Here is a 144,179-nt window from a genome sequence, read left to right as displayed (position 1 = left end):
GCAGGGCATGTCTAACACGCTGTTCTATGCACTTCTCCTTGCAACCCAGGACCTTTTCCACAGAACGAAGCAAGGTGGCGTTTGTGCTCACACTCCTGACTGGAGGGCAGCTCTGTGGGGGACGGCGGTGTGGGAGAACCAAGATCCATGCTGTGCCTCGTTCCAGACACTCGCCGCCACCATGAAAGGAGTTTTCGACCGCTCGGTCGCTGGAAAGGAGGCAGCAAGGATGCTAGCGGATTTCAAGCAAAACGAGAGATATGTATCTGACTACTCTATTGAGTTTCGGACTTTGGCGGCGGAGTGTCAGTGGAACGAGGAGGCGCAGTGGGACATGTTCCTGCATGGACTGGCTGACCGCGTCCAGAAGGAGATTTATGCACTGGACTTACCCCCCACCCTCAACGAGTTGATCGATCTGGCACTTCGTGTAGACTCTCGACTCTCCCGAGTCGAGGGTCGGAAGGGACCTGCTCGGGGTTCCGGAGCGGTGGAGACTCCGAGACTTAACAGTGTGGACGCGGTCAGCCCTGTCTATGATCATGAGCCCATGCAGGTCGGTCGAGCTCGGCTTTCCCGGGAGGAGAAGGAAAGCCGGAGGTCCCAGGGCCTTTGCCTTTACTGTGGCTCTGCAGGACATTTCGCTTTCAACTGCGGAGAAATGTGCTTTTCATGCACAGTCTGTTCCTTTCCTTGGGTAAATTGCGTCGTCTGAGGGAATGCGTATGGATCCTGAGAAGGTTAAGGCTGTGGTGGATTGGCCGAGTCCAGATTCCCGTAAGGCCCCTACAGAGGTTTCTGGGGTACGCCAATTTTTACCGGCGATTTATTCACAATTTCAGCCAACTAGCCTCGCCTCTGACCGCCTTGACCTCCCCCAGAACGGCGTTCAGGTGGTCAGACGCAGCGGAAGCTGCGTTTGCCAAACTGAAGGGCCGCATTGTTTCAGCCCCCATCCTGGTTACCCCTGATTCATCACGTCAGTTCGTGGTGGAGGTCGATGCGTCAGAGGTGGGGGTAGGTGCAGTGCTATCCCAACGCTCTCTCACAGACGACAAGATGCACCCATGCGCGTTTTTGTCTCATCGATTATCCCCTGCCGAACGTAACTATGATATTGGTAATAGAGAGTTGTTGGCATCAAGTTGGCATAGGAGGAATGGCACCACTGGTTAGAAGGGTCGGGGGTACCTTTTGTCGTCTGGACAGACCATAAGAATTTGGAATATATCAGAACTGCTAAAAGATTGAACTCTGGGCAGGCTCGGTGGGCACTTTTCTCCGACGTTTTGACTTTTCTCTCTCGTACCGCCCGGGCTCCAAAAACATCAAGCCCGATTCTTTATCACGCATTTTTGATCGTTCCGATCGCCCGTCTACTCCCGAGTCTATTTTTCCAGAGACTCGAATTATCTCTACACTCACATGGGAGGTCGAATCGAAGGTCAAGACGGCCTTACAAGGGGTAACGCCTCCGGTCGGTTGCCCACCGAAATGCTTATTTTTGCCAGAGGAATTACAGTCCGACGTTGTTCAGTGGGGGCATTGTTCCAATGTGGCTTGTCATCCAGGAGTTAGCCGCACTACATCTTTAGTCAAGTAATTATTTTGGTGGCCACATGATTTTGGCTTGCTCAGTTTGTGCCACTGGTAAGACTTCCAATCGACCCCCACATGGGCTCCTTCAACCGCTGCCGGTCCCTTCGAGACCCTGGTCCCACATCGCTCTAGATTTTGTCACCGCCCTCCCACCCTCTCAGGGTAACACGGTAGTTTTAACCATGGTGGACCGGTTCACGAGGCGGCCCACTTTATTCCCTTGCCCAAATTGCCCTCAGCCAAGGAGACAGCGGTAACAGTCGTTATCCACGTCTTTCGGTTACATGGCCTCCCGACAGACGTGGTTTCCGACAGAGGTCCCCAATTTGTGTCCAAATTTTGGCAAGAATTTTGTAGATTATTGGCTGCGACTGTTAGTCTATCCTCAGGGTTTCATCCCCAGAGCAATGGCCAAACTGAGAGAGCCAACCAGGATTTGGAGAGAACGTTGCGATGTATGGTTTCCAAGAATCCTTCCTCATGGAGTCAACAACTGACAATGGTGGAGTACGCCCACAATTCATTACCAGTATCATCCACGGGCCTATCTCCGTTTGAGTGTAGCATAGGGTACCAGCCACCAATTTTTCCTAGTCTGGAACTCGAAGTCGCGGTTCCCACCGCTCACGCCTTTGTCCAGAGGTGTCATCGCACTTGGACTAGAGCCCGGGAGACTCTACTCCAAGTGGGAGCGCGCACCAAGGCCAAAGCCGATCGCCACCGGCGGAGGCCTCCCGTATACGTCGTCGGTTCCAAAGTGTGGCTTTCTACCAAGAACATTCCTCTCAGTTCCGTTTCGAATAAGCTTGCTCCCAAATTCATTGGCCCGTTTACTGTCACCAAGATTATTAGTCCGGTGGCAGTCCGCCTCAATCTTCCTCCAGTGTACAGGAGAATTCATCCCGTTTTTCATGTATCCAAAATTAAGCCAGTTTTTCGTTCTCGTATTAATCCGCCTGTCCCGGGTCCCCAACAGCCGCGACTCGTAGACGGGGAGACCACATATTCGGTTTATCGTATTCTGGACTCAAGGCGGAGGTGACGCGGGTTCCAGTACTTGGTGGACTGGGAAGGTTACGGTCCGGAGGAGAGAAGTTGGGTGCCTGCTAGAGACATTCTGGATCACTCCCTTATTGATGATTACAATCGACAGGTAAGGGAGTCCGATTCATGAATTCGCTGTTTCCTTCATGTCTCGTGTTATTGTTGTTCTGTGAGTATGACCGCGTGTGAGTGGGCGTTACCGCTCGTTCAGCTGATCAGTCAGCTCGTTCAGCTGATCTCATTATCAGCGCCAGCTGCTGCCAATTCACCTCACTATAAAGACTCATCACAATCTCCTCTCTTTGTCAGATTGTTGGTTTGGTGTCCTCTGTGTCGTGCTTCGTGTCCCTGTTGCAGTCTGTTCCAGTTTGAGTTCCTGTTCGGTGTCTTCGTGTCCTGTCTCGTCTGGAGTTCCACCCGCACTGGATTCACCCTCACCTGCACGCTGACCACTGAGTCCCTGCGCCACCATCTGCTGAGATTCCTCGAGATTGTCTTTGTGTCTTCTGACCATAAATAAAAGAATTAACTTGCACTTGCTTCCGCCTTGTTCATGTGACAGAATGATTCTCATTGTCTAAGAAATAGATAAACATAGTAATTTTCCGCACATATACAGATAGACATATCTCCATCGATTAGGCAGCTGACACTCGTCATGAGTGTCAGTTAGGCACGTCATGACTTTCCAGGTCACACATTTGGGTTGCTGGGCGCCAACATGTCCAGAACAACTCAGTCAATCGCCAATAATGCCAGTGGTTCCTTAACCTGCAACCAAGAAGACTAACACACACACCGACACAGCTTTTCCAAGGTTGGATTTGGCCAGGCTCTAACTATAAACAGTAGTCATCTCAAAACATCAAGATAATGTTCTTTCTCTCAAGGATAGCTAGACGTTAGTCTAACTGGAAAGTAAGGCTTTAACAAAGAAATGGTCCCTTAAACTATTGGCTTCAATGACCCCTATATGTTTTAACATGTTGAAGACCTTTCTCAAACACAAAACAAGTCCATATTTCATTTCTGGAAGCCGGGCTAAATAAGCAAGCACTGTTACTGCATTCAGATATCAAATACAGAAATTAAAGAATACATGAAAAAAACATTTCAGTAATCACACTGGTAACTTCTATAACAAAGTAAAATCTCCAGAGAAGTCATTCAACTCATTTGATAATTGAAGGAAAAATATTGATTAATACCTTGATTATAATCATTCATTACATATACATTGAAGCAGCAGCGGATTCCAATCCACCCCCTTCAATACAAACAACAATCACTTACTTTACATGCAAGCAAACAGTAACCCAATAATAACTTTGTGGCGATAAAGCACCGATGATGTATTTTTTCTCAGGGTACGCACAGAACCAGCAGCCTCCAATTCCATTTCTACCTTCTGTAAAAAGGTCCGGAAATATGACCTCAGGTTGGCTTATACTAATCCTGTGCAAATTAACCCACTGTAAATAGAGACCCTAAGTCCTTCCCCTTCGCTTCCGGCTCATGGGACCTTATTTCGGAAAAAATATGTATGGTAGTCAATGGCGACAGACAACTTATCTTTTTATTCCGTCTGAACTGTGCCCTGAATTACACATATGATGTTTGTCAATTTAAAAGATTATTATGAAATATGACGTATTTTCACAGTCTTATACCTCAACAGTTTTACATCAAACTGCGACTTTCTTGACTTTAAAATGTATCTTTTAAATTGACAAACATCATATGTGTAATTCAGGGCACAATTCAAACGGGATCCAAATATTTGTTGTCTCTCGCCATTGACCACCATACAATATTTCTTCGAAATAAGGTCCCGTGGAGGTCAACCGGAAGGGGAGGGACTTCGGCTCTCTATATGTACGTAAATATTCCGTCATTTCCTATTTAAAAGTTCCTTTTCGCGGTTTTTCAAGTATGGAGGCACTCAGTAACGTCCTAGGCGGTGGGATGTCAAGTCTGTGGCAACACTCAAGTGTTTCAGAACAAAAAGAAGGTCGAAAGCACTTGTTAGAGACACAACGTTTCTTTTAGCTTCAGGGAAGTGCCTATTACCAACAGAATCCAATCTGGATTCTGGACATAATTATTAGTTTTTTTATTAGTTTTGCAATGTTCAAAGAAGAAAAAAGTTCTTATATTAAAATAAAAAAAATTAAATGAATAAAAAAACAAAGTACAAAAAACAGGTCACCTTGTGTAATAATTGTATATGCCCTATTGTATTCATGCATGTTTAGGTATCAGTCTGTATGAACATTTTCAGCTAAAAAGATCAGACATGTGGTTCAGGGCTTTGTTATATAGTAGATGCAAATAGTAGTGCTTTAACATAAGCTAGTTAGTACATTGAACCCGAAAGCTTTGTCTTTTTTTATATTTAATGATAAATTGATTGATGATTATTGATGTTGATATGTTACCTTATACTGTATATATATGGACACTTGTTTGTACCTTATTTTCATATTTGGCAGTTTTTTGTGTGAAAAATTTAGACTTTTGTGGGCGGACCTAGAGGGAGGGGTTTGCCTCCACCATATAAGTCAGTCCGATATTGCAGAGTGGAAACACACAACCCCGGCTCCCTCTTCAACAAGCATGTCTTCTCTGGGTCGAGCTCTTTCTCGAAGCAGGTTAAGTCAGCCTGATGCGTTTCAGGTGCAGAAATCTCTCACCCAGCCCCCTGATGATGAGGTGAGTGTCCTGGTCTTATACACCGGCGGAACCATTGGAATGGTGGAGGATAAAACTGGAGGTAAACACAATCACCAGCGCTCACACACACCTGCCTACATGCATGAGGGTTCACATGTGATATACAATAAGTTATGTTGTTCGACACGTTTATGGGATTATTTGTTTGCTGATTAAGAGGGGGCAGTTTAAATGGTCATTGTAAATATTAATGCATGGGTTCTTTGGAAAATAGCCTATCTTTAGGATGAACCTAGAATGTATTAAAGGGGTGGTTGATTTATGATTTCACTTTTCTAACTTTAGTTAGTGTGTAATGTTGATGTTTGAGCATAAACAACATCTGACGCTCAAAGTTCAAAGCAAAGGGAGGTATTTTATTTGAAAGAAATTGCTTGGTAACACTTTATAATAACTGCACGCTATTAATCATTAGTTAAGCATGAGTAAACCGTTATTTCATAATTTATAAAGCATAAAAAGCAGTTTATAAATACAGCTATAAAAGTTTTTTTCTTGATTTATAAGCATATCTATAATGTGTTTAATAATTGTATTCTCATTCTTTGTTAATGATTAATTAATAATTTCTAAATGAAGTATTGCATTATTTGCAAACCAGTTATTTAAGAGTTGTCAGTGGTTCATAAGATCACTTAGAAAGTGTATGTAAATGATTAATAAACTATTTAAATGTACATTCATACATCTATAATATGTATGAATGTATAATATGTATGAAGATGTTATATAAAAATATCTGTGGGGTATTTTGAGCTAAAACTTCACATACTCTGGGGATATTTATTTTACATCTTGTGAAAAGTTCATTACAGCACCTTTTAAATGCACGAAATGTATGCATTTGTTACGATGTTTATTCATTTTGTCATGTTTCTGGTTTGTGGTTTCTCTGTCTTTGGTCTTTTATTCAGTTTGTGCCTTGTTAATTGTAGTCTGTTATCCTAGTCATGTCATTATTAGGTCCCTTGTTTCAGGTGTGTTGTCTTGTTAGGTTGTATGGTCCCGCTCGGTGTTCTGATTTGCCCCAGCTGTGTCTTGTTCCCTCATCCCGTCTGTGTATTTAAATCCTGTCTGCTCTTTTGTTCGTGGTCAGTTATTGAATGTATGTTTTAATGTGCGTACCACGAGTGTCTTGTCTGTTCTGAGTCTGTAATTAAAGTCTACTGCTGCATTTAGATCCGCCTACTGCCTTTGCTTCCACGCAAATTCGTAACAGAATAACTGACCCCCTAGGATCTAGCAGCCATGCCTACCTGGAGTCCTGATGTCCAGATCCTCCGTCTTCGCCAGGAGAATCGCGCCATCGAGGATTATGTCGCAGAATTCCTCGAGCTGGCATATCTCGCGCAAATGAACACCCACAGCTTGAAGATCTTCTTCCGCGGAGGATTATCGGAACCACTCCGGTCTCTGATGCCCGAACCTGGTCCTCACGGATCTTTAGAATGGTACGTTGACCTGGCCCTGTTGTGGAGCGGTTCCCCGTTTACTGTGGGCGTGGAGGAGAAGCTGCGAGAGCCTGCGCTTAACGTCAGCCCGGTCGCGCCCGCGCTTCACTTCAGCTGCTCAGCCGAGACCACGCTCCACGAGCCTGCGCTTCACGTGAACCGAGTCGAGCCCGCTTTCCACGACATGCCTGAGCTTCTTCCTGCCGAGACCGACATGCCTGAGCTTCTTCCTGCCGAGATCGACATGCCTGAGGCTGAGCTTCTGTCTTCCGAACCCGCACGTCGCTTCAGCCTCGACGAACCCGAGTCAAGTGAGTCAAGTGCCGCCGAGTCAAGTGAGACCGCGCTTCCCGAGTCAAGCGAGTCAATTGCCGCCGAGTCAAGTGCCGCCGAGTCAAGTGAGTCAAGCGCCGCCGAGTCAAGTGAGTCAAGCGCCGCCGGGTCAAGTGAATCAAGTTCCGAGTCAAGTTCCGAGTCAAGTGAATCAAGTTCCGAGTCAAGTTCCGAGTCAAGTTCCGAGTCAAGTTCCGAGTCAAGTTCCGAGTCAAGTGAATCAAGTTCCGAGTCAAGTTCCGAGTCAAGTGAGTCAAGTTCCGAGTCAAGTGAGTCAAGTTCCGAGTCAAGTGAGTCAAGTTCCGAGTCAAGTGAGTCAAGTGCCAAGTCAAGTGAATCAAGTGCCAAGTCAAGTGAATCAAGTGCCAAGTCAAGTGAATCAAGTGCCAAGTCAAGTGAATCAAGTGCCAAGTCAAGTGAATCAAGTGCCAAGTCAAGTGAATCAAGTGCCAAGTCAAGTGAATCAAGTGCCAAGTCAAGTGAATCAAGTGCCAAGTCAAGTGAATCAAGTGCCAAGTCAAGTGAATCAAGTGCCAAGTCAAGTGAATCAAGTGCCAAGTCAAGTGAACCGACTGCCGAGTCTACCGAGTCTACCGAGTCAAGCGAGTCTACTGAGTCAAGTACGTCCAGTAGTGAATCAAGCCCAGTGAAGCGTCGTCGCAGGAGGAGGAGGACTCGTTTGCTTCGCCAGGCTACGGAGGGCGTTCCCAGGCTCCTCGCCCTGCCGGCCCCGCCTCTGCGCCTCGCCCTGCCGGCCCCGACTCTGCGCCTCGCCCTGCCGGCCCCGCCTCTGCGCCTCGCCCTGCCGGCCCCGCCTCTGCGCCTCGCCCTGCCGGCCCCGCCTCTGCGCCTCGCCCTGCCGGCCCCGCCTCTGCGCCTCGCCCTGCCGGCCCCGCCTCTGCGCCTCGTCCTGCCTGCGCCCTTCAAGCTCCGGGAGGCCTGCCCGGAACCCATCTACCACCTGGAGGTTCCTCCCGAGGATTTCCCCAAGTATTTTTTGGGGGGGGGCAGAAGGTACTCCGTGAGGGCCATGGAGACGACGTCGACATGGTCCTCATCCTCGTCTGAGTCTGCTCCGACCTGGCCACCATCTCATGGTGCTCCGCCCTGGCCTTTGCCACGCCATGCTCCACCCTGGCCATTGCCACGCCATGCTCCGCCCTGGCCTTCGCCTCGTCCTGCTCCGCCCTGGCCTTCGCCTCATCCTGCTCCGCCCTGGCCGCCGTCACGTCCTGCTCCGCCCTGGAGGCTTCCTGTTCCGGGCAAGCCACGCCCTCGTCAGCCTCCAGGGCACCCACCCTCCCGCCCCTATTTGATGTTCATTCGGCGCGGGGTCGCACCTTATGGAAGGGGGGGATAATGTTACGATGTTTATTCATTTTGTCATGTTTCTGGTTTGTGGTTTCTCTGTCTTTGGTCTTTTATTCAGTTTGTGCCTTGTTAATTGTAGTCTGTTATCCTAGTCATGTCATTATTAGGTCCCTTGTTTCAGGTGTGTTGTCTTGTTAGGTTGTATGGTCCCGCTCGGTGTTCTGATTTGCCCCAGCTGTGTCTTGTTCCCTCATCCCGTCTGTGTATTTAAATCCTGTCTGCTCTTTTGTTCGTGGTCAGTTATTGAATGTATGTTTTAATGTGCGTACCACGAGTGTCTTGTCTGTTCTGAGTCTGTAATTAAAGTCTACTGCTGCATTTAGATCCGCCTACTGCCTTTGCTTCCAAGCAAATTCGTAACAGCATTATGCTTTTAATAAAAGCAGGAACAGATTAACACAGCTGAAAGTCTGTATAATAGGCTACACACATGGTGACTTGACTGTAAATTAATGAATGGGAATGGGAAGAGTGCTTGATGAGGATCTGTTGACGTTTTATGAATTATTGCAAATGTTATTAATAGATTGGTCAAATATTTGCCTGCTGGAAACTTTTCCGACACTGGGCTTTAGTCGACCTAGTCTACCATTTTCTGCACAACAATAGCCTACTACTCACAAACATGGATCTTTATCTTTAAAAAGTATCTTATCTGAACGCTAAAAAAAAGCGATTAAGTTTCTGCTAATGATTAATTGTCATACAAATAATTGCGATCGCTGAATTATTTCTATTTTTTCATGTCACTTACAGTTTTTTATTTACTTGCATTTTAGTTGGATTAATCACACATTTGTTGTGACATTAAGCATGCGCTTTTATCTTGTTTAACAAATTAATTTAGTCATTATTTGCTATATATCCATTAAAGTAAATAATCAGATTAAGGGCGCTTCTCATAAAACTGTATTTTCTGCAAGCTTCAAGGACCTAGAGACTCCAAAAGGAAACCAAATAACCAAATGATATGAAGTCCATATAATTCTAGTATATCAATTTATGCACACCAATGCGCTTCTCATAAAACTGTATTTTCTGCAAGCTTCAAGGACCTAGAGACTCCAAAAGGAAACCAAATAACCAAATGATATGAAGTCCATATAATTCTAGTATATCAATTTATGCACACCAATGCACCCATGAAAAAAGTATTAGAGAAAAAAAACTACAGAATTCAGTGTACGTGTACAGAGCGTCGACAAAGAGCTTGTTTTCATTTTGGTGCATTTGTTCATAGCTTTTTACATGCGTTTCTTCTATGTTTGCAGCTCTGGTTCCAGCACCACCTGGATATCTTATTCAATATCTACGCACAATCCCCTTTCTGCATGATGAGGAGTACACACCGCCGCCTCCGACGGACTGTTGTGTGTTGCCGTAAGTTCCCACACAGATACACACATATGCAGCTATATATCCTCTCTCTCTCTCTCTCTCTCTCTCTCTCTCTCTATATATATATATATATATATATATATATAGCCTATATGAGAGCGAGAGAATAGTTTTTATATGAGAGAATAGAGAGAATAGAAGACACTCCTGAAATCAAACAGAATCTCGCTGTCAATAAATAAATCTATATTTTTTTGTTTTGTTTTAGTTGATCTAGCTGAACTGACACATGAGTGTCAAATGGTCTTTGCTGGTTCAAATAAGAAGTTTTGCTTTAGGCTACTTTTGTTTTAATGTATGGGTGCTTTTTAAAAAATTTTTAGAATAAACTTTTTGCTGCTTTTTGCCAAAATGTTGCTGCATTTTAAACATGGTCTCTCTCTTTTTTTCACCCCAGACTGTCCAAAGAGAAAAAGAGGGTTGTATATAGAATTAAAGAGTACAATCCCCTCCTCGACTCCTCTAATATGAGCCCGGCTGACTGGGAAAAAATTGCAAAAGACATTGAGGTGCTTCCCTTTAACCATCTTTATGTTTGGCTTTGAGTTGCAGGACTTATTTGTTGCTTTTATAAAACTGACATAAACCAATCGCTCTGAGGATGACATGACTTAATATACTGGTTTGTGAAAAGAACTGATGTGATAAATTATTGGATTTTTTTATTTTATTTTATTTTTTACAAAAAAAATACATTTTGTAAATTATAATTGTAGATCATCTTTGGATTTCTTGAAGGTAGAACAGTGGAAAATTCCTTAGTTTGTCAAAATCACTACTGAGATTTTCAAAGTTTGTTCCTCCATGTTCACAGACAAACTACGAGCAATACACTGGTTTTGTCGTCCTGCACGGCACAGACACCATGGCTTACACTTCTTCTGCCTTATCCTTCATGTGTGAGAATCTGGGAAAGCCTGTCATCGTCACTGGCTCACAGGTAACACGTGATGTTTTAAATTAATCATTTGCTCAACTTTGTGTTGCACATATTGAGCATTTCAGACTACTTATACTGGAGGCGCGTGTTGTGATCAGTCAACCGCTTTGAGTGTGTTTGGGAAATGTCCATGTGTTGCGTTTTGAGTGTGCCCCGGGAGGGAATTTTTTTAATGAGGGAAATTGTGACATGTTTGTTCTCGGAAGGAAACTCAAAAAGTGGAGGCGTTTCAGGGAGTTCTGAGTCAGTGCTTAGTGATATAAAGAATAACTCCTGCTCGAGGGACTTTGTGCTTTATAACTTTGCAGATCTTTTTCATGCTCAAACGTCAACATTACACGCTAAAGAAAGTTTAAAATGTCAAAAAGCATCATAGGACCCCTTTTAAAGTTACCTCTTATATTATCATTTAACTAGTGGACATCAAAAAAAGCATCTTGTTAACTCCACTATTAGCTTCACTACCATATTCTATGTTGCAGCTGCCCATCTATCAGTTGAGGACTGATGGGAGAGACAACCTCTTGGTGGCGCTGTTGTTAGCAGGACAGTTTAACATCCCTGAGGTGAGTTTTATATTGTCTGTGAGTGTTTGTAGCCATTACACATTCAGTGTGTGAAAGATTGTCCAATCTTGTGATGTTAGCACTGAAGTTATAAAATAGTTTTCATTCAGAATTTCATTATTAAAAGGGATAGTTCTCCCAAAAATGTATATTCTGTCATCTTTTACTCACACTCGCAGGGCCGGCCCGAGGCATAAGCGAACTAAGCGGCTGCTTGGGGCCCCCTGGCCACCAATCGAGTTAAAAAAAAAATTTCAGATGATTTAAACAAATGACATAAATGAATGAATGAATGAATAATTCAAGACAAGAAAATTCTGATTTCATGATCAATATACCTGCCAACAACTGCTGCTGTGTCTGCCAGCGTTTAAGTCATGCGCATAATCTAGACACCTCGCGAGTGCATAGACAATTCGTGCGCAACTGCGCATAGTCACGGTATCGGTTTAAGTTGGAGAAAATAGCCGCAGGGGAACTTAACCTTCTAGGTGTAAAGGCAGCAGTTTGAAAAAATAATAAACATAGCAGTTTGAACTCTTCTCCACTTCATTATACCACACATCAGCTCACTAACTCCAAAAACCCGCGACACTCCAGTACCAAGTGCGCACGACCAATTCCTATCTACGGCAAGCCCCGAGGGGAAAAATAGATTGCATACACACATACAACGAGCGCCAGTACATTACCGGTATTATAGTAACAGACTTTGTTGGATTCTGTCAAGTACAATCCAACAAAGTCTGTTACAATAATAATAATAATAAAAAAGATTTTGAGGACAGTTACACTGTATTGAGAGAGTTGAGAAATAATAATATTTTTACAGTTTTCAACAATAATTGTCATTGTTGAACCCTTGCTCTTATTATGTTTCTGATTTCTCAGTTTTGTCATTATTTTAGCAAATAATTTATTTTACATGTTTTGAGACAGTTTGTTTTAAGAAGTTTCAAAGAATTAGTAAAGAGTAAAGTAAAAGTTAAAACTTTTTTATTTGAGTAGGCATCTATTTTTTATTAAGTATTTATTTTGTATTAATACATAACCTCACTGTATTCATTTATAATGTATCATTATTGCGTCACATTTGTGTCAATAATCGTCAAGCACAGGTGACTTCGCGTAGTGGGAGGGGGCCCCCAAATCAAATTCTGCTTAGGGCCCCCAAAAGGCTCGGACCGGCTCTGCACACTCGAGTTGTTCCAAACCTGAATTGAATTTCTTTGTTCTGCTGAACACAAAAGAAGATATTTTGAAGAATGTTTGTAACTAAACAGTTAATGGGGCCAATTGACTTTTATAGTATATAGTATTTTTGTTTCCATACTATTGAAGTCAATTATGCCCCACAACTTTTTGGTTAACCATATACTCCTAAATAACTTATTAGAACAAACAAAAAAAATCAATTCAGGTTTGGAACAACTCGAGTGTGCAGTAAATGATGACAGAATATACATTTTTTGTGAACTATCCCTTTAATTAGTTTTAGCATTTAAATAATTTTATTTTAAAATATGAAAGATATTTTTTTAATAAAATACAGGAAATAATATTTGAAGAAATGTAGATTTAAGTGTCCTTTGAGATGATTATATGTTATGTATATTTTGTTTCTGCCATGCCAATGAAGCACAATGATACTGTATTATACATTATTGTAATAATTGTATAATATTATTGTTATAAAATAATTATAAAACAGTTTAAATTGAGTGAAGGACCAGAAATAAGCTCTTTGTGTCTTTCTTCACAGGTTGGCCTGTATTTTTATCAAAAGCTGTACAGGGGCAACCGTGTCACCAAAGTGGACTGTGCAAGCTTTAACGCATTTACCTCACCAAACCTGCCGCCATTAGCCGATGTTGAAATCGACATCAAAAGTAATTCCAGTTATGCCAATATTTATAGTCAGTCTTATTACCATATGGGTCTATTTATAGATTAGTTTTTCAAAAAAATGTAAAAAAAAAAATTCACATGCCCTAGAACCCATGTACTGGTCTACTCTTTTATGGAATTAAATTGAATTGAATGAGACTTTTAAAAGGATAGTTCAACCAAAAATGGAAATTCTTTCATTATTTAATCACAAGCTTTTCCAAACCTGAAAGAATTTCATTCTTCTGCTGAACACAAAAATAAGATTTTGAAGAATATGGTTAACCAAAAAGTTGACAGTCCCCGTTGACTTCGATAGTAGGAAAAAAAAATACTATGGAAGTCAATGGGGACGTTAACCATTTTCTTCAAAATATCTTCTTTCGTGTTCCCTTTGTAGAAGCAATCACAAACATGTGGAATAACAAGTTGAGTAAATGTTATCCATATTTGGCATTAAAGTTCAAAAACTCACCATTGGTAGTTGACAATTTATTAATTAAATTTATATTATGTGCATGCATAGAGGAAGATTGACTGGCAGTGCTATTTTAGTATCATTGATATACTACTATTACAGTTTATATATATAATCAGGTCTTTTAAATTTTAGTTACATTTTTAGTACTTTTGTTGTTTATTCTTGTCACTTTTATTAATTTTTGCTTTTTAAAAAATGTCTATGTAGTGTTTAATATTTTTTATTTAAGTTTTAGTTATTTGAGTACATCAAAAACTAATGTAAACTAAAGGAAAATGAGAAATGTTGCCTTTGCAAGTTTTTTTTTTAATGTTGTTTTATTTATTTGTATTTATCATATAAATATTATTTTTATTAATTGAAATGTTTTTTGTGTTTTTTTGTTTGTGTATGGTTTTAGAATTTTTTTTACAAAATATTTGTAATCATGTGCTGTTCACTTTAAAGCGATAGTTTGCCAAAAAATGAAAATTCTGTCAGTATTTACTCTCCCTCATGTTGTTCAACCCCGTAAGACCTTCGTTCATCTTCGTAACACAAATTATGATATTTTTGATTAAATCTGAGAGCTGGATCACTCCTCCATAGGCTTCTAAGGGATTGATCACTTTTTCCTCGAAAAGTTATTAAAGACATTGTTAAAATAGTCCGAGTGACTACAGTGGCTCAATCTTAAGTTTATCAAGCGACGAGAATATTTTTGTGTGCAAAAACAAACAAAAATAACGACTTTATTTCAACTCTTCATTTCCTTCTCTGTGGGCCTCGACTCAGTTCACTAGTGTAACAGCGTAAGCTTCTGTTGTTGTATGTCACACAAGCGGCAACCTCCCTGTCTCTCTCTTGAAACCAACACGGAAGTGAATTAAACTGCAATTCATCGCATGGCCGCTTGAGGCTGGCAGCAAAAGTGAGTCAAATCTGTATCTCCCCCATGTTAAAATGCCCAAATTTACCGCAGAAAAAAATATGTTTACAGCCTGGTGTCTTAAGTTGTTTTGGTCTATACAGCTAATTTTGACCTTCATGACAACTCTGAGGGGGGTGATTTTTTTAGAACTCATCCGTTTAAATTATATTAAGCCTTAAAATTCTGCATAATCAAGGGCGTGGCCACTTGAGTGACAGGAGGATTGCCGCTGCTGTCACTAGCCGTTTGTCTGCTCTCTGCTATCCATCATGTCACCTTAGCTTATTCCAGCTGCTGAACTTGTCATATCTGCCGTGTTTGTACTTTTTTCGGGATTATTTCATACAGTTTATTACACGCTGCCCTTACCTTCGCCCACGCCGTTGGATTCCGTCGTTGTCGAGTATCGAGAGAACAACCAGTGCTGTTCTTGAGTTGTTTTCCTCTGTGAACATGCACTTATGAATGTCTAACAATATCGTTGCTTTTTGGAGTTCAGATTTAAAAACGTCTAAGATATAACGTTAGAGGCCACACTCGTTCTGCTGTACCGTTGATCTTACGGAACAGATAGACTATAGTATGCTTATTTAACTTTTTATTGTTAAATAAAAAGTACCGTCCATCAGATGAAATCCTGCAGGTGTCAGTGCTTTCTCTCCGTCCCTTAAATGAGCGCGGATTTCTAGTGCATTACTTGAACTTCTTAGGTAATATCTATCAGAATTTAAAATGGACTGAATAAAGCTCTCTACGAACTTGACGTGCGGTGCCGCGCTGACATGTATGCGCATGAATCACTGTCACACACACGCTCAGAGCAAATATTGTAAGTTACTGCATGAGAATAATAATGCATCACAATACACATAGTCTCACGGTTAGTTATGTCTTTTAACTATTATAGTATTTTAAAGGGCAAAAACATGAACTTTAACTATTGGCCTTTGGTCTACTTCTTCAAGTCAGCTGTCACTTTAGCTCGAGGCCAGTAGCACATTAGCTTAGCCTGAGCAAACTCGATCACATCTAGCTAGGCGGGCGTAGTATCAGCATCCAGGCACTTCAACTTTTTGACCATTTTTGTTTATCCAGGAGTGACGCACTGTGACGCGCTTCCAAGATGGCGACGAGCGACTCCGTCCACTTTAGGCTTCAAAAACGCTCTTCAGAAACCTAAGGGTGACGTCATGGCCACTACGTCCATATTTTTTTACAGTCTATGATGTCACACGCATCACACACATGACCAGCGTCGGCCAATAGTGAGTCTACGAGTGACGTACAACACAGAAGCTTACGCTGTTACACTAGTGAACTGACTCGAGGCCGACAGAGAAGGAAATTAATAGTTGAAGAAATAAAGTCGTTATTTTTTTATTATTTTTTCGCGCACAAAAAGTATTCTCGTCGCTTGATAAACTTAAGATTGAGCCACTGTAGTCACTTGGACTATTTTAACGATATCTTTAATAATTTTTTGGGAAACAAGTGTCAATCCCTTAGAAGCCTATGGAGGAGTGATCCAGCTCTCAGATTTAATCAAAAATATCTTAATTCGTGTTCTGAAGATGAACGAAGGACTTACGGGGTTGAACAACATGAGGGAGAGTAAATACTGACAGAATTTTCCTTTTTGGGTGAACTATCCCTTTAATGATCCTGTAGGGAGAAAAATCAATTACAAAGTACAAATATTGTAGTTTATTGTCTTGTGTAGTCTCAAAATTAACAGTAGCTCATACAAACAGCATACAGTATGTATTAGCTATATTTTTTTTAGATAAGTATATTATGTGCATTACAGGACACTGCTTGAAATTTAATGTCAACTCTCTTATTAGTGATGTTGCAGTGGTATTTATTTTATGCAGATGTGTTATTTTGAGTATTATGCTTTATTTCTTACTCTTTAGTTAACAAGGACATTATATGGTGGCCCAGTAAAACAGAAAAATTCAGTGTCGACACACAATTGAACTGTAATGTGGGTGTCCTACGACTCTTCCCGGGAATCACTGATGAGACAGTAAGGCCGTGTGTTTATGTCTGCCTTTATTTGCCACAATTTTTTCCCAAATCTCTTCATTCAATCCATGAACATATTGATTATTTTTTACAATGTTTAGTAAATACTGACAGAAATTAAATTTTCGGCTGAACTTTTGGAAGTTTCTGATGTTTAAATGAGGTTAATTCTCTCATCAGGTCGAGAATTTCTTGCAGTGTCCTATAATGGCTGGGGTCATATTGGAGACTTTCGGCAGTGGTAACGCCCCCGACCGCCAGAGCCTGATGGATATAATCAGTCAAGCGTCAGCGAGAGGAGTCATCATGATCAACTGCACCCAGTGCCTCCGTGGCTCGGTCACATCCGCATACGCCACTGGCCAGGTTTGGGAGTTTGATTAAGAAAGGCCTTATATGTGGGTGTATTCCAGGAGTGTGTAATTTAATATTCCCTCTCAGGCTCTGGCCAAAGCCGGTGTGATCGCTGGGTTTGATATGACCCCAGAAGCTGCTCTTTCAAAACTCGCCTATGTGCTGGCAAAAAACCTCAGTCTAGAAGAGAAGAAGCAGGTATGGGAAACTGTCTCTTAAAAAATACATTTAAGCCACATTTGGGTCAATAACATTTACACTACCATTCAGATGTTTGGGGCAGTAATAAATCTTGTATCACGTTTTCCACATAATTTTGAGCAGCACAACTGTTTTCAACATTGACACTAATTATAAATGTTTCTTAAACACCAAATCGCCATTTGAGAATGATTTCAGAAGGATCAAGACTGAAAGCTGAAAATCAGGAGCTAAAAAATCAGCTTTGCCATCACAGGAATAAATTACATTTTAAAATATATCACAGTTGAAAGCAGTTATTTTAACTTTGACATTTTTATTATAATAATATTTCACAATGTTACTGTTTTAAGTTTTTATCAATTTAAATGCAGCATTGGTGAGCGTAAGAGACTTTTTTCATTGAAAAAAATCTTACCGTCCCCAAACTTTTGAATGGTAATGTATTAGTAAACATTTTTTTGAAAATCAAATATAAAATGCAAATGCCAAGTTATACTCCTTGTGTTCAAGTTTGTTATATATTATTTTTTTTACTTTTATACCATTTTCAAGAAAAGTTTAAGAAATGTAATGTGTAACCATTAGTAAGTAAATAGTATAAAAGTTTTCAATTTTATTTTTTTATTACATGAATTAATTAATTGTGAAGTCACAGTACATGGCATTTTACAAACTGAACTAACTTTGCTTTGTATAATGTATAATTATTTTTGTTTTAGATATTTTAAGAAACGTATTGACCTTGATACAGTCTTTTCTTTATTGAAGAAAATAATACTTTACTAATCTTTTTGTTAGTAAAGTAGTTTTATTGTAAATAATAATAATTAGATAACAATTATTTCTTGTTTTAAATCACTTATTAATTAAACATGTTATTTGTTCATAAGATGATGCAATGCAGTCTGCGTGGTGAGCTGACAGATGATAGCAAAAAACCAAAGCTCTGCGACAGTCGCTTTATTCAGGTCATCGCCAAGTCTCTCAGCATTAACTGTGATGAGGTAATGTAACCTGCACTTTCTCTCTTTCTAACTTAGTTTTGCTCTTTAAAAGTACAGGGTTGTGATTATTGACAAAAAAAATTTATTCCCAATTTTTCACCTGTGTTTTGTTCTTTTCTTAAAGGGATAGTTCACCCAAAAATGAAAATTCCGTCAGTATTTACTCTCCCTCATGTTGTTCCAACCCTGTAATACCTTAGTTCATCTTCAGAAACACGAATTAAGATATTTTTGATGAAATCTGAGAGCTGGATCACTCCTCCATACTAGTCCATAGGCTTCTTGAGGGATTGAACTTGTCGGCCTTGAAACGTTATTAAAGACATCGTTAAAATTGTCCAAGTGACTACAGTGGCTCAATCTTAAGTTTATCAAACGACGAGAATACTTTTTGTGCGCAAAAAAAAACAAAAATAACGACTTTATTTCAACTATTCATTTCCGTCTCACTGGGCCTCGAGTCAGTTCACTAGTTTAACAGCGTATGATCTGTTGTTGTACGTCACACGCATCACACACATGACCAGCACCAATAGTGAGCCTACGTGTGACGTAGCTCTACGCTATTACACTACGCTAACTCACTCGAGGCCCACAGAGAAGGAAATGAATAGTTGAAATAAAGTCGTTATTTTTGTATTTTTTTGTGCACAAAAAGTATTCTCGTCGCTTCATAAACTTAATATTGAGCCACTGACTTTTCGAGGCCGGCAAGTGTCAATCCCTTTAGAAGCCTATGGAGGAGTGATCCAGCTCTCAGATTTCATCAAAAATATCTTAATTCGTGTTCCGAAGATGAACGAAGGTCTTACGGGGTTGAACAACATGAGGGTGAGTAAATACTGACAGAATTTTCATTTTTGGGTGAACTATCCCTTTAACCTCGATGATATACAGCACTGTAATGTTGTTGCAGGAGTTTTCATCTCTTAGTCCTCCTTTTTGCTCTTTCAATCGCACAACATGTCTACATTTCATCTCCGTTATCACAAAACGACACACAACAAACAGTTGTGCTTGTTTGGTGCTCTGTATTTTAGTGTAAACTATGATGATTACAACATGGTACAACTACAATGTTATAATGAATAAGAAGAGGCTCAGATGAACAGATTAAATATTATATTACTGATGTCCACAGGAGCTTGCAGCCGTACGAGATGCACTAACTCCCACTCTGGTCTGCGTCGCTGCTAAGAACGGAGACATTGAAGCTTTAGACGCCCTAAAGGAAATGGTAAGATATTGATACATGTTTGGACACCCATTTAGAAGAGCAAACACTACCTGTAAAAAGTGTAATCAAATAAATGCAGCCTACAAACTTTTTATAGTTTGCAGTGTATGCCTGCAACTTTTTTGTATTTGAATATTTTATATTGTATTAAAAATGGTCCAGGAGCATGCGAACAAGTCAGCTGTGCTGGTTTTCAGTATTAAATGCAGTCTAGAAAATCAGGATACGGATTATGATTCACATCTTTCTATATAGGGCTCTGACTTGATCACTGCAGACTATGATGGCCGCACTCCTCTCCACGTCGCTGCATGTGAGGGCGATGTAAAAGTGGTGGAGTATCTGCTGAGTAAAGGGGCCTCAGTCTATGCCAGAGATTGCTTTGGTGAAACACCACTTCACAACGCTGTGCACTGCAGGTAGGACTGATTTAAGTGTCCAAATACTTTTTAGGGGTACAAAAAATAATTGCCATAATAAAATGAGTTTTCTATTAAACTATTAGAGGTCTATTAGAGTAAACTATTTTCAGTTTCATTTATACAGACAGTCTTTAAGACGAACTAGACAAGACCACTGGTTTTAAACGGGTGGTTGCGACCTATAAAGGGATCACAAGTAGGGATGCACTGATAAAGATTTTGGCTGATACTGTTAACCGATAATTCTTTATATTTGAAAGCCGATAACTGATGTAATGGCTTATAAACCCACATCCAATTTTTTATGTAATTTTTGAGAGCCTGATTACAAAAACAAAAGTCTCAAACACGTCCCAAGCACACAATTATAATGTTCTTATTATAATATCATGTAGCCGATATGACAGACTTTTGCTGCATGTTGTACTTTACTGTATTTTCCTTTTTGATTTTGATCATATTTCAAGTAATTCAAAACCATCATAGCGAACCGTGTGCATCTGAAGTCTCTCGTCTGAAGGAAATAATCCATTATTTATCGGCTTTAATAGATCGGCCAAATCTTCTTATCGGGCCCATAACAATAACATTAAAAATGAACATATATCGTCCGATACAGATATGGTGTCCGATATATCCTGCATCACAAGTCTGTCCTGATACAATATAATTATTAAATAGCTGTGTCCCAATTAAGAAGCGGCATCCTTAAAAGTGTGGAAAGTTCAAAGGCCACGCTTTCGAAGTTCACGCAGGTTGAAATGAGCATTGTTAAACAGGATGGCCAAGCAACTGTGACCGCTGTCGTTGATGAGCGCAGTGCAACTGGCAAAGTCAATTAAACACGTGACTGTATATGTCATTTTCTGTCTGTAGGCATAAGGATGTTGTGAAGTTGCTGAGGAAGACTGGAGCTCATTTTTCTCCGTCTGAAATGGTTGATGCTAAAACAAAGTTGCACAGGTCTCATTTACATACATTTCCTCTCAATCAATTCTTCACTTATTGCTTTTATAAACTTGTGGACACCGCAATTTGATAAATGACACAAATGTTGTTTTTATTATTAGCAGTAGTAGCATTTTTTTAGTTCTGATTTATTTCATTACAATTATTCTGTTAATTAATATAGTTAAGCTTAAGGTTTTTAAATGGCACATTAAAGTTCAATGGAAGTGCGGTCACAAATATGAGCATATCTGTTTTTATTTAATTTAATTAATATACAGTTCTGTGTATTGAGCACATACCAGAACTGTTTGTCTTCAGTTTCTGAACTTCTTGTGTTAAGGTTGATGATTGAGCATTTAGAGATTCTAATGTGTGTTTTACAGTCTTGTGGCGAGTGGCGACTCTGAAGGATTGGAGATTTGGCAGTTAGCTGGGGTTGATCAGAAGCCCACTGACGTGGTGAGTTAATAATGGAGATATGTGTGGAATACAGAACTATAACCAAACATTTGATGCATTCAGTGACATTTTATTCTTATAACTGTTTGAATGGAGAAACAAGATTTTATTTGTTGCATTCAGTGTTGCAATGGTCAAAAAAAAAAAAAGAACAGTTCTACATTGTCAAAGCAATGACAAAAATGGCGATATATTTTAAAGATGCTTCCTGTAAACCAGGGGTGTCCAAAGTCAGTCCTGGAAGTTGCTAAAGTGCCTAGTGAGACCTAAACTGAGTTTTATCCTCATTTACCATCCCCTACATTACTCCACTAATACAGTCTTGAAGGAGTGAATGAAAACGAGTGAGCTAATTCGTAACACTGAGAACTCCAGAAGGGAGATGATTGAATTAATTCAGCATGACCCTCACAGTGCATTATGGGTATTCTCTGGTGGTTGAGTGAACATCAGTTGTAGACTTATTGCGGTGCATTATGGGATTGAATGAGTGGACTCGAAAACATCCTGTGTGGTTTCGGACACCAATACAAATGGCTGCCCCCACAAATAGTGCCCTATTTAAAGGTATTGGGGTCGACATCGAACACAGCCCTTGATTAGCTGGGTCAGGTGTGATGATTGGGGTTGGAGCTCAACTTTGCGGGACAGTGGCCCTCCAGGAGCAGGACTGGACACCGCTGCTGTAAACTTTCATTAATGGGCTTCTCTTACATTTAGGCAAGAGCCACTAGATGCTAGTAGACTGAGTTCTTACAACAGGCGGCACACCAAACTCAGGTGGGGAACATATATATATATATATATATATATGGGTCACTGACATGTCACTCTTTTTCCCCATGTTAATGTATTCAAAAATAGTAAATTACATCATGTTCATGTAAAATTTCATGTAAAATATCATGTTGTGCAATTCCTCACAGAAATCATGATACTTTTAATATTAACTATTAATATTACTATTTTTACATATATTCATATTTTTAAACTTTAACATTACATGAAAATACTTAACCCTTTTAAAGAAAAACTTTTAAAAACTTTAAATAATGATGTAGATGTTTCAGCCACAGATAAGGATATGTAATTACCTTTTACTTAAAGGGGCATTTGGCAATTATTTCAACTTAATAAAACCGTTTAGAAATCATTTGGATGGTTTAATAACCTGTTCTGGTGAGAATGGTGACTTTCCCCGCTCCCCCCAATGTTCCCAAGCGGAAAACCAACCTTGCAACATGAGGATTAACGTCCCGGGAAGTTGGAAATAGGAAGTCTCGTGAGAAGCGAGAACGAGCGAGAAACACAAACTGCTTTACGGCAATTCGACATAAACACACACGCCACCCTCAATGTGTGTGATGTATTACCCACCTCGGTAGACACACTCCACACAATAAAGTTGGCCGGCTCCGATAATAACAAATGCACATGAGCAGCGGTAGAAACGGAGAGGAGGGTTTTTTTTAAGACAGTGTTGTGAAATATACGCCTAACAGCTGTAGGGGGAGCTCGCTGAGAAAACATGCGACAACAAAAGTGAAAATGGCGAAGAAATAGCTAGAGTTGCCGAATGGCCCTTTAATGGTTAACTTACAGTACATCACATGCCATGTTTTAGAGTCAATATATTTAACTTTTTCAAAACATATAAACCCTAAATTAGAATTTTTTAATTTGAACTATTTTTAAGTTTTTGCCTTGTTTTATTATAAATGAAAATTGTGAATGGATTTTGAATGCGCTGCCATGTTATACTGAAATTTCATTGGTTTAGACAAAACAGAGGATAGATAGTGCTGAAAATGGCATGAATGTTTTTTTAAAAAGTAACTCTTAAAACGCATTAAAATGTGCATCCAGATCATTCCATATAATAATAATAATAATAATAAACATTGTGACGGCAATCTACATTTTGCATATTGAAATTTGCATAACTTGTTCCAGTTAAAGTGCAGAAATGCAATGCTTACATTATTCTCTTTCTGTCTGTTCTCTAGAATGGCGAGTTTATCAAGTTTACTGCTTGTCCAAGATCTTGAGGAGGCCGTCCTGCTAGCTGTCGCTTCATGCCCTTATCATACTTATATCATTCTTATTTTTAGCAGACGTACAGTAGATTTCCCGTACTTAGACTCTTAAAGGGGTCATATGATGCTATTTTAAAAGTTCATTATTTTCATTATTGGGTGTAATAGAATAGATTAACATGCTTTAATGTAAAAAAAAAACCATTATTTCTCACATACTGTACATTATTGCAGCCCCTCTATTCTCAGTCTGTCTGAAAAGTGCTGATTTCTACAAAGCTCCTCCTTCTGAAAAGCTCAGAGTGCTCTGATTGGCCAGCTGACCTAGTGCGTTGTGATTGGCCAAACACTTCAAGCGTGTGTCGGAAATATAACCCTTACCATAATCGGGAGCTTCAGCTTTTTATAAACACACAGTTAATAACAATGTTGTCGCTTTACCTTATCAGTTTAGGCCCGAGTCAGATCTATTGAAACCAACCAAGAAAAAATCTCTAAAAAAGAATATTTGCTTCATAACTGATTGTAGAAACAGATACGTTACACATTAAAGGAAAGCATTAAAAAGCATCATATGACTTACATAAGATGTAAAACATACATACAGTTTTTATATGATTTCATTTTATAATCATTAGTCATTTATACACTCTTGTACATTACATAAGAGTGTTGATTTGTTTCGTGAGGCACTTGACTGCCGTGAGGCTATCATCCAATGCCAATGTTAGAAACCCCCCCTCAAATGACGCTGGTACGCGGTGTGACAAGAAGACCTGTTCTTTTAAAGAGCATGTAGAAGAGAAGCTTTTCAAAGCATGTTTTGATAATGATCATGAAGGTTTGCTTGCTTTTAATCAATCTATGTAATCCAACGTTTTCATATGTGATTAAGAGGGGGGAATGAAAAATCTGAAGATTTTAATAAATCAATCATTGCCTACATACAGTTTATATATGATTTAATTTTATAATCGTTTATAATCTTTAGTCATCTAAAGGGATATTTGTCTTCATGGGAGGAGATAAGAGAATCCATTTCAAGGTTTATAACGTGATTGTGAAGCAGTCATTTTCCATTGTTTTCCCTTGGTACAATAACACTTGTTAGACTTACTGGCCAGACGAAGTCTGAGCATTGACATATATGTGACCCTGGACCACGAAAGTCACAAGTCGCACGGGTAACTTATATTTGTGGCAAAAGCCAACAATACTTTGTATGGGTCAAAATTATCGATTTTCCTTTTATGCCAAAAATCATTAGGGTATTAAGTAAAGATCATGTTCCATGAAGATATTTTGTAAATGTCCTACCGTAAATATATAAAAAATGTATTTATGTGAGTGGATGCAGCAAAATGGACAACTTTAAAGGAGATTTTCTCAATGTTTTTTTTTTTTTTGCACCCTCAGATTCCAGGTATTCAAATAGTTGTATCTCAGCCAAATATTGTCCTATCCTAACAAACCATACATGAATGGAAAGCTTATTTGTTAATTTTTAGATGGTGTATAAATCTCAATTTAAAAAAATGGACCCTTGTGACTGGTTTTGTGGTTCGGGTCACATATGCAACTAAGATTATTCAATAAACTCTGCTCTTTTATTATCATCTCTCCGTCTCCTGTTTCTGTTTGACAGTTTTTGCTGGGTTGTACACACCAGTCAAACGGATATCTTTTGACAAGATCCGGCGCCCAGGACTGGATTTTATATACATAGATGTGAAAATGTTAAATACATTAATTATTAGATTAAGTAAGTCTAATGTAAAAATGTTAATTCATTAGCCATTACCTAATGTTAACAAATTGTAAATTGTTTGTACATTATATTATTCATGTTATAAAAAGGATTCAAGTTTTGAGGAATTTTCACATCAGATGACCAACTAAACACTAAAGTAATCAAATGACTAATAATCATCATGACAACACACTGTCTTTCACATCCCCATAGCAACATTTTTTGGTAAATGATACACTGACATTATAGGCACACTTTATATTTTTCTTATGGTACCTTTTAATTTAAATGATCACAATATGTTGGGCTGCTTTCACCCCTGCTGTTCTATATATACACTGAACAAAGCCTGGACTGCATGTTCATACACATCTTTAATCACTGGGAGAGATTTCTGTTTAAAAAAGGAGATATTAAAAAATATTTTAATCAAACTGTAAGCAGCCACATGACTCTATTAGCTCATCTGTCCACCTAACAAGGGTGGCCCAATGTAACAGCACTTTAAAAAATGAATTTGTTGACTAGATGCTGCATTAATTTTTTTTTTTTTTACTATTGTTTACATTGTAATTTAATTTGTGTTTCCATGTATGTTTGTAAATTGTTTTCTTTTTTTCCCTCTGTTCTTTTGAAGTTGACCGAAATAAAACTTAACTAATTAGCAGAGAAAGAACAGCAGTAAGCTTTTTGAGGCTGAGAGTGTAGTGATGTCTGATTGGTGAGATCGCTACTGAGTGAGCCACGCCCCTAATCAGGGGGTTGTACGCGAGTGTTCAATAAACAGGGTTCGTACAGGTGCTCAAAAGTACTTGACTTTGACATTTTTTTAAATTTAAGTCCTGGAAAACCCTTAAAAACAGCCATTTTTATGATGATGTACCTGAAAGGTACTTGAATTATTGAAAGACAATATGGGAAATTTATTTTTAATTTTATTGATAAAACGTACTCGGTTACATATGTAACCTCGGTTCTCTCTAGAAGAGGGAACGAGTATGGCGTAAGCTAGCTTACGCTACGGGTAAAGTCATCTTTTCTCAAGATATTGAAGCCAAAAATTATCCTTAATATTGCATTTATTGTCAACGCAGTGCAGCAGCCAGCAGACCTAGAGCAGGCAATCTTGCGTGCTCATTGGCTGCCGTAACTGCTGCAGCCTACCACTGAGCCTCGCACGTGACTTCGCGCCCTCTACGTGTCATAGCCCACCAAAATGGGGGTGGCTTAGCGTATAAAGGCCAGGCTCAGAGACTGCGTCACTGGTTTCATCAGCTGAAGCGAAATTCGCTCGTGGCGCCTGCAATACTCGTTCCCTCTTCTAGAAAGAACCGAGGTTACGTATGTAACCAAGTACGTTCTCTTACGAGAGGTTCTCTCGTATTGCGTAAGCTATCTTACGCAATGGGAACCCATTGTCAACGCCGTGCGCGCCCAGCCTCCACTTCATGAGTCCCAGGGATTCCCGGGGGACATGGATAAGTGGGAAACAGGTGGCCAGCAATGCGGGCCAGCATATGTTATAAGCACATACAGGGTATACAGAGCGGCGTCGCCGGTTCATATAACTATTCACCGTATAGTGCTGCTCAACCAGGAGAGCTAACGTCGCGGGGGATTCATCCGTCTAGCTCCTCTAAGCAAGCGGATGACGAGCTCGTTACTTCCTACTGACTGGCCGAGCGTCGACTCAGCGGACGCTGCAACGGCCGCCACATAAACTATAAGCGTGGATGGGGACCTGCCCTTATCCAACAGCTCTTGAAGGAAGCCAAGCAACCCAAGGACCCCACACGCTCGTAGGTCTAGATCTCTATCAGCGCACCATTTGGAGAACACCGACCATTTAGACGCGTAAAGCCGCCTCGTAGAGGGAGCCCTGGATTGCGTAATCGTGTTCATCACTCCTTCTGGCAGGACAACGGGTATCAGTTGATTGACCATACGTGCAGAGATCAGCGCACTGGATGAGGATGCCAGATTGAGCCACGGGCTTGAGAGAGGAGATCTCTCCTCAACGGAATCGGCCAAGGGGCTGTGTGAGACAGCAGCATCAGCTCCGGGAACCAGGTTTGGTTCTCCCAGCGCAGGGCTATAAGGAGCTCAGCAGGGAAGACATAGGCCTAAAATAACTAGCTTAAAGATCTGATAATTGTCTTAACCGGTTGTGCACAATGTGCAAACTAACACTGAGACGTTATGCTAGGTCATAAATGTATCAAGGCAAAACTTACGTAGGCCTAGTCATAGAGCAAAGCGTGCAAGTATTTTATTGCAGTGTTATCACCATAATTTTGCAAACAGCCAGTCCACCACTTATGTTTTTGGCTCAGTTTTATCAAGGAGTTATGGTGTTACGCCATACACCATTCAAGTGGATGACTCTATCTCTATACCAGACAGACCGCAGCTTTAATTTTGTGTGAAAAGATTGCTCTCTTACGAGAGGTTCTCTCGTATTGCATAAGCTAGCCAAAATGGCTTAGCGTATAAAGGCCAAGCTCAGCTCAGAGGCTGCGTCGATGATTTCATCATCTTCAGCGAAGCTCTCCGCATCGCTGGATCTTGAGAGAAAGCCGTCCGCCGTCGAAACTAGCGACCAGCATGAGAGGAAAGCGCCTGAGGAAGCCGGCCGTCTTCGCCACCTTCAGCCTTCCGTGCCTGTTACGCTATCCGGCGTTGAGTATCCTTTTTGTGCTTGCATTCTGTGAGTGTTCGCCGCTGCGACACTCACTCTCTCACTAAAAGAGCGCAAGCGTTTGTTTCAAAATGCCTCGCCTTTCCTGTGGCTCGTGCAGAGCCCTGCTCAGCGCAGGAGACCGCCATGTGATTTGCGTTCTCTGCCTGGGCCCAGACCACGCAGCCCTCGCCCTGGAATCAGGCGGGTGCGTGCACTGTGAACAGCTTCCGTTGTCGACCCTGCGGGCTCGACTCGAAGCCTTCACCCCGAACGCTGTCACTCCACCCTCTGGACCGCGCAAGAAGAAGCGCCGTGCTCAGAGGATGCCGGAGCCTGTGGCCACAGTGAAGCGCTCGCCGGATCGTATCCCGCCAGCCTCACTTTCTCCTTCTCCGCCCCTCCCGGACGCGCAGCTGCCGGCTTCGGCCCTCACTGCCGCCGCCTCAGGGGACGAAGCTGAAGGAGCGTACCCAGGTGACAGCTGCTCTATCCTGGCATCGGATAGCGAGTCGGCGTCGGATGTGGTCGAGTTCACATCACTCCGCCTCCTCCTCGATCCAGGAATCCAGTAGGACTCGGGCTGGCGTGGACGCCGAGCTCATGCGCCTCCTTTCTAAGGCCGTCAACCAACTCGGCCTGGATTGGTCAGTTTCATAACACACGAGTGCTCCAAATACTCACAGCACAACCAAATACAGAAATGCGCTGCAAAAGTTCACAACACAACCAAATACAGAAACGCGCTGCAAATAATACAGACCACAATGGAAATGTTTCCGGGGGAACCAAATAAGTGACGAACCCGGCTCGGACGTGCGTACAGCTCAAAATTCTACTTTATTTTATTTATTTTCACTTTGTATTTTTTAGCAAAACATACAGAGATTACATTTTTATGACATACAACTTGTATAAAATATACACAATGTATTAACAATATGTTCAATGTCATCAGAATACAAATGAGAAAAAAGCAATGAGGTGAAAACTAAAATAAATAAATAAAAAAGATAGAGAAGAAGAACATGAAGGAAATATTTTAATCTATATATCAGTCACACTGTACAAATTGTTTCATGTTATGTTTAAATTTTCATAAAGAAATGTTTCATAAGAAATGTTAGGTAATGTAGGGTAAAGTTGAGACAATGACACATAACGCATTTTTTTTTAAATGTAAAGTAAAAAAAAAAAACATTTATTTCCAACTGTTATGTTAACAGCATTATATTTCTGTCGTCAGAACAGCTATTCAGCTGATGGACAACGTGCTGCGTTGTCATGGGAACATCCTAGGTGAAAATAATGAGTAAATGACTTGTCTTTTGTTGCTCCCTTCATCAAGTGCGTTCCAAACGGCTACATAATGGCACACTAGTGCCATGCTCACTCACTCCCAAGTCCCACTTGAAGAGCTCTGCCGTCTGCCCTTCGAAGGGAGTAGGGCATAGGGATGCCCAAGAGCAATAAGCACGTCCGAGCGGGGTTCGTCACTTATTTGGTTCCCCCGGAAACATTTCCGTTGTGGTCTGTGTTATTTGCAGCGTTTCTGTATTTGGTTGTGTTGTGAACTTTTGCAGCGCGTTTCTGTATTTGGTTGTGTTGTGAGTATTTGGAGCACACGCGTGTTGTGAAACGGATGAAGATGTTGTTTTAAATTGCAGGTGTTTTTTTTCTATTTGCATGCGTTTTTTTTCTATTTGCATGCGTTTTTTACTATTTGAATGGTTTTCTTCAGTTGCAGCACGTTGAGCTCTCTCGGCCACCGTAATTACGTCTATGAAGAGTCCCCACAAAGATAGTGCACCAGAGTGTGTGTGTGTGTGTGTGTGTGTGTGTGTGTGTGTGTGTGTGTGTGTGTGTGTGTGTGTGTGTGTGTGTGTGTGTGTGTGTGTGTGTGTGTGTGTGTGTGTGTGTGTGCGCGCGTGTGTCCTGGTATTCCATACATTGCGGGGAAATGTCTCCACGTGGATATTATTAGCAGTAAATGTTTTATAAAAACAAGGATAATAACAGCACCTTTCAGCCTGTCAACCTCCATGCAAACATGACATCTCAAACATATTAGCCTAGAACATTAAAGGTTTTTTGTGCTTGACGAACTTGTTTTGCTGTCGCACCCGCGTCTCGCAAATGAAACGGCATTCTAAAAATGCTGCGCTCAAGTTAAAAGAAGTCCAACTTGCCTCTTATTACCTTGTGTTATTTCCCATTCCACTGCAACAGATGCATCATGAACAGCGCTTAGCACTAGCCATGTGTTCTACTTTACGGTCCTTCATCGAGCGCGTCACAGCAGGACAGCGGTTAATCGCCTCAGAAACTTCACGCGTATGAAGCGCAATATCAGCCACAGGTCAGATTTTCCGCCAAAATAAAGAGCTTAATAACGAAAACTATTATTTATTTTTGCTAATTATTATTTTATTTCAGTTAGTTTTTCATTAACTGTTGTTAGTTTCGTTTAGTTTTAGTTTTTCATCTATTATGAATTTTTAATTTTATTTCAGTTTACGAAAATGTTTCTTGACCAATAGTTTTAGTCTTAGTTTCAGTTTTCGTTTACGAAAATAACCTTGCTTCCAACAATTTAACATTAAAATGCCAATAAGAACTCTTATAGGTTTTTGTTATGAGACTACATTCAACTGTGATTAGTTTGTGGTCTGAAAAAGGGACAGGAGTAATATTTGAATTCAGGGTCCTGCTCCTCATATTATGTGATAGGTAAAACCTGTCTAAACGAGCAGCAGAAAGTGTGTAATTACTAAAACTCACCCAAGAGTACTGTGCAACTAATGGATTATTTTCTCTATTATTTATATATATATATATATATATATATATATATATATATATATATATATATATATATATATATATATATATATATATATATATATTATTTTTTTCAGATCTTTACCAATCTTGCAAGACAAGTAACTGTTCTTCCCCATTCCTATCTATTATGAAATCTAAGGTGCAGTTCCAGTCTCCACCAAAAACAACAAAATCTCCATCATGTTGTTGTCTTAAAAACTGTTCTAACTTAGAAAAGAGACTTATTTTCTCAATGCCAACATTTGGAGCATAAATGCTCACAAAAATGAAATTCATATTATGTATTTCAGCTCTAACGATCAAGAGTCCTCCAGGTTCTAATTCATTTTTCCACAAAATATTGAAATTGAGAGAAGGAGCAAAAAAAAATTGCTACCCCTGCACTTAAATTATTCCCATGACTAAGCAAGTGTTCTCCCTTCCACCATAGCCCCCAGTCAACTTCATTATCTAAATTATTGTGGGTTTCTTGCAAGAAAATAACATTTAACTCTTTCAAATTAATAATCTCAGAAAGAAATACACTTTTTTTCATATCCCTCATCCCATTCACATTTAGTGATCCTACTCGTAAGATCTCCATCAGAAAGAGAGAGGAAAGAAAACAAAGAAAATTTGAAGAAAAAGTGAAACCCATCATGAGTCTTTAACTTTCCCCCTCGTTAGTTGCTCTTTTCCAAACATTTTCAATTTTTGCCTAGCAGATGTGATTTATTTCTTAAGCTGAATCCTTTTCTGTTGAGAGAGCTCAGTACAATTACTCATTTTTCGAAGCTACCGAAGAAACAAATTTCTCAAGATGAGCAAAAAAATCACCAATTTCTACTCCTGCTTTCCCTTTTGTTTCATCAAGAAAAACATTAATTTGTTCAACAGTGTACAAATCACTTTCTCTTGCTCTTTCCATCTCAGCCCCACTATTCATCTCTCACACCATCTTCAGTACTCTGAGATAAACCATCCATTTCATCACCTACATCCTCTTCTGAACATTTTGCCTGAGTCACTAAAGAGTGTTGCAGCACATCCTCTACACTGCATTCATTCACCATCCTATCCGTAGCACCACAAGCACGAGCAGGCTTTTTATCAGCATAGCTACACCCAGGCTGCTCATCACTCACGCTTTTAGAAACAAATCCACTCACCTCCTCTGGTTCCTTCACCTCATCCGTCACTCTATCAATCTGCGCAGTGTCTTGTCTATTCCTTTCAATCTCTTGAATTTCTCCATTTGATTCTTCAGCTCTAGATGCAATCGTTAAAGGCTGAGGTTCATCGGGCACTTTATGCGGACACGAGAAGCGCTTATGTCTGACATCGCCACAATCGAAACATTTCAAACTCTCCGTGCTCGCGTATATTATGTATGAGTTATCTTCATGTTTAACTCGAAAAGAAACTTCTAAGGATCAATCTTGGGAGCTTAGGAACATAAAAATTTGACATTGAAAAGACATTACATGCTTTAGCGCTGTATTTTTGCACCCCAATGGAATCGTTCTCATGGGGTTTGCAATTTTCCCAAATCGTAGAAGTTACTTTACCACTGCGCACGCACACGCGGTTTGTGTTTGGAGCTTATATATCGAAAGAATGGAGAAACAATTATACAAACTCTGTGCTTCTCCCTGCCTGCGTTATTTAATGGATGGGGACACACACAAGCTTTGTGTTGTTTGTTTGGGAGTGGAGCATGCGGTATCAGCCTTCGAGGGGGCTGATTGCCAGCATTGTGAAAAGCTTCCGCTTCGCATGCTCCGCTCTCGTCTGGCTCTTTTTGAGGAAAGTGGCCAGGCTCGCGATCCTCAGGGTGCAGGAACCACTGCTGCCGAGGCAGCACGGAGAATGCATTCCAGGGGATCGCAAAAGGATCTTTCAGAAGGGTTGAAGATGGGTCCGAGGGCCTTTTCTCCTTAGCCGCGTTTCCACTGCCGGGCCAGGGCCTTGCCATGCTAGTGCGTGCCAGGGGCAGTCGCGTTTCCACTGTCACTTCCGGGGCTTGATCGGGGCTTACTCTGGGCTAACGGCCAGGATTTCTGGCCCGTCGAATACCTTGGGCCAAAGCGGGCCAGCTCGGGCTAGAGGCGTGGTCAAGGGAAAAGGCGTAGTTTATCGGTGTTAGGGAAAGTTATGGTCTGCGGCAAGATACACATTTCGCTTTTTTATATAGCGCAAAATAATCGCTGCTCGAAATGGGGAATCGCCTGTAATGTTACTGCCTGTCGAAGATACCAAAGCTCTTCTGAGCATTTGGGCAGAAAAAAGGGTACAACGTCAATTTGACGGCGTGTGCAGAAACGAGGACGTTATAAAATACATTGTTGCTGAAGCTAAGCATTCAGCGAACAAAGCTTTAAGTTCGGGAAAAAATTAAAAAGTTGCGGACGCAGTACGAGGCGATTAAAACGCACAATGGACAAAGTGAAGCCGAGACAAGGAACTTTCCATGGTTCGACTTAATGGACAGTGTGCTGGGTCACAGTTCCTCTGTTAGTGGCGAGACAAGCCGGGACACTATGGCAGCCACGGCCGGTGAGTTAATATACATGCTATCTTCCTAACTAAAAAAAATAATAAATTCACAATACCCGCTGAAATGGGTTAGGTTGTATGACGTTTGATCCAGAAAGGCATGTTAAGGGCGGGGTTTAGGGCAGCGCTGCCGGGCTACTGGCCTGGCTCGGCTCACTGTTAGCCCTGGCACGGCCCTGGCCCGACAGTGGAAACGCGGTTATTCTTTATCTGGAAAATCAAGCACTCTCCCTTGTAAGGCTGGAAGCTTATGCTGCTATTTTGAACCAATAATTGGAACATAAGGCAGTTGAAGGATGACGTGTATAATTCAAATATTTATCTAACTCCAATATAATTAATCTGACTCCATTAAAGTTGTTGTTATTCTTTACCCTTTATTCTTTAAAGGTAAAGGTCTTTCTTAGAACTGATTGGAAAAACGTAGGATTTAACCTAAAAGTTTAGATAACAAAAGTTATAATCACTTTAGCTTTCAACATCATCAGTGATAAAAGGAAAGATTCTCAAAGCCTTTAAAGCAGGCAAAGTTATTTATTAAGTTACATGTTTAAACATACAGACAGTAGAATGGAACAACATACTGTATAGAAAACTTAGTTGTAACAAATAATGTATGGTTGTGCAAACGAGGCCGTAAAAGCCTTTCTCTGAGTATGAGGTTACGCAGCGGTGCGCAGGAGTGGCGGGGTTAAACCTTTCTCCAAGATCAACAGTTACCTTTCCTTCTTATACCCTGAGCAAAGCATTGTTAAACATGAGTGGAATACATATATTTGTATAGTGCTGCATATAACACAGTATGAGAGTTACTTGTTTATTTATTTATTTATTTATTTATTTTTTCCTTTGTTGTTTGTTATCTGTATGTACAGCACTTTGGTAAACATCTGTTGTTGTAAAAAGGTGCTCTATAAATAAACTTTGACTTGACTTTGACTTTGAATACCAACACCGAAACCGACCAACAGGAAACCAAAAGATGAGGCAAATGGGTGGTGATCAAGAGGGGGAGAAGAACATTAACATATTCTCCTCAATGCATGTTTAACCAATAGTACTTTAATGTCTCTATTAAGTTCACCTCAATTCATTTCAGTGTATAAGCTGTCAGATGAGACCAAACATGACATAATTGCATATTAGAACACACTAGTAAATAAACAGTATGTAGTTGAAAGCATATGTCCTGTGAAGCAAATGGTACAGACGTGTCATTGAGGTGGAAATGACCCTGTCTCTCTCGACAGAACCATCCTGTGTCTGCAGTGTCCCAAAAGTTCTCAATCAGCATATTGATGAAATCCCTTGCACTAGATAGGCATTAACATACTGTGATGATGAAGGCCATTGTGCCACATTTAGTCCACATGTATACCTTTCAAAGGCTTTTTGAAGTACTAGGGCAGTAAAGAGTTCTGCCCATATTTGCTCAGCCCTACACCCTCCGGTGTCGGAAGCCCGCTCTGCGGCTTCTTCCACCCGGGGAGAGAGCCCAATGCTTCAGTGCTCTAGCTCCGAGGAGGTAGAGGTGCTGAGCATTGGTAGTGAAAGCACACACCACACACATGGGGAAATGAGATTCACCACCTCTTTCCCGTGCATATGAGGAGCTGGTGGAGGTGATCACTCGGGCAGTAGGTAAATTAGATATTGACTGGCCAGCTGGGAAAAGGGGCGCTCGTCTAATTTACTTTTGCTTCCTTAAATCTAATGTTTCACATCCACCACGAGGCCTTGCCTTTTCCCCCAATCTTCACAGTGAGCTGTCTAGATCGTGGAATAAGCCATATTCATCACGTTTATTTAGCCCCCAAGTTCACTTATATTCTGGAATAAAAGGGCTGAAAGAATATGGATATGAGTCGATGCCCCGGGCTGAACAGACGCTCGCGAGTTATCTGTCACCGGGTCCAGCATCGTCTTTGAAGGCCTCAGCTTTGCCCACTAAGCCTCTTAAAATGACATCTAATTTTGTGGGCAAGGCTTATACGCCAGCAGGTCAAGCTGGAGCCTGTCTTCACACGATAGCAGTGCTCCAGGCTTATCAGGCTGACCTGCTGGGGGATTTGGATAGGAGTGAGGGAGTTGGGCCCGATGAGGTTTGCGAACTTCGTCAGGCCACAGATCTGTCTCTCAGGGCTACAAAGGAGACCGCCAGAGCAATTGGGCGGTCTATGGCAGCCCTTGTAGCTACTGAGAGACACCTCTGGTTGAGTCTAGCTGAGATCAAGGAGAAGGACAGAGCCTTCCTTCTTGATGCTCCAGTGGATCCTTCTGGTCTCTTCGGCGACGCAGTAAGCGCTGTCGTCGACAGATTCCAGGAGGCCAAAAAACAATCTGAGGCTTTAAAAAAATTCTCCCTCGCCGTGTCCAACCCCCTGGGGCTGCTGGGCGTTAGCAGCCCCAGCCGTCGAGCTCCTCATGTCGTGCTCAACAAAAAGAGAGTATTGCGTCTCATGCTCCTCCACAGAAAAACTGGAAACAGACGTAGCACTCTCAGCCGAAGCCTTCGAAGTCTAAGCCGGATCTGAGGACCGTTCTTCAGGCTAAGAAGGCTTCGGCTGAAAAGAAGAGGTCCTGACGCCACTGGTGTCAGACCTGTGAGGGCAGCCCCAACCGGGGTGGGGAGGTGTACACCTCAGAATACGGTGCCCGTCCCATCTCGGTGTCCTCACGGGACCATTTTGCCAACCCCGCCACCCTTGGTGCTTCGGGGCGCAGCGGTTTCCAGCGAGCTTCTGGCGCAGTGTCAACTCGACATTGCGTCAGACTTGCACCCTCTGAGGGGGGTTCAAAAACAGTCAGTTCAGGTAGTTCCTGCCGGTATGTTTCAGGCTCCCGAACTGGCTGTCTCATTAACACCAGAGACAAGCCTCGAGAAGCTGGTTCCCTTAGTAAATTTTCAGGCAGCATGGAAGCTACTGCTGAATATATCTCAGTGGGTCCTGCAGATAGTATAAAGGGGATACAGAATCCAGTTCGGTTCCCGTCCCCCACTCACAATAGTGTATCCCGAGCAGGCTCTGGCAATGGAGCAAGAGGTAAAGGCCCTGTTAGCGAAATAAGCTATAGAACAGGTGTACTCACCTGACAGAGAATCCGTTTTTTCATTGTTCCAAAAAAGGACCATTTTAGATCTTCGTCTGTTGAATCATTCAGTACAGAAACTCAAGTTCAATATGCTAACACTCAAACAGGTCGTGACTCAAATCAGATCCGAGGACTGCTTTGTCACGATAGATCTGAAAGACGCTTACTTCCATGTCTCCATCCTCCCTCAGCACAGGAGGTTCCTGAGATTTTCTTTCGGGGGCAAAGAATACCAGTATCGGGTACTTCCTTTCGGTCTAGCTTTATCACCCCGCATGTTCACGAAATGCGTAGATGTAGCTCTGGCCCCGCTCAGGCTGCAGGGCATACGTATTCTGAACTAGATAGATGACTGGCTGATTCTAGCGGAATCAGAGCAGTTAGCAGTTCGGCACCGAGGTGTCATCCTTGCTCATTTGCAAATGTTTGGGGTTGAGGCTCAATGCCAAGAAGAGTGTGCTTTCTCCAGTACAGAGAACCACTTTCCTTGGTGTGGTCTGGGATTCAGTCATGATGCGAGCCGTTCTATTTCCCGCTCGTGTAGCTGCCATCCTTACAGCCACGAAAGAGCTAAAGCTAGGCCAGTCACGCACTGTGAAACAGTTTGAGAGACTGTTAGGTCTTTTGGCAGCAGTGTCCAATGTGATACCCTTTGGCCTGCTGTACATGAGACCTTTGCAGTGGTGGCTCAGGACCAGAGGGTTCTCCCCGAGGGGAAACCCACTTCGTATGATCATGATCACGCGGCGGTGCCTCCGTGCCTTGGTTATATGGAGGAAACACGGGTTCTTGACCCAGGGTCCAGTGTTGGGAGCTCTTTGCCATCGAGTTGCTATCTCGACAGATGCTTCCCTCACCGGCTGGGGAGCGGTAATGGAAGGCCGCTCGGCTCAGGGTCTGTGGAGGAGTCATCATCTCTCTTGGCACATAAATTGCCAGGAGATGATGGCTTTCTTCAATGCGTTGAGACATTTCCTCCCAGACCTGAAGGGCCATCATGTGCTTGTCCGGACAGACAACACATCTGTGGTCTCTTATCTGAACCGTCAGGGGGGTCTGCTTTCGCATCCGCTTTGCAAACTGGCGCACCAGATCTTCCTGTGGTCCCTGGGGAAAATACTCTCTCTGATGGCAGTGTATATTCCAGGCGGCCAGAATATAGGAACAGACACCCTGTCGAGGCAGGGGCTGAGGCCAGTGGACTGGAGACTCCACCCCGAGGCGGTGGAGCAAATATGGGAGTTTTATAGCCAGAAGTGGGTCTGTTTGCATCTCAGCACATGACGCACCATCCACTCTGGTTCTCCCTCACTCAACCAGCCCTCCTGGGGATGGATGCTATGGTGCAGACGTGGCCGAGGTTACGTCTGTACGCATTTCCCCCTGTCGCTCTGTTCCCAGGAGTTCTGGAGAGAATCCGCCAGGATGGAATAAGTCTACTGCTAGTAGCACCACGCTTGCCAAGCCGAATTTGGTTTGCGGATCTCATTCATCTTCTCGACGGCTCTCCCTTGGAGATCCCGATCAGGAGAGACCTTCTGTCACCCCTGGCCAGAGATTTGGAAACTGTGGGTTTGGCCTTTGAGAAGGCCCAGCTCATAGAGAGTGGTCTCTCAACCGAGGTTGTTGAGACCATTCTAAGCTCCAGAGCTCCTTTTACGAGGAAACTTTATTTATTAAAATGGAGACTTTTCAGTTCTTGGTGTCACCAACGTCAGTGGGATCCGTTCAACTGTTCAGTAAACACAGTACTTGAGTTTCTACAAGAGCGTTTTACATCGGGTTTATGTCCATCCACGCTTAAGGTTTACGTAGTGGCCATTGCGGCTTTCCACGCCCCGGTGGGTGGTACATCTCTGGGTCGAGACCCCCTGATTACTCGTTTCCTTCGTGGCACCATGAGGCTGAGGCCTGCAACTCGCACTAGGGTACCGGCTTGGGACCTGGCAATAGTCCTAGAAGTCCTGTCTGGGGCTCCCTTTGAGCCCTTAGATTCGGTTTCAGAAAAATGTCTTACTCTTAAGACCATCTTTCTGCTAGCTATTTCGTCCCTCAAAAGAGCCGGAGACCTTCAGACCCTTTCGGTTTCCCCCACTTGCCTTGAGTTTGCATCGGGATGGTCAAATCCCATGGTTCCCCCACGGATGGTTCCGAGGCCTATTGTGCTGCAGCCTTCCTGTCCTCCTCCTTTTACCTCTTCGGACCAGGAAAAGCTGAACCTTTTGTGTGCTCGCACTGGACACTTATGTTCATTGGACTTCTCCGTGGAGAAGGTCCGATCAGCTATTTGTTTGTTTTGGATCACCCAAGAAATGTCTTCCTGCTTCTAACCCGACGGTTAACAAGTGGATAGTCGAGGCTATTTCACTTGCTTACGAGTCCTCTGGCCAGAAGTGCCCTTTGGCGGTCAGAGCCCACTCTACGAGGAGTATGGCGGCCTCTAAAGCCTTATTATGTAGGGTTTCTCTCTAAGATGTTTGTGATGGGGCGGGCTTGTCCTCACCTTTTACAGCTTGGACCTGGATGCTGCCCCAGGGTCCCAGGTGCTTGGTGCAGTGTGAAAACAGGCTGACACCCAGGCATTTGAAAGTCTGGCGATTTGGGTATTCTCGTTCCCAAAGCATTGTTGACGGATCGCGAGTTCCCTCGAAAGGGAACGTCTCAGGTTACAACTGTAACCGTAGTTCCCTGAGAAAGCTTATGCTGGTTTGCACTGGATGCTCTTTTATCACTTCCTGGTCATGACGTCACCCGCCCGTGACGATCATTCTTTCCATTGGACTAGTTGTCATTGATGCTTCAGACGCATTCACGCTGGGGGCGTTCCCAAAGCGTTGTTGACGCATCATCTCGTTCCCTTTCTCAGGGAACTATGGTTACAGTCGTAACCTGAGACGTTCTCTTGGTCAATGGTGGTTTATAAAAAGATTGCCACTCAGGTTTTTTGTTTTCATCCAGTTTAAAAACATCATGCCATGCAGGGAGTATCAACTCTTGCATTTAAAACTTTTTTGCTCAAATTTAAGCCCTCATGTTTGCCATGTGTCAAGTTTTGTTTCACTGTAACCTCTGTTGTGTAAATTCATGTTCATGTCTTCATTTTGATGCCATGTTTTTGTTTCATGTTTCATCTTGTTTCTAATAAACGGCACTTGGGTTCTCATCTACACTTGCCTCCAGTGGATCATTACAGTGCCTCCTTCTTCTGTGTAACATATTTTATAAAATGTGTCAGTTATGTTTTTTACATACATTGGAAGTCAAGGGTCACCAATATTGGTTCAACTGGTTCCCAAAGTTCTTTGTTCCTCAGAGGAAAAGAAGTCATACTGGTTTCGAACGGGGGAGTAAATGATGACTGATTATTATTTATTTTTAGATAAACAATACCGTTAATCTGTCAGTATTTGGAGAGTGATTCCCAAACAGGTGTGAAAGATTTTGATGTTGCTTTCATAAAGCTTCAAAAACTATTTTAAAAAAAAACATGCGAGATAGATACAAGTAAATGTGCATTTACTTGTGTGCCTTTAATGATAATTCTACATGATATCCATAATATGAGAAAACATGAAATCGTGAGGTTTGGTGTTTATAAAGGGAACTTGAGCTTTAATGATAGGACTGTGGAAGTTGACACACTGCAGAACATAATAACATGTAATGACAACTGATCAAACTATTAAATTTAAAGCTTAACAAATGAAATAAAAAGTTAAAGACATCAAAGAGTAAAAAAATGTATTAGCTTAAACTGCAAGTTTTTTATCTGAATGCCTGTTATCAATCAGTTAAAACAGCTCAGACGATTATTTATAAAAATATATTAATATTATATTAATAGGCTACATGCAATGCATCTTATTTAAATATATATATATACATATTATATTAATAGGTAATTTTAATAACCTGGATTATTTGAGGAGCGTGCACTAATATTTTAAGGTCCGCTCGTTTTCACGTTGATCTCAAGGAGACAAACCACAATAGGGGAAGTATCACGAATATTCACTGGAACAGTTTTTCACAGAAACTGAATATTACACAACAGGGGCAAGCCACACAGATTCCACTTTAAAGAGAATAGAACTCCAATTGCATCAGAATAGCATGATAATTTTTCTTTGTATCATTAAACCCGATTAATAGTTGTAAATGAAGTTGGTGTGTTAAAATTAAGTAGCCTATCTGTGATGATTTACCATATTACAAGACTGAATAGCCTATTACATATTATATATTACATTTAAATAAACAAGTTGCCATTTTGAGGACTGTGCACTAATATTTTCAGCTCCATTGACTTGCGCGTTGAGAGAGACAAAATCTTTCCTATATAGGCCTATATAGTCTTATTTGCTAGGTGATTGTAAAAGAGAGTAGGCTAATAGTCTAAAATCAAAGTTAGCCAATCTCGTTATATTATATTTTGGAGAGAAAAAATATCAAATTATGATTAACTTGCAGATAGCCTATATAGTGGCGGCGGGATATTAGAGAGCGCGGAGCAGATGCAGAATGAGTCAGAAGCATGTGTGTACATTTAACGAGGATCTTCAAAAAGAGTTTATCAAGTTAGCTATATGCCCAGTATATTAACAGGCCATTTCCCTCCTGAATAGTTAACACACCTCCCAAGGAATACGCCTTTAAGTGCAAACTCCAACTGTTTAGTGCAATACCCTACAACTCAGGTGATACTTATATGTAGATTTATTTATTTATAATATTCAAAACACTGTAAATATGTTCATAATCTGTAAATCTGAAAATGTCTATTCTGACTAAACCCAACTGTGATACTTTTATTCTCATATATTTATATTTTTATTCTTTATTTTTATAATTTGTAGTATTATGTTTCTTGTTGTATTTGTACTTGTATATGTCCACTGGAAGCCTCAGCACCAAAACAAATTCCTTGTGTGTGCAAGCACACTCGGCAATAAAGCTCTTTCTGATTCTGATTCTGATTCTGAAGTTGTGAATAAAATGCGGCCTCAACCAATCAATCGTCCTATTGATTTTTATGCCTGAGGCTTGTGTAAGAAATCGAACAGTAGGGCTGTGTCAAAATCTAGTGAGCTGCCTACCTAGATAGCAGTTTTGGGTATCATATGTTTGTTCAGATTTAAGCGACTGGCGAGCAATTCAATGTAACCTATAAATGCTAAACATAACTTAAACAAACGGTTAAGTTACTTATTTTAAAACCTGTTATAAAATAGGTAACAAGGAATGGTTATTTTCTGTTCTTTGTCTAAGTTTGTAAGCAAAAATAAATGTTCTACTTATTAATCTCATGTTGATATATGCAAACATTTTGAAGTTATTTCCTTTGGCGTTTTTTTAATACATTTGTGCTTGACTTACATTAAGTAGGTTTATTGTTGTGCTCTGGCATCTGTTAGATATTAGCCAAGCTGAGTTTGGATATGTTATTATGATATTATATTTTATTACATCCAGGAGTACTATATGTTCAGAATAACTGCCACTTTTACTATTTTGCTTACTTAGACTCATTTAAACTTATAACTCTAAACTCATAAACTTATAAACTCATGAATTCATACACTCATAAACTCTAAACTCAAAAACTTGAGTGTGTGTTTTTGTGTGTGTGTGTGTCTGAGTGAGTGTGTGAGCCAGTTAGTGTGTGTTCTGTGTGTGCGAGTGAGTGTGTGCGTGTGTGTGTGTGTGTGTGTGTGTGTGTGTGTGTGTGTGTGTGTGTGTGTCTGTGTGTGTGTGTGTGTGTGTGTGTGTGTGTGTGTGTGTGTTAAACACTATCTATAACTATTCTTTCTTTAAATTTTCTTTCTTTCTTTCTAACTAATCTTTTTTTCTTTCTACCTAATCTTTTTCTTTCTTTCTTTCTTTCTTTCTTTCTTTCTTTCTTTCTTTCTTTCTTTCTTTCTTTCTTTCTTTCTTTCTTTCTTTCTTTCTTTCTTATCTATTTAACTATTCTTTCTTTCTTTCTTTCTTTCTTTCTTTCTTATCTATTTAACTATTCTTTCTTTCTTTCTTTCTACCTAATCTTTCCTTCTTTTTTCTTTCTTCTTTAATCTTTCATTCTTACTAATCATTCTTTCTTTCTAACTAATCTTTTTTTCTAACTATTCTTTCTTTCTTTCTAACTAATCTTTCTTTCTTTTTTCTTCCTTTATTTACTCCTTTCTTTCTTTCTAACCTATCAATCTATCTACCTATCTTTCTAACTATTCTTTCTTTCTAATATTTATTTTTTAACTTTTTTAAGGATCTGCTTGAAGATTGGGACAAAATGTTCCTAAAACATAAACTCCCGAATTGTATTTAAAAAACAAACTAACTGTAAAGCCTATGATTATGTGAATTGAAAGCTGTTTATGAGAACTCCTGCTGCTGTTTTCAGTATCTTCAGTTTTATATTTTTCTTGGGAGTTGCATGTCACACCTGAGGGATTTCTACTGTAACGGTTTCTGATGAAACTTCACTGAAGCACAGCCAACACATATTGCATAGGTTGTGAAATAAATGTTTGATTTTCTGGAAAAACGAGAAATATACGAGAACTAAATGTAGGCTATTAATTGACTTTGGTATTAGGCCAACTAAATGGCAAATTATCAAAGTTCATAGTCCTAATATAAAACATAAAAATGCTGTTTATTACAGGTTACAGTACTGCAGTGTGTGAGCCCACATAAGGGCCCTGCACACAATTGAAGGTGTTAGAATATACTAATAATGGTCAGGAAATAAAACGAAACTGCAAAATAATCATGGCTGCGTTTCCCGAAACCTTCTGAACGCTACTTCGTTCTTAAGTTATACCTTAAACTGTACCTTATCGTTAATACGTGTTTCCCGAAACCATCTTAGTTAAGTATACCTTCTGTAAGTCATACGTTCGGAAGGTTGGTCTGGAGAACCACTCTTAGCTTTACCTTATCACTGTTGCAGGTCTATACGAATATAATTCTGAAGTTTTAATACACCCACATAGTGTTCAATTATTAGACTAATTAAAATGTTTTCATGCAAAGAATAAAATTGTCATTACACTGATTGTTGTTAGATTTTTTATTATATTATTAATTAATTTAATTAAAGAGCGCTTTTAAAGCCAGTGAAAGCATAGGCTACTGTCAGCTAACTCCAATTCGGACGCTATTGTTTCTCATGTCATGGGCTCGTACGGTATTTTAAACATTTACAGGGGTAAGTTGGTGATTTTAGTGCCACCCGAATCCATAATATCAGTGTTCCCTATCAGGGAACTCGAGCTGCGTGACAACGCTTTGGGAACGCCCCTGCGTGAGTGCGTCATGAAGCACGTATGAAATCAGTCCGATGGCGAGACGGAACGTCATAGGCGGTTGACGTCATCGACCAGGAAACTATATAAGCACCCCAAAACACAAGCGCGTCAGCTTCTGAGTCTTCAGCAAGCGCTCTGTGTGTGAATATATCAGTCTGTGTCTCAAAGTGTTTTTGTCTGTCCTTAGAAATTGCTAGGCAGGAGTTTTTCACATATAAAAAAAACTATGAAGAGACGATATATATATATATATATATATATATATATATATATAATATGGCGAGCAAACAGCAGTTCAGAAAGTGTGTTCATCCCTGCCCACGTTATATCACGGGTGAGGACACTCACGATCTGTGTGTTGTTTGTATGGGAGTGCAGCATGCCCAGTCAGCTCTCGAGGGAGCTGGTTGCGAGCATTGCGAGCGTATGTCAATGAAAACGCTCCGCTCCCGCCGAGCCCTCTTCGAGGAGAGTGGTTCGGTGCGCGCTCCCCGCGGCTCGGGTCCCGCTGCTGCCGAGGCACAGCGGAGGCTTCAATCGTGGGGATCGCAAATGGATCTATCAGCGGGGATTGAGACGGGCTCTGCCTTATCTCAGCCTTTACCTGGTAGATCCAGTGCCTCAGATCCGGGTGTGGAAGCACGCGCTGCGGTTTCTTCCCCCCAGGCTGAGGCACCATCACTTCAATTATCCAGTTCTGAGGATCTGGATGTTGAAAGTATTGATACAGCAGAGACTGGGGACTCGTCACTTCAGTTTCCTGCTAGTGAGGAGCTTATGGAGGTGCTCACTCGTGCTGTAGAAAAATTAAGCATCGAGTGGCTAGCTGATAGACAGGAATCTCGTTCAAAAAGTAAACTAGATGAAAGATTTCTGCCGTCTCGTGCTGCACCTCCACGCCGGTGTCTTCCATTCTTTCCTGACCTCCACACCGAAGTGTCGAGGTCATGGAAAAGACCAGTGTCATCCAGAATAGTTAGCCAGCAAACATCTGTTTATTCAAATATTTCTGGGGCTAAGAATTATGGTTATGGGGCCGTGCCTAAGGCTGAAGAAACGCTAGCGAGCCATATATCTCCAGATACGGCATCGTCATTTAAGACACCAGCATTGCCCACAAAGCCATTAAGAAATACCTCGGCTTTGGTGGGCAAAGTTTACTCGGCGGCAGGTCAAGCGGCAGCATGCTTACATACTATGTCGATATTACAAGCATATCAAGCAGACCTTTTAAAAGATATGAGTGAGGGGGATGAAATGTTGAATTCGGTTCAACTCAGTGAATTCGGTCATCGAGAGGTTTCAGGAAGAGAAAAAGCAGGCGGCGGCGCTCCAGAAATTTCTCCCCCTCCGTGTTCATGTCTCCGGGGCTGCTGGGCGGGAGCAGCCCCGGCCGTCGAGTAGCTCCTCACACCGGGCGCAACAGAAAAGGAGTGTCGCGTCTCGTGCTCCTCCCCAGCAAGACTGGGCCGAGGCGCGGCGCTCTCAGACGAGGTCTTCCAGGGGCAAGGCCGATCTGAGGACAGTTATTGTCGCCAGGAAGGCTTCGTCGAAGAAGAAGCCCTGACACCAGAAACGTCAGGGTACTGAGGGTGGTCCCCACCAAGAGAGAAAGGTGTTCGCTGCAGTACACAGCGCCCGTTCTCTCTCGGTGCCCTCAGGGGCCCGTTCTGCCAACCCCGCCTGCATGCCGGGGTGTAGACGGTCCCAGCGAGCGCTTTCCCGAGTGACGCTCCCCCGCTCTGAGGAGCGGTTTAGAGTAGTCAGACCAGTTGTTCCCTGCCGGTGCGCCGTTACAGGGCACTGTGTCTGCCACTCAAAATATTCCAGAGGCCAGTCTCGAGAGATTGTTACCCTTAGTAGAATTTTTGGCAGAGTGGAAAAGCCTTCCAAATGTATCTCATTGGGTCCTGCAGACTATCGAGAATGGGTACGCGATTCAGCTCAGATCACGCCCGCCTTTCGGGGGCGAAGCGTACCAGTATCGGTTCTTCCGTTCGGCCTAGCACTGTCTCCCCGAACTTTCACGAAATGTATGGATGTAGGTCTGGCTCCTCTGCGACTCCAGGGCATCCGCATTTTAAACTATATCGACGATTGGTTGATTCTGGCTCAATCGGAGCATCAGGCGATTCGGCATCGAGATGTCGTTCTCGCCCATATCAAAAAGTTGGGGTTGAGGCTCAACGCCAAGAAGAGTGTGCTTTCTCCAGTACAGAGGACCACTTTTCTGGGCGTGGTTTGGGATTCGACGACGATGCAGGCACGTCTGTCTCCTGCTCGTATAGCTTCGATTCTATTAGCCGTCAAACAGGCAAAGCTAGGCCAGTCACTCACTGTTAAAGAATATCAGAGGATTCTGGGTCTGATGGCAGCAGCGTCCAACATTATACCTTGCGGCTTGCTGTACATGAGACCACTGCAGTGGTGGCTCAGGACCAAGGGGTTCTTCCCGAGGGGAAACCCGCTCCGCAAGATCAGGGTCACGCGACGGTGTCTCCGTGCTCTGGCTATGTGGAAAGAACCTTGGTTTCTGTCCCTAGGTCCTGTGTTGGGGGCTCCGTGTCGCTGTGTAACACTAACGACGGACGCCTCTCTCACAGGTTGGGGGGCGATCATGAGTGGTTGCTCGGCCCAGGGTCTGTGGCAGGACCATCATCTTCATTGGCACATAAATTGTCTAGAAATGATGGCGGTGTTTCAGGCTCTTGAACACTTCCTCCCAGACCTGAGAGGTCACCATGTTCTTGTCCGGTCAGACAACACATCGGTGGTCTCTTATATAAACCATCAGGGGGGTCTGCGTTCGCGCCCGTTATACAAGCTGGCTCACCAGATCCTTCTATGGTCCCAGGGGAAACTTCTTTCACTGAGGGCGATTTATATCCCGGGGTATTTGAATCAGGGGGCAGACATCCTGTCGAGGCAGGGGCTGAGGCCCGGGGAGTGGAGACTCCACCCCGAGGTGGTGGAGCTCCTATGGAAACATTTCGGTCGTACCGAGGTAGACCTATTTGTATCCAGGGAAACATCACACTGCCAACTGTGGTTTTCCCTAAGTCCTCCAGCCCCTCTGGGGTTGGACGCGATGGTACAGGAGTGGCAGAGGTCACGCCTGTACGCATTTCCCCCGATTGCTCTGCACCCAGGAGTTCTGGAGAGGGTTCGCCGGGACGGGGTCAGTCTACTGTTGGTAGCCCCGTACTGGCCGGCCCGAGTTTGGTTTGCGGACCTAATTTCTCTCCTTGACGGCTCTCCTCTGGAGATTCCGATGAGGAGGGACCTTCTCTCTCAGGCGAGCGGGTCGATACTTCACCCCCGCCCAGATCTATGGAGGTTGTGCGCTTGGCCTCTGAGGGGGCCCAGCTCATAGAATCTGGTCTCTCGACTGAGGTCGTGGAGACCATCCTCCACTCCAGAGCTCCGGCCACTAGGAAATGATATGCCTTGAGGTGGAAAATGTTCACCTCTTGGTGTGGAGAACACCAGCTGGACCCAGTTAACTGCCCGGTGGGTGCAGTGCTGGAATTCCTTCAGGAGCGTTTCTCCACAGGGTTATCCCACTCCACACTGAAGGTGTATGTGGCGGCCTTATCTGCTTACCACGTCCCTTTGAGTGGTGCTTCTCTCGGGAGACACCCACTTGTAACCCGTTTCCTTCGTGGCATTCTGAGGCTGAGGCCAGCAGTTCGCACGAGGGTGCCGACCTGGGACCTGGCGGTTGTTCTAGAAGGTCTCTCTCTAGCACCGTTCGAGCCCATTGAAGAAGTTTCGGAGAAATTCCTCACTCTTAAAACTATCTTTCTTCTGGCTATATCTTCATTAAAAAGAATAGGAGATATCCAAGCTCTGTCGGTCTCTCCCTCGTGCTTGGAATTTGCACCAGGCATGGTGAAGGCTTTCCTCCTCCCTAGGCCGGGATACGTTCCCAAGGTACCAACCAATGTGGTCATGCCTATTGTACTGCAGGCTTTCTGTCCTCCTCCATTTCTGACGTCGGACCAAGAGAAACTAAATCTGCTTTGCCCTGTTAGGGCCCTAGATGCGCACGTCCACAGAGCTGCCCTGTGGAGAAAGAGTGAACAGCTATTCGTTTGCTTTGAACCCCCTAAGAAGGGCTGTCCAGTATCTAAGCAGAGGTTGAGCAAGTGGGTGGTCGAGGCCATCTCACTTGCCTATGAGTCTGCCGGTCAGCCTTCTCCTTTGGCTGTCCGGGCTCATTCAACCAGGAGTATGGCTGCCTCTAAGGCTATCCTGTCAGGAGTAGCAATCCAGGATGTTTGTGATGCGGCAGGCTGGTCCTCACCGCACACATTCGTGAAGTTTTATCATCTCGACTTCAGCTCCACTCCAGGGGCGCAGGTGCTTGCGTCCGAATGTGCACTCTGACTTCACACGACGGACACTTGCTCGTATGGCGACGTTGGTATTAGCGTTCCCAAAGCGTTGTCACGCAGCTCGAGTTCCCTGATAGGGAACGTCTCTGGTTACGTATGTAACCCTAGTTCCCTGAAGGGAACGAGACGCTGCGTGTCTATGCCATAATCCCAGCATGCCCGTGAGCACTTGCTTCAGTCTTATCAGAAGCTGACGCGCTTGTGTTTTGGGGTGCTTATATAGTTTCCTGGTCGATGACGTCACCCGCCTATGATGTTCCGTCTCGCCATCGGACTGATTTCATACGTGCTTCATGACGCACTCACGCAGGGGCGTTCCCAAAGCGTTGTCACGCAGCGTCTCGTTCCCTTCAGGGAACTAGGGTTACATACGTAACCAGAGACGTTTTTTTCTCACCCAACCCGCGTAAAAATCCCTGGCGAAATTAGTACCTACTGTTTTTTGACAAACATCAACAGTCGTTTGGTAATTGAATTGCCGTCTGAATCCACATCTCTGAGTTTACAAGAAGAGATTCAAAATCCACTGTTTGAATCCTGTTTGATCACTGCCGAGCACTGTACGTTAGATATACACTTTTATTACTGAAATGCTGGAAAGTATTTATAAGAACAATATAATCGCAGGTCTACCTCAGCGAACAAAAATGGGAAAGAGAAGAAAGCACGTAAAATTTTTAAATGGTTATTATGGCAGCAATATTATGGCAAGCCGTTTTAACATTTAATCATTTAATCCTACTAGTCTCTATTTTCATGCTACTAGTACTTATGTTTTAGATACTAGTATCTATTCCATTAAGTACTAGTACTTATTCATTAGCTTCTAGTGCTTATTACTAGTGCCTTTTCTTTAGATACTAGTGCTTATTCATTAGATACTAGTCCTTATTTATTAGATACTAGTACTTATTCATTAGATACTAGTCCTTATTTATTAGATACTAATAAATATTCATTAGATTCTAATCCTTATTTATTAGATACTAGTCCTTGTTTATTAGATACTAGTACTTATTCATTAGATACTAGTACTTATTCATTAGTTACTATAGTACTTATTATTAGATACTAGTACTTATTCATTAGATACTAGTACCTATTAAATAGATACTAGTACTTATTCATTAGATACTAGTACTTATTTTGATAGTGACTAGTAACTATTCTTTTGTTACTAGTACCAAATCAAATTTTTTGCCATTGACTTCTATGGGGTCTGTCATTCAGATATCAACTATTCAGTTCTGACTAGTATGTATTCCAATTGTGACTAGTACATATATATTAGATACTAGTAGTTGTTCATTAGGTACTAGTACTTATTTTTTAGATACTAGTACCTATTACTAGATACTAGTATTTATTCAATAAATACTAGTACTAAGTCATTAGATACTAGTACCTATCAAATAGATACTAGTACCTATTTAATAGAATCTAGTATTTATTCATTAGCTACTAATACTTATTCAATAGATACTAGTACTTATTCAATAGATACTAGTACTTATTCAATAGATACTAGTACTTATTCATTAGATACTAGTACTTATTCATTAGATACTAGTACCTATTCATTAGATACTAGTACCTATTCATTAGATACTGGTACCTATTTATTAGATACTAGAACTTATTCAATAGATACTAGTACCTATTTATTAGATACTAGTATTTATTCCAAATGTTACTAGTAAGATTTTTTATTTTACTAGTAAGATTTTTAAATGAACTCTACAGTGGCCGTTCTGACTAGTCATAACATAAGACTAGTAAAAAAGCAGTTGTGACTAGTAAGATAAGAATAGTTACTAGTAACAATTACAATAGATACTAGTGTCTAATAAATAGGTACTAGTATCTATTGAATAAGTTCTAGTATCTAAATGATGAAACAGACTAAACTGATAAAAACAGTGGTTTAACTATTTTTTTTAGAAAAGAAAAAAAATAGTAACTGGAATGAACACTTGGTAACAGGAATGAACATTGGGTAACAGGAATGAGTGTCCGTGTGTGTGCATGTGTGTGTATGAGAGAGAGTGTATGACTGTGTGTGCATACGATTTCTGTGCTAGTAGTACTTCACAGAGAAGGAGGTGGAAAGAGAAAGAAGGAGAGAGAGAAGAAGAGAGAGGGAGGTAGAAAGAGGAAGACAAAAAAGGGGGAAAAGAGAGGGTTTCGGGTGTGTTTCGCTCCTTCCATTGCAATATGCCATAGGTGGGTGTTTCTGCACCTGCATCTGCATTTTTCTCCATCTTCTACAAAATATAAGAAAGACAAAACGTTTAAGTCACCTCGTGGTGGACTGGCTTCCTGGAAGTACGGTGTTCACATTGTAAAACTAATGCTAATGTCTACAATATATGTAATTGCATCCTTAAAACTCATAATTCAGGTGAATAGTATTATATCAAATAATATTTACAGTATTAAATCAACAAAACAGAGGACTCTACTCACTCCTGTTACTTTAACTCACTCCTGTTATTTTTCATACAAGTAACAGGACTGAAAGTAACAGGATTGAGTTTTTAAGCAAAAAGTTATCAAATACATGGCATATGGCCACATAGCATACATGCTAATAGCATGAGGACACTGAGCAATTTCTAGTGACTTTCCAAAAGTTCATATTTTTAAAACAAACAAATAAAATCTAAGAAATAATTTAGGTAACAGGACAGTATGTTGAGATTGACCTTCTCAGTCAGAGTTACAATTTCATCAAATACACAGAAATTAAAATGAGAGGACTTACTTATGGTCTTCCCATTGCCTTCAGAAGATCGAGATGATGCAACTTCCTGTTGAAAATGTGTCTTGTGGAATATTCCTAGTTTTTCAGAGGGGGGGATGTGTTAGGGTAACAGGACTGAGTGAAGACCCTGGGATATGACTAAAAAAATGTGTATTTTATCTCAAATATTAGATAAAATATTTTTTCTCATGAAAAAAATATATTTTTTAAAGCATAGATTTACTAGTCCCACTAGTCCCACTTTGCGGAAAAAAAAATTATAACTGTCTCGTGGCCTCAAGATAGTAACTCGTGGCCTCGAGATAGTAACTCGTGGCCTCAAGATAGTATCTCGTGGCCTCAAGATATAGCCTAGTAACTCGTGGCCTCAAGATATAGTAATTCGTGGCCTCAAGATATAGTAACTCGTGGCCTCAAGATATAGTATCTCGTGGCCTCAAGATAGTAACTCGTGGCCTCAAGATATAGTAACTCGTGGCCTCAAGATATAGTAACTCGTGGCCTCAAAATAGTAACTTGTGGCCTCAAGATAGTATCTCGTGGCCTCAAGATAGTAACTTGTGGCCTCAAGATAGTATCTCGTGGCCTCAAGATAGTAACTCGTGGCTACTTGGGCACAGAGCTAGCACGCAAAACCTGAAATAAAGCTTGCCACAAAGAACCGGCAAAAGTAATGATTATGCATGAAACATTTATAAGACAAAGAGCTGTTCCGAACGCCTGAAAGAGGCGGAGCGCGTAATGTAAGCCCTCAGCGCCCTGACGGGGCAAAGGAGATTAACATCACCCTCGCTATCGGATGCTGGCAGAGCCGAAAGAGAAATGACCTGCGCTCTGAAGGGGGTGCCCAACACTTTAGGGACATAACCACGTCTTGGCTTAAGGATGACTTTAGAGTCATTTGGCCCGAACTCAAGACACACACAGCTAACAGATAGCCTTATCCAGTTCTTATCCAACAGCTCTTGAAGGAAGCCAAGCAACCCCGGGACCCCACACGTTCATGGGTCTAGATCTCGTAAAGCCGCCTCGTAGAGGGAGCCCTGGATTGCGTAAACGTGTTCATCACTCCTTCTGGCAGGACAACGGGTATCCGTTGATTGACCATACGTGCAGAGACCAGCGCTCTGGATGGGGATGCCAGATTGAGCCACGGGCTTGAGAGAGGAGATCTCTCCTCACCGGAATCGGCCAAGGGGCTGTGTGAGAGCCGCATCAGCTCCAGGAACCAGGTTTGGTTCTCCCAGCGCGGGGCTATAAGGAGCACTGAGTGGCGCGTTTCCCTGATCCTCTTGATTACCTGTGGTAACAGAGAGACCGGAGGGAAAGCATAACGTGGGAGGCTGGGCCAAGTTTGAGCCAGCGCATCCCCGTTCTTTGAAAAGAACAGTAGGCAGTGAGCGTTATCTTTTGACGCAAACAGGTCGACTTTCGCTTTGCTGAAAAGGCGCCACAGTAACTGGACTGTCTGGAGGTGCAGGGACCATTCCCCTGGGGTAATGTGGTTCCTGGACAGTTTGTCTGGACCGTCGTTCAAGTGGCCGGGCACATGCGCAGCTCTCAGCGAGCGCAGGTGGAACTGTGACCATACAAGAAAATGTTCTGTCAGATGGCAGAGGCTTCTGGAACTGACGCCGCCCTGACGGTTTATGTAGGACACCACAGACATGTTGTCCGAGCAGACTAGCACATGGTGGTCCTGTATGAACGGGAAGAAGCGTTTGAGCGCGTTCTCGACCGCTATCATTTCCAGACAGTTTATGTGGAAGCGTCTCTCTTGGACTGACCACAGGCCAAAGACCGGTCTGCCCTCAAAGACGGCGCCCCAACCTGAGTTGGAGGCGTCCGTCGAGATGACCTTTCAGTGTGAGATAGCCCCCATTGTCACTCCCCGCTGGTACCAGTCGGCCGCTAACCAGGGCTGCAGAGCCAAAACGCAACTCTGAGTCACTCTGATTCGTCTGTAGCCTGAAACCCAAGCCTGGTGAGGCACTTGGGCGTTCAGCCAGCGTTGGAGCGGGCGCATGCGCAGCAAGCCCCAGCTGAAGCATAGCCGCAGCTGATGCCCTACAGCCTAGCATCCTCTGGAATGCCTTCAGAGGTGTGATGCTGCCTTCCTGGAAAGACGCAGCCAGGTGTCGGACACGGCACGCGCGCTGTGTCGATAGGCGGGCCATCATAGCCACAGAGTCCAGTTCTATTCCTAGAAAGGAAACTGACTGACTGGGCATTAATGAGCTCTTGGTTCAGTTGACCGTGAGGCCCAAGCTTTCCAGATGACTGAGAAGCACTGTTCTGTGAGATAAAAGTTCTATCTGTAGTTCCAGTGTGGGGTTCCTCAAGGGTCTATCTTGGCCCCTATTCTTTTTTCTTTATACATGCTTCCACTAGGTTCTATCATTAGAAAACATGGGCTGTCATTCCATTTTTACGCGGATGACATTCAAATGTATCTGCCCTTAAAACGCTCGTCAGATAGTCTGGAAACTCTTATGGCCTGTTCGACCGAAGTAAATATCTGGTTGTCTTCAAACTTTTTGAATTTTAAAGAGAGCAAAACGGAAATTATTTTAATTAGATGCTCTGACTCCTCCACCATACCTAAAGTACACTTTGGTGCTATGTCTTCTTGTGTGAAGCCGTGGGTGAGAAATTTGTATTTGATGAATCTTTGAAATTTGAGAGGCAAATAAATTCAGTGGTTAAATACTGCTTTTTTCAGCTAAGACTACTATCAAAAGTAAAGACATTTCTCTCTTTTAAAAATTTCGAAAAAGTAATACATGCATTTATTTTCTCAAGGCTGGATTACTGTAACTCTCTGTATGTTGGGACTAGCCATTCAGCAATGTCACGACTACAACTAGTACAAAATGCGGCAGCTAGACTTCTTACGGGTGCAAAAAAAACGGAATCACATAACGCCTATTTTACGTTCCCTACACTGATGCCAGTGCGTTATAGAGTAGAGTTTCAACTTTTACTTTTTGTGTACAAATCTCTAAATAGTCTGGCTCCACCCTACTTGTCTGCTCTATTGACTGAGCATCATCCGATTAGATCACTACGGTCATCAAATCAGAGACTCCTATGTATCCCGAAGACAAAATTGAAGTCGAGGGGGGACTGTGCCTTTTCTGTAGTTGGCCCCAGAGTATGGAATGACTTGCCCATTTCAATTAGAGTAGCCTCTTCGCTATTTGTTTTTAAATCCTAGTTAAAAACATTTTTGTTTGATAAGGCATTTAACACATGCTAAAGTATTCCATTCTATCTCATCATCTTTTCAAACTGGTGAAGCACGTAACTTAGCTTATAGTATCCTATTTAAATTTATACTTGTACTGTTGTTTGTTTTTATGATTTTTATTAATATTGTAAAGCACATTGGACAATGTAAATTGTATTTAATGGTGCTATATAAATAAATTACCATACCATACCATACTATCTCTGACTGTGCTAGAATCAGCCAATCGTCCAAATAGTTCCGAATTCGCAGCCCTTTCACTCTCAGGGGGGCGAGAGCCGCATCCATGCACTTCGTAAATGTACGGGGTGCCAAGGACAGGCCGAACGGGAGGACGGTGCATTGATATGCCAGACCGTCGAAGGCGAATCTCAAGAATGGCCTGTGACGGGGGACTATCAGGATCTGAAAGTATGCATCTTTCAGATCGAGAGAGATAAACCAGTCCCTCTGGCGAATTTGCGCGAGGATTTGTCTGGTCGTGAGCATTTTGAACGGCCGTCTCATGAGAGCTTTGTTCAAATATCTCAGATCTAAGATAGGTCTTAGAGCTCCGTCCTTCTTGGGTACGAGAAAATAACGGCTGTAAAAACCTGACTCGCTCAGAGAAGGAGGCACTGGTTCTATGGCCCCTTTGCACAGCAGTTTGGCTATTTCTGCGCGGAGTAGATGCACTACATCTGCTTTCACTTTCGTCTCGTTCCGTGCTGGAAAGCTAGGGGGACGGCGAGTGAACTGAAGCAAATAGCCCTGTCTTATTGTGCTCAGCACCCATTCTGCCACACCAGGAATAGCCTTCCATGCTTCTACATGTATAGCTAGGGGCAGAATGGACTCCGGGTTCCGACCGCCGCACTCCGCCGGCTCGGGAAACTGAACCGGAGGTCTGTGCAGGGCGCGCGCGCCCTCTGATCTCAGGAACGGCGGCTCGCTGACAGCTGTAACTGTCTGTATCACTTGAGATGGCCCGATTACTGGGAATGGAGAACATTTTGTGACGATATTTGGTGCGAGCGGAGCCTTGGGCGAAGTGTCTATCAGTAAGCGTGAGCGCTCGTGAGCGGCCACGTGACTTGACTTTGGTGCGCTGCGACCGCCTCTTCCACTGGGGGGATAGCTGTGTACCCCTTCTCGGCGGCGCCGTCCACTTGGGAGAGGAGACATGTGAGTGGAGCCTCGCGGAGAAGTTTTGCCTTGATACATTTATGACCTAGCATAACGTCTCAGTGTTAGTTTGCACATTGTGCACAACCAGTTAAGACAATTATCAGATCTTTAAGCTAGTTATTTTAGGCCTATACGTCTTCCCTGCTGAGCTAAACGTTTTTTTAATGCGTCTCTGATACGTTGTCATATTGAAATTGAGAACATTATTTTGTAAACCACCATTCATCAACATTATGAGTGACTCAGTGGCAGTATTCTTGTTTTGTTCATTATTTTTATTATAGGATGTACGGTGAATAGTGTCTTTTTGGGACCTGACAAAAATGTGTTTGTGAGGTAGCTTTTGTGCAGGTGTTTATGGACAGTAGGCCTATACTCAAATGAAATTGAGACATCCACACGATTATATTTATTTGTTTAACAACTTTTTGTCCATTTCATATGGTATTGTTATTTTTCAATTGTGGCTTATAGCTTGTTTTAAGGTTTATCATTGTTTAATTTTATTGTTAAATGTCAGCTCTCACTCATACGTGTTTACACATTACATGGCTTTAGTGGTTTTAAGGACTAGGTGTTGGTGTATATATTCAAGGGCGCCCAGAATAGTGGGCCAGTCTGGGTCAAAATGCCAGGGCCGATTTTTTTGTCCAAGTCCAGCCCTGCTCCATCCGCACAGTTGTACGAGGGTTGTGGGAGAAAATGAAGCCGGTAGAGAGAGCTGAATGAGTTGATGTGTTTCGCCTGAGATCCATGTTTCAAAGACAAAATGTTTAAAGGGATAGTTCACCCAAAAATGAAAATTCTGTCAGTATTTACTCACCCTCATGTTGTTCCAACACCGTAAGACCTTTGTTCATCTTTGGAACACGAATTAAGATATTTTTGATGAAATCTGAGAGCTGGATCACTCCTCCATACTAGTCCATAGGCTTCTTCAGGGATTGAAACTTGCCGGCCTCGAAAAGTTATTAAAAACATCGTTAAAATAGTCCAAGTGACTACAGGGGCTCAATCTTAAGTTTATAAAGCGACAAGAATACTTTTTGTGCGCAAAAACAAACAAAAATAGCGAATTTATTTCAACTATTCATTTCCTTCTCTGTGGGCCTCTAGTCAGTTAATCTAGTATGATCAGCTGTGGGGTTGATTTATTATTTACATTTTTTTCCCTTAAGAAGCAGGGGAATTTTTTTTTCCCTTTTTTCCCTTGTTTAATGCAGCATCCAAATGTATATAGGTGTGTTTGGGTTGTTTTATATAAAAAAAATATAATCAATATATCATTGAGTTGTTTTTGGTGGACAGGCATCAAGGGATTCCACCTGGACTGTAGCAGGAACAAGAAACACGAGGGAACATAGACAACAAACCAGCACAGGACTGCAAACACTTTTATTTTATCACATTTTACGACATTTTATCGGATGTGCCTTTCGTTTACACGGAGACGGCGTTTTGGGGGCTTAAAAACACAAAAAAGTGAAACCACCCTCCAGAGTGGAAATTTTAAAAACGCTCCACCGTCGCGTTCCCGTCTAAAGGGTAAAAGCGCAAATCTGCTCACGGTGGCTCTCGTCGCGTACACGTTTACGTCACAGGCATGCGCCAGTACAGGAAAATAACAACCAACATGTCGGATTATTTCCATACGTCGGACCTTCAAGTTGCCCTAGCAGCTCTGATAAACGTACAAGAGTCTTTTCAGCAGTTGTACAAAATATTCTCAGATATTGGTGTTGTTGTGTGGCAGTGCTTTACATTGCCACCTAGCTCCATGGAGTGCATACTACATCGAATTTCACACACTTTTGCATCACCATATGTCCATTCAGTTCTTAGCAGAGACCAGGGTGGGAAGGGAGGGTTGCGCCAGGGAAGCTCAAGCGGGTCTGGTTTCCTGGCTGAGGGCCAAGGCGGAACAGGAGGGATGGACCAGGCAGGCTCTGGCGGATCTAGAATCCTGGCTGAGGATGAGGGGCTGTGCCGGAGGGAGAGATCAGGGAGACACCGGCGGATTCCTGGCTGAGATCCAGGGTGGTGCAGGCTGAGCCGGCGGCCAAGGCGGAGCATGAGTCCAGGGTGGAGCATGATTCCAGGGTGGAACAATGTGTCCAGGGCGGATCATGATTCCAGGGTGGAACAATGTGTCCAGGGTGGAGCATGATTCCAGGTGCGGAGCATGATTCCAGGACAGAGCATGATTCCAGGGGGGAGCATGATTTCAGGGCGGAGCATGAGTCCAGGGCGGAGCATGAGGCCAGGGTGGAGCATGAGTCCAGGGCGGAGCATGAGTCCAGGGTGGAACATGAGTCCAGGGCGGAGCTTGAGGCCAGGATGAACCATGAGGCCAGGACGGAGCATGAGTCCAGGGCGGAGCATGAGGCCAGGGCGGAGCATTAGGCAGGACGGAGCAGGAGGTCAAGGAGGAGCATGAGTCCAGGGCGGAGCATGAGTCTAGGGCGGAGCATGAGGCAGGACAGAGCATGAGTCCAGGGCGGAGCATGAGGCCACGGCAGAGCATGAGGCAGGGCGGAGCATGAGGCCAGGGTAGAGCATGAGTCCAGGGCGGAGCATGAGTCCAGGGCGGAGCATGAGGCCAGGTCGGAGGATGAGGCAGGACGGAGCATGAGTCCAGGGCGGAGCATGAGTCCAGGGCGGAGCATGAGGCCAGGGTGGAGCATGAGTCCAGGGCGGAGCATGAGTCCAGGGTGGAGCATGAGTCCAGGGCGGAGCATAAATCCAGGGCGGAGCTTGAGGCCAGGGCGGAGCATGAGTCCAGGGCGGAGCTTGAGGCCAGGGCGGAGCATGAGTCCAGGGCGGAGCATGAGGCCAGGGTGGAGCATGAGTCCAGGGCGGAGCATGAGGCCAGGGTAGAGCATGAGTCCAGGGCGGAGCATGAGTCCAAGGCGGAGCATGAGGCCAGGTCGGAGCATGAGGCAGGACGGAGCATGAGTCCAGGGCGGAGCATGAGGCCAGGGTGGAGCATGAGTCCAGGGCGGAGCATGAATCCAGGGCGGAGCTTGAGGCCAGGGCGGAGCATGAGTCCAGGGTGGAGCATGAGTCCAGGGCGGAGCTTGAGGCCAGGGCGGAGCATGAGGCCAGGGCGGAGCATGAGGCCAGGGCGGAGCATGAGTCCAGGGCGGAGCATGAGGCCAGGGCGGAGCATGAGTCCAGGGCGGAGCATGAGGCCAGGGCGGAGCATGAGGCAGGGTGGAGCATGAGGCAGGGTGGAGCAATTGGCAGGGTGGAGCATGAGGCCACGGCAGAGCATGAGGCAGGGGGGCAGCCACCAAATTTTTTTTACAGACGACAATCATGGGACCCATCATACAATGTGCAGATAGTGGGCAATAACCACCCACACTTTGCATCTAGTGGGACAACAACTGTGACACCCTGGTTATCAACGCCATTTTGTTAACTGAATTGCACTACCACATGAACCTTCCCCTCTTCATAACTTGTCACCGTATGCCCTGTGTTGAAGGTATGAATTGCCACTATACAGCATATTACCCAGAAAATGTGTATTGCCCATAGTGAGAAACTATTGCAAAGAAAAAAGGGCAATGAACTGTTACCACAATGAACTGTTGTGAGAACTGTGGACACCTAGAATCACTTTTAACTTTTGAATGTTTTTTTCCTAAAAGGGAACTTGGTTGCTTAAAAAATACTAACCCATGGGACTATTTACAGTCAAGTGCCTCTTTCCTATTGACTAAGGACTTTTGTATGGTAAAATGCTTAATATCATTACTACGAATGTATGCTTGTTGCAGATATACTGAGAAAAAATGTTGTGCACTGAAAATGTTGGTAACAGTGTTGCAATATCTGATGTTTTATACAGCAACTGCTGGGTGAAGAGGTTAAATAGCAGGGTTTGTACGGGTGCTTGAAATCCTTGAAAATGCTTGAATTTTGATGTTGCGTTTTCAAGGTTTGAAAAGTGCTTAAATTTTGGATAAAATGCTTGAAAATGTTTGAAATTGTAATATTTCTTTCACAATAAATACCTATCTGACTGAATAGTTCGTTTATTAAATGGAGAAATAAATTGTTTGCTGAGCGCGATTGTTCCCGGCGCCCCCAGCAGCGTTGGTCTGGTTTCATACTCAACTTGATTCTATCGAACCCTGGTGCGTTTGCGTGCATCTTACGTCATCGCAAACGTGCACGACGCATGATAGAAAACATAACGCGGGTCAATATATTGAATATATTGTTTTTTATTAATTTGGTAATTTCCAGTAGATAAATGTATATGTCTTGACAATGAAATATATATATATATATATATATATATATATATATATATATATATATATATTACAATTTACAATTAAGCTATTTACCATGCACTGTCAGAGTCTTTTGGGTTAAAATGGAATTACAGGTTGTTGTTGCACTGTCTCAGATTTTGTTCAAACCTTGTCTATGCCAAGAATGTGTCCCAAAACCAAGGCCTGTAAAGTATTTCTGTTCAAATCCTATGTCTTTATATTTTCAGACCTTGAAATTACTTCAGTTTTACAACCTGAAAATCACATTATCTGGAAAGCAATATTTGGACATTAATATAATGAAAAGTATTATTCATAGGCAGCCCAAACTTTGTAGGGTGAAAGACAAACATGTCAATATGACTGAACCATTACAAGTTTGTACTGCATGCCCTAGATTTGGAAAGAAAGTGTGAAAAGACTGACAGTAGCATAAACTTAGAGCAAAATCTAGGAGGATGCAGCAACTGTTTTCCTGGATTTTGTCTGATTTGACACAGAATGACCCAGCATGACCCAGCTGCATGTCATTTGGCTCAAATCCTCCCACTCAGTGCTATTAGACAGTGATACATTTTGAAAAATAAAACCTGTGTTTTGCTTTATGTCTGATCCTTCTGCGATTACGAAACACAATTTTGGCTGTTTAGCATTATCTCTTTTAATGTGATAAAAACACAAAATAATAATTTTGACTATGTATTGGTTTGTAATTTACGGTGGTGTAAGGTGCTGGAAAAAACTTTAAAATGGACCTTGAAAGTGCTTGAAAAGTGCTTGAAAAGTGCTTGAATTTGACCTATGAAAAGGTGTATACCCAATAGGCTACTGTAAATTGAGCATTACAGTGACTGTACATTACATTACTATAATTTTTTATTATCAAATTTATTATTATAATATTTGTTTTCATCAAAATGCTTTTATAAATATCTTGGGTTATATAATAAGTGTTATTGTTTCAAAGTAATATTTTAAAGAATTGTAGCTTTAGATGGAAGTTTGTGATTTATTATGTGTGCGCGTGATTCATCCATCATCTCGCGATGCGCTTCATTCACGTTAAAGTAACGTTGAAGAAGCATCGCATGAATGTGTATTCATTTATATCATCCCTTACAAGTTATAATAAATACTGTTCACTATATTAATTGTTTGCCAATGTATATATGAGTGTTACATCTGTAAACTCTGTATTTAACGTTAATGATCGGTGCTGAGCACATAAAGGTGCCGCGATTAGCATGCATGCTTGCGATGATTGAAGTACAGAGTATATGCATGTAGGCTATTGTGCAGCAATGAAAATAACAAAGTCAATCTGGTTTGTAATAAGTGAAGCTGATAATGGTGTTTTGGGGTTGTTTAATCATCCTCTGCTACGATCTTGAGAGATCTGTTAGTGTTTACTGTTCTGTTGAGTTTTGTGAGGTATTCTGCTTTAGAGTAGCCTAGATCCTGTGCTTCAATCCAGGAGAAGACCAAGAAACACTGATAAACAGATTTATTTAAAAGGCAGTCACTGTATTGCAGTGAAAGCAGGGTTCACACTGAACGATTTAGCCGTTTGAGACACATTTTGAGCATGTTAAAAGAAAATCTGAAATCTTTGATCACTAGTTTGAAATGTTCGCTGACAGCTGGTTAATAACATTTGTGGTTTTACCTCAAAATTTTAGCAGTGTCAGAAGTTTTGAGGCACAGTTCTGGAGTATGAATTCTCCTATATAACAAACATCAAATCAAAAACCAATACAAACTGATGGCGCAACAAATCAACATTTGCTCCACTTCCAGTTGCAAAGAAAATCCATAATCAAAATTAACATTGAGATTTTTATTAATGTGAACAAGCTTGTTAAGAAAACGTCCTCGGGTTACGACTGTAACCCTTGTTCCCTGAGAAGGGAACGAGAACTGCGTCGAATGACACTTTGGGGGAACGCCCCTCAGCGTAGCGCCTCTGAAGTATGAATGAAACTGAGCCGATCTCTGATTGGTGCAACGTCATGACGTAATGGGTGACGGCAGATAGGCGGAAGCTATAAAAGCAGCCGGCACACATAAGATGTCAGCTTCTGTGAAGCGCTCCCAGGCAGGGGAAGGCGTGGCCAAGGGACGCAGTTCTCGTTCCCTTCTCAGGGAACAAGGGTTACAGTCGTAACCCGAGGACGTTCCCTTTCGAGGGAACTCCAACTGCGTCGAATGACACTTTGGGGGAACGAGTACCCACTACGCCACAACGCGCCCTGCCTGCCCTAGTGTGAAGCTGCTCACAGGCACACTTAGGACGCGAGCACAAGAGAGCCGGGTGTAGACGGAATGTCCAAACTATAAAACCTAATAAAGGTATTTGGGGTAGCCCATCCTGCTGCATCGCAGACCTCCTGGATGGGGGCCCCCGCGAGAAGGGCTCTAGAGGACGCCATGCCTCTGGTAGAATGAGCCCTCACGGCCAAAGGTGAAGGCATACCGCGCACCTGATAGGCCGTGGAAATCGTTTGGACAATCCAGTTGCTGATGATCTGCTTTGAGGTGGGAAGCCCCTTTCTGGGCGACCCGAAACACACCAGCAACTGGTCCGACTTCCGCCATGAAGAGGACCTCTGAATGTAAATACTCAGTGCTCTGACAGGGCAGAGCATGTGAAGTCTCTCTTCATTCGCCGTCACGTGAGGTGGAGGATGAAAAGCCTGCAGAACCGTAGGCCGTGCCGCACTGGACGGCACCTTAGGCAAATAGCCGGGCCTAGGGTGAAGAATGGCCTTAATGTTGCCTGGAGCAAACTCCAGGCACTCGTTAGATATGGAGAGCGCCTGGAGATCTCCTACCCTCCTCAGAGAAGTAATGGCCAACAAAAAGACCACCTTCAACGAAAGGTTCTTGGCCTCAGCCGACTCCAGCGGCTCGAAGGGGGCCTCGGCCAGTCCTTCGAAAACCACTGCCAGGTCCCAAGTGGGAACCCTGGTACGAGCCGCAGGTCTCATCCTCCAAGCCCCACGGAGGAAACGTACGACCAATTGGTGTCTCCCCAGAGGCCCATCACTCAGAGGAGCGTGGAAAGCCGCAAGGGCAACCACGTACACCTTGAGTGTGGACGGGGTAAGACCAGTGGAAAAGCGATCTTGGAGGAACTCCAGCACTGAAGCCACTGGGCAGTTAACTGGGTCCACCTCACGCTCCCTACACCAAACGGTGAAGACGTTCCACTTTAGGCCGTACAATTTCCTCGTGGGTGGAGCTCTAGAGCTGAGTATGGTCTCCACTACTCCAGCTGATAGGCCGGCCTCTAGGTACTGTGCCCCCTCAGGGGCCAGACCCACAGTTTCCATAACTCGGGCCGAGGGTGAAATATTGAGCCCTCTGCCTGTGTCAGCAGGTCCCTCCTGATGGGAATCTCCCATGGAGGGCCGTCCAGGAGCAAAATTATGTCGGAGAACCATACTCGGGCCGGCCACAACGGGGCTACCAACAGTAGACTGATCCCGTCGCGACGGACTCTCTCTAGAACTCCCGGGAGCAGAGCGATCGGGGGAAATGCGTACAGACGTAACCTCGGCCACGTCTGCACCATGGCATCCAACCCCAGCGGGGCTGGATGGGTGAGGGAAAACCACAGTGGACAGTGGGTCGTCTCTCGAGACGCGAACAAGTCCACTTCCACTGGGCCGAACCTCTGAGATATTGACTCCACCACCTCGGGGTGGAGTCTCCACTCCCCGGGCCTCAGCCCCTGTCTCGACAGGATGTCTGCTCCCTGATTTTGACTCCCCGGGATGAATGTTGCTTTTAGAGACAACAACTTCCCCTGGGACCACAGGAGGATCTGATGCGCCAGTCTGCATAGAGGGCGAGACCTCAGACCCCCCTGATGGTTTATATAGACCACTACCGACATATTGTCTGACCTCACAAGGACATGATGACCTTTGAGGTCCGGCAGGAAGCTCCTCAGAGCTCGGAACACCGCCAACATCTCCAGGCAGTTTATGTGCCAGGAGGCATGATGGTCCTGCCATAGGCCTGTCGTAAAGCGGCCGTCCATGACCGCGGCCCAGCCCGTGAGGGAGGCGTCTGTCGAAACGGTTCTCCGGCGACATGACGCTCCCAACACTGGCCCTTGGGACAGAAACCAAGCTTTCTTCCACATAGATAGGGAACGAAGGCATCTGCGCGTAACCCTGATCATGCGGAACGGGTTTCCCCTCGGGGAGAACCCCTTGGTTTTTAACCACCACTGAAGGGCCCTCATGTGCAGCAGGCCGAATGGAATGACACTGTACGCTGCTGCCATGAGCCCCAACACTCTCTGGAAGTGCTTCACAGTGATGGCTTGGCCTAGCCTTATCCTGGACACTGTGGTCAGGATGGACTCGATCCGCGCGGGAGACAATTGTGCCCGCATCGTGACCGAGTCCCACACCACTCCCAGGAACGTAGTTCTCTGGGCTGGTGTCAACACGCTCTTTTCGTGTTGAGTCTCAACCCCAGGCTCTGGATGTGAGCGAGGACGACATCTCGATGCCGAACCGCCAGCTCCTGTGACTGTGCTAAAATCAGCCAGTCGTCGATATAATTGAGCACCCTGATGCCCTGAAGCCTCAGCGGTGCCAGAGCTGCATCCATACATTTGGTAAATGTGCGAGGGGAGAGAGCTAGGCCGGACGGAAGAACCCGGAATTGGTACGCTTCGCCCCCGAAAGCGAACCTCAGGAACTTCCTGTGAGATGGAAGGATGGATATGTGGAAGTATGCGTCCTTTAGATCTATCGTGACAAACCAATCCTCGGACTGAATTTGACTCACGATAATGGGAATAGTGAGCATCTTGAACCTGAATCTCCTCAGAGAACGGTTCAGGTGCCTGAGATCTATTATTGGACGCAACCCCCCATCCTTCTTGGGAACTATGAAGTAGCGGCTGTAAAACCCGGACTCCCTGTCCGGTGGAGGAATACGATCTATAGCCTCCTTTGCCAGCAGGGAGTTTACTTCCTGTTCCAATACCCGACCCTGCGCTGGGTCGACTACAGTCCAAACCACCCCGTTGAATCTGGGTGGGCGGGAACTGAACTGCAGCCTGTACCCATTTTGAATGGTGCGCAGGGCCCAAGGAGAAATATTCGCCAGATTTTTCCATGCATCGAAATATTTTACCAAGGGAACCAGGCTCTCGAGCCTGGCTTCGGGTATTAATCGGGATTCGTTCTCGGCCCCCTGAAGCGGATTCCCGGCAGGGCTGAACCGAAAACGATTCTCGATGGGCGGACGCGAATGCTGCCTGACCGCAAGCCTGTGGGGCGGACAGTGCAGCCTGCGTTCGCTGGATACCGATGTGTCCCGAAGCGTGTTTAACGGCGGGAGAGCAACATCGATTTCCTGCGGGCTCCGTGAAGGAGACGAACTCGGTCGTTCCACCACGGGTGGGGCCGCCCGCAGAGATCCTAGAGTAGCTAGGATCTCTTTGACGAAGCCTTTTTAGCCTGCAGGACGGCCCTCAGGTCGCCCTGCTTAGGCTGAGGCTTCGCCTGAGAGCACTGTCTATGCCCCCAAGCTCCTTGAGGGGGGGCTCTAGACGCGACGCTCTGTTTATGAGCCTGTCTATAGGCGGAGGAGCCTGCTGATGGCTGTGGCTGCGGCTGCCCACTGGGGGCAGACTTCTTGGACACTGAGCGGCGAGGGAGATATTGTTTGAAGGACGCTGATTGTCTTTTCGCCTCCTGAAACCTGTCGACGACGGTATTAACGGCGTCGCCGAACAGGCCAGAAGGCGAAATCGGGGCATCAAGGAGGAAAGCCCTGTCTTTCTCCCTGATGCCCGTAAGATTTAACCATAAATGCCTCTCCGAGACCACCATAGCTGCCATGGAGCGACCGACAGCGCGGGCCGTCTCCTTGGTGACTCGGAGAGACAAATCAGCGACCTTCCACAACTCCGCAATATCTTCCGGAGTTGGACCCTCGCCCTCATCAATGTCCTTAAGAAGGTCGGCCTGGTACGCCTGGAGCATAGCCATGGTGTGAAGACTCGCACCAGCCCGACCCGCAGCCATATAAGCCCTGCCCACTAGCGCTGATGTGTCTCTACACAGCTTAGTGGGCAGCACCGGGGCTTTAAGGGATGATGCCGACTCAGTCGATAAATAATTCGCCAAAGGCTGTTCAACGTGCGGCATCATCCCATAACCGTTCTCTCGTGCCCCCATGATGTCACTATAATTTATAATAGGGGGATTGGAGACACGAGAAGAGTGTGGTTTTTTCCACGATCTACACAACTCGTTGTGCAGATCGGGAAAGAACGGCAAGCCCCGGTGATGAGGTTGTTCCCTGTGCTGCAGGATGCGCTCATCCAGTTTACTTTTAGTCTGCGCTTCCTGCCTCTCTTGTGGCCAGCTGATATTTAAATGAGCCACCGCACGGGAAACAACCTCAATCAGCTCCTCATACGCGGGGACACGGGGCGGCGAGTCGTCCCCGAAATCCCCGCCCTCGATGCTGAGCACGTCAACCTCCTCAGAGGCAGACAGCTCAAACATCGGATCCTCGACTCGCGCAGAAGAAGCCGCGGGGCGGGCTTCTGCGCGAGGCTCGAGGACATCAGAACTGCCCGATGAATCCCGAGAAGGTGCCTCAGCAGCCTCGAGATCCCCGGACAGATCTCTTTGCGAGCCCCATGAAGAGCGTCGCCGCGCCGCCTCAGCGGACGCGGGTCCCGCACCACGGGGCTCGCGAGGCTGACCATCTTCATCAAAGATAGCCAGCAGGGAACGCAGCACACGGATTGTCAACTTTTCACAATCCTCGCAAGCAGCCCCCTCGAGAGCTGCCTGCGCGTGCTGCATTCCCAAACAATGTGTGCACAGTTGGTGTGTGTCCCCGCCCGTGATGTAGCGAGGGCAAGGATGCACACACTTCCTGAAGCTCACACTCGCCATTTCACTCATTCAGTAACAGACAACAATAAATAAGACAAACAGTCACAGATAGCGCTTGCTGAAGAACAGAAAGCTGACATCTTATGTGTGCCGGCTGCTTTTATAGCTTCCGCCTATCTGCCGTCACCCATTACGTCATGACGTTGCACCAATCAGAGATCGGCTCAGTTTCATTCATACTTCAGAGGCGCTACGCTGAGGGGCGTTCCCCCAAAGTGTCATTCGACGCAGTTGGAGTTCCCTCGAAAGGGAACTATTTTGTTTGAGTTCAGTGTACTTAAATCTTAGTAACTTAGCTTTACTTAGCTTAACTTTACTAAGTTAACTTAGTACCCAACTTGTAAAATTAACCTCTACACTTAAAAAAACAATAAGTAAAATTTACTTATTTTTTCTTTGGCAAGTTTTTGCACAAATATTTTTTAATTTCACACATGGAAGTAAACTCTACGTAACTAACTTAAATGAAAGCAACAAAGAAAATAAGTAATTTTAACTTGGCTAGTAAACCGTTGAGTAATATCTATTTAGTAAAAGTTTCCTTTGCAATACATTTTACTCAAATAATATAATGTTGAATAAAACCTCACTTTCAAACTATTTACTTAGAAGCATTAATGCAATAGATATTGTCTGAGACACCACATGTACAGTTCTGAAATTATTCGAATTACACAGAGATCTCAATACTTGGTAGATAATACACAATGATGGTAGCATTTGGTGGATCGTTTTTGTGTTTGAATGTGTCATTTTGAGTAGAAAATTGTCAAAAAATGGCAAGTTACTAATCCTAACAACAAAAGCAATGTTAAAACAGTGTAAATATAGCTGGAAAACAGTGAAAAATCAACCTCATTAATTATTCAAGACCGAGTGCACGATGGAACACCAGTATCAGAAAAGTTAATTTTACTTGATTTTTATAACATTGATATTTACGCTTTCACTTATACACATTTGAATTGAGTACTAATTTAGAATTTACTTTTTTTTTTTAAAATCTTGTCTGAACTAACATTTTCATGTAAATTACTGTGTTTTTTTCTGTAGTATTTACTTCACCACAAAATATTTTTTATCAGTGTAGTTACCTCTACTAAGTGGTACTAAGTTTTATCAACTCAAAAACCATGAGCTAATTTACTTGCTAAATTTAAGGCAACTGATATCATCGAGTTTTCTTAGTGAACTCAACTAACTACATTTTACAGTGAACCTGGCTAGTGCCATCTTCAATATATCTAGTAACGAAAAAAACTACTGATGCCTCAGCATAACCCGGAGGTCCGAGCCATCATCACTATTGCACCGCTGAGACTGGGTCTATGGAGATGACGTGTCTTCCGATAAGGAATAGTAACCTTGTTCAGGCTCATCCAAGGAATCTGAAGCAGTCAGTGATACAGTATCTAGATCCTCCTAAGAAAAGCTAACTGATTGTTCATGGCGAGGTAACAGAGAGATAGGTATATTTTTAGGTATATATATGTCTCCCTACCCTCATTAACTTCTTTAGTGAAGATCATGCCCACTAATGACTCATGTATTACCAATCCATCCATTAGTAATTCCTTGAACCTGTATAGTTCTTTGTAGCTCTCCAGGAGCTATGAAAAAATAGTAGTCATTGATTAGCTAGTACTGAACTATAGCTTATATTTTTTTAATGTGTAACTTCTTTCCATTATGTGCACATCATGGACACCTAAACGAAACCAGAACTAGGCCTTGGACACACTTATACATTTGCACTTAAACGGGAACTTAAGACATGCACATTTGATCATCTGACCTCTCTGACTTGTTATACATTTTTTTTAATATGCCATTTATGGTATGATTGACCTTTGAGAATATGATTGGATGGACTGGACATAGTGGATGATTCTGCTTTATCTTGTGTATAAATATGACCCTTCTTCCTTAATAAACTTGATAATGTTATGGTACTGCACTGTCTCTGTGTCTACTTGATCATTCTCCCAAGATCCCGTCACACATCACAGTCAAGGAGCCGGTTTCCAGCTGATGACCGATAGCTGCTTCAAAGCTGCATATAGAAATATTCGGTAACACTTTACAATACGGTCTAATTTTTTAAACATTAGTTAATGTATTAACTGATATGACCTAACCATGACATTGTTAGCAATACATTTGGTACTGTGATTGTTAATCTTTGTTAACGTTAGCTAATAAAAATACACCTGTTCATTGTCTGTACGTCAGTTCACAGAGCATTAACTAATGTTAACAAATACAGTTTTTGATTTTAGTAATGAATCAGTTAATGTTGAAATTAACATTGACTAAGATTAATAAATGCTGTAGAAGTGCAGTTCATTATTAGTTTGTGTTATTTAGTTTTAAGGGATTTTAAATCATTTTGAAAACTAATAAAATGAATACAGTTAAATGGTATCTTTAAAAGAATAAATGAAAGTAAATTAATAAAATTCAACGTTTTATGTGTGCCTGCTAACCTATGCCTGGCTTAAATTTAAATTAAAAACTTGTCTTAAGAATTATTAATTATTATTAATATATAATAATTAAACATATTTTTTCATTTATTTTATTTATTAGAGCCATGGAATCAGAGCCAATCAAAGTTGCAGCCCTGGGAAGACCTCTGTTTCCTGGAATGCTGTATGACTGCCGCAAGGATTCCTTCATTCCAGGTACTGTAAACTTTTATTTTAAAAAAAAAACTTTTTTTTTCGCCCAATTGCTAAATTATGTTACTTGAGTACACTAAATCAATCAGGCTCCGTAAGAAGGAATAATAAATATTTTAACTTTGAAATACATTTAAACAATGTATTGTCATAATTTACACTATTCACATCTGCAGCTTCGTCATAAACATTACTGAATGGCTCATGATATTAGTTTGTCATTATTTTCACTGATCCTCCTTAATCAAACATAGAAATACTAAATCCACCAATAATTGATCTTAAAATATCTTAATCTGTTTTCTGAAATTCTCTTTCTCATCAAATTTGACCTATTGTGACTTACAACAGTTTCTAAGGATTCGGTTCCCCCCAAAAGATAACCAAACAGGAAACATGAACTAAGGTCAGGAGAATATGTTTTGCTGGGATCAGTAAAGTTCAGTCTCCATCCAGACACAGGCCTTCATGATAGTGTAGGGATGGACGGCCAGGCCCGTGAAGGGGGACCGGACCCTCTAGCTTTCTGTAACTGATAGAGATGGGATGGTTGATTGGATATTGAATCCGTATGTTCATTTGGCCGGAGGCTAGTTATTTTAGTTCATAAAGTTTTTAATATGAATATTCTTCTTACACAAACTCATCGTTTTGGTTCAGAAGGCCTTTATTAACCCCCTGGAGCCACATGGAGCTCGTTTATGATGGATGGATTCACTGTTTTCCATGTGTGTCTTGGTCAGTTGCCATACTGCAAGTAATTCGTGACAATGTTGTGACCATTTCTGATAACTCTGATGGGACCCATTTTCATGATCTCGTCTAGGGCCTCACAAACACACACATGCCAGCACTGTACCCAACAAAACTATTAAATCAGTTAGTTTAAATCTGTATTATAGATACAAGACCTCAGGGCCGGCCCGTGGCATAGGCGGACTAGGCAAATATTAGGGGCGCCACTCAATAGGGTCGCCAAAACGAGTGAACGAGTGAATTTTTTTAAAAAAATTTTTTTTACTAATACTATTTTAAAAACATTAATTCAAAATACTACAAAATAAAGCAAAAAAACTCCACAAAAACTTAACTAAGTCCCCCGAGTCCAGTCCGGCGGATCAATCTTCCCCCGCCCAGCGAGTGCTTGAAGTGCGTCAGAAACAGAGCGCGCGCGATCAGTTTACTGTTGGTAATTTGTTGTGTAACGTCGCCCCTCGCTGCATCCAATGTAGACAGCATTGCTTTCGTTTGAGGGCACTTAACACACTCAAGTACCCCGTAGAAATGGGCCTGGCAGCTCGCGCCAGGTCTAGACATGGTGAAAGTTACCTGATTGTGACAGATGGCCAAATTTACATGACATATTTTAGATTAGCATTAGGCTATAGTCTGCAATAGATACAGTGCCAAACGGAAGAGAAGAGGATAAAAGGGGATAAAGACCGAGGTAATGTAATGAATGAACAGTTTATCTAATTGCATAGTAGATATATAATTTAATGGCAGTTATTTTACCTTAAACTGTTCTGAGTTCTCCAGAAGCCACAGACAGTGTGATTTGTAACAATCACGTTAGTTTTTTTAGACGCATTCACTATCACTTTTGTTAATTGATGTTTTACTCTACAGTTGTGTGCAGTTTTGAGGGGAATATATGGCAATTTTAAAATTTATTTGCCAAAATTATTAATGATATTTATATAGGCTACAGGTTTATTAAAAGTAGCCTAGCAACGTTTTATGTTTAATTAACATTAAAAAAGACATTTCGCAGTTTCATTCATGGTGAAAACATGAAACGTGCCATAGCTTAGTGGAAGATTGCTGCCATCAACTGCAAAACAAACACTTTTGCTAGCGCTCAATGAATAGTTTGTGCATGAATGACATTTGGACGATGACATCCAGTGGCGGCTGGTGAAAATATCTGAGGTGGGGCTGTCATTCTGTCGGTTTCAATAGTCTGGTAACATGGGAGTCTTTTCGTGTAGTGGCTTCGAGGTTGTGGAATGCTCTTCCTCAAGACATCCGTCCAACATCCACCCTTCTCTCCTTCATAAACACATATTTGATCTGATTCTGTATATTACTCTTCAGCTCACAGTCTGTAAATTAAACCTTGTTATTGATATGCTAATTGTTTGAATCCCTCTTTGTTTGTATCTTTAACCTAACTTTGTAAGTGACCTCTGTATATTAGGCCTACTTTCTGCCCTTGGTATGTGTGTTGTGCTTTGGTGTTGATTGTTCTATTCCTTAACCCAGTCCCAGTGGTTCTCAATCTTTTTAGAGTTGTACCCCATGAGGCTTTTAACATCTTACTTCGTACCCCCACTCTTCAGTCACACCTTTTTCAGTAAGTGCAATATTTCATTAAAGGGACTAAAATTCAATTGAGAAATGCGCAATGATGGTAAAAAAAGTGATGCTTTTAAATGTTAAATTCAAACTGCCAATAGGTGGTGAGTCATCGAGTCATTCATTCAGTAACGAAGCAAGTGGATGTATTTATGAATTAATAATTGAATCATTGACTGTAATGATTCATTCAAAGCCGCAGATTTGTTAACAAACACTAAACACTGCTGTGTGCTGCAGCTTTCGTTGGAGCTATTATTTTGTTCTAAAAAATACTGACAACTGGGTTGTAGCCTAAATGAACATCACTTAATATTAATATTTCGTTTGTTGAACTGTTGTATAAAATCAATGTCACATTTGCAATCGTGTGGACCTTCATATAATGTGATCAACATTAAACACAGGAACTCACACAGGGAATGTTCTGTATCGAAGAGAGTTTGAATCTTATATCAATCTCCATGCACAGCCTGTGTCTATATTTGTTCTGCATGCTAGTAAGATCTAATGAATATGATCTATGAATCTTAGAGTTGTGTCATATAACTCCAGAGGTTTGCGCTTGGGTCGGAATGTTAGTGATAAAGCTCAACGGTTTGTTATTGACAAACTCTTGGAGAATGCGGACATTCTATGTTTACAAGAGACTTTTTTATCCAAACAAGATCTAGATAAACTTAACTAAGGTCATGCATGAGGATTTTCATGGAGTTGGAGAATCCACAACTGACTTTAGTAAGAGAATAATGCGTGGCAGAATACCTGGTGGCGTGGCCATTTTTTGGCATAAGATACGACCCTCTGATTACTGTGATTAGATTAGAAGCCGACTGGTGTATAGCAATCAAAGTGGAGCATAATGAAAAGGTCTTTGTAATTTTTAACATGTACGCTCCATATGAATGTAGCCAAAATAAAGATGATTATATGAATATGCTTGCTTTTATAAGTGCTTTTATAAATAAAAATGTATGTACTAGTATATTTATATTGGGGGATTTGAATGCTGACATATCTAATAATAATTCTTTGTTTGGACAGCAGCTAATCAGGTTTTGCCTGGATAGCAAGTTGTTGTTTTTTTCCAGCCAAACATTATTGCCAGCAGATAGCTTTACATATATAAGTGAGGCATGGAATACAACTTCCTGGCTGGATCACTGTATATGTACAGCAGATGCACATGCTTCCCTAGATAAACTTGAAATATTATATAACTTAGCTACAACTGACCACATACCAATTGCAATTATGCTAAATGTTGAAAGTTTACCTGAGTTGACTAAATGTGAACATTCTGAATGAAAAAGTAAATTAGACTGGGCAAGAATCACAGCAAATGATCTTTTGAGATATAAATTATTGACAGAGAAGAGGTTGAGCAATATAGAAGTGTCAAATGAGACTGTTGTGTGTGATAATGCTGGATGTAAGAATCCTAAGCACAAGTACAATCTATGTAAGATGTATGATGAAATAGTGGGTTGCTTAGATGATGCCAGAAGACCTTTTTGCCAAAAAAGGGTTAAAAAAATATAATCTTAAGGCCGGGTGGAATGATTATGTCTTTGAACTGCATCTGCAGGCCAGAGTTGCATTCAAACACTGGGTCTTAACAGGTAAAGTTAGTTATGGCCCAGAATTTGAGGATAAGAAATTGGCAAATGCTAAATTTAAATACGCTCTGCGATATATAAAAAGGAACGAGCTGTCCATGAGAGCTAACTCAATGGCCAAGAACCTTCAGCAAAATAATGTTTATGAATTTTGGAAAGAAGTTAAGGCTATCAATAACAGGAAAATACCTATGCCGAATAGCATGGATGTGGCTGTTGGGGCTGAGGATATTCTCAACTTGTGGAGAAAATATTATTAAGGTCTTTTTAATTGTGTTGAGAGGAAGGAATTTAAAGTTGGTCATGTATCAAATGATCTAGGTATGATTATTACACCTGATGAGGTTAAGTACGCAATCGAGAAACTGGCCGATAATAAAGCTGGTGGTCCAGACCGAATAACAGCTGAACATTTGTAACACGCTAGCTCTAGGATCTCAGTGTTACTTGCTTTGTGTTTTACAGGCTTTTTATTTCATGGAGTGTTACCTGATTCCATGATAACAGTCTTACTAGTGCCTGTTATTAAAGATAAAACGGGTAAAATAACTGGGACAGAAAACTATAGGCCAATTGCTTTGGCAAGTGTCCTCTCTAAAATATTTTAACAAATCCTCATGGATAGGATTAAAGAATATTTAATAACTACGGATAATCAATTCGGCTTTAAAAGTAACCATGGCACTGATCTATGCATATATTCGTTAAAAGAAGTATCTAGTAAGTTCTAAGCTCATAATTCCACAGTTTTTATGTGTTTCTTAGATGCTTCGAAGGCGTTTGATCGAGTTAATCACACTAAGGTATTTACAAAACTGCAAGAAAGAGGGGTCTCCCCATATATGATAAGAATTTTACATTTTTGCTACTTACATCAAACTCAAAAAGTGCAATGGGGTGATAATGTATCGGAGCCGTTTTATACGACGAATGGAGTTCGGCAGGGGGGGTTATTGTCACCCCTTCTTTTTAATTTATACGTGGATGGTCTTTCGGTGGAATTTAATGAGTGTAAGACTGGATGCCTGATAGGTGATATTATCATTAATCATTTGATGTATGCTGACGATATTGTTATTATGTCAATATTAATTCAATATTAAAAGGGTGTTATCATGATTGTTAAAGCCAAAGAAGACCATAAATTAAATGTTCCTTCTTTTTATTTAGATGAACAAGTTTTAAATGTAGTAAATAAAGTAAAATACCTAGTTCCCTTTCAAGGGAACTTCGAGCTGCGTCAAACGCTGCGGGAACGCCCCTGCGTTGTGCGTCATGAAGCACGCATGGAATCAGCCCAATGGAGAGATGAAACGTCATAGGCGGGTGACGTCATCGACCAGGAAACTATAAAGCACCCCAAAAACACAAGCGCATTAGCTTCTGTGCTTTCAGTCGCGCTACATGTGAATCTGTCCCTGTGTGATATTGTCTGTCTTACATACCCTGCACCACACAAACAATTTATCCCTATATATATATATATTGAGAGATTATGGCGGACGAACAGCAGTTTAGAAAGTGTGTTCCTCCCTGCTCGCGTTATTTAACGAGCGGGGATACACATGATCTTTGTGTTGTTTGTTTGGGAGTTCAGCATGCCCAGTTTGCTCTCGAGGGAGCAGACTGTGAGCATTGCGAGCGTTTGCCGTTAAGGACGCTCCGCTCCCGCCGATCGCTCTTTGAGGAGAGCGGTTCGGTGCGCGCTCCCCGCGGTTCGGGTCCCGCTTCTGCCGAGGCAGAGCGGCGGCGCTTATCGTGGGGATCGCAGATGGATCTCACAGCGGGGTTTGAGACGGGCTCTGCCTTATCTCTCCCTTCACCTGTGAGATCCAGTGCCTCAGTCCCGGGTTCGGAAGCACGCGCTGCGGTTTCTTCCGCTCGGGCTGAGGCACCAATGCTGCAGCTATCCAGTTCTGAGGAACTTGATGTTGTTAGTGTTGAGGGAGATGTGGAGGATTCGCCACCCCACACTCCTGAGAGTGATGAGCTTATGGAGGTGTTAACAAGAGCTGTTGAAAAACTTAATATTGAATGGCCAGTGACTAGACAGGAGTCTGTTTCTAAATCAAAGTTGGATGAGAGATTTTTGCCGTCACGTGTGCAGCCTCCACGCCGGTGCCTGCCGTTTTTCCATGATCTCCACACCGAGGTGTCGAAATCATGGAGAAAACCGGTGTCATATAGAGTGTTTAGTCCCCAGACTTCAACATACGCTAATATTATGGGAGCCAAGGCTCATGGTTATGGTGCTTTGCCTCGTGTGGAAGAGACGCTTGCGAGCCATCTCTCCCCCGAAGCAGCATCATCTTTTAAGGCACCGGCATTACCCACCAAGCCTTTAAGAAACACTTCGGCTTTGGTGGGTAAAGCATATTCGGCAGCAGGTCAGGCTGCGTCATGTCTGCATACTATGTCAATCTTGCAGGCATACCAGGCTGATCTGCTAAGGGACATGAGTGAGAGTGAGGAGGTCAGTACTGACGTAGTTCGCGAACTGCGTCAGGCTGCTGATTTATCCCTGCGTGCCACCAGAGAATCGGCCAAATTAATGGGTCGTTCTATGGCAGCTCTGGTGGCCGCAGAAAGACATTTGTGGTTAAATCAGACTAATATTAAAGAGAGAGAAAAAGCTTTTCTTTTAGATGCTCCTCTTTCTCCCATGGGGTTGTTTGGTGATGCTGTGAATTCAGTTATCGATAAATTCCAAGAAGAAAAGAAACAAACTGCAGCTTTTAAAAAGTTTCTTCCCCTTAAAGTTCATGTCCCTGGGGCTGCTGGGCGGGAGCAGCCCCGGCCGTCTTCGAGCTCATCACATAGAGCGCAGCAGAGGCAGAGTGTCGCGTCTCGTGCTCCCCCTGCTGGACAGTGGGCTCAGCCGCGACACTCTCAGCCGAAGCCTTCTCCCAGTAGAACTGATCTGAGGACAGTTATATTGGCTAAGAAGGCTTCGGCTAAGAAGAAGTCCTGACGCCAAGCCGTTCAGGATGCTGAGGGTGGTCCCCACCGAGGCGGAAAGGTGTTCACCTCTTTTTACGGTGCCCATTCCTCCTCGGTGCCCTCAGGGGCTCGTTCTGCCAACCCCGCCTTTATGCCGGGGCACAGACGATCCCAGCGAGCGCTTTCCCGAGGGACGCTCGCTCCCTCTGAGGAGGGTCTCAGAGCGGTCAGACCAGTTGTTCCCTGCCGGTGCGCCGTTACAGGGCACTGCGTCTGCTGCTCAAGTTACACCAGAGGCCAGTCTCGAGAGGCTGGTACCCTTAGTAGAATTTCTGGCAGAGTGGAAAAGCCTTCCAAAAATATCTCATTGGGTCCTGCAGACAGTAGAAAAGGGTTATGCTATCCAGTTCAGGTGTCGTCCACCAAAATTCAGAGGGGTTCTGCACACAGTGGTGGGCCCCGAGCAGGCTCTGGTATTGGAACAAGAGGTGAAAACGCTCCTTCAAAAAGAGGCTATAGAACGGGTTCCTCCTCCCAGTTTGGAGTCAGGTTATTACAGCCGATATTTCATCGTTCCAAAGAAGGATGGGGGGTTGCGTCCAATTTTAGACCTGCGCATATTGAATCGCTCGGTAGGGAAGCTAAAATTCAAGATGCTCACTATCAAGCAGATCGTGTCTCAAATCAGGTCCGAGGACTGGTTTGTCACGATAGATCTGAAAGACGCATACTTCCATGTGTCCATCCTTCCACAACACAGGAAGTTCCTGAGGTTCGCCTTCGGGGGCGAGGCGTACCAGTACAGGGTTCTTCCGTTTGGCCTAGCTTTATCTCCCCGCACTTTCACGAAATGCATGGATGCAGCACTAGTGCCTCTGAGGCTTCAGGGCATTCGTATTCTCAATTACATCGACGATTGGTTGATTTTAGCTCAGACCGAGCAGATGGCGGTTCGGCATCGAGATGTCGTCCTCGCTCATATCAGAAAGTTGGGGTTGAGGCTGAACGCAAAGAAAAGTGTATTATCTCCTTCCCAGAAGACCACTTTTCTGGGTGTCGTTTGGGATTCGGTATCGATGCGGGCGCGACTCTCTCCGACCCGCATCGCTTCGATTCTCTCAGCTGTGAAACAAGTGAAGCTAGGCCAGCTACTCACTGTCAAGCAGTTTCAGAGACTGTTGGGTCTGATGGCAGCAGCGTCCAACGTTATACCTTGCGGCCTGTTGTACATGAGACCGCTACAGTGGGGGCTCAGGACCAAGGGATTCTCCCCGAGGGGAAATCCGCTCCGCACGTTCAAAGTCACGCGGCGCTGCCTTCGTGCTCTGGTCATGTGGAGAGAAACTTGGTTCCTATCCAAAGGTCCTGTGCTGGGGGCTCTTTGTCGTCGCATAACGCTAACGACGGATGCTTCCCTCACAGGGTGGGGGGCGGTCATGAGTGGTCGCCCAGCCCAAGGTCTGTGGCAGGATCATCATCTTTCGTGGCACATAAATTGTCTAGAGATGTTGGCTGTGTTTCAGGCTCTGAAACACTTCCTAACAGACCTGAGAGGCCATCATGTGTTAGTTCAATCAGACAACACGTCGGTGGTCTCTTATATAAATCATCAGGGGGGCCTGCGGTCTCGCCGGCTTTACAAGTTGGCCCGTCAGATCCTCCTGTGGTCCCAAGGGAAGCTACTATCTCTGAGAGCAATGTATCTCCCTGGGTATTTGAATGTGGTAGCAGACTCCCTGTCGAGGCAGGGGCCGAGGCCAGGGGAATGGAGACTCCACCCCGAGGTGGTGGAGCTCCTTTGGTTGAGTTTCGGTCGCGCCGAGGTGGACCTATTCGCTTCCAAGGAGACCACTCATTGTCATCGGTGGTTCTCCATCACTCTTCCAGCCCCCCTGGGGTTGGATGCTATGGTGCAGCCGTGGCCGAGGTCACGTCTGTACGCCTTTCCCCCGATTGCTCTGTTACCAGGAGTTCTGGAGAGGGTCCGCCGGGACGGGGTCGGTCTACTACTAGTAGCCCCGTTCTGGCCGGCCCGAGTATGGTTTGCGGACCTGATTTCTCTCCTGGACGGTTCTCCTTTGGAGCTCCCGGTCAGGAGGGATCTACTCTCCCAGGCGGGGGGCACGATACTTCACCCCCGCCCAGAATTGTGGAAACTGTGGGCTTGGCCTCTGAGGGGGCCCAGCTCATAGACTCCGGTCTCTCAACCGAGGTTGTTGAGACCATTCTTAACTCCAGAGCTCCATCCACGAGGAAGCTTTGTGCCTTGAAGTGGAAACTTTTCACTTCTTGGTGTGGAGAACACCTGCAGGACCCAGTTAACTGCCCAGTGGGTGCAGTGCTGGAATTCCTGCAGGAGCGCTTCTCCACAGGGTTATCCCCCTCCACACTAAAGGTGTATGTGGCGGCACTAGCTGCTTACCACGTCCCTTTCAGTGGAGTTTCTCTTGGGAGACACCCGCTTATAACTCGTTTCCTCCGTGGCACTTTGAGGCTGAGGCCAGCAGTTCGTACGAGGGTGCCGACTTGGGATCTGGCCATTGTATTAGAAGGTCTTTCCCTAGCTCCTTTTGAACCTATCGAAGAAGTTCCCGAGAAGTTTCTCACTTTTAAGACTATCTTTTTGCTTGCTATCGCTTCACTAAAAAGAATCGGAGATTTGCAGGCTCTGTCGGTTTCACCCTCGTGCCTGGAATTTGCACCTGGCATGGTTAAAGCTTTTCTGCATCCTAGACCAGGTTACGTTCCTAAGGTTCCTACTAATATTGTTAGACCTACGGTTCTGCAGGCTTTCTGTCCTCCTCCATTTATGTCATCGGACCAGGAGAAACTTAATTCACTCTGCCCTGTTAGGGCATTAGACGCTTATGTCCACAGAGCTGCCCTGTGGAGGAAATCAGAACAACTTTTTGTATGTTTCGGGCCACCCAGGAAAGGGTGTCCGGCGTCTAAACAGAGAATGAGCAAGTGGGTGGTTGAGGCTATCTCACTTGCTTATGAGTCGGCTGGCCAGCCTTCACCTTTGGTTGTCCGAGCTCACTCTACCAGGAGTATGGCTGCTTCTAAAGCTCTTTTGTCGGGGGTTTCCCTGAGTGATGTTTGTGATGCGGCTGGATGGTCTTCACCGCATACTTTTATTAAGTTCTATGACCTAGACTTAAGCTCTACCCCTGGGGCACAGGTGCTCTCGTCCTCTGTGCGCTAGTCTCACATGACGGTCATTTGGTCCTATGGCGACGTGGGTATTCGCGTTCCCGCAGCGTTTGACGCAGCTCGAAGTTCCCTTGAAAGGGAACGTCTCGGTTACGTATGTAACCCTAGTTCCCTGATAGGGAACGAGACGCTGCGTCGCTCCGCCATACTCCCGGCACTCCCGTTAGCGCTTCCTTCAAGCCTATCAGAAGCTAATGCGCTTGTGTTTTTGGGGTGCTTTATAGTTTCCTGGTCGATGACGTCACCCGCCTATGACGTTTCATCTCTCCATTGGGCTGATTCCATACGTGCTTCATGACGCACAACGCAGGGGCGTTCCCGCAGCGTTTGACGCAGCGTCTCGTTCCCTATCAGGGAACTAGGGTTACATACGTAACCGAGACGGTCACATCATTAAAAATGATTTAAATGAATGATGATGTGCAGCGCCAGTGCTGTAAACTGTATGGGCAGGCTAATATGCTTGCTCGTAAATTTTGTATGTGTACAGATGAGGTTAAAATAACTCTATTTAGGGCATATTGTACTTCCTTATATACAGCCCACCTTTGGTGTAAATACTCTAAAGCAAAGATGAGAAAGCTTCAGGTGGCATTCAATGATGCACTTAGAATTTTGCTTAAGCACCCAAGGTGGTCAATTGCAAGCCAAATTTTTGTGGTTAATAATGTGCCTACGTTGAATGCTGTTTTAGATGCAGTGATACAAGGTATTTTTCCAACGCATTCTCATCCTAGGGCGTCATATTTTGACCGTTCGTCAACATCCGACGCATAAGGCACCCTTTAGCGTCAATATAGATATGGGTAGGTTTAGGTCTGGGGTCGGGTTAGGGTTACACCGCTAGGAGGCGCCTTCTGGCCCATATCTATCTGCGTGTCATATTGACGCTAAAGGGTGCCACGTGCGTCGGATATTGACGGATGTCAAAAAGCGTCAGTTATATGACGCCTTGGGATGAGAACGGGCTGATTTTATTGTTTTTGGAAGCATTGGAAAGAAAGCTTGTATGTCTTTTAAATTGTGTTTGGTGTTTGGTTGTTTATAAATGTTGTATGTTTATATGGACCCATGGGTCTGAAATAAAGAAATAATAATAATAAGTGCTAAATCTCTTTTTGGCAAAGGTACATTGTCTAGTACGGTAGTATAGTGCGATTTGCCAAGGCAGCAATCTGCACGAGGATGTCATGTATTTACAGAATTTTACCTGATAGAAAAACATGCTCAGTTTAAATCTTATTTTAAGGTGAGGTCGACTTAAATGAACGGCAAAATTCAGCATTTTGTTCCGGTACCCCCTTCTGTCACCTCACGTACGTAACGTTATGTACAACAGTTTGAGAACCACTGCCTTTAACTTACATATCTTTGTAAAGCGACCTTGGGTGTTGGAAAGACACTATATAAATACAAATAATAATTATTATTATTATTAATAACCACCCAAACACATTTTAACACAAACTGCATGATACCAGTGCTTTGTGATAAATTCAGTAATTATTTAATGCCATATTACAAGGCTGAGGCATTCTTACACAAAAACGAACAAATTGCAAAAACGATCCATTTGCATTCGAAATTTAACTCAAACTGATTACTTTCTCAGACAGGTGCTGCTTCCCTCACTCTGGTAACTGTCCATGCTGGATCTGTCACTGTTGTTTTAAAGTAATCACCAAAATAGGGCATTAGCATGACCGCATCCAGCTAGCCAGGCCTTTCTAGTGTACAGCTCCGATAGTGTTGCTGTCTGATAGAGATGCGCGCGCAGTTTGGGGCGCTAAAAGAATCGCCCATAGCTGACCTGATTGGAGCTCGCTGATTGGCTACAGATTATGTCAAACATTTATATCTTAAATCAGCAATTGGCTAAACTGCTCCAGAGACCCGCCTTTCTGGGGCATTTTTTCCAGCGCCCCAGAGCTGATCACGTGCACAGACCTGGCGGGGACGTGTAGAAAAAACAGACATTTTGGATTTATATCATATTTTTCACATATACTGGGTGCATTTAATATTTCAAACACACAAATATTGACAATTTGTATTTATTATTTATTTATGTATTTACATGTATTTATTTGTGGTCTGGCTCATGGGAGGGGGGCGACGCCCTAGCGCCCTCTATTGGCCAGCCGCCCCTGATGACATCACTGTTTTATCCAGAGCGGCTATATATACTGAACAAAATTATAAACGCAACAAAACTGTAAAGCTGTAAATCTGCCTTGAAATAATCTATATTGTAAAAAGCGCTATAAAAATAAATGGGACTTGACTTGAATGCTAGGTGTAATGCTCTTGCTATTTGTGTTTAGGCTGTAATGTGTATAATGTGGCCAGGGCCGGCCCTGCAAGACCTGCACATTTACTTCAACACTATATCACTTTCGTACACAACTGTTAAAGCCACTTCTCATTTCAGGTGTTACTCTGTGGGATAAGAAATCATTGACTGAAGATTTGGACAGTCGTCCGCAGCTCATGACAGATTTGAAGTTCAGTAGCTTTGACTCTCTCTCTAGTAAGTCCGATCTCATGGATATAAGTGCTTCCCTGAAGCTCAGCTTCATGGGGGGCTGATTGAGGTAGGAGGATCTGCCAAATACCTGCGCGACACCAAATCCTCACACAAACAGTCCCGAGTTACAATGTATTATAGTGATACCTCCAGATTTGAACAGCTCACTATGACCCAGCTGGGACAGATCACCTATCCTCAGGTGTTTGATCAGAAAACTGCAACTCATGTGGTCACGGCTGTTCTGTACGGAGCTCAGGCCTTCATGGTGTTTGATCAGATGTCTTCAGAAGATGAAAGCAAGCAGGAGATTGAGGGAAAACTGAATGTCATGGTCAAGAAGATTCCAAGGTTTTCTATTGAGGGAGAAGGATCTGTAGAAATGACAGAAGTTGAAAAGAAAACTTCTGAGAACATCACCTGCACTTTTCATGGTGACTTTCATCTTAAGCAGAACCCCACCACATACATGGAGGCCATGGATTTGTACAAGAAGCTCCCAACTCTGCTGAAGGAGAATCCACAGAATGAAGTTCCAATAAATGTCTGGCTTTATCCTCTTAATTTATTGGACAAAAAATCCGCTCAGTTAGTGAGAGAAATCAGCACAAGTCTGGTTTCCAAAACTGAACGTATAATGGAGGAGCTGGGAGACGTAGAGAAGACATGCAATGACCTGTCCAAAAGAACAGAGGTAAATGTTTTCAGTGACATTGAAGAGAGGCTGCACTCATTTCAGAACTTATTTAGCATTTACAAGACAGTGCTCCAGAAAGCAGTGGCCAGGGTCTTGCCTGCTATTCGGGGAGGTGGGGAGGAGGAACAGTCACTGGCAGACATCCTGAAGATCCACTACAGCTCCCCTTTTAATGCTGACAAGCTTAACCAGTGGTTAAATGATGCAAAGTCTGAACGTAACCTCTTGAGTTCTCACACCAAGAAGCTAGAGCAGATCAGGATTGAAGACTCTGATGATCTGAACACCATCCTCCTTGATCCTGATATTGATGTTGTGGTGTGCTTGACCTTTACATCTCTGAAGTATGAAGACCCGTATCTTTCAACCCTGAATGAGTTCCTGAAATCTGATGAGTTTAAAGAGTTAGATGGAGACAAAAATGTGCTTGAGGTGTCTGACAGAAAATGGTTCAATGATCCTGGTGTAATACAACAGATGAGACAGAACCTGTCTAGCTTCAGAGGCTTTTCAGAAGCCAATAAAGATAAAAAGGGAATCAGCTTCATTATTTCTGCTGTCTCTGATCCCTCCAATCCAGGCTCCTCTATCTATTTGTACGAAAAAGGGAATCTGACAGACCACCAGTTCCAGCCCGTGTCCAAGCCGCCCCCACCGATAGTGAAGAATGTCCTGGAACAAACTGTGTCCCTGAAACTGCAGGAGTCTCCAAGTGGAGTAACAGTGCAGTACAGAGTAGAGTACAAGGAGGTAGAAGCTAAGGAGAGTGAACAGTGGCTTGTCATAAACACAGCGGATGAAGACTTTACTCTGACTGGATTGGAATCTGGAAAGCAGTACTTGATCCGCTACAGGATAGTGGGTAGAGTGGGAGTGAGTGAAGCCAGTGATACTGTCAGCAACGTACCATCTTCAGGTAAGTGTCATCTGCACATTTGTATTAATAATCATAAAAATTGTGAATCAGTTCAGTTATTGAATTCTTTTGTCGCTCTCATTATTTTTGTGAATTTTTATTTACCACTCTAAAACAGGACTGATCACCATATTCCAGTTGTAGCAATTTGTAGCAAAAAAAAAAAATTCTCTCTCTCTCTCTCTCTCTCTCTCTCTCTCTCTCTCTCTCTCTCTCTCTCTCTCTCTCTCTCTCTCTCTCTCTCTCTCTTAATTCCTTTCTCAGCACAAGATGTGATTGTGGGTGGGAACGGAGGTTCTAAATTCTCTTTCGAGCCCTTTTACAGAAACATTTTGAAGATCAGCATAACTTACGACGAGGTGTGTAAAGACAGTTTTTATTGTAATTTATCTTCTTTGATTCCTACTATTTGAATCAGATTGTTTTTATTTAGCTACTTGATTCACATTAAATACATTTGTGCTTTTTAGGGGGCTCTGAACACAATCCAGGTGATTTTAAACCCTGGCCAAATGGTGAAAGTTGGTGAAGAAGAAGGATCTAAAGAACAAACATTTGTCTTTGATGAAAATGATAAAATTGTTGCTGCAACACTGTGGCCAAATATTGATCATACCAGATGTGCGGGTCTGGAACTTGTGGTTGCCAAAATCAATGGTGAAAGAAAGTCATTATCTGTTAAGTGTGATCAACTGGGTCCGCCTGTGAGTGTTGATGTGAAGTCTGGAAGGTTTTATGGCATTATGGGAAGAAGCGGATATCAAATTGATGCTCTGGGTTTCTACTTCATTTAGCTTCCAGCTATACACATCTGTTGCTGACAGTATCCAAATATCTGAACATCTAAAATAATGACATCTAAACAGCAGCCTACTCATATACATCAGGGGTATGATTGGATATGATTGGTTATGATTGAAGTATCAAATTTGAATCAGTCAGTAGGCTAGTATTTAATATTTTCAAGTGTCAATCAGACTATATATTTTTTATGTAAATGGAACCATAATAAACAAATAAATTACAAGTTTAAAGTATCAAATTTATGATTCAGTAAATAAATAATGATTGTATTTGAGGATATTCTGGGAGATTTTTTATCTATATATTTTTGTTCTGTATCATTGTTCAAGTTCAAAATATCTTGATGTAGCCTACTTGAAATTTTAATTAAAAGCTTAACTTGATTTAGTCTGACAAGCCTTTCTTGCTGGTTTTAAAAAAAAAATTTTTTTTTAATTATTGTGTATTTCATGCTTTTTTTATTTTAGCTGCAAGTTGTTGCTCACAAATGTTAATTGTTAGGTTCAGAAATTAGTTTTTGGAGGGTGGGATGTCTGGAATGGTGTTCGTCAACAAGCTTTTTCCCATGACTGAAGCCCTGTTCCCACCGCCAGCGACATGATCCCATTCGTTTTCAGTGGAGAGCTGGCGACTTTCGGCAATAGTGACCGTTGGCGCAGTATATGTTCCTGCACAACCGGAGGCTGCAGTTTCAGGACCCCAGTTTCAGGACCCCAGTTCCAGGACCCTAGTTTTTTGTGACAGCGCCACCTACCGAACTGGATTATATGGCGGTGGCTGCAGTTTTAGGACCCAGGTCGTTTAGTTTGTCTATAGTATCAAGATCCACCTATTATCTTAAGTAAATAAAAATAAATATTCTTATTTAACCTTATGTGAATTCTTTTAACAAATAAGATTATGGCATAGAAAAGCTCCTGCAGCAGACCAACAAGTAGCATCAAGCTACATGACACAATTTAAAGCACTTTTACTTAAAAGCTCACTTTAAACCACCATCGAGTATTTGTATAATATTCCGGTTTAAAATGGTTTTAATAAATAAATAAAAAAAGATGTTTAAAAATGTTATATTGGGCATTTTATATGCAGCTAATTGCTACACCTTGCTTAGCAATACTGTAAACATTCTTTATTTATATAAAAATACCCCAAATTGCACGAAAATCACACACAAACTACATATACTCGAAATTGTGCATTTATTAGCTTCTTGTTTCAGGTGAAGAGATGTGTCTTTAGCTTTGTTAAAACGGAGGTCTTTTTTTATTGAACAAATATAACAGCAAATACATAGTTACATCTCAAAACAGAATTAAAGAACAATAACATAACTATAAACAGTAAACAAAAAAGATAGTAAAAGCAAGTAAAGTAAAAAGCAAGTAAAATAAACAGACAAAGATATATATATATATATATATATATATATATTTTTTTTTTTTTTTTTAAATAAAGAAAATTCAAAAAATAAAAAATTGAGCCAGAGGTAGCATATCATTTAAAATAAATTCAAGAGAGAGGGAGAGAGAGAGAAAGAGAAATGCCTTGAGTCCCTTTTTGTTTTCATTATACAAAAGCATAAATATTATTTTGTGCACAATGTAACAGACTTTAAAGCTTTGGCATTGTTGGAAGAAGAGATAGTACCCAAATAACATGTCAGTTAAACAATAAAACAATTTTTAACAATAAAAAAAAAAAGGTTTGACAGACGAAAATTTACACTTGTGTATAAAAAAAACTTGGCTAGAAAAATAAATAGATTTATAAGAAAATACTTGTCTTTTAGATTCTTGTCAGAATTATAAAATCCAAATAAGACATCCTTAAACACCAAAGAAAAATTGACTAATAAAGAAGCACGTACAAACAGACAAAATTTCTTCCAAAAAGTAGCGACATAAACACAATAAACACAAGGTGAGGTACAGACTCGTCTTCCACTCCACAGGAGCATAGGGGATCCAACTCAGGAAACATTTTTTTTTATTTAAAGATTGACTGGGTAAAATCGATGTAACAACTTGAATGATACCTCTTTAACCTTATTAGTGATTAAATATTTGTTGGATAGAGACCACACTTTCTTCCAGGAAATATCATTAAAACAATTACTCCAATATTATATTACAGAAGGGACAGTAATAATATAATTCTGAAAAAGTGGTCTAATCTTTCTATTCCTTAGAGAGAGATTAGATTAAAAAAAACAGATCTTCCCTATTGCTGTCTCGCAAGGATGTATCCAAGAGGTAAAAGAGAGTAAAGAATCAGCTGAGTTTTTTAAAAGTGCAACAGCTCCACTTGGGATGGCATCCATCATGGCAAAGTCTCGTGGGGTGACAGGAATACAATATTTAGTTAAGAATTCAGAATAAAAAAACAAAAACAAATGACCATTTGAATTTACAAGTTGAGAAACTAAAAGAATATTATTATTAAACCAATCTGAAAAGAAAAGTGTTTTATTTTTATATCAGATATCATGGTTATTCCAAATAAAATACCTGTGGGGACTAAAATTGTGTTTGTAAATTAAGTGCCAGGCCAAAAGCATCTGCTTATGGAAATTGGACAATTTGATGGGCAATTTAGAGATATTATAATTACATACTAACAGAAAGGGGAGACCACCAACTTTAGAAAAAATGTAATTGGGAATAGCATTCCATATGGAATCAGAATCATTCAAGAACTGCCTCAACCAATTGATTTTAAAAAGCAAAATCAAGAAAGTTAGAACCGCCATGTTCAAATGTATTTATGACAACATATTTTTTGATGTAATGTCTCTTGTGTTTCCATAAAAAAAAAAATCAAGAAGCATTCTATCGACCTCTACACAAATTGTCTTGTCCACATGCAAAGAAAGAGCAGGGTAGGTCAATCTAGAAACACCCTCCGCTTTGGCGAGGAGAGCCCTTCCTCGTAAAGACAGGTCTCTTTGGAGCCAGGAATTGAACTTTTTCTTAGCTTTAGTAATTACTGGATCAAAGTTTAATTTCCTTCTCGCATTGATATCTTTACAAATTGTAATACCCAAATAATTCACTTGAGACTTTACAGGAATATTGTGCAGGAATGGAGCAGAACAAGACTTTAAGGGAAGAAGTTCACATTTATCTAAATTCAAAGAAAGACCAGAAGCTTTTGAGAACACATTAACAAGATCAAGAGCAATAGGAATCTGCAAGTCGTTTTTTAAAAAGAGTGTGGTATCATCAGCTAATTGAGTTATAATAATGTGTTTATCTGCTATATTAACCCCTTGTAATTGACTATTCAACAGGGAAGTAGTAAGGAGTTGAGCGGCCATCAAGAACAAATAAGGTGATACCGCGCAACCCTGGCGAACCCCTCTAAACACATTAAACCTTGAAGAAGTGCCAGATTTCAGATTAATTGAGCAGTTTACATTTTTGTATAACGTTCAGATAGTTTTGCAAAAGAACTCACCAAAACCAAATTTATCCAGGGATTGCAGAATAAATTCATGTTCAAGGGAATCAAAGGCTTTATAAATATCTAAAAAAAGAATAAAACTTTCATCTTTAATCAGTTCATCATAGTCCAATAAATCTAAAACAAGGCGTACTGTATATTGTTAGCAATATGCCTCTTTGGGATGAAACCTGACTGAGTTTCGTCTATTATTGTACCCAGAACCCGTTTAAGTCTTTTGGCCAGTAACAAAGCTAATATCTTATAATCACAGTTTAACAAACAGATTGGACGCCAGTTATCAATCAAAAGAATGTCTTTCTTAGGTTTAGGTATTAAAGTAAGTAATCCCTGTGATAAAGTAGGCGGAAATGTCTCAGAAGCAATGCTCTCCAAATAAGTTTCAAGCAGGAAAAGTGCTAACTCTAAAGCAAAACTCTTGTGCAATTCGACTGTCAGCCCATCTGTGCCCGGAGTCTTATTGTTCTTAAGAGATTCAATAGACTCAATTATTTCATCAATGGATAAATAATGATCGCAGGTGCTCTTGTCTGCATTAGATAAGTTCCTAACATCTTTCAAAGACTGGAAAAAAGACAAAGCTGAGTCTCTGCATGCAATATTTAGAGTTGTAAAGATTTGTGTAGAAGTTTGCACAAAATGTGCCGATTTCCTTAGGATCAGAAACAACCATACCGTTTACATTTAAAGAGTTAATAGTTAAATTTCTAAAATTATTCTTTTCCATTCTAAAGAAATATGCTGTACTTTGTTCTCCTTGCTCTAACCACCTTCTTCTAGAGCGAATAAAAGCACCCTCTGCCTTATTCCTATACATGGAGTCTAACTGAGTTTGCAGATCAGTAAATTCTGCCAGTTCAGCTTCTGACAAACCATCCTGCATTTTCCCAGAGAGAGTCATTATTTTGGAAATGACAGTCTCTTCTTCAAGTCTTTTCCGTTTAGCTAGAAGGCTGCCAAAATTCCTAGCACACTTGCTAATTTCATGTTTAAGAAGTTCCCAATTGAGGCCGTATTTATTTTCCTTTTGTGCTTTGATCCAGTAATATTTAATCAAAAATAAAATGTTTTCCCTTAATTGATCATGCTTAAAGGGTTAGTTCACCCAAAAATAAAAATTATGTCAGTAATTACTCACCCTCATGTTGTTCCAACCCCGTAAGACCTTCGTTCATCTTCGGAACACAAATTAAGATATTTTTGATTAAATCTGAGAGCTGGATCACTCCTCCATAGGCTTCTTCAGGGATTGAAACTTGCCAGCCCCGAAAAGTTATTAAAGACATCGTTAAAATAGTCCAAGTGACTACAGTGGCTCAATCTTAAGTTTATCAAACGACGAGAATACTTTTTGTGCGCAAAAAAAAACAAAAATAACGACTTTATTTCAACTATTCATTTCCTTCTCTGTGGGCATCGAGTCAGTTAACGTAGTGTGATTGCGTAGTAATACGTCACACGTAGGCTCACTATTGGCCGACGCTGGTCATGTGTGTGATGCGTGTGACGTACAACACAGAAGCGCTGCGCTGTTACACTAGTGAACTCACTCGAGGCCCTCAGAGAAGGAAATGAATAGTTGAAATAAAGTCGTTATTTTAGTTTTTTTTGCGCACAAAAAGTATTCTCGTCGCTTTTTGATGGTGTTGAATCTGGCGCTGACGCTCCGCATGGGTAAGATGGTAAGGCAAGGCAAGTTTATTTATATAGCACATTTCATACACAATGGTAATTCAAAGTGCTTTACATAGAAGAAATTAAAATAATCAAAAGAAATCAGAATAATTAAAACAGTTTAGAATAAAAGATAAAATACAGAAATAATCAAATGAAATCAGAATAATTAAAACAAAATAAAATACAGTACAAACAGTCCGATGAACAGTGGTACAGTGCTCATTCAGTAAATGCACAGCTAAACAGATGTGTTTTGAGTCTGGATTTGAATGTGACTACTGTAGGAGCACATCTGATCTCTTCTGGAAGCTGTTCCAGCATAGTAGCTAAAAGCAGACTCACCATGCTTAGAGTGAACCCTTGGTATTTCTAGCTGATGTGATCCTAATGATCTGAGTGATCTGTTGGGTTTATATTCAGTGAGCATATCTGCAATGTATTGAGGTCCTAGGCCATTGAATGATTTATATACCAGTAATAATACTTTAAAATCAATCCTATATGTAACTGGGAGCCAGTGTAAAGACCTGAGGACTGGTGTGATGTGTTCATATTTTCTGGTTCTGCTCAGCGTTCTGTATGAGCTGCAACTGTCTTATGGTGTTTTTGGGAAGGCCAGTGAGGACTCCATTGCAATAATCCACCCTGCTGGTGATGAAAGCATGCACACGTTTCTCTAAGTCTTGACTGGAAACAAAGCATCTAATTCTTGCAATATTTTTCAGGTGATAGTATGCTGATTTAGTTATTGCTTTGACATGACTACTGAAACTAAGGTCTGACTCTAGAGACACACCAAGATTCCTGACTTGATTTTTAGTTGTTTGACCCCTAGACTGAAGGTATGCGTTCACCTTGAGAACTTCATCTTTGTTTCCAAACGCAATGACTTCAGTTTTGTTTTTGTTTAACTGAAGAAAGTTTTGGCACATCCAATTGTTGACTTCATCAATGCATTGGCAAAGGGAGTCAATGGGGCTGTAATCGTTAGGCGATAGGGCTAAGTAGAGCTGTGTGTCGTCTGCATAGCTGTGGTAAGCGATTTGGTTCTTTCTCATTATTTGGCTCATTGGGAGCATGTACAGGTTGAATAGGAGTGGCGCAAGAATTGAGCCTTGAGGGACTCCGCATGTCATGGATGTCCACTCAGACTTATGATCTCCTATACTCACATAATAACCTCTGCCTCCTAGGTATGACCTGAACCATTTTAGGACTATCCCAGAAACCCCGACCCAGTTTTTCAGCCTGTCAAGAAGTATGTTGTGATCGACAGTGTCAAATGCAGCACTGAGGTTGAGTAGCACCAGCACTGATAATTTGCCTGTATCAGTATTTAAGCGAATATCGTTTATTATCTTTATGAGCGCTGTCTCTGTACTGTGATGCGGTCGGAAACCAGATTGAAAATTGTCAAAGCTTAAGAATTTGTTCAGCTGATTGAAGACAACATTTTCAATGATCTTGCCTATGAAAGGAAGATTTGAGATCGGTCTATAGTTGTTTAATATGGTCTTATCCAGACTGCTCTTTTTCAGGAGGGGCTTGACAACTGCAGTTTTCAGGGAGTTCGGAAAACTCCCAGAGAGAAGTGAGGCATTTACCACTTCTAGGAGATCTGCTTCTAAGCTGTGTAACACATTTTTGAAAAAAGATGTGGGAAGTGCGTCAAGGGCACAGGTTGATGTTTTAAGGTGCTGTACGGTTTCTTCCAAAATTTTGCCATCAATTTCTTTGAAATCGGACATAGTGACTACTTTCTCAGGCTGTTGTCTGTTCTGTCTGACCCCAGCGCAACTCAAGGATGAGCTGATCACCTTTCTGATATTGTTGATTTTCTCAGAGAAGAAAGAAGCAAACTCACTGCACTTGCTCTCTGAGAGCATTTCACTGGGAATCTGGCTTGGGGGTTTGTCAGTCTCTCTACAGTAGCAAAAAGAGTGCGCGTGTTTATATTGCTGTTTATAATATTCGAGAAGAAAGTCTGTCTAGCTTTGCCTAGTTCCTTATTGAAAGCATGGATGCTGTCTTTGTAGATGTTATAATGGACTACAAGTTTTGTCTTCCGCCACATGCGCTCTGCTTTTCTGCATTGTCTTTTCATATTTTGCACTGCTGTTGAGTTTCTCCAAGGTGCTTTTTGTCTGCCATTCTTCTTCCTGACTTTCACAGGAGCAATATCATCAATTACAAACTTAACTTTTGAGTTAAAAGAATCAAGGAGAACATCAACAGAGTCAGCAGATATGCTTGGTGTTAAAGATATAGCCTCCATAAATAGTACACTACTGTTCTCATTGAAGCATCTCTTCTTGACAGACACAGATCTAGCTTCAATGGCAGGAGAGATCAATATATCAAAGAAAATACAAAAATGATCAGACAGTGCTACATCCTTAATAACAATCAAAGAAATGTTTAGACCCTTGCTGATAAGTAAATCTAGAGTGTGTCCACGATTATGTGTGGCTCCATGTACATGCTGAGTCAGATCAAAAGTATTTAAAACAGTTTTGATTTCTTTTGCCATATTGGTTTCTGCATTATCTATGTGAATGTTAAAATCTCCAGCAATGGCAAAGCAGTCAAACTCTGAGGCAATTGTTGATAACAGTTCTGTAAAGTCCTCAGCAAAGGCTGGAGAGTATGTTGGAGGCCTGTAAACAATGATAAGTAAAATGCGTGGAGCACCTTTTAACACAATACCCAGATATTCGAAAGACGGGTAATTCCCAAATGATATTTGCTAGGCGTCGAGTTGGTAGGCGTCGAGTTGCATGGGTTCAGGTGCTGGAAGAACGGTGAGCGGTGCAGTGGGCGGAGGACATGCAACAGCGGGGGAATGGACACAGGCAGTGAGACGTTGAGAGACACGGATAGTCTTTTGAATGAAACTTTCCAATCCCATCGAGTCATCATATACTACTACTAGTTGGCGAATGTTGGCGTTGAGACCGTGGCGGAAGGCGGTGAGTGAAGCGGTTTCGTTCCAACCGCTAGATGCCGCCAGGGTACGAAACTGTAGGGCATACACGCTGACAGATTGGTTGCCTTGACGGAGATTAAACAGCTGATCGTGGATGGAGAGTTCAGACGCCGTTTGACAGAAAACCTCTTTGAAATGATTTATGAAATTGATAGATCAATAAATTGAGTGATTTGATGACTTGGCCATTGGAATTCCACAACGATTGTGCCCACTGGAGTGCGCGGCCGGATAGAAGAGAAATGACGAAGGCAACTCTGGCTGAATCGTTGGGAAACTGATGAGCTTGCATTTCGAAGTAAAGCGAACATTGTAATAGAAATCCGCTGCAGTCCTCCGCCTCACCGGTGAATGTCGCTGGACGGGCCATGGGACTGACAGAGGCAGCGGAAATGACAACAGGAGATGGTGAGAGTGATTGGCGTGCAGCGTGCAGGACATCGGCGGGAATGGCAGGTGGATTGTCAGGAGTATGGGTCAACAGGGATGCACGGACAGCGTGGACTAACTCCACGAACGAATCACGTGGTGGATCCGTCGCGGCCTCCGTGGGGTTCTGCATTTGGTCTGGTCTTCTGTCACGGGTGAGTAGAAATGTAACAAGAGTTTATTATGAACAGAAGCATGGAGGCCAGCATATGTAAGTACTGAGTTAGTAAACAATGATGATATGGCAAATGCAACTTAGCTGATGAGTAATAGAATGTCTCTTGCAGATGGAAATCGGAACAGGCAGGATGGAAGGCTTAGGCGAGTGTCTCTGGTGATGGCAGATGAAGTACTGGAACGGGATCGGGGAACGGACATTATAGGGTAAGTCGAGCAGGTAAGTCGAGCGGTGAGTCTGCGTGTCTAGCAATAGACGAGACCAGATGAGGATGTGAAGGGAAGTGAATGTTTTATAGGAAGTGGGATATGAGGTGCAGGTGTGGTGAATCAGTACTCAGGGGAGAGTGAACGAGTGGGCGGAGCGTGCAGGTCTGGTGGAGCCGTGACAACGGCATTGTGGGAAGAAGCGGAGATGAAATTGATGCTCTGGGTTTCTACTTCATTTAGCCCCCAGCTATACACATCTGTTGCTGACAGTATCCAAATATCTGAACATCTAAAATAATGACATCTAAACAGCAGCCTACTCATATACATCAGGGGTATGATTGGATATGATTGGTTATGACTGAAGTATCAAATTTGAATCAGTCAGTAATATTTAATATTTTCAAGTGTCAATCAGACAATTAAAATGTTTATGTAAATGGAACCATACTAAACAAATAAATGACAAGTTTAAAGTATCAAATTTATGAGTCAATCAATAAATAGTGATTGTATTTGAGGATATTCTGGGAGATTTTTTTATTGCATCTTATTTTGTTCTGTACTTGTTTAATTAAAAAAAAGAGTTTAACTTGATTTGGTCTGACACGCCTTTCTTGCTGGTTTTCGTTGTTGTTTTTTGTGAAGTGTATTTCATGCTTTTTTTTAAATTTTATATGCAAGTTGTTGGGATGGAAAATGTATTAAGCTATTTGTCGAATTTGGATGGCGTTTTAGTCATTTTTGGCAATAGTTTAATTAATTGATTGATTGATCGTTAATCTGGTTAATGATTTAATGCACTGAGCACTGCTGTAGTTTATACAACACTCTCATTGCATTGGAACTCTAATATTAATAAGAATACTAATTCGCATGTTCAGCTATATCACGCCTGTAGTAATTGTAGGCTATTATTTGGAAAAAGATGACTAGAGTCTACGATCAGCTTGAACCAGGGCCGTACGCAGGGTTTGATAAATACAGAGGTCCCAAATGGTTAGGGCATTTTGATTTTCCCAATCTACACATGTGCATTTTAAGGTGTTTGAATGCAACAAAAAAAAAAAGGATAACGGTAGCTTTAAAAGCATGTCAGTGGGCAGTGGCATATATTGTTTGTCAAGCAGATGACACATTCTTAAACATGAGAATAAGTTTAAATGTTGCAATGAATGACTACAAAACACTACAAAATAGAAATGCAGAATGTTTATGCTTAGAGGGCTTCAATTGCAGGGAGCCTTAATAAGGGCTTGAACAATCCAGCAACTACATAAATGTTAACAACTGAAACCCTATTAAGCTGTTATCATTTTGTCTAAATATATTCTATATATATTTACATACTTGCATTTGAAATCACATACACCTGTCAGAAAAAAATGACGTCTTACTGCAGATTTTTGCTGTTCAGTGTTACCATGCATTAGGATGAATATAAAATATGACCATAAACTCCAGACATGGTGTAGATGATAATTTATTCATTTCTCTTTGAATAAATAGTTAGAACATTTATTAAAACGTCTTAATAAGACTTGCCTATTTTAAAGCACATTTTAACATACATTTTTTTAATCCCCTTTCAGTCATACAACATATTAGATAGAGCATTCAATCATCAATTTAATTACCGACACAAAGAGTAAAGCTGTTTATTCTTCAGTAAATTATCAACAATATTGTAAAGAATTTCAAAGCACAAAAAGTAGCACTCAAACTAAAATAATTCATAAGGTCTGAATGCCCAAAACAACAAATGCCCTGTATCCATGTGAAACGGCAACCAATAAATGTAATATTACAAATAATACTCAAGAAATCAGCAATCAGAACTTACATGTACATATTCAACACGATCTGCATTAGAGAATCAAGGCTTTGTGTAATATCACACTGTGAAAAATCACTTGAGCCAAGAAAATCACCTCCATAAGTGAGCAAGAGACACTATTCTACTGATTATGAAACATGTACAACGCTTAATTCAACGACTAAAGCAAATACTCCGACAGAACTGACACTGCCATATCGACAAAGACAACGTGAGGATGCATTTCTGAGACCAATGGCACAAAAATGGTTTAACTGAGCAAAGGCGATGTGTTTTCAATCTAAACAGACAGCTGATTAGGCCTGAAATAAAGTGCAGTCACAAAATCCTGATATTCTACAGCACATTAACACACTTGAAACATTTATCATGCATGACAATGCCAGTGACAACACTGAGGTGAACATTAGAAAGAGAACAGCTCTACGGGTCTCGCATGCCACACACAAGTACAAACAAGGGTGTACAGTAAAGATTTCCTCATGGCGGAGTAAAGGGATAAAGAAATGCCTTCCATGAGAGAATTATCCATATTAGTGTTGTATACACTTCTATTTTCTCAAACGCAAGGCAATTGCAATGCAAGTTCCCTCTGAATTTTCCAAGAAACGGCTGATATTTGAGCTAGTATCACTACAGAAATGTTCAACCAGATTGTCACACACACACACACACACACACAATACGGTAAGAAATTAAACTAGATATTATGCCACAGTGTTTGTCCTGGACACATCACTTCAGGTCACCGGCATCACCCTGGATGGTCTTCTTGATACGCAGCAACATGGTGGTCTGCCACTGGTCGAGACGGGAGATCGAATCAAACTCCTTCACCTGGAGGAGGAGATCAGCACATGATTTAGAGATCAAAACTCCTGAGAAAAACATATGAGCTGCATCTGATTTTTCTACACATTTGTACAGTGATTCTGTGATGTATGTTCCACAGCATGAACAGATGACAAATGCATAACTATAAATGACGTAGGGGCTAGTTGTCACACCTTTTTCTCAATTACTTCTTAAGGAAGTCAATTTATGTATAGACATGAACCTTCAAACATAGTATTTTTAGCAAAATCAAATCTATTATGCAACACAAAATAACGAACACAATAGCAACAGTGTAAAATGTAACAGAAATATCATTATCTTTATTTTTTTTAAAGAGAGTTTATAGTACTAAACAAAACAAGCATTTGTTTAACTGGACTTTTGACTTAAAACATGTGACAACTAGCCCCGGTGTCTCTTATATACTCTTAAAAACAAAGGTTCCAAAAGTGTGTTTTCGCAGTGATGCCATTGAAGATGTTAGTGATGCCACCTTTCAGTGATCAGTTCATAAAAGAACCAGTTTTGGGGGGGGGGACTTTTTTTCTGTGAAGAATTTTGGAATAATCCGAAAAACCTATAAAGAATGTTTTGTGCAATGGAAAGTTTCCAGAGGTTAAAGGTTCTTCATGGAACCATCAATGCCAATAAAGAACCTTTATGTTCGAAAGTGTACAGTATGATCACCCAAAAACACTGCACATTTTAGAGGTTATAAACTTACGGCTTCAGTGAACGCCTCGCTGTTCTGCTCCTCATGAGCCTCCAATAGTTTCTGTATAAGAAGACAAAACCATCAGTGCAAATACTGAAAAATATGACAACCACATTTCTGCACTCATACTGACCGACTGCCTTACACTGATTGTTCACTTATAGCCCACATTTAGCCTTTTACTTCTGCCGATTGTATTTAGGCTTCAAAATTCATAAAAGTTGTGTTCATTTGTGATTATCATGATAAACAAAAAATGTAAGAATCATAAACTTTTGCTGATAGAGCTTATTCTCTGCAATAATCCAAAAGACAATGAAAAAAATCCTGTTGGGTTTTTGTCGAGGGGATGCTAACTTTCTTCATCACTGCAGCGCAATACTGCTAAATAAATGAAACAATTGTACTTACTTTCAACAGCTTACATTCTCTTGAATCAGAGAATGCAGGAAACATCCCTTCATACTTTTCAATTGCAAGCTGAAAGAAAACAAACAGAACATTTGCATTAGATGAGCTGTTACATGTCAGGAGCAAGAAATGAATTAATAACAGCTGACTGGGAACAGCATATTTATACAATGGCATTGGTGACTGAAAATGTTTGCTGCATGAATGCCACTAGGTGTCAGTGTAAGACAATTGCAATATCAACCAGCTTAAAGGGATAGTTCACCCAAAAATGAAAATTTTGTCATCGCTTAACCTCAAGTTATCCCAAATATGTATGAATTTCTTTTTTTCTGCTGAACAGAAAAGAAGAGCTATTAAAGAATGTCGGTACACAAACAGTTGATGCGCCCCACTGACTTCCAAAATAAAAAATATATATATACTATGGAAGTCAATTGGGCCCATAAACTGTTTGGTTACCCATATTCTTCAAAATATCTTCTTTTGTGTTCAACAGAAGAGAGAAATTTATAAATATTTGAAACAACTTGAGGGTGAGTAAATAATGACATTTTCATTTATGGGTGAACTATCCCCATAACTACTGACTTAAGCTAAATAATATAACACTATTGCTGAATTGAACTTGTTTCATAATTGATGAACTCTGCAACATTGACAGTTATTGAACTGAACTGAATGACACTGAACTAAATTGAGCTGAATGACACTGGTGTCATTAATGTACAACATTAAAGGCCCGTTCACACCAAGAAAGATAACTATAAAGATAACAATAACTATATTAGCATCCACACCAACACACAATATCGTTTTGTTTATTGTAAGCACGCGCTGCAGTTTTGTCATCTGCCGCTTTAAATGCTCAAGCTCTTAAAGCAGAATGGATTCTGATTGGCTGTCAATGTTTTTATCGTTCATTATTCTGAATGTGATTCCAATGATATTGTTTCTGTGTCGTTATAGCTGTGGTGTGAACTCTGCTATTCTTTTATACTTAGAACGATTTTTCAAACTCAATCTTAGATATCGTCTTTAGTTATTAGTTATTTTCCTGTTTTTCAATGTTAAGCTGATTTGAAATTTTATTTGTTGAGATAAATAAATGTGATTAGTAAGAAGGATTGTTACTATAAGAGACTATAGTACTTGAAATAAAGACCTAAATAGCCTACACACTTTATACTGCAAGTTAAAAAATGACTAACCTTTGCGTTTAATTCATCCACGATGAAGTGGCACAGAGCAGCTTTCCAGAAGTACTCTTTAGCGTTGTATTTCAGTAGAGGGTTGTCCATTGTGCTGGTTGCAACCTGAATGTGAAGAGAGCAGCTTTAACTTTCATTCCCTCTGTGTTGATTTACCGAGGGGAGAAGGATATGCTTAGATTTACAATGCAAACATGAAGGTAAACTGGTGTTCAGCATGCTTACTTTACTTAAACCACCCTTATATTCCATACGAGTTTCATTTAATAATGTTACATGCTCCATAGGTCTCTTTTATTATTATTATTTTTTAGCAGATGCTTTCTTCCTTATAGTACATTTTGCTCCCTCCTGGAGCAACCAGACACACACAAAAATACTGATGTTGCACGAATTGCTATTTCTGTGATTTCAACTTTTAACCTTTTGCTTACTACTGTAAACCACATCCCTACCTCTCATATCATCTGTCCTGAACTGAACTGAACTGTACTGTACTGGAGGAATTTTACTTCTCTTTCTCACTCTCATTTCCCCAACATTTAGTAAAAAAACATTCACTTATTGACTTACTAACCTGTAATATAGGTTAATGAGATATTAAAAATGCTGCCTTCAGATGATTTATTACAAGGTAGGAAGTGAGGAAGCTATATATTTTTGTTTAAAACAGAGATCACAATTCTCCTACAATTCTGACCAGATAAATAAACAAATTTAGTTTTTTTTTCTAGATATTCTGACTAAATGTTAATTGCTGCAGTCTATTTAAAAATTGTAATTTGAATGAATTATTTAAAAAGAAAAACCAGGTTGAATAAATGATTCAATGACTCACTCATAAAGACTTTACTTGTTTCGTTACTGATCCTTATAGTCCAAAATCTGAATGAATGAATCAGCATTTTTGATTCAATGACAAACACATTTTTTAACAGTCATTTGTCGCCACATACTTGAGGACCAATGTAATTGATACAACCTTTATTTTGAAGCGTCAAGTTACCTTCAAAAGGTGATTTACTCTATTTTTAACGTTATCGCAGACATCATTCAGGAATAAGATAGTGTGGGTGTCTGTATCGAGATCACAATCTTTTAAACATTAATCATGCAACTCTATAAAGAACCAATTTATACAGTGAAAAATTAAAGTACAACAAAATTATTAAAAAAATTTAGTTTCTATTATGTTACAATATTATGTGATTTTTGCTACACAATGTAGTACTGTTCTGTTAGAAATATTATTTATTTATTTACTAATAATAACACAAAATACATTTATTTATTTTGGCATTTACATTTTTTATAAAAACTAAAATAAATAATACATAACAGGCCTTTATAGTATTATTATGTATAATAATGTAAATAAATGAGTAATATAATAAAAGACGGGTTGAGTCTGTCCCACTGACCTGCTCATAGATCTCGATGGCTTTGGGGTATTGCTCGAGCTGAGCGCTGTACGAGCCCACCTTCAGCAGGCACTTATTAGCAGAGCTTAACCAGAAAACATCAAGCAATATAAATGAGCATTTACAAAGAGTGAAAAGCTCTTTTACAACCCACATTAAAAGGAAATGGAGGATAATTATAAATATTGAATGACATTCTAATAGAATTTACACAGAGGAAAACGGCAATGACAAACAATGAAAACACAAACCTGTTTGACTCTTCGCCTTTGTAATAATCCGCGGCCTGCTCATAGTGTGCAATGGTCTAAAACAACATCACAACATTCAGGCCTGTTACATTGACCTTCAAAAGCATTTTGGGGAAAAAATACACAAGACTGCATCTAATATATGTTTAAAGGCAAACAGCACCTTTTCAATATCCACGAGCTCGGATTCATAGATCTCTGCAATGGTCATGTGATGCTTTGCAGCAATCGTGAACCTTCCCTGTCAATCACACATACAAATTAGAGATTTAATGTTATATAACATCCACATGCTCAGTAAACAGGCACATTCAGGTTAACAAACCACAGAAAATGCATTAATTTGTACGCATCAATATGCGCACAAGTCCCAGTGTCTTACCATGTCTGTATAGATATCGATGGCAGCGTTTAAACAGTTGATAGCCTCTGTGTGATTCATTCAAACAGGAGAGAACAAAATGAGTCGAATGCAATTCTTACAAATTCATCTTCACTCATAATCTCATCCGAGCAATTATTAAATCAAGCAACAGACATGTGTAGACGTGTTACAACTTTTGGAAATTAGATTGTTTATAAAAAGGAGACCTATTATGTCCCTTTTTACATGATTTGATGATGTAATATAATATTTATTATAGCATGTTGCAAATGCCAGTTTTTGAGTGGAAGGAAAAACATGCTGTTTTCGTGTATGTATCTTTAAATGTAAATGAGCTGCTGCTCCCCACCCCTCCTTCCAGAAGAGGGCGGAGCCATTACAGCTCGTGCCTCGTATACTCTAAAAACTAAAAATCTGTTTGGTTTTGATTATCATCTCTATCGTGGTCGTGCTCACGTGACATAGCAGTTCTTCATCATCATGAAAGTTTATTATCTGCATGTGATTTAAAACCATATCAGTCTAAACTTCTGATATATGGTTTTCTGAGCGCACACATCGAAGCACGCGCACAGAAAGCTGGATGTCAGACGGCGCGTCCCGTGAGTATTAAACTAAGTTCTCTTTCACATGTTATTGCGCTTAAACTGTCAAATACTCACAGTTATGTTAAACAAGTTCACATAAACACAGTTGATTACGTCTGTGAACGTAAACGGCAAGAAATCGCATGTGTATATTAGATGTGTATTAAAGTGAAAGCAGCGTAATATACAGTACCTACTGCTGTATATGCTGTTAATATGAATCAAACAATAAAAAAAATCTCACTGCTCTTGACTGAATATCTTTAGTATTTTTAATAAGAATACATTTCCTACATAAATTCTAGTGTTAAATGCTCTGGCGAGGAGATAAACATGGCGAACTGTGTACAGCTCACTCAGGGCGGGGTCTATGCTAATAGGGCGGAGTCTGTCAGCAGTCGTGGGTGGGGCCTATACATTTGTGTCGTCACATATGCTAGAATCTGCAAATGGCTTGTTCTGAGACACTGCTGATTTATGGGGATTAAAAAAGGACGAGTGGGTGGATTTTTACCATTATATGGTGGTTGTGTAACACACTGCTGACACACATTTATGTTCAAACACCATGTAAAAGTGAATTTTGCATAATAGATCTTAGGTCCTCTTTAAAACCAGTGTTATTTTAAGCTCTCTCACCTTGAGGATCTGCCTTCTTATAAGCATTTCCGGCATCAACAAAGCTGGTGGCCGAGTCCAGTTTGTTCTGCATCTGCATGTGAAGTCTTGCAGCTTGGCAGAAAGCACTGCCTGCAGCTACAGCAGCGAAACACATACATCTTTAGATCACTGACAATAATGACAGAGCTCTTCAGAAGCAGGGTGAATGCTTAAATACACATCAGTATACTGCAGGAAGATCACTAATCATGAACTGGGTTCGAGCACAAAGATGGCCAGTCAAATGATGCTTTGGAGTGAATATCTAATAATAGGCCTACTTCAACAGCAAAATATTAAGCATTTAGTCAAATAATCGACCACTTTACATATAAATTATGAAATGACTTGTGCATACCACTCCAGTTTTTAGCCATCTTGAACATGTTGGCAGCTCTGGCATACATTTCACATGCATCCTCAACCTTATGATTCCCCCTGTGAAAACATCAACATTTCTTTCATTTAAAGGCAATGTCAAAATGAATAGTTCAGCAAATGATGTAGGCTAGGCCTATCAAATACAAAGCAGTGTGTATGAAAATATTTGACATTGGAAAATGTTGAGAAACGCGTGGAACGATACAGCTAATTTTATACGTGCTTAGGGAATAAAATGCACAGAAAATAAGGTATTTTCATTCTATAGACATATACTATTTGAAAATACTACAGAACATTGGATGTCTTTGAATGTCAGATCGTGATCAGCATAATTTCTGTCTCACCCGAACATCCCTCCGAGAAATGAACCCGATGATTTGACTTTTTTATCAGCCTCTGCCATCAGCTGCATGGCTTCCTTCTCTTTCCCGGAATTATCCATGATTGAATGTGTGGTGTTCACGCAGAGCTGCTGTTGGATCCGCAAAGGCCCGGTGTTTGTTGATATAGAGTGCAGCTTTAATGCAGAATCATGAGAAGGATGCTCGCCTCCTCTTCCTCCTCCTGCTGTCGGGTGATGCTGATGATGCGCGTTCTTGAGGGAGAAACTGCGACACTATTTGGTTGAAAGACGTAGCCACGCCCTCTTATTATCATACATGAAGACGTAGTCGCGCCCTCTTATTATTATACATGAATGAAGACGTAGCGACGTCCTTTTATTATCATCCACGGATGACAAAATGCATCAAATCAATAAATACGGAAATACACAAATTAAGGAATTTAAACATGACAAATACACAAATAAACACGTATTCATACGTTTCGAAATAAACGCTAAAGCGTGAATTTGCTGAAAATAATTTAGATTTAAATTTTGCTTCGAAAGAAAACTAACATCATGCAAAGGACGGTTAAAAAAAAGGCTAAAAACGACTTTTACGGCTCAGCGCATGTACGGAAGTGGCGTCACGATTAGCGCCAAACTTGAAGACTGACCAGACGTCACTGACTGAGGAAGTAAACAAACAGTGGCTGTAAGTACTTCTCTCAATAATATCTCTTAAAATATCTTTCTTTAATAAAATATTCGTCGACATGTTTCTCAATATATGCCCTTTCTTCCACATTAATTAGAGCCGTTGTAAAGTTAGACACAACAGTTAGTCCACACAGAGATTGTGTGCAAGTTTTCTGTGTCATTATATTTGACTCATTCTAGAGCTGATATCGCCGAATTTAGATTTATTTTAGACTCTTTATGTTTAGTAAAATATCAGACACGTGTTCAGTTATAAATAGATGATAAAGTGTAAGTAAAACAGCAGGTCTGTATTGATTTGATTCTGTATATTGTTTATATTGATCTATATTAGGGTGATCATGTTTCTGTGACACACACGTTGATAGCTTTATTTGTTGTGATTTTGCTTTCAGACTTCCGAGGGTGAAGGATGAGCAGTCAGGCTTCTGACCGAGGGTCGTGGAGGGGTGCAAACAGCTCATCTGCTGGAGGAAGAGGATGGAGAGGAGGAAGAGGATGGAGAGGCCATCAGTGGAGAGGAGGAGGAAGAGGAGGAAGAGGGAACTATCCAACCAACAATACACAAAATAGTAAGTGTCTTAAAAGTTGGGTAGCTTGTGACCATTGACAAAAACAAAAAAAACTTGATTCAAATACATGTATGCATTTTATCCAAAGCAACTTACAATAGAAAAACAAAAGCAATTCGTCACAGAGCCAACAGTATTCATAGTATATAATTATAATAGTTTGTTAAAAAGCTAGAGAAGAAAAAACTAAATGAACCAGGAAACAAATTAAATGTAATTAATTATATTAATTAGAGTGGGAAAGGTATGATGTCGCTTTGTAGGCCAGCTGGCAGTTAGCACCACACTGGTTCCCTCGACAAAAACAATAGGATTTTTCTTTTTTTTTAGGAAGAGGGAACTATTCCACCAACAATACACAAAATAGTAAGTGTCTGAACAGTTGGGTAGCTTGTGACTATTGTCAATAAAAGTTACAAACGATTTACATTTACATTCATGCATTTAGTTGACACTTTTATCTAACGCAACTTGCTATAGTAAAACATAAGCAATTTGTCACAGAGCCAACAGTATTCATAGTATGTATGCCAGATTTATTAGAAAGCTAGATTAAAATAACAAATAACTAAACTAGGAAACAAATTAAATATTATTAATTATAATAAAGGGATAGTTCACCCAAAAATGAAAATTACCCAATGATTTACTCACCCCCAAGCCATCTTATGTGTGTATGACTTTCTTCTTTCAGCCGAACACAATCTGAGTTATATTAAAAATATCCTGGCTCTTCCAAGCTCTTTTGGGTGAACTAACCCTTTAATAATGTTGTATTTGAGAAATTATAGTTTATTTCACTTTTTACACTGACATTTGCCATTTTTTTTAAATTATTATTATTATTTATGTTGTTGTTTTTACTCCACAGGATTTACTCCACAAGTTAGTCAGGCTCGCGTAAGTCAAGCAACCCTGGATATCACGTGTCCATACAAAGGATGGCGACTCTATTTTTCTGAAGGTTTTATATTTTCCCATTTACATTATGAATGTATTCTTCACCTGTGGGATATATATGTCTGAATGTCTTCTTGATTTGGATTTATGATTAGTTTGTGATTTGCGTTTCTTCCTTTTCCAGGATTTGTTGAAAGTTCACCTTATGTTGAGAAGATAAAAGTGTTTGAACGGTACTTCACATCGCAGATGGATCTTTATGATAAGGTATCAGATTTCAAAGCATGATTCTCCCTATTCCCAGCGTTGAAAAAATAAATTTTCTATTTGGAATTTTTTTTTTACCCTCAGGATGAAATTGAAAGGAAAGGCAGCATTTTGGTGGACTGCAAAGACCTGTTGTCCAACAAACAGATTTCACACACTTTACCTGATCTCGCCAAAGATCTTAAAGAAATGCCTGAGAAGATACTGGACTGCTTGGGTGTGGCAATCCATCAGGTGGGTTTGTTACACGCATTTACATATGCATCACTGTTCTCAGTTTAACATTATGCCAAAATCTCGGAAGATCAAGCTGAAATAATTGACTGTTTCTCTGCAGGTGCTGACTGTGGATCTGGAGAGACATGCAGCAGAACTGCAGGGGCAGGAGGGTCTTCCCGCAGGCGTACGGCCCATAATCAACACCCCACATATCAGCGCCAGGTGAGTCCGTTTACTTGCCTTATGAATTCAAATAATTAAAAATTGATAGTCAAGTCAGATTTATTTGTATATTTCACAATGCACATTGTTTTAAAGGAGCTTTACAGAAAATAATGATGTTAATGTTTAGAATATCTTCATGCCTTATAGTTGCATTTAGCAGTTTAGATCTAAATGTAAATTTAGTTTACATTTTGTGACAATACTAGCAATCAAGCAGTTGAGATATATAATATATCGCATGTATCTGAATAAAGACATGCTTATGTGACCAACTTTATTTATAGAGTTCGGAGATAATATAGTTTCATTTTGCGATGAATAAAAAAAAAAGTGTTTTAATTTCTTGTATGTTTCTCTTTCTCTCTTTTAGGCTATATAACTATGAGCCACTGACTCCTTTGAAAAGTCTGAGAGCAAATTTATATGGGAAGTTTGTTGCGATCAGAGGAACGGTGGTGAGAGTGAGTAACATTAAACCGCTCTGCAGTAAGCTGGCGTTCACCTGTAACAGCTGCGGAGATACACAGAGCGTCACACTGCCTGATGGGAAATACACCATACCCACTAAGGTACAGTCTGCTTTCAGCTTCAACCGACAGTACTTGTATATAACATGGTTAACAAGTTTTGATTTTGCGACATTCAACCCATATTTATCTAATATCTATATTTTTTTTTTTTTGTGGAAAATTACTGAGAAAAGAAAGAATAATCTGCAAACAATACATATAAAATTAGACATTGCACATAGTAAGTAGTAAATGTCACTGCTGCTGTATTTATTGACATCTAACATGTTTATTCATTTTTCTTCAGTGTTTACAGGCTGAATGTCGTGGACGTTCATTCACTCCAAACAGAAGTTCACCTTTCACACTCACTGTCGACTGGCAAACAATAAAGTATGAAAATATTCAATTACCTGAGAGGAACAAATTTCATGTTGTTTATTTGAGTTTTTTTTTCTTTTCTTTTCTCTCAGTGTAAATGCCATGTAAAATATAGTCTTTGCATTTCTCATCATCAAATGTTCAGCTATTGTTTCATGAGCATTTTTTTAATTCATTTCTATTATAACATAATTTTGTTATAATAGTGTTTGTCAGTGTTATTTTAGTATTATCCATATACTATAATACTATTTATTAGTATTTTAAATTAGCTTATATTTTTGTTTTCATTTTATTTTATTTTGTGTTTTGTCATTTTTATTAGTGTTTTGAAATATTTCTGTATAGCCTTCATTTTTATTTAAGTTTTAGTAATTTTAGAACTTCAAGTTATTTCTCAACTTAAAGATTTTTTTAATCTAATATTTATGTTTTATTTCATTTGAGCTTTATTTTAACTACTGAAAGTGATTTTTAATAGTTTTTGTTTTAGTTAACAATAGCAACACTTTGGTGTGAGATGTTTAAGAGAACACCATCACTCATTGCCATGATTTCTCCTCCTGTGCTCTTCACAGGGTTCAGGAGATGATGTCAGGTGACCAGCGTGAGTCCGGTCGAATCCCGCGCACCATTGAATGTGAGCTCACGCAGGACCTGGTGGACAGTTGTGTGCCTGGAGACATGGTCACCATCACAGGGGTCATTAAAGTGTCCAGTGAAGAGGGTATGAGACATTGTCCACACTGTCAGTGCAAGGATATATAGACTAGTGTACATGAAGCTGGTAAAAAGCAGGCAATTTCTTATTAACAATTAACAAATGGTTGATTCTCATTCATTTAGCATCTCAGAAATGTGTCCATATTACAGTCTGGCAAATAATATCAGCTGGTGTGCTATTTTTGCATGTGACCTCAGTGGTCTGGCAGGACAGCCTCGGGTGGCCTTCTGTCTGACTCAGTTACTAGATGATGCTCACATTCACTGCTCTTTGTGTTGAGCTGTTATAGCCCTCCACATAATACAATTATTTAGACTCAAATGGATATATATTATATCCATTTATTTATTTATCGGATTGTCTATTTACACTAAATTCAAATAGCCATTGTCTGGGTGGGTGAAACAAAACCGAAGAAATACACAAGGCCGTTATTACGTTCCTTCCCAGTCTAGGAAAAGGAAGGAGTAATAAAGAAAATGGTGGGAATAGTAGGAAACGTTAACAGTAAAGTTAAGACAGAGGTTTAATTAAGTAAATAAAGTTTTTAATGTGATCAACCGGAGTTTGAATCCGCCTTTTCCCGATACTCTTCTCTATTATTCTTATTACCATAACATCAGCGTAGTGTAAATAGCCTCTGTCGTTTATTATTTGGGAAGTAGTGAGTAGCTTTGATTAGAGAAAGGCCAATATTATTTAGTTCGATAACGTTTGGTGAAGGACTGCTTTTTAGACTTATTGTGTCTTATAACAACACATTCAAACTTAATGTATTAAGTATCCAGTCCTGGATAAAGTACTTTTAATGTTACTTTATCCAGGACTGGATACTTGATCAATTAAGTTAATCGTCAATAAATCAAGACTCTTGTATTCCATGATTTGTGTTTGTGTCTTTTTTTCAGGAAGTAGCAGAAACAAGAAGGACAAGTGTATGTTCCTGCTGTACATTCAGGCAAATTCAGTCAGCAACTCGAAGGGTCAGAAAAGCAAAGCTGCGTCTGAATCTGAGGGCCAGGGTCCTTCAGTGGAGTTCTCCATCAAAGACCTCTACGCCATCCAAGAGATCCAAGCACAAGAGGACCTTTTCAAACTCATAGTGAAGTGAGTAACATTTAGACTATAACATGTTCACATATACTGTATTATCAATGAAGCTAATGTGACTGTCACTATGATTGCAGCTCTCTTTGTCCTGCCATTTACGGCCATTTGGTGAGTGTCCAAATATGTTCTTATTTAACTTGAATTATTATTCCTGTCATTTTAATGTTTAGTGTATCACTAGGCTTCTTTATTGTGGGTGTTCATATGTTACTGAGCTCGTATCATAACCATGAAGAAATCTGAGTTGTTTTTGCATCTTAGATTTAGTAAATGAAAAGATACATAAATGACACGACTCCTTTAACATGTGTTTTCTCAGCTTGTTAAAGCAGGATTGGCTCTGGCTCTTTTTGGCGGATGTCAGAAGTATGTTGACGATAAAAATCGTATCCCTATAAGAGGAGACCCACATATGCTTATCGTTGGAGACCCTGGACTTGGTAAAAGTCAGATGTTACAGGTACATGATTATATGAGCCCTTCTAATGCATTTATCACCTAGTCAGATGATTTTAAGTTTATTAATATGCCATATGTGTGCTGCTGTTGTTGTTGTATGTATCCAGGCCGTGTGTAACGTGGCTCCACGGGGTGTATATGTTTGTGGAAACACGACCACCACTTCAGGACTGACTGTATCTCTGTCCCGGGACAGCGGATCGGGAGACTACGCTCTTGAAGCTGGAGCGCTGGTGTTGGGAGATCAAGGTATTTAAACTTTGAGAAACATGGTCTTCTGAATCAATTCAGGATACACATGTGGAAGAGCGTTACCTGGGTTTACTCTTTTAAAAACAGTGCGTTTAATATTTTCTCCAGGCATCTGTTGCATTGATGAGTTTGATAAGATGGGCAGTCAGCATCAGGCTCTTCTGGAGGCCATGGAGCAGCAGAGCATCAGTCTGGCTAAAGCTGGGATTGTCTGCACTCTTCCTGCTCGAACCTCCATCATCGCAGCGGCCAATCCTGTCGGAGGGCATTACAATAAAGCCAAGACTGTCTCTGAGAACCTGAAGTGAGTCAATGCCTACTAATAATACTAACTTTTTTTGTTGTACATCGATTTGATTATAAAGTTTATTGGGTTTAAGATAAAGCGATGAGTAACAAGTAGACTTGTAAACTACGATTAAATCAGTGTTAACGCACCAGTAATCCTGAGTAGCTAATGGTTTATGAAAGATCAGAAAAAGCAATATACTGTTTATAAAAATACTGATGCTGTTTAATAAAGTAATAATAATAATAAACACTTCAGCTGCCAAGTAACATAGTTCATTAGTCTAACTATTGATATGCATATTTTGTCTCTTTAATAGTGTCAAACGTTAGATTTGAAAATGGAAAGCAAGACACGACTACAGGCAAAACCTTTGTTTTTTTAAACATTGGGCAATTTTGAGATTTTGGGCAATTTTGCTTCCATAACATGTTTACTTCCAGCCTAGAGGATAGAAAACACCCCAAATACTCATTCAAGTGTTTATTGCACTTTATCTATTTGTATTTGTAGATTTCAATTACAGAGGGCCGTTTTCTCCAAACGAGTTTTTCTGACGTACTGAGACAGACATTTCCACTTCAGCAGCACTTACATACACCAGTTTTATTCCTATGTATATTCTGAAGGTTTCGAGGGGTTTGTTTATATATCATTCACATGATTAATATAACATTTTGTTCCTAAAAACATGCTGGCTGATGATGACATTATTTTCTGATTTATGGAGTGATAAAATAAATATCCCAAATCCCCTCTGTACTAACCTTTAACTCTAATGTCAACAAAATGAAACGAGGATTTTAATCCTGGCTTTTTCCAGTGTTCATATTTCTGTGCTGGAGTATGCAAATAAGTTTTTATTAGTTAATGCATAATTTGCATATTTAAACATTACTTTTCAGAAAACTTGTAAAACAAAATGTAATGTCTTAATGTACGATGATTTATTAACTGGATGTATCTGTTAGTTTAAAATTGTTCAAAATCACTGGACTTAATGACTACAGACCTGTCGCTCTCACGTCTGTGGTCATGAAGTCGTTTGAAAGACTGGTGCTGGCCCACCTGAAGGACCTCACTGGACCCTTGCTGGATCCCTTTCAGTTTGCTTACAGAGCAAACAGGTCTGTGGATGATGCAGTCAACATGGGACTGCATTATATCCTGCAACATCTCGACAGACCAGGGACTTATGCAAGGATCATCTTTGTGGACTTCAGTTCGGCCTTCAATACCATCATGCCTGGTCTTCTCACAGCCAAACTGACCCAGCTCTCCATACCATCCTCGATCTGTCAGTGGATCACCAGCTTCCTGACGGACTGGCAGCAGCGAGTGAGACTGGGGAAACACATCCAGGACTCTCACCACCAGCACTGGTGCTCCCCAAGGGTGCATTCTCTCCCCACTGCTCTTCTCCCTGTACACTAATGACTGCACTTCTAAAGACCCCACTGTCAAGCTCCTGAAATTTGCAGACGACACCACTGTCATCGGTCTCATCCAAAACGGTGACGAGTCTGCTTACAGACCCGGAGGTTGAACAGCTGGCTGCCTGGTGCAGTTATAACAACCTTGAGCTGAACACACTCAAAACAGTGGAGATGATCGTGGACTTCAGGAGGAACAGCCCAGCACTCCCCCCACTCACCATCATGAACAGCACTGTGGAAGCAGTGGAGTCATTCAGGTTCCTGGGCACTATCATCTCTCAGGACCTGAAGTGGGACAATCACATTGACTCCACTGTGAAAAAGCCCCAGCAGGGACTGTACTTCCTTCGCCAGCTGAGGAAGTTCAACCTGCCACAGGATCTGCTGATTCAGTTCTACTCAGCCGTCATTGAGTCTGTCTTATGCGCTTCCATCACTGTCTGGTTTGGTTCAGCTACCAAATCAGACATCAGGAGACTACAATGGACAGTCCACACTGCGGAGAGGATCATTGGAACAATGGATCAAGGAACTACTCTGATAAACTGAAAAACCAGTTTTCATCCAACGACCCATCATCAGTCTGGAATGGCCTGAGGAACATCACCAACTACAAGTCACCATCCCATCGATCTGTGGACAATCAACACCTGGCTGACGATTTAAATTCATTTTACTGCCGGTTTGAAAAGCCCTCATTAACACCACACACCCGGTCTGATCTGCACTTCACACTTTCACCATCACCTCCTGCACTCCAATTATCACTCCCCCCTCCTGCCATCCAACCTGAGCTTAAGGTCTGTGTGGAGGACGTGAGCCGAGTCTTCAAAAAACAGAAGACTAGGAAAGCCTCAGGCCCAGACGGCATCTCATCTGCTTGTTTAAAAGCCTGCGCTGACCAACTGGCCCCGGTCTTCACGCAGATCTTCAACAGATCATTGGAGCAGTGTGAAGTTCCCTGCTGCTTCAAACGCTCCACTATCATTCCTGTCCCCAAAAAACCCAAAATCACTGGACTTAATGACTACAGACCTGTCGCTCTCACGTCTGTGGCCATGAAGTCGTTTGAAAGACTGGTGCTGGCCCACCTGAAGGACCTCACTGGACCCTTGCTGGATCCCTTTCAGTTTGCTTACAGAGCAAATAGGTCTGTGGATGATGCAGTCAACATGGGACTGCATTATATCCTGCAACATCTCGACAGACCAGGGACTTATGCAAGGATCCTCTTTGTGGACTTCCGTTCGGCCTTCAATACCATCATGCCTGGTCTTCTCACAGCCAAACTGACCCAAATCTCCAAACCATCCTCGATCTGTCAGTGGATCACCAGCTTCCTGACGGACCGGCAGCAGCGAGTGAGACTGGGGAAACACACATCCAAGACACTCACAATCAGCACCGGAGCCCCCCAAGGGTGCGTTCTCTCCCCACTGCTCTTCTCCCTGTACACTAATGATTGCACTTCTAAAGACCCCACTGTCAAGCTCCTGAAATTTGCAGACGACACCACTGTCATCGGTCTCATCCAAAACGGTGACGAGTCTGCTTACAGACTGGAGGTTGAACAGCTGGCTGCCTGGTGCAGTTATAACAACCTTGAGCTGAACACGCTCAAAACAGTGGAGATGATCGTGGACTTCAGGAGGAACAGCCCAGCACTCCCCCCACTCACCATCATGAACAGCACTGTGGAAGCAGTGGAGTCATTCAGGTTCCTGGGCACTATCATCTCTCAGGACCTGAAGTGGGACAATCACATTGACTCCACTGTGAAAAAGGCCCAGCAGAGACTGTACTTCCTTCGCCAGCTGAGGAAGTTCAACCTGCCACAGGATCTGCTGATTCAGTTCTACTCAGCCGTCATTGAGTCTGTCTTGTGCGCTTCCATCACTGTCTGGTTTGGTTCAGCTACCAAACAGACATCAGGAGACTACAACGGACAGTCCGGACTGCGGAGAGGATCATTGTTGCCCCCCTGCCAAACCTCCAGGACCTGTACTCTTCCAGAGTGAGGAAGAGAGCAGGTAAAATCATCACAGACTCCACTCACCCTGGACACCACCTGTTTGAACTGTTACCGTCAAGACGGAGACTCAGATCACTGGCCACAAGAACATCTCGGCACAGGAACAGTTTCTTCCCACAGGCCATCTCCCTCCTGAACAGTTAACACTCCTCCCAAGGCATATGCCTGTAAGTGCAATACTCCCACTGTTTAGTGCAATATCCCACAACTCAGGTGATACTTATATGTAGATTTATTTATTTATAATATTCAAAACACTGTAAATAGGTTCATAATCTGTAAATCTGAAAATGTCTATTCTGACTAAACCCAACTGTGATAGTTTTATTCTCATATATTTTTTATTTATTTTTTTTATTCTTATAATTTGTAGTATTATGTTTCATGTTGTATTTGTATTTGTATATGTCCACTGGAAGCCTCAGTACCAAAACAAATTCCTTGTGTGTGCAAGCACACTTGGCAATAAAGCTCTTTCTGATTCTGATTCTGATTATAAAAGGGTATAATAGGCCCTCTTTAAAAGTGTTGCCTGTGTCACTCTAGAATGGGAAGTGCACTGCTGTCCAGGTTTGATCTGGTCTTCATCTTGTTGGACACCCCTAATGAGGACCACGACCACCTGCTGTCCGAGCACGTGATGGCCATGCGAGCAGGGAAGAATGGTGCGGTCAGCAGTGCTGCGGTCACACGCTACAGCACGCAGGAGTCCAACATCTCCATTCTGGAGGTCTCCTCGGAGAAACCGCTCTCAGACAGACTCAAAGTAACATTCACCTTCTCTTAACCAATTCTATTGTTACTCCTTAATGGTAACACTTTATAATAAGGTTTCATTTGTTAACTACATTAATTAACATCAACTAACCCTGTGTAATAAATAGTTCTACAGCTTTTATTAATCTTAGTTTGTTCATTTCAGCATTTACTAATACATTTTGTACAAAATACAAAAACTGTATCTGTTAACATTATTGCACTGTGAAATAATATGATCAAACACTGAACAATTGTATTTTTTTAATTAACTAACATTAATAAAGATGAACAAATGCTGAAAAAAAAACGTTGGTCATGTTAGCCAATTCAATAAATAATGTTAACAAATGAGACTTCCTAATAGGTTTTCAAAAATGTCAAAATAAAAAAGTTTTCATTAAATGTTAAAAGATACAACTTTTGATTTTGATATTTAATGCACTGACAGGTAATGCACTGTCTAACATAAACAATGAATAATTGTTTTTTAACAAAGATTAATAAATGCTGTATAAAATATTGTTCATTGTTAATTCATGTTAGGTAATAAATGCATGAATAATGTTAAAAAATGAGAATATTGTAGTGTTACTAATTAATTTATAATAACTGTTATTAATATTGTTTCCTTATGCAAGATTCACTATTGCGTATGCATTTTTGACTGTACAACTACTAAGCATCATATTTTGATTTATTGACTTAATTTACCATATGTACAGTGTTTTATTATTGCACCTACTATACATTTGTTGTTACTGTACAATATATATTACAGCTGTAATATTTGTTTATTTCTGTTTCTTCATCCGTAGCTGGTTCCCGGAGAGAACTTTGACCCGATTCCTCACCAGCTCGTGCGGAAGTACGTGGGTTACGCCCGGCACTACGTTCACCCGTCTCTCTCCGCAGAAGCTGCGCAGGTCCTGCAGGACTTTTATCTGGAGCTGCGCAAACAGAACCAGACAGCCGACAGCACACCCATCACCACCCGCCAGCTGGAGTCCCTCATCCGACTCACAGAGGTGGACATAATCTCCATACACATCTACTGATGACATAATACAGCATCTATTTGATTCACAGTTAATATTTATTATTGACTTTAAGCATGGGCAATTTTCTTTTTAGTGGTGACGTTGCCTATTTATGGAAGCTTCTTTCCACCTGGGAATAAAAAATAAAAAAGGAATTTGCTTTTTATCTCACAATTCTGTGTTTATATCTCGCAGTCAGAACTATATAACTCACAATTGCAAGATTATGTCTTGCAATTCTGAGAAAAAAAGTATAAAATAAAATTCAGACTTTTATCTAAGTTGTGAGATACTGTATAAACTTGCTTATAAAGTCGCAATTCTGAGAAATAGAATTTATAGTTTACATCGCACACATCTGTTTTTTTTCTCAGAAATGTGAGATATAAAGTCACAGTTGTGAGATAAGGCTTCTCAGAAATGTGAGAAATAAAGTTGCGCTTGCAAGATGAGGCTTCAGTATTTTTGGTCTGTTTTCCACAGACATGAACTTGAAAAGTGCAAAATAAAAATAAAAAACAATTAAAAATACAATCAAAATACAATTTTGATTTCTTGAGGTCTAAGTGATTAATTTAGGGTCTCTGCATTGCATGACAATCAAAAGGTCTCTCTCTCTCTCTCTCTCTCTCTCTCTCTCTCTCTCTCTCTCTCTCTCTCTCTCTCTCTCTCTCTCTCTCTCTCTCTCTCTCTCTCTCTGCAGGCGAGAGCTCGTGTTGAGCTCAGGGAAAAAGCTACTCAAAGTGATGCGGAGGATGTTGTGGAGATCATGAAACACAGGTGACTAATAAAAGCTGCGATTTCTACGAGTTATATAGAATTTTGACGTGAGGACTGTGTGTTATTATTGTTACTAAGTAATGCATATTTATTTACACCCATATTGGAAAAATTCAAGTATTCTAATTCCAATTCGCATACTTATGCACTATTCTAAAGCCCAAAGTATGCACTTCAAAAAGTGCACTTCAAATACCCTGATGGTGAACTTATTTAACCAAAAAAACAAGATTGGCATGATCATGCACTCAACTGTCGCTGCTCTACTTTTGTAGCCAAAAGGGAAGTGCTATAAGACTCCGCTGCTGGATCACAAAATAACCTTTTAAACCGCATACACTTGATGGTTGAGTACATAGTGCATAGTGTATAGTATGTCATTTAAGAGACAACTTGCATGATTCTGAAATGTGTCTTCATTGATATCTCTGTGTTATGCATGTGATAACTCCCTATAAATCCTTAAATTAAATAAACATTTTATAGCAGTCTTGATTATATTTCCTCAGTTGTTTAATTCTTGAAAAATTTGTGTGAAACAGTGTGACAAAAGCTTTTAACAAATGCTGAACTCCTTCCTTCATGTTCTTCTGCGTTTAGCTTGACCGACACATACTCTGATGAATTTGGCCGTCTGGATTTTAACCGTTCTCAGCTCGGCTCTGGCATGAGCAACCGCTCGAAAGTCAAGAAATTTGTCACGGCTTTAAACCGACTCGCCGAGCGCACTGATAAAAGCATGTTTGAGCTCCAGGAGCTGCGACAGCTCGCCAAAGATCTGCACATACAGGTGAGCATCATCTACATTACACCGTACACTGTCAGATGACGGATTTAAATGCTCTTTCAAAATGCCCCTGTTATGTTTTTTTAAATATTTCCTTTCATGCAGTGTGTAATATAGCTGTCTGTGTGTGAATGTAAATGCTCTGCAAAGTTGTAAAGTCGATAAATAGTTATTTAGTTATAATAGCCCGCCTATGGTCTTCATTGTGGCTGTTTTCTGCTCTGCAAAAGCAAATTCTCTTTGTAAACACTTCCAAAGAATGAGGATGTGAAGAGTCAGTGGTTTAAATTACCACAGCAATATAACCGCAATATAACCTTCTGGCGACTGATCCTCAAATGAGATTTACAAAACGCTTATCCATTAAAGATGGGACAGAACCCACTTTATTTAGTCCAGCTTGCTCCTCAGAATCACAACCTGTAAATGTGATTAATTATTGACATATATATTTTCTACCGGGTGTTCAAAATACTTTGGTTTGTGTTTTATATTGTGTAGGTCTCTGGCTAAACGACTAACTCCCTGTTGTTACTGTCTTACTGAAATAGTTCTGCTAATCAGCTACTATTACCTAAAATCGTCTATTAATGCAGATCATCTGTCGTTATTACTACTTTGAGTAAAGATAAAGGATGGAGCAAGATCTGTTTTACAAACTTTAATGTTACATCAGTCATTCACGTTAGTGCTTGGCTGACGTATGCACCGTTATTGATACGGTTAATGATACAGTTCCCACATGTTCACCTCAATACATCAGAAATGCACACATGGGTTTGTTTATGAACATACACTTGTTAATGCTCATGCGGAGGAATTATAGCTGCAACATCTCATAATGTACCTCAAAACAGTAGGATATCACTGAGAAACGTCCTGCTCAAGACGTCCTTGCGATAGAGGTACTTCCAATGTTTCGTAATCGGACTCGTGCTCGGTAAAATCAACGCCATCGTTACTGTCTTTACAGTGTGTACAATCACCGAGCTTTAGGAAGCCTCCTGAGCTGAAGTTCAGTCATGGTAATAATGAGTGTTTGGTTTCCGACACGCGCTGTACGCGATAGACCAATCACAACAGACTGAGCCGTCTGGCCAATCAGAACAGAGCAGGCTCGCAGAAAGGTGGGATTTAGAGAGACTGATTCATCCGACAAGCCGTTTGAGTTATTAAAGTGTTTTTTACCTTTAATGCATGTAAACTTGTTGTATGAGATTCAAAACAAAATTAGGAACCTTTAAAGTAGCATAATATGAATGTATAAATGAATGAAATTGTATTATTGTGTCATGCGTATGATTACGCCCAGCCCACTTGGGCTTATAAGACACCAACAAAAAGAAAGAAAAAAGATTAATACAAGATAGCCAAGTCTAGAGTACATCGTATAGAAATAAGCATTAGAGACGGCATACTAATAATAATAATACATAACATATGTATTCAAATACATGCATATATTGTAATCATATACAGATGTATTCGCATTTACTCAAATGGCCACCAGTATATACCCATTAACATTCACAGAGCAGAATTAAATCTAGTTAAACTAGCTTGCCTTCTTTTCCAAGCCTTTGACACAAAATTTGCAAACTTAAATACATCATAATTAAACCGGCGTACTAATTTTTGATCATCAGCATACAAAAATATTTCAGAGATTTGTCGTGTAACTTTGCATAAACAAAGATTCTCTTAGGCCATCATAATGTGTACAATATAAAAGAAAATGAGATTCACTTTCCATCACATAGCACACACAATCTGTCCTCTGGAATATTTTTAAATCGACCAAACTCACAATTAGAAGCATCATAATAGGGACACTTTAATGTTCTTTCCTCTTTAATTTATCATATTCTTTTCTCAGGTTGTGGATTTTGAGGGTTTCATCGGTGCGCTCAATGAACAGGGTTACCTTCTGAAGAAAGGCCACAGGATCTATCAGCTTCAGACCATATGAATGAACCACCTCTTATGATGTTTTCACAATGTTATTGTGCCATACTGTTGGGTCTGGTTTTTTTATGCAACAAATATTATATTTATATCACACAATGTAATGTTTGTTTACATTAACTGTACACTGTACATAAAAAGACACATAGTTCTCTTTAAATAGTATGCACCTGTAAATACTATGTACACAAACCAAATCGTAACCATATTTCTGAACATTAAAACAGAATGTTTATATGATAGATTGTGTCCGTTCAGCAAATCCTGCTGTGTTCAATACTGAATGCTGTTTATGCAATTTTAGGTAACAGTAAAATAACCTTTTGAGAACCAACACATGTGCAGCTAATACATTTAATTGCAATAGATTACAATGAAAAGGATATGCAATATGTATTCATTAAAGAGTTGTAAAATTTCATAAAAAATAAACAAATCAAACAAAATGATACATTCTAAACGTTTTTACTCTATTCAAAGGAGTTCCTTTTAATTATGATATTAAATTGTGACATTTTATCATACATCAATATATATATATATATATATATATATATATATATATATATATATATATATATATATATATATATATATATGTGTGTTTATAAAATGATTATTTATATATTAATATACAGTATATAGAACAATATTACTATTTATTATTAGCTGATAATTTGTTTTATAATATATGAGACACTTAATATGCGGTAGTTTATTTGTATTATAATGCGTATTAGAGCTCGCCTTCTTTAATACCCGCCCTTTTTGACAACTGTCGTAAACATTAGAAGGCGAGGCGGGGCGGAACACGGCAGGACAAAAACATGTGGGTCGCCAATGAATGTCTGAGAGATAAAGAAATATGAACGAATTAATTTCTAAATATGCTGCTGGATTCTCAGTTGAACATATCGCGGATATATATCATCTGCTTTGACTGAGCTAAAGCAGCTGACATGTTTTTGGCAGCTTGTTTAGCGAAGAGCGGGTTCGCCTGTGCTAAAGGACACACACACAGACTGAGCGTCAGCACTGCTGTCACCTGCCACTACAGAAGATCTGCTAACACACAGCAGAAAAACACTACAGCACAGCTCACATGGCTTCAGAGACTGAAGACCTGTGGACCAGACCTTGACCTTCATCAGAGATCAGACCCCCTCAGCTCAGTTATATGTAATGTTAGAGCAAGACTACAGAAGCATCAGTGCAGGCTTCATCAGCCGGGCTCGAGCACGTTCACTGCTGTCAGTCTGTGTGCTGGTTCCAGTGGCTTTTGCACTGATGCATCTAGAAAGCCAGTTTTGGAAGCAAAATGTTCAAAGCAGGATTCAAGGGAAAAGGAGGAAGTTCAAGGACAAGGAGACTCACCAGTTAAAGAGGGACATTTCCAGTTTAAAGAGCTGGTGAGTCAGATTTGAGTTTCTACACTCTTATTTTCACTCTTGTTTTTTGACCTGTCTCAGTTCTAAAGTACGTCAGGGGTTTTTAAATTGGGGTCCGGGGAACTCCATGGGGCCACAAGGTGAATTTAATACATATATAGAAGTAAGCTAATTAAATTATATTTAAGTAAATGTTAAAAATATATTGAAAGAAATGTAGAAGTATATATTTTATTCTATTTTAAACCAATGAATTTCAAAGTAAATGATGATAAATAGATTAAATTAAATCAAACAATAATTATAAATAAATAAATAAACAATAAAAAAAGAATAGCTTATGAAACAATGGATCTAGTATTGTCTCTTTGTGGTTGTCAAACACTAGTGGATCAGGTTCAGAGTTAACATTGATGTAATAATGATATTTTCTAAAAAAATAGAATGTTTTGTTGTTTTCCTGTAAAAATATCTGAGTTAGAAAATCAAATTGCGGTGTTCTTTACAATAAATGAAGTTTGCTTAATATCAAACACATTTTATTGGACTTTCTTGCTTTTAATGCAGTTGAAAACATTTCAAGTAAGCTTACTTAAGGACTTGGTTAGTAAGATTTTACTAGAAAAGGCTTTAGATTTTTTTTTTATGTTAGTGTTAAAAATCTTCAATAATAGTAATTGCAGTGTTTTTTTCTATTTGCTTGTTCTTTTAGATTTTATTTTTTAGAAAAATTCATTTTTTTCCATGAAGATAGACATAGATGTGGACATGGCATTAAATAAAACTATACAGATACAGTCTCTTGTCATTAAACTAAATGGCCCATCCCCTATTATTGTAGTCACAGTGTATCGTCCACCTAAGCCCAATTCAGAATTCATTAATGAATTTTTAGCTTTTCTAACACTTATATCACCTCTTTCCCCTAATGTTATTCTCCTTGGTGATTTTAACATCCATATTCATATAGACAATGAGTATCTCACAAAAGACTTTATATCATGCCTTGGTAGTTTTGAATTGCAGCAGTTTATTAATTTCCCCACCCATTCAAAGGGCCATATCATGGATCTACTTTGCTGCTTTGGTGTCACTCCTTTTAACTGTACTGCGAAACTTATTTCATTTAATGTTAAGGTGACACTGTTCAAAACGAAACTGTCACGTACAATCTTTTTCCGTAACATCAAGTCCATTGACCCAGCAGCTCTAGACTCTGGTATTGCCAATCTTCCCAACATTGACTTCACATCCACCCCTGATGAACCACTCAGTCACTGCGATTGTGGACTACACCATCTCCTTGATACCCTGGCTCCAATAAATACACGGACTGTTACCTTTTCCCAATCTGCACCCTGGTTTACTTCTGAACATCGCCAACTGAAAGCTAGAGGTCGCCAACTGGAACGCCTCTATCGAAAAACTGGTTTGGCCATTCACAAACAAATGTTTTATACCCATTTACTTTCCTATAAAGATTCTCTTTTCACTGCAAAGTCCAACTACTATACAGACTTAATAAGTTCAGGTTCTGGTAACTCTCAAGCACTTTTTTCACTGGTGCATAAAACACTTCGTCCACCTGATTCTCTACCAGTACATTTTTATTCCACTGACCCCTGTAATTCTATTATGACATTTTGTTTCTACTAAAATTGATCGTATATATCAACAGTTACCCCCTCAGATCTGAACCTTTGAACTATTGTCTGAATTTCAAATATCTTCTTGTCATCTTTTATCTACCTTCACCCTCTCCTCTGATGCTGAAATAACCAACCTTGGTCGCAAATCTAAACCATCAACTTGTCAACTTGATTATTTTCAGACTGTATTGGTTAAAACGTGCATTCATTCCCTGATCCCTCTTATAACTGCAATTATCCATTCCTCGCTTATCACTGGTATTGTTCCGTCAGCCTTCAAATCAGCGGCAATTACCCCCATTCTTAAGAAACCTGGGGCTGACCTCCTTGAGCTGCCTTCCTAGATGGTACTCTGTCATTTCAGTCCCACATTAATAATATCACTCGGTCAGCATATTTTCATTAACGTAACATCTCTCTCGCTTACGTCCAATTCTCTCCGCTAACAGTGCTGAAATTCTGGTGCACACCCTGGTTACCTCCTGCTTAGATTATTGCAACTCTCTCCTCTATGGGCTACCTGACAAATCCATTCATAAACTACAACTAGTTCAAAATTCTGCTGTCCGCATCATTACCAGAACCTCCTTTATCAGCCACATAACACCTGTCCTGCAGCAACTTCATTGGCTTCCCTTCAAATATCGCATAATTTCATAAAATTCTTCTCCTTACATTTAAAGGGTAAGATCACCGTTTTACAAGTAAACCCCTGTTTTAAGATCGTTTCTGATGAAATCGAACGGTTAAGATTAAAATTTGGACAAATGCTGCTGTCCCGAGAATTTTAGGTTTTTGTGTTAGCACAATCCCCCCCCCCACCTATACAATGGTTTCATAGGGGCACTGGAACAATCATTCATATAAACGCATTAAACTTTAGACAAAACTTTTCACTGATATGCTCACACAAAAATCGCTGCAAAAGATGCTTTCCAAAAGGTTTTATCGTAGTTTTTGTCCAACCCCATTGACTTGTATTGGATGTTCTAGGGTACGGTATTACTCTGCCGCCGGAGACTGAAATGGGGTTGTTTGTATTCCTTCTGTAGTTATGCAGTCGCGGTATCGTAGGCTATGCTATCCAAACATCGGCAAAGGTGCATTATCACAAACACAAAAACCTAAAATTCTCGGGACAGCAGCATGTGTCCAAATTTTAATCTTAACCATTCGATTTCATCAGAAACGATCTTAAAGCACGGCTTTACTTGTAAAACGCCGAACTTACCCTTTAAAGCTATCCATAATCTTGCTCCTAAGTATCTCACTGAGCTCCTTCATATCAAGATACCCACTCGTTCTCTCAGGTGCTCTTCTTCCATTCAGCTCATCCTTCCACATGCTCGTCTGGTTACCATGGGGTTTACAGCTTTCAGTCATTCAGCCCCATATCTTTGGAACTCTCTGCTCCACTACATTCAGAACTCCACGTCCAAAACTACTTTTAAAACTCACTTAACTTATCTTTTTAGACTTTTTAGACTCTTTAACTTTTAAATTGTTTTGACTGTAGGATCCCATCCTTTCTCCTGTTCTTTTTTTTATAGTATTTTATTTTATTATAATGCCTGCTTTTTGTTGATTTAATGTTAAGTGTTTTATTGTTGTTGACTTTGTAAGGTGACCTTGAGTGTTGAGAAAGGTGCCTATAAATAAAATGCATTATTATTATTAGATACTGCTGATACTTCTTTAATATCATCAACATTTTTTCATGCATTTTTTAAAGTGTGTTAAATGTCTTTTGTTCATGCATATCCATAATTGAATGTAATGCCATTTCTTCACAGTATGAGAATCCATGGACGATCCCTAATTACCTCTGTATAGCTCGGATCGTTCTGTCTCCTGTCGTGGGATACTTGATCACCGAACAGTACTTTCACGTCTCTCTGGGGCTTTTCTTACTGGCCGGAGCAACAGACTTGGTAAGTTGAAGAGAACGTGATCTGATCTTATGATGTGTAATGCTTAAGGATTTTATAATGAAGGAGATTTTGTTGTATTGATCAATTATTTCTCTTTCAGCTGGACGGCTACATCGCTCGTAACTGGCCCAATCAGAAGTCGGCTCTGGGCAGCGCTCTCGATCCATTGGCTGATAAGATTCTCATTAGCGTTCTTTACGTCAGTCTGACATATGCACAACTCATCCCTGGTGAGATGTTCATTTTCTGTCATTTTTTTTATCCACCAATGTAGCTTAATTTATTTAAAGAGGACCTATTCTGCTATTTTCCATGTTCCTCTTTCTTTAGTGTGTAATGTTGCTGTTTGAGCATGATAATGTCCCTCCAGCGGGAGTTCTTCTCTATATCAGTGTCAGTGTTTCTGAACTCCTGAAACGCCTCCATTGTAGTCTTGAGTTTCTTCCGGGAACGAACACGTCACAATATTCCTCATTTAAATAATTCATACGCAGAATAAAGGGGCGGGGCCTGGTTGAGTTAGTTAGTAGTGTGTTAAACTGGCGGTTATGGTAAGGGGCGGGACATTTCCCCAAACACACTCGAAGCGCTCGACCAATCACAACACACTGATCCAGCCGACCAATCAGAGCACAGTGTGCTTTTCAGAAGGATGGGCTTCATAGAGACAGGAACTAAACAGAGCGTTACAGACAGACTGGGAAGAGACGAGCCGCAACAATGGAGAATATGAGGAAAATATGTTTTCAAGACTTTGTAAAATGGCATAATAGGTCCTCTTTAATAACCAATTTGAAATGTATCCAAACTGACTTAGGGCGTTTTCACACCTGAAAGTCCGCACCAAGGTCCGAACCAAAGTTCACATTTTGATACATTTTATACTTTCAGAAAGTTTTGGTTTGGTTTCACACTGCAATTATGCGAGCGCACTAAAGAACTTTACGTGACATACTTGCATCCTGTCGTCATCATCTATGTGGGCTGCATCTTGACATTGATTGGTTTGTAAATGGACGTGCGTCTGACATCAGCGTGTTGTCAATGCGGCGGGTAACTTTGACAACATGAATGAACAGACGCATATCGTTGCAACTGTATTGTTATTTTTATGGCACAATTACCTGCAGCACCAACTATACACAAGGCTAGTTCAAATTCGCCAAATGAACGTCCTCGTCGTTTGAACATTTTATCGTCGCCGGCAGGAAAGGAGGAGAAGACTGCAAGCAATCATGCGAGCTCTTTTTTTGTGCATGTTTTCCAGTTGACTTCTAATTATGTCATCAGACCATACTTCAATTAAAAACCTAGTCTCCTCCTCTCCCCATGTGCGTACGGCTCATTTTTCCTGCCACCTTCTGTTTTTTCGGCTATGCGGGAACCACCGGAACTTCCTGTAAAAGGTCTGAAAATCCGAACCATACAGAAATGCTTTCACACTAGAAACGAACCAAACCTTTGTTCAGTTTGATCCGGACCGAGACTACCTCTTTTCGTTTGACCAAATTTCATCTGTTTGGTCCGGACCGTGGTCCGGAGGAGGTTTCACACCTGTAATTTTGATTCAGACCAAACTGGAAAGTCCGGACCAAACAAGGTAGGTGTGAAAGGGCCCTTAGTTCACTTCACACAGTGTTGGTTTATTAATGTTCTTTTAAAATCCTTTGTATGGTTTGAACAACCACTTACCGTTATGCTTCATCACTCCATATTTGCATAATTAGTTATTCACTTTTTCAGGAAGCACATTGTGCATTATAGCAGTTAACTCAAACAGCTGTTTAGTTCTAGAATGTAAACTCCTTCAGATCTCTAAACTCCTGCTGTTTTTCCTCAAAGCTCCTCTGACAGCACTGATCATATCCAGAGATGTAGCGCTGATCGCTGCTGTTTTCTATGTGCGCTACAAAACAGTTCCTCCTCCAGTAAGTGAAGAACTTTGAGCCGTTTTGTGGTGCTTTCTATCATATTTCAAAGAGAAAATTATAAGGAATGCAGTATTCAGATTTATGTTTCATCATTGCACCTGTTATTTTATGTGGACTGTGGGATAGTTCACCAAAAAATAAGTCATTAATTTACCCTCGTGTTGTTCCAAACCTGTATGAGTTTCTTTCTTCTGTTGAATGTTGGTAATCACACAGTCGACTGTAGCCATCAATAGAAACAAAAAAAATACTATGGAAGTCAATGGCTACCGTCAACTGTGTGAATACCAACATTCTTCAAAATATCTTCTTTTGTGTTCAACAGAAGACAGAAACTCATACAGGTTTGGAACGACTTGCGGGTGAGTAAATGATGACAGAGTTTTCATTCGTGTCCTCAGACATAAGTGTGTTTTACAGTTCGTGAAGTAACAATATTTGACGTTTTTCTTTATTTTCTGCACAGGTAACACTCAGTAAATTCTTCAACCCCTGTTACACCACTGCCCGACTCAGACCAACACTCATCAGCAAGGTGGACTAAAACATAAAGTTCTCTCTTCATAAAACCTTGTTTCAATGCATATATATGTTTTAACTAAAGTTTCAGTTTGTATTCGGATTTGAATAACTCTGAACCAAGAATACATACAAATTTAAGGCAATACTGATAGTAGGCCTGTCGCGATTTATTAATTGTCTGATCATAGTTATTTGAGATGACCGCAATAATTGTGCAGCCATTCAAATGAGGGAAATACTATCATTTTTTTTCATAATGTAATATAATATAAATATTATTTATATATTTCTGTGAAATTAATGATATTTGTATAATTGATTACTTATAATATAAAAGAACATAGTAAAAAAAATTTGTTTTTCTGTGAAAATTAATATTTTTATAAGCAATTATTTATTACATTTATAATAAATTGTTATTTAAATAAATGATTAATTTTCAATTAATTCACAGTAAATCATATAGGCCTAATTGTATTATAAATGTTATTATTATATTGTATACGATTTCAAGTAAAAACAAAAATTATGTCATTATGCATGACATGAGCAAAACAAAATTAAATCGTTAATTAAATCGCAATTATTTGTATGACTATTAATCGTCAGCATAAAATTCACAATTCGTGACAGGCCTGACTGATTGCTGATAAAGCCATTATAATGGTCAGTGTTATATATCTATATGCTTTTGTCTTGTGTTTATAAAACTGATGTGTACAGTAAGATAGAAGTGTGTGTGTGTGTTACAGATCAACACGGCAGTGCAGTTGTTCCTGGTGGCGGCGTCTCTGGCGGCGCCGGTGTTTCACTACACTGACAGTGTTTTACTGCAGTCACTGTGGTGAGCTTGTACTCCTGATATCAGTCATTTATCATCAGCACTCACATTATTCAATCACACTAAATGAATGTGTGTTGTGTTGGCAGGTACGTCACCGCACTGACGACCACAGCATCTGCTTACAGCTACTATCATTACGGTAAAAAGACCGTTGAGATTCTGAACAAAACCAAGTAGTCGTGCAGTCGTCGGCACAGCTGGGATTTGACCTTTGACACATACATTCGGGAATCCTGGGAATAATCAGTTATTGTGAATAATGGAAAATGAATGCCACGGTCTTACTTCTGTAACGGAGGCACTTTAGTCTGTATAAAGTCAAAAATTATTTTGATTACAATATTAAATTCATGTGGTGTCACTTCTGATCATGATTTCAACTCCAGAGGAACCTTTTTTTTTTAAATCACATTTAATGAACTTTGGGTCAATTTTGAAAACAAAAAATGGACATCAAATACACAGTTGTGTTTATAACAAGTTTAAAAAGAAAAGGATTACCAAGTAGAATGTATTGTAGTGTGACTGTAGATTTGAATTGGTGTTTAACAGCTTTATTCTGAGATTACAGACATTAGAATCAGTTTACAACTTTTGTTTCCTTTAATAAGAAATAAAACTATAGATAGTATAACAAATAGAAAACATTCTGAATCGGTGGTTAGGGATTTACATACAATATTAAGAGCAAAGTCCAAATTGCCTGAACTGCTAAGAATATTCTGCTTTCATATTGAACTTGTTGGTGTAGAATCACTTTACAAATTGACCAACTGTTTTAAGTATTCATTAAATATTTCAATATAATAATAAAAATCCATTAAAGTGAAATATTCATTCATACTCTACTATAGTTTTAAAGGATAAAAATACAGGTTTCTATGCACTATTATTTTTTTTGTACTTCTCAAATTTCAAAGTATACTAATTTGAACATTAACAATACAATTTTTTCTAAATCATATATATATATATATATATATATATATATATATATATATATATATATATATATATATATATATATATATATACGTGTGTGTATGTATAAAATCACATTGTGATTCTGTGTTCTTTCATGTATGGATTTCAATCAATGGGCTTTAACAAAATGTGTAGTTCGTATTTATGAATATATTAATTTGGTCATGCGCAGTCGAACACATTTATGCATAAAATCAAAAATCGATTTAGTAAATGCACAAAGTTCTGTCCTTGCACAGTGGAGCTTCACCTCCAGATATTATGCAGGTTTTGGAAAATATATGAAATTATTGGGAGTTACTTGGGGGGAAATAGCTTTAGCTAAATATATACGAAATAAAGTTTGTAGTTACTGTATGCCAGGCCTCGTACAGTACATCAGTGTGCAGATTAAGGTAAATTCCTCCACTCTTTGTTCTTCCTATGGGCTGTGAAATGCTGGATTGGGGATGGAGATTAACCTGGTCAGGTGGAGGTTCTCCACTGGTTGTTTCTTACACTGTTTATGCAGGCAGAAGCTCAGTGTTCCCATGATCAGCATCAGCACGCCACACACCCCTAACAGAAACACCTCGGTGTGTATGCCCATCCAGACCGAGCCACAGTAATGAGATCCAGTTTTCTTCTGTCCGTCGTCCTGGTTTTTCTGCACATTTTCATCCACTATCATGGGACTCTGTTTTGGACTCTTTGTCTCGTCCGGTGAGTTTGGAGATGGATGCGCTGTAGGTGTGATTGTTACTGATTTTGGTGTCGTACTTGGTTCCACAGTTGTAGATGTTGGATTGATGATTCTGGTAAAGACTGTAGTGGGATCCGACTTGGAAACTGCACTCGATGACTTTGGGTTGGTATGATCATCTACAACAATATGTATATGTAAACCGTTAATTTGGTCTTAATACTTAACATTTTCAAGCAAAGCAAACTACAACTCCAAATCAGAAAAAGTTTGGACATTTTGTAAAATGCTATAGAATCAAGAATCTGTGATTTGTTCATTCTATTTAACCTTTTATTAACTGACAAAAGTACAAAGAAAAGTTTTTCCAATGTTTTCACTGACCAACATAATTGTATTTTGTAAATATGAACAAATTTTGATTTTGATGGCTGCAACACACCCCAAAAAAGTTGGGACAGAGACCAAATAAAAGTGAAAAGATTATCTAAATTAGATTATCCAACTATTTTGAAACAGTCCACAATGAGCAGGTGAATTGGTAATAGTTGAGGGTATCGTGTTTGGGTGTAAAAGTGCTTCTCAGTCTTTTTAAGCAAAGATGGGTCATGGCTCATCACTTTGTGCCAAATATCTTGAGAGAATTGTCAAACAATTAAAAAATCACATTTCCCATGCAAGATTGCAAAGCATTTATGCCTTTCATCATCTTCCATACATAATATTGTCACACGACTCAGGGAATCCAGAGAAATCTCAGTCTGTGTTGGGCAAGGCAGTAGACCTCTGTTGAATGTGCGTGACCTTTGACCCATCAGATGGCATTGCACAAGATACCATCATGCTAATCTGTTAAATACAGACACATCTGCTCAGGAGTAATTTGGAAAAACTTTTTCACTGAACACAGTCTGACGCTGCATCAAGAAATGTCACTTGAATCTCTGTTACGCAAGGAGAAAGCTTTACATCAGTTTTATGTGGAGATGCCGGCGAGTTCTCTGGGCCTGAGCTCATCACAGATGGTCTAGAAGAAAGTGGAAATGTGTGCTGTGGTCAGATGAGTCCATGTTTCAGCTTGTTTTTGGAGAAAATGGACATCGAGTTCTCAGTCCAAAAGACGAAAGGGACCAACCAGACTTTCCCCAGACTTTCTTGTCTCCCTCCTTCTTTTTACACGAATGCTAGAACGGCTCCGCAAAGGTCAAAACGGAATGGATTAATCTGCGTTATTTTGTTTTATTTTGACAGCCCTACTATATACTCAACTCACGCACACACTCCTGGATGCTTTGCATTTATGTGTTTTGAACAATTATGTCACATAACATTTAGCCCTATTAAGTTACCTCAGGAAAGCCATTTTATGACCATATAGCATGTTATAGTTGGCTATAAAAAAGGCCATAGAGAGTATTTTTCAAAATTTATGTAGCCTACTACTATATTACGTATGTATTATATTTTTTACTTATATCAAAGGTGTTATTTGTAATAAAAACGCATTATATTTAATTTGAGCTATTTTTAACCTTAAAACCACCAGCTGATATGGCTCCCTGTATTTTTACAGCATTGGGTGAGATTTTTTTTTTTTCTTGAGAAAAATGAATGCCTATCTTGTGTACCTAATATTTATCCAAATGAGTCAATATTGCATCAAATCACAATAATTAAATTAAATTGAAATCTTGAAATTTGTGTCAAGCAATAATAATAAAAACGTAGAAATTGTACCATGTAAACATTGTAAGATTGTGTATGTGATTAATTTAGATTAATTAATTACAGAGTATGTAATTAATTAGATTAAAAATTTTAATCGATTGACAGCCCTAGTATATAGTATTAAAACTGTATAACTGCATTTCCATACCACATTTAAAGTACGGCCGTCTACAATCATGATACATAAATTAGTGTTGCTGTAGGAGTTCAGTGACGGAGGATCCTGTGCTCTCTCACACACACACACGGCACTCCACACACACATCACTGCATACTGTGATGCCAGTCCCATGATATGTTGATCAGAGCACTGTTTCACTATAGACATTTTAACAAAATACTAAAGCATTTGTTTAACAAGATGACATGATGATGCCACTGACTACAAATGCCTGGAACTAATTCATTAATATTTCAAGCAGAGCTAAAAGCTGTTTGAGATTTTCATAACACTTCAGGATGATGCATGTTTTTTAAATTCATTATGGAGCATCTAAACATACTTTGTTTTGTGTGGCAGGGAATCATGAGATCTTCTGGAACAAACAGGTGAAATCTTATGAAGAAATCCAACAACTTTCTGAATGTTTCTACATTTCAAGTGATCCGCTGTCACCAGGTTATACATGTAGGATTAAGTAGGAGTAAGTAAACATATTACAATAAAAATCTTGTTTTGTTGTGTTTTCCACTGTCAGCATCATAAAATGTAACACTTTACAATAAAGTTCATTAGTTAACATTAGTTAATGTAGGCTATTAACTAACATGAACTAACCATGAGCAATTCATTTGTTACTGTATTTAATCTTTGTTACACCAGTTAATAAAAATACAGTCATTCAGTGTTTGTTTGTGTTAGTTCACAGTGCACTAACTAATGTTAACAAGCTTTTAATAATGTTTTAGTAAATGTTGAAATTAACAAAGATTATTAAATTCTGTAGAAGTGCAGTTCATTATTAGTTAATGCTAATTAATGTTGTTAACTAATAAACCTTATTGTAAAGTGTTACCTAAAATGTACCGAATAAGTGACCATCTACTTCAGTTTAGACGCATATTGCATAGTTTGTATTATAAATACAGTAAATCTGTTCAAGGAGCTCCTATGAACACAATGAAGGATTTGAAGTCTGATCTACTCACACAGTTCTTCTTCCGTCTCAGGATTTGATTTTATAAAGCATGAAGCGTCAGAAACGGCGTGGAGCTGGAGTTGCAGTGAAGGTTTGAGTGTTTCTCTGGACGGGTTCAGGAATGCAGATGTTGTCGAGTGGGAGTTAGTTAACCGGTGAACGAGGTTTCTCACATGTAACTCTCTGAAGGAGAGACAGCATCTCGCTCAATATCTGCATGTCTGTTAAGTGTGCTGTTTAACATCACAGAAAGAGTGTCGTCTTCGGGTATGAGTGTAAATCAGTTGTTTAGGATGTTGGACGTGATCAAAAGGTGTGTGTGTGTGTGTGTGTGTGTGTGTGTGTGTGTGTGTGTGCGTGTGTGGGACTGACCCGGCACATGCTCACCCCGCACCGACTTCTTTCCTCCTGCGTTTTTAACTGACACTCTCCTTGATAACGCTTGACAAACGGTTCCTGTGAAGGAGGATCCGTTTTTCCTCTATGGGAAATTCTTCATGAAGCATTTTAAGTAAAAATGTTATTTAACCTGCAAAGAGTGAAGTATGCATTTGTGATCTTAATGATCTGTTTATCCGATTTCATCATTAAATTGACTTTTTTTGCTGTTATAGTTATATTGATTTTGATGTTACCACCAACATTTTAAGTCAACAGATGCACTATTTACACTGTAGCATTTTTAACAAGTATTCAGGGTTTGACTTTGTATTTAAAGATTTTTCTATTTTTTGGCTGCTGTTGGAGGCTAATTTTGATGTGTTTTTAGATTGGTTGGAGTTTTTGTTTTTTCTTTGGATAACTCGCATTGGAATCATGTAGGTTTTTGGCAACTTATAAACGACACAAGATTAGTTTACATTCACTTAAATTGCAAGAATGTCAATATAGTGATTGTGTGGTTGATGCATATTAATGAAATAACCAGCATCAATATGCATCAAACACACCATCCATACCTCCCCCCTTAAATCCTCCCTCTCTCCCTCCTCTCTTCATCCATCCATCCATCCCTCCCTTTATCTGTCCCTCCAGCCATCCCTCCCTCCATCACTCTCTCCATCCCTCCCTCCATCACTCTCTCCATGCATTCCTCCATCACTCTCTCCATCCCTCCCTCCATCCATCACTCTCTCCATCCATCCATACATCTCTCCCTCCCTCCATCACTCTCTCCATCCATCCATCCATCCATCCATCCCTCTCTCCCTCCATGCATCCCTCTCTCCCTCCATGCATCCCTCCATCCCTCTCTCCCTCATCCCTCTCTCCATCGTCCGTCTCTCCCTCCATCCATCCCTCTCTCCCTCATCCCTCCATCGCTCTCTCCATCCATCCATCCCTCTCTCCCTCATCCCTTCATCGCTCTCTCCATCCATGCATCCCTCCATCCATCCATCTATCCATCCCTCTGTCCCTCTCTCCCTCATCCCTCTCTCCATCATCCCTCTCTCCCTCCATCCATCCCTCTCTCCCTCATCCCTCCATCGCTCTCTCCATCCATCCATCCCTCTCTCCCTCATCCCTCCATCGCTCTCTCCATCCATCCCTCTCTCCATCCATGCATCCCTCCATCCATCTATCCATCCCTCTGTCCCTCTCTCCATCCATCCATCCATCCATCCATCCCCTTCTCCCTCATCCCTCTCTCCATCATCCCTCTCTCCCTCCATCCATCCCTCTCTCCCTCATCCCTCCATCGCTCTCTCCATCCATCCCTCTCTCCCTCCATCCATGCATCCATCCATCCATCCATCCATCTATCCATCCATCCATCCCTCTCTCCATCCATCTCTCTATCCCTCCATCCATCCATCATCCATCCATCCATTGATGCATTCCTCCATCCCTCCCTCTCTCCCTCCATCCATCCATCCATCCATCCATCTATCCATCTATCTAATGTCTGAAGGTCAACACATTCATACTGAGCATACAGTATGATAACCAAGAAGTATTTATTCATGTAGGTTATGCATAATTTGTACACACGTTCAGGTGCAATTAACCTTTTGAATAGACAAATATAACCTGATAATTGTTTATTATATTAACTACATTTGATAATACAGAAATGTCAGTTTGTTTGTTTTAGTGAACTCTTCATGATCAGTGTACAGTGTTCTTTACTCAACAGAGGGCAGCGTTGATTCATTTTGGTCCATCTCTTCATTCACCTCCCTGTACGGTATCTGGATGTGCAGTATATTTAAACCCACATGACAAACCCATTTCTTGTTATTTTCATTTTAAATGCAGAATACACTGTATTTGTATATGCTGTAGAGATTTGGAGGCTCCAGCAAAGCATCACAATCTCAGAATCAAATTATTTCAAGTTTACATGGTTACATGGTACACAATTAACCATAATTATCCAATATAATTTTTTGTTATTACCATGACAAAAATAATAATAATAATTTAAGTGTCAGATGTTTTAAAGGAGATTCCAAAATTAATTTGTGGTTTTACAATAAAACAATAACTGTAGTAACTATGATGTTTTGGCAGTAGCTATGGTTACCATGGTCATTTTTTTGTACAGCTCACTCATTGGACATGCTTAATCATGACCACATCCACAAACATCTCAAGCCCACTGACACACTTACAAGAAGACCCGAGCCAGAGTTCATCCTGAACTGTCTCAACCTCAATGATGCCGTGTAATATTAGTCAGTTCATTAGTGCTTTTAATCATAGATCACATCTATGAATCGTCTCATGCCATATTTGAAAAGTCTTTTAGCAAATAATGACTTTAATGTGGGTCTGTTTCTCACATAAAGCTATCATATGACTTGCAGAATTCATATGAACTATTTTCATACTGCTTTTTTGTCATGGAATGACATGATGGTGAGTAAATGAGTATAAATTGGTTTAGGTGTTTCTTTAATGAAACCTACGAAATATATACACTACCGTTCAAAGGTTTGGGGTCAGTGATGTTTATTTTTTAAGAAAGGAATACATGTATTCAGCAATAATGCATTAAATAGACCAAACGTGGCATTTATAATGTTCTAAAAGATTTCCATTTCAAATAAATATAGTTATCTTGAACCTTCTGTTCATCAAAGAATTCTGAGCAGCAATGCATCACTGCACAACTGTTCTCAACATTGATAATAATCAGAAATGTTTATTAGAATGATTCTAAAGACTGGAGTAATGATGATGAAAAATCAGCTTTGATCGCAGGAATATATTCACATAGGCAACAGTTATTTTATATTGTAATAATAATGCACTGTAATTTTGATCAAATCAATGCATCAGCATTGGTGAGCAGAAGAGACTTTTCAAAAGCATTAAATAATCTTAGCGACTCCAGACTTTTGAACAGTATATCTAAACTGTATTTCACGAAAGAAGCTTTCATTTCTCACACACAATAAGCAAGAGAAGAAAAGCGCCATCAAATATGAGTGTTCAGAAGAAGCACCTGTGACCGTACACAGCAGGAAACACACTCATTCTTCATAATAATCGTATTGTTTGGCTAACAGTTATTCTTCATGGACACAATGGGCAAAACTCCCAGCTTCTGATGCACAGACGCGCTGCTGTCTTAGTTTGCATCCTCAGAAACCTGAAACTTCACCGGTCTTATTGTCTCTCTTAACAAAATCATCTGGCAGCTCTCCCGAAGCCCTCGGGCCACAGACACCTGCCTGTCGTGCTGTGTGTGTGTGTGTGTGTGTGTGTGCAGTGGCACTGCGTGATTCAAGCTTCTGGATGTTAGCGAGCCATTCAGGAGATGTACTTTCCCTCCACTGCTTTAATAATGGATTCATCAGCAACACTTGAAAGAGTTGACAGCACCGTGATGTGTTTACACACCTTACACACATTACACACATTACGTGTCCCAGGATGCGTTTGGACACAATGGACGCTTGTCTTTTTGTTTTAGGCTCATGTCAGGTTGTCCGGCACGTCTCCATTTCGTTTTATTTTATACTCTTCTAGAGAAGTCGGTTTAAAAAACACTTGCCCTCACATGTCGGCCTGTAAATCCTCGGATGGGTTGCATCACATGTGGCAGAGCCAGAGATGATTATATCCTTTTCTTTCATTCAGATCTTCCCTTTCAACCTTTTGCTACAACAAGATAATTCTGGGCTGAGTGGAGAAACATTGTGTGATGGAATGCAGCGATTCTGTCCGGCGTGTGAAAAATTATACGTTCACTTACACTTAAAAACATATTAAAGGTGCTCTTCATATTGTCTAGTCATAAGCCGACTGGTGACATTCCCATTAAAAAAAGTGGGTACAAAAGTCCCGTTTTGCTTTTTATTTTTTTATTTCTATACGATATTTATTACTGGGCGTAGGTTTGGTTTTGAGATTGGTGGGGACATTCTCAGAAGCTGGATAGGATAATATTAAGGGTTTTAGTCTATATTGACCTTAACAATACTTTAATGAATTCTGTAATGTTATGGTAAGTATTAAAGACAAGAAGGGAGTTTAACAGAGACTTTACTCCGTTCATAGTGCAGTGCAATAGTGCAATACGGTCTTGTACCTTGTCTGCATCTGTCATTAAAGGGATAGTTAAGGGGATAGTTCACCCAAAAATGAAAATTCTGTCTCTCCCACAAGTTGTTTCAAACCCTTATGAATTTCCTTCTTCTACTGAACACAAAGATATTTTGAAGAAGGTTGGTAACTAGACAGTTGATGGACCCCATTGACTTCCATAGTAAGAATAAAATACTATGGAAGTCAATGGGGTCCATCAACTGTCTAGTTACCAACCTTCTTCAAAATATCTTATTGCTAGGGACAAATCAGTGTGACACGTCCCTAGCGTCCCTACTAAATTCTACGCCCTTGGGATGGACAATATATCCGACACCAAATCAGTAACAGCTGATATATGTTCATGTTTAATGTTATCGTTATGGGTCCAATAAGAAAATTTGTCCGTTATATTAAAGCCGATAAATAATGGATTATTTCCTTCAGCTGAGACACTTCAGATGTGCAGTAGGCTACATCAAATTATTATGAGAACATTATAATTGTGTGTTTGGGACATGCTTTTAATGGTGAGACTTTTGTTTTTTGTAATCAGGCTCTCAAAAATTCAGATTTATCGGCAAATATACTGGTTATCATAACATATAAAGAATTATCGGTTATCGGTATATCGGCCAAAATATTCATATTGGTGAATATCCTATTTTTTACAAATTAGGATCAGGATAACAGTTTTATCACAGTTATCCCATTTAAGTAATCATAAGGATCAATTTAAAACTTAAATGTATTAAGAAATATTTAATATAAGCAAGTTATTTATACAGCTCATTTAATACAGTGTTATTTTAGTATCACTGTGATACTATTATAGTTTTTATTAATATTTTGAATCAAGTTTTATTTTTAAGTTTTAGAAATTTTGTTGCATGTTAGTTAATAAAAATACAACTGTTTATTGTTAGTTCATGTCAGCTCATGTCCATTGAACAATATGAAATCTAATTTGAAATCAACATTCATTAAGATTAATAAATGCTTTAGAAGTATTTTAATTGTTAGATAACTTTAGCTATAAGAAATATAACCTTATTGTAAAGTGTTACCTGTAATTCAAAGTGTTTTACATAAAAAAATGATTTTAAAAATAACCATAACATATGCATAAGAAATAAAAACAAACTTTTTATTAAAAAAAAGATAAATAAAACATGTTTTCATGGAAATATTGTTTTAATTCCTAATCAGGTCATATGTTTTTCCTATGTCCCATGACCAGCTAATGCCTCAGTGACATCATCCTCTAGGAAGTGACATCATTTTGGTGGGAAAACAACGGCACAAACACCATTAAGAAGGCTTCTTCATTTGAAAAGATGTCAACCACAACTATTTCTCATCTGAAAGTTTACGTTAATCGCTGCGCAGCCAAATGATGTGTTTGGCGTCTATAAATTTGCAGTCCCCGATTATTACTCCCCTAAAAAATCACTCTGGATCACTTTAGATCTGTCGTTGACAGTTAAGTGTGGCCATAAAGTTGTCAAAACATTGAGTTGGAGGTCTTTAAATACAGAGCAGATGCAATAATGATGGTGTAAGTAAGTAAGTAGGGAGCGTCTCACAGTAGCCAACCCCACAACACAGCTGAGCACATCAAACACGCCGCAAAACGGGAAATAATTGATCTTACACTGGCAGCTCAGATTAAAGAGAAATGCAAAGTTGGCAGCGTAATGGATGTGCCGATAGACAGATCAGTCATGCGTTTCAGCCTGATGTTTTTAATGCTTGTTAAAGGGAGAGTTTGCTTGATCCTTAATTCTTATTGGATGAGCTACGTTCAAAGCCCTCGTAAAATGTCAATCAACAGTACAATTAGGTTAATGAATTATATTATGGGAGGGAAGGGTGATTTAATCTTATTATTATTATTGGCCAACAATATATATATATATATATATATATATATATATTTTTTTTTTTTTTCTGGTCAAAGTGAATTTATTTTAATCATATTCTGCAGTGAACCAAAGACAGTCTCAAAAACACGTTTGAAATCGCTGTTTTTTCTGTCACAAACTACCTTGTAACCAATCAGATCAACGTGTGATCTTCAACCTGAGCTGAGTGAGTGGAGGCGGGGATCATTTGCATATTTTATGTATAATTTAAAACGCATTCATTTTTGACCAGAAAAAAAAATGAATATTACATATGTGGTAAAGCAAATATTTGGATTTATCTATCAGCATAAATAAATTACTACTTTAAGTATCAATATAAATAAAAAATATATTATTTAAATATATATTTTCCTGTATTTTCATTTCTAAAAATATCAAAAATGTATTTAGTTCTTTTTGGGTTTAGTTTAACTAATTATTGAACAATGATTTTAATCATATTGCTGTTTTCACCTGTTTCACCTTTAATGGTGTATTTCTTGCATTCATTATGATTGTTAGTTAATCAATTATTAATCAAGTCATGTTTCTTAAAGGCAAAGTGTGTTATTTTTTAACAACTGAAAGCTTTGGCTAAAAGAGTATAACATTGACCAATGGCGAGAGATTGGGGCAGGATTAGTGACAACCTGTTTGAAAACAGTCATTATTTTTGCAAATCTGATTGGTGAGTCTAGTTGTGCCGTATATCAGTGCCAAAGTGTGTCATAAATTAATTTTGATATATGCCTTTTTAAAATCTAGATTGAGAAAAAAAAAAAAACACAATCCACAAAAATTAGCTGAGCATCACAACCGACGGCATCTGTTTCCAATATGTAGCGCGGCGGAAGGGTGGGTGCTTCATTTAGTGGCAAAAAAGTACAGCCTACTTTATCTTTAAATAGCCTGCGGCTTTGGGCTGGACGGATGTGTGGCTTATTGTTGTATCCCAGATTCCATGAATCTAGACTACAGCTTCTGTCCTTTGAAGGCAACAAGTGTACAATTAGAAGGGAATGTTTGCAATGCTTTTCTGTTGCGCCGGACCCAGATACAGCAGAGAGTGTGTGAGCCCAACACCGTGTGTTTGGGACGGGACGCTTCGGCCACATGAAAGCGCTCTGTGACTCATTAACCTCCTGCTCTTTGAAAGCCTTTGAAACAGATAATAATTATAATTTACTGCACAGAAAAATAGGCAGGACTTTTGCTGCAAGTGTCGGGCACTTTTAGATTCTGCATGTGGTTTAGCAGGAAAGGGGAAGTGTCCTTTATGATGAGAAATGATTAAACTGTGTGTGTGTGTGTGTGTGTGTGTGTGTGTGTGTGTGTGTGTGTGTGTGTGTGTGTGTGTGTGTGTGTGTGTGTGTGTGTGTGTGTGTGTAAATGTTAGTTAATCAGGATTAATCGCATCTAACATAAAAGTTTCTATTTATAAAAATTATTTGTGTGTATATATGCATTATAAATGTACATATGTACATACCTGATTTGTCCTGCAGTGTATATTTATTTCATACATGCGTTTCATTTTGAAATTTTAGATTTTCTTTTTAATTATTAGATTCAATTTTAGAAAGATTATATATATATATATATATATATATATATATATAAGAAAAAAGATAACTACAATAGATTTTAATTATATATATATTTTCCTAATATAGATTTGTACCTGTTATTTCACCAGTGTTTTAACATCAGAAAAGACAAATATTCACACAAACATTTTTTTATAAATACAGACTTTTATGTTAGATGCGATTAATCCTGATTAACTAACATTTACACACACACACACACACACACACACACACACACACACACACACACACACACACACACACACACACACACACACACACACACACACACACACACACACACACACACACACACACACACACACACACACACACACACATATATATATATATATATATATAGTGCTGCATGGGGTTTGTTAGACATTATTTGATCTGTTTATTGAACAGATTGTTATAATTTGTTGCATAAAAAGAATGGGAACTTTTGCTTCAAGTGCTTTTAGACACTGCATGCGGTATCTCAAAGTATCTCTTTAATTACTGCATGTCATTTTAGGACATTGCACATTATGGGCTCCATGCATCTTTGGATGCCATTAAATCTGGCTTATTTTCCTTTAAGAGCAGGGAATTCCAGTTTCAGCGGATGCAAATGTATGACAGATTCACACACAGTGATGCTCTTAGCAGTATAGCCACAATCATCGTGATCGTTTCCTACTAAACAGCAAGCGCAGGAAAACATCTGTGCAGTTTAATGAGAAGAGCAGAACTTGAGCTGTTCTATCTAGCAGAAATACTGTGTCAATATTAGTCATGTGTTTCCTATGGCAAGCATCACTAGAACTGTTGCTCATGCTTAATGGTAAAGATGTGCTTTTACTTACAGTGATCACATGCATTATTTTCACCTGCTAAACCACAAAAAGGTGAAGGAATCCCACAGATGCACCAGTGTTAATAATAACAATTTAAATTAGTTTTTATATTTTCCATTTTAATTTTAGTTACTTTTAATCCTTTTCTGAGTTTTTATCATTTTTATTAGTTATATATATATATATATATATATATATATATATATATATATATATATATATATATATATATATATATATATATATATATTAGTTATTTTAGTATATCAAGCTAGTTGAAAACATCAAAATAACTGAAATATTTAGTTAGTTTTAATCATTTTGTGTGTTTTTATCATTTATATATATATATATATATATATATATATATATATATATATATTAGTTATTTTAGTATATCAAGCTAGTTGAAAACATCAAAATAACTGAAATATTTAGTTAGTTTTAATCATTTTGTGTGTTTTTATCATTTATATATATATATATATATATATATTAGTTATTTTAGTATATCAAGCTAGTTGAAAACATCAAAATAACTGAAATATTTAGTTAGTTTTAATCATTTTGTGTGTTTTTATCATTTATATATATATATATATATATATATATATATATATATATATATATATATATATATATATATATATATATATATATAATTAAAATAACTGAAATAAAATATGTAAGTACATTTCTTTTTAGTTTATTTCAGTCAATGTTTGTTTTATTTCAAGTTACAAAAATATTGTTTCTGGTTTTGCTTAAATAATAACCCTGACATTTTTGTTTATATTAGTTGTCAAAGCAAAATGTCTAATTTTTATATAATTTTTACAGTACTTTCAGTCAGTTTATTTGATTTCTAGTAACTAGTATATATAAATATATATATAAATATATATATATATATATATATATATATATATATATATATATATATATATATATATATATATATGTTCTGTTAACATTCTGTATATCTGTTAACATATTTTATTTAAAGTAATGGAAATACTTGAGCTTTTAGTTAACTATAATAACCCTGACATTTTGGTTCGGTTTTAGTTATTTTAGTGCATCAAGTAAAACTAAATAAAAATGAGAAATGTCTCATTGGCACCTAGCTTGAATAAAATACGTAACTTTTGTAAATATTATGTCAACATTTATTTCAAGTAACATTTTTTTTGTTTTATGGTTTAGCTTTAGTTTTAGTTTCCTACAATAACCCTGAGGTGTACATTGAAGGACCTGAGCCATATCTAGGTCAGAGGATCACAGATATACAAGGTAAGTAACCACCTAGCATACTACTGTCTTTTCAGCACATAGTTTGAAAAATGTATATAAAATGATTATAGTTAATAATCCAGATTTAGATGCTGAAACTGTTGTAGAAAAGCTAATCTCCTGGTGAATGACTAAAAATGGAAGTTGCACAGAAATCCACCAAATTCCACTGGTCAGGCCGAGCTCGAGCCACAGAGATCAATGTCACACACATTGACAGTCCGTCGTCTGTGCCAGCGTGCTGAAATAAAGATCCCTTACCCACAATACTAACAGCAGAAAAGATCTTCTCTGAATGAGTGCAGTATAATGCAGCTCCAGCGGCAGAAAACAACCTAGTGTGCATTTAAAATACAGTACAATGAGGTAACAAATCCCAGACATGCAGAATACCTGTGTGATTTTGTGTAGAAAAACATGATTTTAATGAAATCTTGCTAACTAATTTTGCCATATCACTATTCGTCTTAAATGTATATGTTGGGGTTCTTTACTCTAAATGACGCCTGTATCTGTCCTTATATTTACTTAATTTTTAATCTTTTTCTTTCCTTTTATAGGGTTTCTGTAACTTGATTGGTTGAGCATATCGTTCGCAACAGCCAGGTCATGGGTTTGATTCCCAGACAACTCACAAACTGGTCAAATATATCCATATACAATGCACTGTAACTGTAAAGTCACTCTAAAAAAAAATCATAAATGATTTATGTCTATGAATTTTTAATACAATATATAAGGGCATACATAAAGAAAAAACGTAAATATATTTGTATTTACATTTATTTTAGAACCAGAAAACATTTAGCCCCAATCTGAACACTGAAAGACCGAACTTAAACAACAAATGATTATACTGAAAAAATATTTTATAAATACATTTGACAGAGCTACAAGAAGGTATGTTTAAACAAAAAGCATGTGGTGGATGATATAAAATATTAATCCAATGAAAATATTTTTATTCCTAGTTTTGTATTATTCACTCGACCAACACAATTACATCCGTCACTAAAGATGTGTAGGTCAATAGTGTTGCTTTTACACATTTTATTTGTAACAATAAGCTCTTTAAGTATAAAAGCCACGTTCAATAGAGCATGCCATATGTTCAGCAGGTCTTCATGAGGGTTTCAGGCCTCTGGTGACAGTTTGAGAGGAAGGTTTTTGTCAAAGCGTATGATTGAAGGGATTCTGCTCCTGGTGGTCTGGGTCACTTAAACAGCCAGAGGAGAGACACACACACACACACACACACACACACACACACACACACACACACACACACACACACACACACACACACACACACACACACACACACACACACGTGATGTTCTGCAGTCCACTCACAGATAAAGTGATAACTTCTGCTTTTCACCGGTTCATCTTCCTCACTGCATTATTGATAAACGCTGTAAATCCTGTCAGGCTGAGCTGTCAACACAACAAACTGTTCAATGCCTTTAAAGCACATTCTGTATGAGACCCCAGATGGTTCAAGATGATAGAACAATATCTTTGTCATTTTTGTGTATCAGGTTGAATGTATGTTTGCAAAAAGATTCTGTGTTATTTTAGAGGAAGGATCCATTTTCTTATGAAATCAACAAATGGGTTATCGGTTCAGTAAATGACATGTTGTGCAAAATATAGATAAAGAGTGAACATTTTTACATTGTAGTTGAGAGGAACTGAGCACACTTCAAAAGAATGTTATCACTCAATATATATAATATATATATATATATATATATATATTAGTGCTGTCAAATCGATTAATCACAATTAATCACATATAACATTATATATATATATATATATATATATATATATATATATATATATAGTTTGTGTGTGTGTGTTTGTATTTTATTTACATTATATATACGAGTTGTGACAACTTCTAATAAAATTATAAGTACATTGAGTTAGAGTAACTTAAAAATTTGTAGCATAGCTTACACAAATTGTTAAGGCGATAACTTAAATTAAGTTCCAACTTTTGAAGTTGTGGCCCTGGAAACTTTTAATCTTAAATGTTATAATCAACAGCTAGTTTAGCACATGCAGATACATGTAACTTACTGTACTTGGCATGTAAATCTAATGAACAAATAAGATATTACTTGTCGCTGACATTAGCACAATCATTGGTTATAGAGTCATTTTAGTGTATTATTTCATAGAATTTTTCATCTGAAACCATGCATTTATTTTAGAGTGTTTGTGAAAAGATGTCTGGAATCTATTTATTTTGATTCTAAAATAATGTTTCGACAGGAAACACCTGCAGCAAACCTTCTTATGAATCATAATGTTCAGAAATCAAGCACTGCTTATGTGAACTATCTCATGAACTAATCTGTAAGCAGACCTGTAAACAGTATCTTCATCGCATCAAAACACCGGGAAGGAATGATTAGGAATGATTTTGGGTCTTTCCAGCAACCACTCATTGCCGTGTTCCACCGGTAAGCTAAAGGCTGCATCATGGTGTGTGTAACTGATGTGTTTAGCAGTGATAAAGGTTGTTATCTTCTTCATCCAGCTCACAGATGACCCAGCGAGGGACCAGACACCAGATGATTGTTTGTGGCATTGATGTAACGTCTAGAACGGCTTCAGTCTGTAATTATGTGAAGGAGACAGAAGAGGAATATTCCTGAGCCTGTTGTGCGATTCTAATGTACAGTCGTCTCTACGCACACCTGGAAAAACCGATGAAACATAAAAACATTCAGAAACTTTCAGAACTGAAGATCGTACAGTGAAACATCTCACTTTTGGTTTCTGAGCAGTGTTTATGTGCTGAACTCCTGCATCAAATACTCTAGTCTGTTGTAATACTCAGATGCATGACCAATACTTATTTATACTGTCATTTTACTGAGCTTATGTCTTGCCTTTACTTTCATTGCAGGTCTCGGGTTTCATATGGTGGTGGTTAGAGATGTGTATGTTCAGAATTGCATTCTAACTAATATTTTTGCAAGCAAGTAGTAATATTTTGTTTAAAATGTTTTAAATTGTGGCTATGTCATAGGTCAAGTCTTATTTCTATAGCTCTTTATACAATACAGACTGTTTTAAAGCAGCATTACATTGATAAACTGGAAAATAATGATTCTTTATTCAGCTGAAGTCAGTTCAGTGTTGATTCAGTTCTGTTCAATAACTGTAAAGTTTCACTGATGAAATGAGTTTAATTCAGCTATAAGCAGAAGACAATTCACTTTGATTCTGTCAAAGTTGGTTCAAATTCAGTTCAATAACAATGTCAATGTTTCAAAACTAGTCAATTATGAAACGAAATCGAATCAGCTTCGTATAAAGCATAATAGGTCAAGAAAGAGATATTTAAAAAATAAATGATATTCTATTCATACAAAATAGTATTTAAAAACTAAAAAATAGTACTTGTTTCAGAGATGATGGACGCAACATGCATGTCATAAAGTAATGAGATCATGTGTCAACAATGGACAAAGCTACATTTCGTAGCATTCATATTTGCATATTGTTTATTGTCGAAGTCTGTTTTTGCATGGGCAAGTCCTATCTGCTTGAAAGGGGAAATCCTAAAATATCAAAAACTTTCCAAACTCACAATAAAATAACATATTTCAAATTGGCAACAAAATGGGAC

The 144,179-nt window shown here is 40.3% G+C and overlaps 4 protein-coding genes and 1 pseudogene across 7 annotated transcripts; 4 read left to right on the top strand and 1 right to left on the bottom strand.

Moving 5' to 3' along the window:
- The first annotated feature begins 5,230 nt into the window (after positions 1–5,230).
- Positions 5,231–25,026, top strand: LOC143746488 (L-asparaginase 1-like). 2 transcript variants are annotated; one of them, XM_077238307.1, is made up of 16 exons: positions 5,231–5,416; positions 9,803–9,911; positions 10,327–10,438; positions 10,744–10,869; positions 11,352–11,435; positions 13,198–13,324; positions 16,630–16,742; positions 16,922–17,107; positions 17,183–17,293; positions 18,190–18,303; positions 19,445–19,540; positions 19,796–19,959; positions 20,839–20,925; positions 21,297–21,372; positions 22,093–22,152; positions 23,379–25,026. In XM_077238307.1, exons 1-15 carry the CDS (start codon positions 5,260–5,262, stop codon positions 22,111–22,113), a joined length of 1,683 nt encoding a protein of 560 aa, XP_077094422.1. In that variant the 5' UTR covers positions 5,231–5,259; the 3' UTR covers positions 22,114–22,152; positions 23,379–25,026. The 2 variants fall into 2 exon arrangements, with proteins under 2 accessions (XP_077094422.1, XP_077094421.1); XM_077238306.1 differs by lacking the exon at positions 22,093–22,152 and having other exon boundaries at positions 5,235–5,416.
- Positions 25,027–68,361: 43,335 nt separating this feature from the next.
- LOC143746470 (stonustoxin subunit alpha-like) lies at positions 68,362–83,983 on the top strand (annotated as a pseudogene). The gene is made up of 4 exons (XR_013206563.1): positions 68,362–68,492; positions 69,009–69,103; positions 81,662–83,364; positions 83,638–83,983. The product of XR_013206563.1 is annotated as a stonustoxin subunit alpha-like (transcript).
- Positions 83,984–94,585: 10,602 nt separating this feature from the next.
- napba (N-ethylmaleimide-sensitive factor attachment protein, beta a) lies at positions 94,586–102,777 on the bottom strand. The gene is made up of 11 exons (XM_077238267.1): positions 102,162–102,777; positions 101,792–101,871; positions 101,413–101,529; positions 100,184–100,230; positions 99,965–100,042; positions 99,802–99,857; positions 99,551–99,635; positions 98,130–98,234; positions 96,919–96,987; positions 96,517–96,567; positions 94,586–95,792 (listed from the first exon to the last, which is right to left on the bottom strand). Exons 1-11 carry the CDS (start codon positions 102,257–102,259, stop codon positions 95,691–95,693), a joined length of 888 nt encoding a protein of 295 aa, XP_077094382.1. The 5' UTR covers positions 102,260–102,777; the 3' UTR covers positions 94,586–95,690.
- On the top strand, positions 102,506–118,011 carry mcm8 (minichromosome maintenance 8 homologous recombination repair factor). 2 transcript variants are annotated; one of them, XM_077238265.1, is made up of 20 exons: positions 102,778–102,857; positions 103,258–103,434; positions 103,765–103,800; positions 104,306–104,398; positions 104,519–104,601; positions 104,686–104,835; positions 104,939–105,042; positions 105,416–105,614; positions 105,862–105,947; positions 106,514–106,662; positions 107,568–107,766; positions 107,847–107,877; positions 108,089–108,229; positions 108,336–108,477; positions 108,589–108,784; positions 112,784–113,003; positions 113,812–114,021; positions 114,737–114,813; positions 115,414–115,603; positions 117,477–118,011. In XM_077238265.1, exons 2-20 carry the CDS (start codon positions 103,275–103,277, stop codon positions 117,567–117,569), a joined length of 2,559 nt encoding a protein of 852 aa, XP_077094380.1. In that variant the 5' UTR covers positions 102,778–102,857; positions 103,258–103,274; the 3' UTR covers positions 117,570–118,011. The 2 variants fall into 2 exon arrangements, with proteins under 2 accessions (XP_077094381.1, XP_077094380.1); XM_077238266.1 differs by lacking the exon at positions 103,765–103,800 and having other exon boundaries at positions 102,506–102,857.
- Positions 118,012–118,347: 336 nt separating this feature from the next.
- On the top strand, positions 118,348–126,661 carry crls1 (cardiolipin synthase 1). The gene is made up of 7 exons (XM_077238264.1): positions 118,348–118,974; positions 122,396–122,533; positions 122,634–122,763; positions 124,376–124,461; positions 124,931–124,999; positions 125,739–125,830; positions 125,917–126,661. The coding sequence occupies exons 1-7, from the start codon at positions 118,525–118,527 to the stop codon at positions 126,005–126,007; spliced, it is 1,056 nt and encodes a 351-aa protein (XP_077094379.1). The 5' UTR covers positions 118,348–118,524; the 3' UTR covers positions 126,008–126,661.
- Positions 126,662–144,179: the final 17,518 nt, after the last annotated feature.

The sequence above is a fragment of the Siphateles boraxobius genome, unplaced genomic scaffold, assembly GCF_051911475.1.
Source record: "Siphateles boraxobius isolate OS27281-9 unplaced genomic scaffold, OSU_SipBor_1 22, whole genome shotgun sequence".
Classification (NCBI taxonomy): domain Eukaryota; kingdom Metazoa; phylum Chordata; class Actinopteri; order Cypriniformes; family Leuciscidae; genus Siphateles; species Siphateles boraxobius.
This window is presented reverse-complemented; position numbering and strand designations above follow the sequence as displayed.

What these genes read in the sequence shown, in the direction of transcription:
- LOC143746488 (XM_077238306.1), top strand. Translation starts at nt 5,260, where the DNA reads ATGTCTTCTCTGGGTCGAGCTCTTTCTCGAAGCAGGTTAAGTCAGCCT. An exon ending in TAGACGCCCTAAAGGAAATG is followed by an intron (nt 19,541 to 19,795) that starts GTAAGATATTGA and finishes CTTTCTATATAG; the next exon opens with GGCTCTGACTTGATCACTGC. An exon ending in ATCAGAAGCCCACTGACGTG is followed by an intron (nt 21,373 to 23,378) that starts GTGAGTTAATAA and finishes TCTGTTCTCTAG; the next exon opens with AATGGCGAGTTTATCAAGTT.
- napba (XM_077238267.1), bottom strand. Translation starts at nt 102,259, where the DNA reads ATGGATAATTCCGGGAAAGAGAAGGAAGCCATGCAGCTGATGGCAGAG. An exon ending in TTTCTCGGAGGGATGTTCGG is followed by an intron (nt 101,872 to 102,161) that starts GTGAGACAGAAA and finishes ATGTTTTCACAG; the next exon opens with GGGGAATCATAAGGTTGAGG. An exon ending in AAAGGCGAAGAGTCAAACAG is followed by an intron (nt 99,636 to 99,801) that starts GTTTGTGTTTTC and finishes TTTCTGGTTAAG; the next exon opens with CTCTGCTAATAAGTGCCTGC.
- mcm8 (XM_077238265.1), top strand. Translation starts at nt 103,275, where the DNA reads ATGAGCAGTCAGGCTTCTGACCGAGGGTCGTGGAGGGGTGCAAACAGC. An exon ending in GTCGACTGGCAAACAATAAA is followed by an intron (nt 105,948 to 106,513) that starts GTATGAAAATAT and finishes TGCTCTTCACAG; the next exon opens with GGTTCAGGAGATGATGTCAG. An exon ending in CCCTCATCCGACTCACAGAG is followed by an intron (nt 114,022 to 114,736) that starts GTGGACATAATC and finishes CTCTCTCTGCAG; the next exon opens with GCGAGAGCTCGTGTTGAGCT.
- crls1 (XM_077238264.1), top strand. Translation starts at nt 118,525, where the DNA reads ATGTTTTTGGCAGCTTGTTTAGCGAAGAGCGGGTTCGCCTGTGCTAAA. An exon ending in ATTTCCAGTTTAAAGAGCTG is followed by an intron (nt 118,975 to 122,395) that starts GTGAGTCAGATT and finishes ATTTCTTCACAG; the next exon opens with TATGAGAATCCATGGACGAT. An exon ending in GTTTTACTGCAGTCACTGTG is followed by an intron (nt 125,831 to 125,916) that starts GTGAGCTTGTAC and finishes TTGTGTTGGCAG; the next exon opens with GTACGTCACCGCACTGACGA.